The 144179-nt window shown below is 33.7% G+C and overlaps 6 protein-coding genes, 1 long non-coding RNA gene and 1 pseudogene across 23 annotated transcripts in view; 3 read left to right on the forward strand and 5 right to left on the reverse strand.

Moving 5' to 3' along the window:
* The first annotated feature begins 30629 nt into the window (after nucleotides 1-30629).
* Nucleotides 30630-46296, forward strand: LOC138937220 (uncharacterized). Of its 8 annotated transcripts, none has more exons than XM_070303248.1 (9): nucleotides 30854-30943; nucleotides 34165-34340; nucleotides 40194-40317; nucleotides 40489-40574; nucleotides 42745-42837; nucleotides 43674-43736; nucleotides 44095-44232; nucleotides 44920-45145; nucleotides 45821-46296. In XM_070303248.1, the coding sequence occupies exons 4-9, from the start codon at nucleotides 40509-40511 to the stop codon at nucleotides 45961-45963; spliced, it is 729 nt and encodes a 242-aa protein (XP_070159349.1). In that variant the 5' UTR covers nucleotides 30854-30943; nucleotides 34165-34340; nucleotides 40194-40317; nucleotides 40489-40508; the 3' UTR covers nucleotides 45964-46296. The 8 variants fall into 8 exon arrangements, with proteins under 8 accessions (XP_070159342.1, XP_070159343.1, XP_070159344.1 ...); XM_070303246.1 differs by lacking the exons at nucleotides 30854-30943; nucleotides 34165-34340 and adding exons at nucleotides 38792-38912; nucleotides 39330-39795; XM_070303244.1 differs by lacking the exons at nucleotides 30854-30943; nucleotides 34165-34340 and adding exons at nucleotides 38792-38877; nucleotides 39330-39795.
* A 4095-nt stretch (nucleotides 46297-50391) lies between these two features.
* LOC138936966 (facilitated trehalose transporter Tret1-like) lies at nucleotides 50392-55387 on the reverse strand. Of its 3 annotated transcripts, XM_070302780.1 has the most exons (5): nucleotides 55333-55387; nucleotides 54488-54759; nucleotides 52707-53131; nucleotides 50811-51031; nucleotides 50392-50687 (listed from the first exon to the last, which is right to left on the reverse strand). In XM_070302780.1, the coding sequence occupies exons 1-5, from the start codon at nucleotides 55358-55360 to the stop codon at nucleotides 50395-50397; spliced, it is 1239 nt and encodes a 412-aa protein (XP_070158881.1). In that variant the 5' UTR covers nucleotides 55361-55387; the 3' UTR covers nucleotides 50392-50394. The 3 variants fall into 3 exon arrangements, with proteins under 3 accessions (XP_070158881.1, XP_070158880.1, XP_070158883.1); XM_070302779.1 differs by having other exon boundaries at nucleotides 50392-51031; XM_070302782.1 differs by lacking the exon at nucleotides 54488-54759 and having other exon boundaries at nucleotides 50392-51031; nucleotides 55333-55384.
* A 704-nt stretch (nucleotides 55388-56091) lies between these two features.
* Nucleotides 56092-61060, reverse strand: LOC138937120 (facilitated trehalose transporter Tret1-like; annotated as a pseudogene).
* A 3040-nt stretch (nucleotides 61061-64100) lies between these two features.
* Nucleotides 64101-69035, reverse strand: LOC138937194 (ubiquitin carboxyl-terminal hydrolase 35). The gene is made up of 3 exons (XM_070303201.1): nucleotides 67399-69035; nucleotides 67016-67239; nucleotides 64101-66895 (listed from the first exon to the last, which is right to left on the reverse strand). The coding sequence occupies exons 1-3, from the start codon at nucleotides 68958-68960 to the stop codon at nucleotides 65958-65960; spliced, it is 2724 nt and encodes a 907-aa protein (XP_070159302.1). The 5' UTR covers nucleotides 68961-69035; the 3' UTR covers nucleotides 64101-65957.
* A 1319-nt stretch (nucleotides 69036-70354) lies between these two features.
* Nucleotides 70355-89302, forward strand: Mbs (Myosin binding subunit). 7 transcript variants are annotated; one of them, XM_070302393.1, is made up of 22 exons: nucleotides 70358-71388; nucleotides 74571-74701; nucleotides 74873-74991; nucleotides 75706-75865; nucleotides 76094-76238; nucleotides 76420-76550; nucleotides 76625-76770; nucleotides 77037-77168; nucleotides 77391-77473; nucleotides 77552-77678; nucleotides 77761-77860; nucleotides 78179-78313; nucleotides 79108-79278; nucleotides 79781-79912; nucleotides 80736-80919; nucleotides 81539-81694; nucleotides 81888-82071; nucleotides 82213-82322; nucleotides 82566-82637; nucleotides 85080-85403; nucleotides 86017-86109; nucleotides 88010-88098. In XM_070302393.1, exons 1-21 carry the CDS (start codon nucleotides 71140-71142, stop codon nucleotides 86107-86109), a joined length of 3084 nt encoding a protein of 1027 aa, XP_070158494.1. In that variant the 5' UTR covers nucleotides 70358-71139; the 3' UTR covers nucleotides 88010-88098. The 7 variants fall into 7 exon arrangements, with proteins under 7 accessions (XP_070158500.1, XP_070158499.1, XP_070158494.1 ...); XM_070302398.1 differs by lacking the exon at nucleotides 81539-81694 and having other exon boundaries at nucleotides 70356-71388; XM_070302394.1 differs by lacking the exon at nucleotides 86017-86109 and having other exon boundaries at nucleotides 88010-89302.
* A 179-nt stretch (nucleotides 89303-89481) lies between these two features.
* Gatb (glutamyl-tRNA(Gln) amidotransferase subunit B, mitochondrial) lies at nucleotides 89482-92161 on the reverse strand. Of its 2 annotated transcripts, none has more exons than XM_070302630.1 (10): nucleotides 91993-92161; nucleotides 91662-91809; nucleotides 91467-91580; nucleotides 91217-91389; nucleotides 90966-91114; nucleotides 90648-90883; nucleotides 90378-90566; nucleotides 90171-90307; nucleotides 89979-90102; nucleotides 89482-89869 (listed from the first exon to the last, which is right to left on the reverse strand). In XM_070302630.1, exons 1-10 carry the CDS (start codon nucleotides 92106-92108, stop codon nucleotides 89654-89656), a joined length of 1602 nt encoding a protein of 533 aa, XP_070158731.1. In that variant the 5' UTR covers nucleotides 92109-92161; the 3' UTR covers nucleotides 89482-89653. The 2 variants fall into 2 exon arrangements, with proteins under 2 accessions (XP_070158731.1, XP_070158732.1); XM_070302631.1 differs by having other exon boundaries at nucleotides 91998-92144.
* A 174-nt stretch (nucleotides 92162-92335) lies between these two features.
* Nucleotides 92336-93924, reverse strand: Ppib (peptidylprolyl isomerase B (cyclophilin B)). The gene is made up of 4 exons (XM_070302575.1): nucleotides 93662-93924; nucleotides 93201-93408; nucleotides 92943-93127; nucleotides 92336-92852 (listed from the first exon to the last, which is right to left on the reverse strand). The coding sequence occupies exons 1-4, from the start codon at nucleotides 93734-93736 to the stop codon at nucleotides 92718-92720; spliced, it is 603 nt and encodes a 200-aa protein (XP_070158676.1). The 5' UTR covers nucleotides 93737-93924; the 3' UTR covers nucleotides 92336-92717.
* A 22272-nt stretch (nucleotides 93925-116196) lies between these two features.
* LOC138936986 (uncharacterized) overlaps nucleotides 116197-144179 on the forward strand; it is a 129154-nt gene continuing 101171 nt past the window's right edge. Inside the window, exon 1 of the long non-coding RNA XR_011447450.1 lies at nucleotides 116197-116367. This is a non-coding gene — a long non-coding RNA (uncharacterized lncRNA). The remainder of the gene's footprint in view (nucleotides 116368-144179) is intronic.

A 144179-nucleotide genomic window follows, 5' to 3' on the forward strand; every position in this document is an offset into this window, starting at 1 on the left:
ATGGGCACTATTGACGTGGGATCCATAGGTCGTGACTGCTTGGCTAATATTGAGAGCATGCGGGCGAAAAGCAAAAATCTACAAGGAGTAAGCGGAAAGATGAAAAGGGACTTAGACAGGGCCAAGGAAGTGATCAACACCCTGATCTATAAATCTGAGGCAGCTGGGGACCCTTCATTTTTGAAAATAAAAAATAGGGAACTCATAGAGCAAGTAAGAAGATATGAGTTGGAAAAAATACGTAAGGATAGAAAAATCGAAGAATTAACGGCTATGGTTACGGATCTAAAAAAAGAGGTTCTAGATCTTACGGATAGGTTAAATGAGGTTGAAGAAGACCGTAGGAGAGCAAGGGATCACCTCAGGATCACGCGTACTAGGCTAAAACAAAAAGGACTAGAAATCCCTAAGGAAGGGGAACTAGATGAAGAAGGAATGAAAATGGTGGTGTAAGATATCGGTGGGGAAAATCAGTTTCCCTAGCATTAGACCCTAGGACTCTATTCTACTCGGGGAACGACAACTCTGGATTAGTTATATAAAAGGCCACAAGGGGCAGCTACGAGGTCTTCTGGGCAACAGAGTGGAGCAGAAGAGAGTACTCCAAGGAAGTCGGAGGAGTGGCGAAAAAGGACTCCAAGAAGGATCGAGCATCCAAAAGCAAGGTAGCCGGATAAAAGGAGCAACGAGGCCCAGGGTACGAGGATCGAGGGTTGGAGCGGCCACTCAAAAGCCTACGGAATAAAAGAGCAACGGAAAGACCACGCGGCGAGCCCGCCATATTGGCCGCATTTCAGAGTATGTCCACGCTGTCTTACAGCAAAAGTCACATTAAAATTACACTGCCTGAGAGCATGCATAAGAAGGAAAGCTTAATAAATTCAACGAAGTATAATTCAAATTCGTTTACTCAATAAATCCCAGTTTACACATCCTGACCAAAAGTTTCACCAAGTTATACGTGGGGAAAAATAACACCCAGCGATAACTCCATTTTACCAGTAAGAATCTTACAGTAGATAAGGAAACCATTACTGAAGATGAACGAATATACTCACCTCTGTTGGATGTTGTAGGCGTTGAATCCTCGAGGAACACCGATCGCAATAGAGATGAAACGCGGGAATCCGCAGCTGCTGTGAACCCTAAAAAAAGAAAAAAGATTGTAGATATAAATAGGCAAATGAAGGAATTAGCTAGAAGAAGGGTAGAATTAAGGAAGAATAAGGTGGAAGAAAAAACGCGTAAGAAAGAATCCCCCCTGCCGCAGAGATACCCAAGGGCTAGACCTAGGGTAATCTCTGATGTTAGATTGGCTCCTCCTAGGACTCAGGGGAGGGGAAGGGACATAAGAGCGTATAGGAACCTCACTTTAGAGAATAAGGGCCCCGTTTCGGCGGATAGGGCTAATGAGGAATGGACTAAGATAGTAAATAGGAAGAAACCACTAGAAGGAAATAAATCCCTAGATAGAAAATTCAAACCAATCCCTGGGAAACATTCGGATAGGAAAGTAGATCGAAGGCTGAGTAAAAACATAGGCGTAAATCGGAGACCTCCCAAATCTGCCGCAGTTCTAGTTACCAGTAATAGAGAAAATATCACCTATGCAGATATACTGAAGATGGCTAGGGATAAAATATCCCTAGACGAACTAAATATAAAATCGATTAAAATCAGAAGGGCTGCAAATGGAGGTATACTAATAGAAGTATGGGAACCTGATGGCCCCAAAAATGCTAACGCTCTGGTGGAAAAGCTGAGAGAAACTTTGCAGAACAAGGCTAGAGTAGTGAGACCCATAGTAAAAGGTGAAATTCGCCTAGTAGGACTTGATGATTCCGTGACTACCGACGAGATTATCAATGTGATCGCCAAAGAGGGTGACTGCAAAGAAGAGGAGATTAAAGTTGGGCCTATCAGACCAATGAAGAACGGTCTGTATACGAGCTGGATCCAGTGTCCTCTGAAGGCAGCTATTGTCTTAGCAAATACGGAGGAGGTCAGGATTGGTTGGATTCTTGCGAAAGTTGACCTCCTTGAAAACCGCTCGGTGCAATGTTTTAAGTGTTGGAGGTTTGGACATGTTAGGCTTTCCTGTTCAATTAGCGACGACTTTAGTAGCCTCTGCTTTAAATGTGGAGGAGATAGCCATCTGGCCCGGACTTGTAGGCAACCTCCTCATTGTAATATATGCGCCTTAGAAAAAAAGAATCCCGATCATAGATTAGGTTCATATTTGTGTAAAGCGGAACACATAGTTAATAGGGTTAGGACTAACTTTAGATCTATGGCTCCCTCAAAATCCGGTGCTGCTGATTAGGGCCTTAAGTAAGAATAATGATTAAGGTTATTCAAGCAAATGGGAGCAGAGCGTCCCTGGATTTACTAGTTAACCAGGCCAGGGAAATAAATGCTGGAATCCTGCTGATATCAGAACCAAACCATATCCCGGACTCGGATAACTGATACGAAAGCTTGGACAAAAGTGCGGCTATTTTCATAGATCCTACGCGTGTCAGGATGCGTAACCGTTTAGCCAAAAAAGGCTCTAAATTTGTGGCAGTGCATTGTGGGCCATATCTTCTTATATCTGCTATGTGTCCCCAGACTTAATGCTAGGGAATTTAACAACACTCTGGATGAACTTTCGGCTTTTCTAGCAGACCGAACAGATAAAATTATCTTAGTAGGAGACTTTAATGCTACAGCCAGTTTGTGGAATGCCGGACGTACGGATAGAAGAGGTCTTCTGTTATCTAGGTGGACTGCTGGAAGAGACCTGCGGATAGTGAATCGAGGCGCTACTCCAACGTGCGTGCGTCCACAAAGTAGCTCGGTGATCAATCTTACTTGGGTGTCTTCCGAGCTATTTCAGCTGACTAGAGACTGGCGTGTCAGGGAATACCTGGAATCTATGTCGGACCATTTATTTATTGAGTTCGACATTCTAGTAAAATTCCCTTCCACAAATGGAATGCCAAAAAGCTAGATGAAAATATGTTCCAAGCAGTATTGATGTGGAGAAGTGGCGGATCTGCATTAGAAGATCGCGAAGATATCGGTAAGATGATTACCTGGCTGGATCAAAGCCATGGAGGAAGCCTGCGATGTTACTTCCTCTAGAGTCGGTCCAGGAAAACCCAGGAGACAGGCATACTGGTGGCAGGAGTCCGTGAGAGTGCTCCAAAATAGTTGCATCCGTGCTAGACGTCTCTGGCAAAGAGCCAAGAAGAAAAAACATTATTGCGACTTTCGGCTTAGAGTATAAAACTAAGCGTAAGGAACTGCGTGTAGAAATAAATAGGCTTAAGGCGCTTTCGTGGCAGGAACTTTTGGACTCAATCAACCAGGATCCCTGGGGTCTTCCATATAAGATCGTTCTGAATAGACTAAAAACCGCGTCCCCTAGTATCACCGAGTTGCTGGATCCAGATATCCTAGGGAGTTTACTAGATTCCTTATTCCTTAGGAGAATCGAAGCGCGAATTGTTAGGGATTGGTCGAGTCTCGCATGGTCCGACGAATGGTCGGTGACGCCGGGTGAAGTGTATAAGGTAATCAGGAAATAGAAAAAGCCGCCAGACGAAATAACATCGTCGTCGAGGGTTTGCCGGTACAGCACGGCAATCCGCGCGAAGAAGTTTCCCGTTTCCTTGCCGCGAAATTCGGTGTCAACAACGGCATTATCGACATACGCCAACTGGGAAAATCACAGAATATATTCCTAGTGAAACTATATTGCTGGCAATCGAAGCAAAGCATCATGGCGAAAAAGGCGACCCTTGCCGGCATTAACATCTTCATCGATCACGAACTGACGTACAAGGAAAGAGGAGAGGCGAAACACATCCGCGAACACGCAAAGCGACACAAAGACAACGGGAGAGAAGTCAAAATGGGCTTTTTAAAAGTCTCAATCGGCGGCGTTTGGTACTCATTGAACGAGAGCAACAAGCACCTGGAAAGAGCGAAACGGAGTTCGGCCGAGGGGAGCTTCTCGTCTAACGGACCACCGAACACAGCGACAAGCAACACGTTTGGAAATGAGTCAAAAAACGAAAACGCCGGAGTTTCTGCACCGTCGGGTTCTGGAACATCCACGGCTTCGCTAACTTAGAACCCAGCAACATCCTCGACCAAAACAACGTCGTCTGCATCTCGGAAACGTGGCTCACCTTCACCCCTGCAGCGCTGCCGACATGTCTCAAAGAATACAAGTGCAATTGGGCCAATGCGATTCGAGACCATAGCAGAGGGCGCGCAAGCGGCGGCCTCGCTACATTCGCGAGAAAAGGTACTGTAAACAGGGTGCTTGATACAAGCTCCTGGTGGATCTTCGTGGAGCTAACCGTGAGTGGAACTACATTAATTATCGAAAATATATATTTGAAGCCGGGGCTAGAAATAGATCCGGTATTAGAAGCACTGCAAACAGTATTAGATGAATTAGTACAAGACGCTGGAGAAAGTGCAATTATTATGGGTGGTGATCTTAACGTCAGGGTCGGAGACTCAGATTTTATACAAGCGGATATATTTGTAGATACAGACTTATTCGAAAACATGCTATCCACTGACACGGAGATAAACGCAAGAGGTACAAAGATTAAAGAATTCATGAGCCTGAACGCTTTCATTCTCATAAACGGTCAAACCGTGAGTAATAGACCCGCGAAACCCACATTTTGTAACTCTAATGGCACAAGCGTCATCGACTTAGTATAGGTCAATAGCACGGCAGTTAGCTTAATTAAAGACATGCGAATGGCTGACGAAGTCTCGCTGTCAGATCATTTCCCGGTACTAATTGATATCTGGTGTCAAGAGCAGACCGAAAAAGCAGAGAAAAAAGAAATAGTGCCCAATACAGCCGCCATTGACTCCGATAAATTGATTTGGAAAGCGGAAAACGCGGCTGTGTATGAGCAGATTCTCGGTTGAGCATGCGAACTAAATCTCGAACTCTTCGCCACAGCTGCTAATCTATACGAAAAGTTATGTCACACTATCATAGAAGCGGCAATAGCCGCCGACATGGTAGTAAAGAAACGCGCCGTGAACACTCAAAGCGTAGGCAAAACAATAAGAAACACTAGCAAGCCGTGGTTCGACGAGGGCTGTAGATCTGCGAAATGTTCGGTTGGTAATCTTTTGAAAGTCTGTCGGGAAAATAACTTCAAAGCGAACGCACGCCGAGCATATTTAGGGGAAAAAAAACAGTTTCGAGACTTGCTGGTGGCTAAGAAAAACGAACATATGCGAAAAATCAGCGATCGTTTTGCTAACCTCAACTGTCCGCGGGACTTTTGGGCAGCCGTTAAATCGTGTAGGCCGAGAGTCAACTAACGCAATATCGATGGATACTTGGAATAACTTCTACGCGACTATCTTTTCGCCTAGGAATCCAGTGAACGCAATATTTCTGGGCGAGTTTTGCCCAACTACGGACGACCCGATCGGCTTCGCGGAGGTGGCAAAGGCGATCGCTGGTTGCAAGGCAGGGAAAGCTCCGGGGCTTGACTCGATCTGAAACGAATTTTATAAAGCGCTTCCGAATGACTGGTTAATTTATTTGCAAAAAGTGTTCAACGTCATTTTAGACACGGAAGAGGTGCCTGACGGTTGGGGCAAGGTCGCTATTTGCATGTTGCATAAAAAAGGAGACAAATCCGACTCGCTCAACTATCGTGGAATATCAGTCAACTCAGTTACAAAGATTTTTACGCAAATAATCAATAGCAGATTAGAAGCATGGGTAGAAGAACACGAGATACTGCCTGAATCGCAGCTGGGATTTCGCAAGGGCAAGTGCTGTACTGACGGCATATTCATGCTAATAACAGCTATCCAACTTCAACTCAGACTAGGAGGTAGAGAAGTCTACGCTATATTTGTAGACTTTAAGCGAGCCTTCGACTCGATACCGCACTCCGTGCTGTGGTCTAAATTACACAGTCTAGGCGTTAGCGCAAAAATTATTAGACTAATGCAAAAGCATTATACGATCAAGCTCAGCTGCGAGTCAGGTCCGGAGGCGCTCTGTCGTCTGTGTTTCAAGTAACTGAAGGAGTCCTCCAGGGAGAAACGCTGAGCCCACTCTTGTTTCTATTGTACATCTCCGATTTTGAAAAGTTTTTCAGAGAAAGAGGCCGCAAGGGTTTAAATATTGACTACAGACCTGGACTAACAGACCTCCTGATGCTATTGTACGCGACACAGTGATTTTAGCTAACTCGCACATTGATCTAAAGCAAAAACTAAGAGATCTCGAAGTTTACTGTGATACTAATGGACTTAAAGTCAATATAAGTAAGACTAAAATTATGGTCTTCCGAAACGGGGGTAGGATGAAGCACCTAAGTAATAACTGTACGCTGTGTAAAGAGGAAAATCTAGAAATTGTAAATACGTGTAACTACTTGGGTGTAACATTGTCCTGCTCCTCTCTCGGAAGCACTGCGGCGAAAGCGGCAGTAACGAAAGCCAAAATCGCCGCAGGAACGGCTCTCTCGATCCTAGCGCGGGCAAAATGCGACTCTTGGGCAGCGTACGTGAAACTTTATGAAAGCATGGTATCGTCAACACTTTTATATGCATTCCCGGCGTGGGGACTTAGATACAAGGATTACATCGAGATAGCTCAGACAGATTTTTATAAACGCTTACTTCACTTGAACAAGGGCACGCCTAACTAGGCGCTACGCCTGGACCTGGGGTTGATTAAGGTAGCTCACAAAGCAATGAAACTAACGTGGGGTTGGTACATAAAAACACTTAAAGCGAACAACGCATGTTTGTCGAAAATATGCTTAAATAGAGTACTCCAACTCGCGGTCAGTGGCATCGGCAACAAAAAGTTTAATTGGGGCAGTCACTTCTGGGAATTTCTTGAGGAGGTGGAGGCTTTGGATCTGTGAGGCAACCCGGACCCAAAAGCGTGGGCAGACAGAACCGACTCAATCTTTAGAAAATACGACTCGATACTCAGAGGGAGAGACATTGACCGTTGGAACGATTCAGATTTGTGGCAGGAGGGAATGCGGAGGCGCCTCGAGCACAACCCGGCTGTGTTCATGACACTCCGGCTTCCTCTTCCGATGAAAAGAATTATCGCGCAAGTCAGACTAACATCTAAGCACTACTGCAAAATAAAGCACAAAAAATGCTCGGGTAATCTGAATCCGCAACAAGTATGTCAAGTGTGCAACTTAAGTGAGAACGAGACGATCCTGCATTTTGTCCTGCGCTGCCCAATTTACCGCCCAATCAGAGAACATCATCTACCGCACATAGGAGAAAACGCAATAGAAAAGTTTATGGATATAACGAACCCAAAGAATGCCGCTGATTGTAAAAAACTGTACTACTACATCGTTAAGAGTTTAATGCTGAGAGCCTTTGCGATTAATGAATAAGGTAATAGATATATAAGAGAGCAAATGTTTTATACTTCGTCACAATCACCAAAATGTAACCCCCTTGCTGTAAGAGCCACAATGTATGCTCTTTCGATAAGCAATAAAAAAATTATTATTATTAATTATTATTATATAATCTTAAAAAATTTTCTTTAACTAAAACAATTTTCTTTAAAATGTTAATTTAAATATTTTTAATTATAAGTTTATATATTTATAAATAAAATAGATCTTCTGTTTCGTAGAAAGTTTGAGTTATGCATACATTTATGTTATAATAAATTTATTTGTGTTACATATTTTCTAATTAAAAGCTAATAAATTACAAATAATGTCTCTTTTTATCTCATCCTCCATTCTATCGTTCGGATTCTGCTCATTATTGATATGCCTTTCATTACATTCTTCATTTTCAACATCTAAATAATCACTATTCATAATACATATATTATGTAACACACAACAGGAAATAATAAAATTAGCAGAGCGTTTAACTGTAAAAAAATCTAATTGCATTAATTGCCTGAATCTTTGTTTTAATAACCCAAACGCATTTTCTATTTTAACTCTTGTTGTAGACAATTTGTAATTATAATTTCGTTGAGCGGCTGTAAGATTACCATAATCTCTATATGGTGTTAATAAAAATTTTCTTAAAGGATATGCCGCATCGCCTAATAAATGATAATCTTCTGATATAGTTTTTATTTCATCACTTAAAAATGATAATTTAAATATTCTTGCATCATGTATTTTACTGGGAGGACCCGTAAAAACATCTAAAAATAATTTATTGGCATCACAAACAGCTTGTAATGTCAGAGATGTGTAATCATGTCTATTAACATAAGTGCTTTTGATTTTATTAACAGGAGTTCTAATTTTAATATACGTTCCATCAATACATCCAATAACTCCAGGAAATCCACTTATCTAAAATAAAATTATTTTGTGTTGAAGATATTTTAAATAAAATTAATTTCATATATGAATAATAATATATTTTTAATTTTTAATTTAATAATAATATAAAAATTAATAAATAAATTAATAATAATAATTAATTGTAGTATAATAAAAATAATAATTAATAATTACTAGTCTAATAATTATTATACATATTGCTTCCTCATAGAGAAAGCTTTGTTTTCGTGACAAATTTTTTTTCGAGTTTTCTATGCCAATGTGTTTAGAATGTTCCAAAACGTCGAAAAATCATATTCCTAAAAAATGTATATGTATGTATGTATGTATGTATGTATCTATATGTGTATGTATGCATCTATGTGTGTATGTATGCATCTATGTGTGTATGTATGCATCTATGTGTGTATGTATGCATCTATGTGTGTATGTATGCATCTATGTGTGTATGTATGCATCTATATGTGTATGTATGCATCTATGTGTGTATATATACATCTATGTGTGTATGTATGCATCTATGTGTGTATGTATGCATCTATGTGTGTATGTATCAGGGTTGGGAAGTAACGCGTTACTTGTAACGCCGTTACCGTTACAGTTACTTTTTTTCGGTAACTGTAACGGTAATGCCGTTACAAATTTTATTTGTAACGGAAAAAGTAACTTCGTTACATTTTTCGGTAACGAGTAACGAATTTAACAGTTACTTTTATCGTTACTTTTTTCAAATTTTTTTATTTATTTAAGATATTATTCTTGCTATTGTGCGTGATAAAATTTTTATCTTAACCGTAAAGCCGTAAACAAATCGACCAATTAGCATTCTTATTATGTTGTAAAAATGCTTGAATGTGATTGATCAACTTATGGCTCTTGCAGACCAGTGCGATGACGCGACACGCGATATCCAATGAGAGCTTTATCTTTTCGGAAAAGCAGAGCTCTCATTTACTACCAGTTCTAAGTACCTTGCAACGAAAATTAGAAAATCTCAATAAATCTGACCTTATAGATTGCCATTCATTAGTTGAAGCTATTCAGCAAGGTTTAAATAAAAGGTAACTTATTAATTTGATTAATACATATGTTATTTAATTTTAAATAAGGATTTAATTGAAAAATATTATTTTATTTTAAACTATTGATTCAAAAGTATTAATTTCAATAAAACAAACAATGTCGCTTAATTTACTATATTTGATTTTAAATTTCTTATAATATTTGAAACAAAAGAATTAATAATAGCAGCATGTTTACATCCAAAATTTAAGTTAAACTGGTTAACCGGAGAAAAAAGAAAACGTGCTGAAAATTACTTGGAGGATTTATTGGGAATCCGATCAACTGAAAATTCTTCAAAAGCTGGAAAATCTGACGATCACGATGATTTTTTCATTTTTGAGCAAAAAACGGTGCAAAATGAATCTGAACAAGAAGAATTGCAACGGTTTTTAAAATCAAATAATTGTAATATAGAAATGTTAAACGACTATCCAAAACTTAAAAAACTTATTATTAAATATAATACAGCTCCACTAAGCGGTGCATCTGTAGAAAGAATGTTTAGCATCGGTGGCTCTGTATTAACACCACAAAGAGGGCATTTAAATGGTGATACTATGGAGCAACAAATTTTATTAAAAATTAATAAAGAATTTCGATAAAATTTAATCATTTATTTTGTAATAAACCTTGAATGAAATCTTGCTTACAATTTTTTAAAAGTTTTTCTTATGCAAAATAATTTATTAGTTTGTATTGTAAAAAAGTAACGGAAATTGTAACGACTCGTTACTTTTTAGTAACTGTAACGGTAACGAGTTACTTTTTAAAATTAGTAACGAGTAACGGTAACGAGTTACTTTTTAGAAAAAATAACGGTAACGGTAACGAGTTACTTTTATAAAGTAACTTTCCCAACCCTGCAAAATATATATATGTATATACCATAAAAATGAAAATAACTATGTATCACTATGTATAACATTGCGTCCACCATGTCCTTGTGCTGCATGAAAAATTTCGGAGTTTACGTACATATGTAATTTATCAAATGTATTTCGTTTTAAATGAAAATGTCGCTGAAACTAAATAAAAGAGAGATACTTTAAATATGAAATAATATAATAAATATTTAAACTATACATTGAAATTATGTGTCATAATACCTCTTTATCAGTATATTCATTTATAATATTTATCATATTCTGAACTTTCGGAATTTGTGTTTCATTTCGCATTAATACTGCCATCATTTCTTCATCGCTAGAACTGCTCGAACTATTTAACAGTTCATCTAATAATAATATTTTAACTGCCATATTTTTCTAGTGGAATACTCGCACTGAACTGCTCTGTCGAAAATCTCAGTGCAATTCAGTGCCTTCTGCACTAGTGCAATGTATTTCAACCGAACGTACAAATAACACTGCACTGGGATAATGCAGTTCAGTCGAACACATTTTCACTAGCACATGTTTTTAGTGCATTATCAACCGAATACACATAAAATTCTGAATCAGTACAGGGCAAGCCAATCGAATACTAAATACTGAAAGAGTGCGCACTCAGTGCGCACTAGTGCATCCAATCGAATTCGCCATTACTTTCTTTTCTTTTAGATTCATCGGATCTTTACAAGTATCATCTTTTATGTCACTTACATTGCTAAAATGGGGATTTTGGAAATTTTCTTTATTTACCAGGTATATAAATATGAAACCGGAATTTTTGTATAGAAAATACACGTTTATTGTATAAAAATGATAAAAAATATTTTATTCGAAGTATTGCCCATTGCTAGCTATACATTTTTCCCATCTCTCTGACAATTTGTGGATGCCACGCCAAAAAAACTGTTGCTCCTTTGAGGCAAACCAGTCATCGAGCCATTTTCGTACATTTTCGTAAGAAGTGAAGCGCTGCTCAGCAAGTGCATGTCCCATCGATGCAAATAAGTAGTAATCGGATGGAGCCAAGTCTGGTGAGTAAGCCGCATGCGAAAGTATTTCCCAACTAAACGCCTCAATCGTTTCCTTGATCGGTTTTGTTGTGTGCGATGGTGCATTATCATGAAGCAAAATCACTTTGTGTTGCCTTTTTTGATATTCTGGTCGTTTTTCACGCAAAGCTTGATTCAAATCGATCATTTGTTGTCGGTAGCGTTCAGTATTAACGGCTTCGCCAGGTTTAGCAGAAAAGAAACTTTTTCGGTGGTCTTCCACGTTCTTCGTTTCTCACGTCAAAATCGCCACTTTTGAATTTTTTAAACCACTCAAAGCACTGTGATTTACCAAGAGCATGCTCACCGTAAGCTTCGACAAGCATTCGATGCGATTCTGTAGCAGTTTTCTTCAAATGGTAACAGAAAATCAATGCTGTCCGCAAATCATAGTTTCCAGGCACAAAATTCGACATGTTCAACGCTATTAAAAGCTATGCTGTTGTATGAAACTTGTATTGTTGTGAGTTGAAAATCTTTATCAGATGTCAAAACAAGAAAATGGCGCCAATGACGCGGTTTGACGGTAACTACATTGTCAGCTAGGGCCATCTATGGGCAAATTCCGGTTTCATATTTATATACCTGGTACATCTGTTTTATCTCTAGTAAGACTTAATTTTTTACATAAGCCTATTTTTTCGCTCTCTCCTTCATTTTCGTTTAAAATTAGAGTGTCTGGGGATGAATCTACGTGCTTTTTGCTACTTTCAATTAACTCTAGTCCTTCTAGAAAATTTTCTCTACTACTTTTATCCTTTTCTGTTTTACTTAGAGTTTGTTCTAATTGAATCTTTTCTGTCGTACATCGTGGTTCCATGCGCTTTTTTACTTCTACATCCTTATTTCTATCGCTTTTTTCATTCGCTTCTGCGCATGTTTCTATCGGAGTGCTACATTTATGTGGCTTAAAGCTACTTTCGTTATGCTCGTCGCGTTTCGCCCTTTCCGCACTTTTATCGCTATTTCTAACCGATATTTCTTTAGTGTCCGCTAGTTGCACTGCATTCGGATCTAGAGTTATTATTTCTATCGCGTTTTTACAATTACCGCGTGTTGCACTTTGTGCTCGCGTGTGTCTTTTCGCTCGCTACACACTCTTCGTTCGCGCTTTCAGCACTTTTTGCGCTTTTCGCATTTCTCCGATCGCACGTCACTCTCGCACTTTCGTTTACGATTCGGATTTCTGACTCTATAATTTTGTTTTCTCACGCACTACCCGCTCTGTGCTGCCCTTTCCTTTCGGTTGTGGGTTGAGTAGTCCTGGCTTCATCCTCCAGTCTCTTTTTGGTTTCAAGAGACAGGTGTTGGCTCCATCTTGTCAACTGATAACCATCTTCTTCTTCTTCTTTCAGCTTGCCGCCCATCTCACGGCACGACAGTCGTCCCAAGAGAATGCCTGGTTTCTCGCTGTCGAGAATCATCGCCTCGACTTCAATCTTTCTCCGGAATATATCCATTTCTACTTTTACCGCTCTGAATTTGACTTTTCTCTCTCTCTTTAGATATGCCGGTATATTTTTTGACTCTTTAATTCTTTCCAATACCCGTACATCGGTTTCAATTTGTTTCACCGCTGCACTGGTTATGACATTGAATTCGCCTCTGTGGTCGAAACGAACCCAGTAAGCAATTTGATAACAAATTGTTGCCAAATTGGCATCAAATTCGCTCAAAACTTGGTAACAAATCCAGTGCCATCTGTGTCCGCATTAAGCTTGTGTTTTGGTGACAAAGCTTGTTGACATAACCTGACAGCAAATTGACGGCAAAAACCGAGCAAAGCTTGACATGATTTGACGTCAAATTGATGGCAAAAATCGAGCAAGATCTGCGCAAGACAATCTGATAGCAGATTGTCAGCAAAAACCGAACAAATTCTGCAGCTTTTGGCCATTCATATAAAAGTATATATTTAAATAGATTTAAAGCCTTAACCCTAAGTAACAAAATGATGATAAGTTATGGTCATGAAATGACCATTAGATAATTAGACATTATATAAAATCATATATTAATATGTTAAAACATATAGGTAAATTCAAATAACTTAATTTATAAAATTAAAGATCTTTTTGGACAGAAATTGTTTGAATAAGTGAAAATCGAACAATTATCTGTCCGATTTGCAAAAAATCAATTCAATATCTGAATTTCCTGTATAAGAATTGTGTCAAAAATTGAACTGATAGAAATATATATATTATAATATTATTAGCATTTTGTAGGCTTTATATACACTCATGACAAGAATTTGAATACGGGTATAGATAATGAATAACGCGCCGTATAGCGATAAGCGACTGAACTATTTTATAATACTTTGTAATAAGCTGCAGATTTTGTTCGGTTTTTGCTGCCAATTTGCCATCAGATTACGCACTCTAGATCCTGCTCAGTTTTTGCCGACAATCTGATGTCAGTCATGTCAGCAAGCTTTGCTCGGTTTCTGCCGCCAATTTGCTGTGTAGTTATGTTAGCAAGCATTGCTTGATTCTTGCCGGCAATCTGCCAGCTTAATCGGTAATAACAACTCTTGTACCAAATTTGTAGCCTTTTTGCTGACAATAATTTGTAGCAAGCACTTGGCAATATCTGTTAGAACAGACCTGGCTGACTGGGAACTTTCATGTTTATGCCTTCCACACGGCTCATGAAAAATGGAATTTGTTTCTCCCCGGAAACCAACTTGATCAATCGTGATACGTGCCTCATGCCCTTCTCACTGATCAGTGATTTTCGTTTTTTCGGGATTTTTCCTGTTCCTCCATCGCTTGTTGTCGGGTTTTCGTGCGTGTTACCGACAGTGATGCCAGAAACAGGTCCCGCGGCTCACGGCTCAGCAATGGAGGGGATAACGCACACAAGCGCGAACCGCGTACATGTGCGCTCTGCGCTTCGGCTAGCTTCGGAGAGTAGAGAAGAACAGACATATGTTTTCCGTCTTCTTCTCACTTTCTACCGAGCTGGCAACGAAGGCAATGTTGATCGCTTGGCTTGTTACATACGACAGCGTTAAATGCTTTTCTGACTCGTGAACTTTTTATTATATATATATGTGTATATATATACATAGTTATATAAAATATTTTTTTGTTATGCTATATTAAGTTTCATTATTTATTATGATATGGTAAAAGTGATATATTTACGTGTAAGAGCATATGCGATTTCTTATTTCTTTACTTTAATAATTACTTTATTAATTATTTACACAAATATATATTTGTGTAAAATTATAAATATTACAATAATATAAGAACAAAGAGTGAATGGACTTCCACACCACCCATGAGGTTCCACTAATAGCGCGTTAGATTTTTTTATTATGTGGATCTTTGCCTGGAGCCTTATTGTACCACATTTTATTGATGTCTCTTATAGACATAATATTTTTTACATATTTACTTTATTATGTCTTTTGCAAACATAATGTCTATTACAGACATGAAAATTTTTAGACGCGCCTTTTACAAATATGGTGTCTTTTGGAGACATAATATCTATTACAGACATGATATTTTTACAAGAAAATAAGTAAAGCAACTATTTTTATTATATTATATGAATAATAATGCCCATAAAATACAGGTCATTATCTTCTGAATATTATTATTGTATATTGGTAGATGTTGAGAGACCAGCAATATCACAAACATCTGCAGCATATAATGTAAGACTGCTTTTTTGTTTTTTAGAAGGAGTGTTATTTAATTTGTCCGACGACATAAGAGATAAATGCTTCTTATCAATCTCCATGTTTAGAATGGTTTCTTTTTTTGTTTTCAATGCTGATTTCAAAACACAAATAGCATTTATAGAGGAAGACGAAAGTTTATTTCGTTTTTTTGTTTTTAAATCTGTTAAAACAGAAAACATTCTTTCTGGATCGGCATTCGAATTTGGGAGTGATCTAACAGCATTCAAAAGACGTTTGAGATTGGGATATTTATCAATATTAGTGGAATACTGACTTTGTAAAATTTGTTTCCACATATCATCAAAGCTTAATTTTAATAGCTTTTCCTTTTCTGTTATTGTAAAATCTAGATGTAAAGTAAGCCATTCTTTCTTCAAACCGTTTTCGTCAAACCCGCCAAGAGCTTCAGCGATAAAAGAAACATCATTGAATGATGTTTCTCTATCAATATCTAATAATACTAGGTTATGTTCGAAAACTTTTAATTTTGATAAAAATTTATCATTAATTGGTAATCTTTTATAAATTTCCTCGGCGGCAGTTATATAAAATTGCAAAGAATTCTTTCAAACATTTGCAACTATATCTGCATGTCCTTCCTTCATTAATTCATCGAGGTAGTCTTCACATTCAGATCCTAAAGAAACTTCTTCTAACAATTTTTGATTCTCCTTTTCATCAAATTTAATATTACATAATTTATTCAAATGCTCTGACTTTAAAAAATGTTTGCAAACTGTGGTTAAAAGTTCTACTGACTTTAGCTGCAATAAATTCTAGTTTCCACAGCTTGGAAAAATGCATTAAATGAATTTAAAAAATTTAAAATATGCTGTAAAAATAAAAAATAGGCTTTTATATCTAGATTTTGCATCATAGATAATAAATATGTTCCAGACTTTGTTTTTTCACTTATGGTAATTTCATTCAGAAATAACTTGATAGTATCCCAAGACTCAAGAAGTCTTTCAACACATGAATGATGAGAAAGCGTGTATCAGACAACTTTAAAATTTTTAGGTTTGTTTCCTAAAAACATTCACAGAACTCTTGATAAATTGCCGAACGTTTTGGACTACCGTTAATAAAATTCACGATTTTTTTTTTAAATTCCTCGCAATAATCCGGTATTTTAGCGCATGCGGCATGCACAACTAGTCCACTGCAGTGGAATGACAAAGACATGGAAGTGTAATTAAATTTTTACACATCTCTTTCAGCTTTTTTTTAAATGAAAGATGTTTTCCTGTCATTATGCATTGTCACATGATAAAGCAACAATATTTAAAAATGGAATATTTAATTTCCACATTTCAGCTTTAAAGGTATTAAACAATTTTTCTGCGCTGCAGTCTCTCGCATCAATATTAATTAATTTTACTAATTGCGAGCGAATGTTTAATGTTTTCGAATCAACATACCGAACAAGAAATGTCATCCATTTTTCATTTGAAATATCAAATGTTTCATCAATAAAAATTGAAAATTTAGTGTTTTGAATGCTGTTAACTATACGATCCGTCTCAATCGGACATAACACATTTGAAATTATATTTGTACATTTTGTTCGGCCCATACTCATATTTTTCAAAACATTAAAATCTTTTCCTATTTCTTGGAAAAGAGTAAGAATATCTTTTGCCGTTTGATGCGAAATATTTTTATCAGCAATTAACGCGGCATAGCGAATTTCTGCTGATTTCTTTCGCTCTTCAAATGACAAAAGTGATTCGTTCACATTCATATCTTCACTGGATTTGTTTGATTCATTTTCTTTACATTTTATAATATGTTGCTTGGGTTCTGCGTGACGATAGATTTGAGACAAACCACCAATAACAGATATATTACAAAACGCGCAGAAAAATGAATTAACGTCATTTGACACTTCACATAGCCATGGCTTAAACAAATCGATCTCTATTAACCATTGTTGTTTAAAACGTTTCCGTATTATTGTATTTGAACTTATATTGTTATTATTTAATAATGATGCATTTTCTTTATGACACGCAGAATCCGCATGTCTTAAAACGTGCGATAAATCGCACGAAAAATTTTTATTACATATAATACAATGGACAAGGCTATTGTCAAATGATACTTTGCGTATCCAAAATTTAAATCGATCATCACTAAGCCAAGCTTCTGAAAAGCTTCGCTTAGGTTTCTTTTTTAATGTATCACACATTTCTATATAGAATTGTCAACAACAAAGACTCTAAGAATGAAATATAAATATATAAATATAATGAATAAATACAATGAATAAGTACAATGAATAAATATAATGAATAAATATAATGAATAAATACAATGAAGAATGAAATATAAATACAATATATAAATAAAACAGATAAAAATATAAATAAATTTGAGACTTACAATTGGAATAGTTCCATAAATTTTATCATCCGCGTATCTTGTCCGTAAAAGATATCACATAAGGTATAAAATAAAGTAGACATGTAAAATATATTATGTCTATAAAAGACATGAATAAACTTTCTGAACATTAAGATTTCATATAAGAGTACTGTTTAGAGAAAGTTATTAAAACGAAAGGTAGCAGCGTAAAGAATTCGAGATAAGTTTGAATTGATATAATCTATTGAATTGAAATTTGAATTGATATAATTTATTGATTCTGTGCCCGCGTACTACTTATCTAGTCAATGTTTCAGCGAGAAAAGAGACGAGAGCTTATTCTACATGTTTAAAAACAATGAAACTGTTCCGAGACAATAACAAGAAAAAAAAACTTTGTCAGCTGATTTGGGCATATCGAGACGAGCGAACACGACAGGCTGTGCGTCTATTTGTAAACACAAGTAGAAATCTGCTCGAGAAAAATAATGAACATATTGGACAATATTTCAGGTAAATATCATTAAAAATAATACTGGTAGTCTAAAGGAAAAATTTATTTTAATTGATGAAAGATTTATTTGTTAAATTTTATCATCCATGTATCTTGTCCGTAAAAGATATCACATAAGATATAAGATAAAGTAGATATGTAAAATATATTATTTCTATATAAGACATGAATAAAATGTGGTACAATAGGGCTCCAGGCGAAGATCCACGTAATAAAAAAATCTAACACGCCATTAGTGGAACCTTATGGGTGGTATGGAAGTCCATTCACTCTTTGTTCTTATATTATTGTAATATTTATAATCTTACACAAACACATATTTGTGTAAATTAATAAAGTAATTATTAAAGTAATATAAAGTAATTAAAAAATTGCATATGTCCTTATACCAGGTATATAAATATGAAACCGGAATTTGCCCATAGATGGCCCTAGCTGTCAATGTAGTTACCGTCAAACCGCGTCATTGGCGCCATTTTCTTGTTTTGACATCTGATAAAGATTTTCAACTCACAACAATACAAGTTTCATACAACAGCATAGCTTTTAATAGCGTTGAACATGTCGAATTTTGTGCCTGGAAACTACGATTTGCGGACAGCATTGATTTTCTGATACCATTTGAAGAAAACTGCTACAGAATCGCATCGAATGCTTGTCGAAGCTTACGGCGAGCATGCTCTTGGTAAATCACAGTGCTTTGAGTGGTTTAAAAAATTCAAAAGTGGCGATTTTGACGTGAGAAACGAAGAACGTGGAAGACCACCGAAAAAGTTTCTTTTCTGCTAAACCTGGCGAAGCCGTTAATACTGAACGCTACCGACAACAAATGATCGATTTGAATCAAGCTTTGCGTGAAAAACGACCAGAATATCAAAAAAGGCAACACAAAGTGATTTTGCTTCATGATAATGCACCATCGCACACAACAAAACCGGTCAAGGAAACGATTGAGGCGTTTAGTTGGGAAATACTTTCGCATGCGGCTTACTCACCAGACTTGGCTCCATCCGATTACTACTTATTTGCATCGATGGGACATGCACTTGCTGAGCAGCGCTTCACTTCTTACGAAAATGTACGAAAATGGCTCGATGACTGGTTTGCCTCAAAGGAGCAACAGTTTTTTTGGCGTGGCATCCACAAATTGTCAGAGAGATGGGAAAAATGTATAGCTAGCAATGGGCAATACTTCGAATAAAATATTTTTTATCATTTTCATACAATAAACGTGTATTTTCTATTTTCAAAAATTCCGGTTTCATATTTATATACCTGGTATGTAAATATAATACTTTTACTATATCACAATAAAACTTATAAACTATAGCCAATGCTATACTAATATAGCATAACAAAAAAATGTTATATATATATATATATATATATATATATATATATATATATATATGGTATATACAGGGTGATTCAAAACAACCTTCTGTCCTTACAATGTCATATACTTGACACTATTCTAAGACGATTTTTCCTTTGCCAAAATTTTTTTCGAGGCTTAGTTTTTAAATTATAAGCCAAAATAGTTAACGAATTACGGGCCGCGTACGCGAGACAGGCAGAGGTGGCGCAACTCACCGTCCGATGCTGGTGATTACGTGAGGCGCTCGCTGCGATCAACTCTTTGCTACATACGATGGAGTGTATGTGTGAGAGAGAACGTATACGCGTATACACACACATACACATTCTCTCTCTCTCTCTCTCTCTCTCCCTCTCTCTCTCTCTCTCTCTCTCTCTCTCTCTCTCTCTCTCTTTCTCCCTCTCTGTCTCTTTTACACCCATCGTATGTAGCAAACAGCTGATCGCACATACGCACTCTCTTTCTCTCTTCTTTGTCTTTCTCTTTTATATCCATCGCGTATAGCAAACAGCTGATCGCACACACGCACTCTCGCTCTCTCTCTCTCTCTCCCTGTCTTTCTCTTTTACATCTATCGCGTGTAGCAAACAGTTGATCGCACACATGCACTCTGTCTCTCTCTCTCTCTCTCTCTCTCTCTCTCTCTCTCTCTCTCTCTCTCTCTCTCTCTCTCTCTCTCTGACACTGATTCTTACCTTTTATGTAGTAATTCGTAGCCCTCATACGACTCAATAAGTAATACTTCTGTAAGATTTAAAAGATTCACTTTATTTATTGTAGGGAGAATACAGTCTGAACCGCTAAGAGCTTGCTATTCACGTTTTAATAACTCGACAGCTACTTTCAGGTTCCTCTCAGATCTCGTGCCTGTTCACTTAGCTACGCAGTTTTATACTCTCCTTCTCGTCTCCCTCATAGTTCGATATCTATCGATATGCCCCGTGGCGTGTCCCTATTCGCTCTCGTCGGCCCGACATATCTCGAACTCGAACGGATTTTAGACCTAACGGGTGTTCTAACCGCATGCTCGGTAACGGGTGCTCTTGAGGTAACTTCCATCTTACAGCTCGACCATCCTGACGAGTTATTCGTCTCGAATGACTTAATCTATTACAATCTTTTGAACATGTTAATCGCCTTATTTAATTTCTCTTTCCAATCATTCGGGGAATCAACCAACTTTTTAAGTGTAGATTTAAGAAATCTATTTATTCTTTCTACTAGGCCGTTAGCCCACGGGGCCGCAACAGCAACTTGACGGTGTTTAATCTTTAAAGATTCTAAAAAATGAGTAAATTCATTAGATGCGAAGGCCGTTCCTCTATCCGAAACTATTTCACTCGGGTTACCAAAAATGTTGAGTACCGACTTCAGATGTTTAATTACTTCTTTCGTGCATGTAGATTTTGTAGGAAAAAGCCATGTAAATCTTGTGAATGAATCCACTATAACCAGAATATGTTTAAAGCCGTCTTCTGTCTGTTGCAAGGGGCCAAAATGATCTATGTGTAAGGTCTCGAATGGTTTGGATGATTGCCCGGTATCTTGGATTTCTCCCTCACGGGAATGGCGAGAAGCATTCGCCGTGAGGCAAGTGATACAATTGTCTATATGATCATATATTTTTTTTCGCATCGACGGAAACCAATAGGAGGCGAATATGCCTTGAAACGTTTTTTCAAAACCGCAGTGACCCATATCATCATGGTAAATTCTTACTATATTGTTAATCATAGAGTCCGGTACGACAAAACGTGGACGGTCAGTCGCTTTTTTATAAAGTAATCTGTAACGATGCATCCCTCCACCGTTACTCCCTCTATCAACTCGAATTTTTCATTGTCCGAATACTCTAATTGTTGGGCAATGCTTTTCAATTGTGAGTCTTGAAGTTGTTTACACTCCAGTTCTCTCTCGAGTGGCATTGATTCTATATACGCTATTTGGCGACTGAGAGCATCGACGTGTGTCATACGTTGACCTGGTCTATGTGTCGTTTTGAACTTATAGTTTTGAAGGCTTAACGTCCACCGAGCGATTCTGGGGTTTAGATTTGCTTTGTTCACAGCGAAAACTAACGCGTTACAATCTGTTACCACGGTAAACTCTATTCCATATAAATAGATGAGAAATCGTTCTATTGCGCGGACTATCGCAAGCATTTCGAGTTCGAAACTGTGATAATTTCTTTCCGCTTGGTTTGTTGCTTGACTGAAAAACGCGATAGGAGCCCATTTATTATCCTTTTGTCTCTGTAATAATATCGCTCCCAATCCTTGTACACTTGCGTCTGTGTGTAATTGAGTTTCCGACTGCGGATTGTAAATAGCTAGAGTCGGGCTTGTCGTTAATTCATCTTTTAATGTTTCTAGCGCCCGTACACAGTGTATATCGAAATCGAAATGTGTTGCCTTTTTCAACAGATTATACAAAGGTTTGGCTTTATCGGCATAGCCTTTAATGAATTTACGAAAGTAATTGGCTAATCCCAGAAATCGCTGGACTTCGAGCACATTTTTCGGTTGCGGGAAGCTTTTTATGGCTTCAACATGTCGCGAGCTTATAGTGATATTGTTCGCTGATATAATATATCCTAAATATTCTATCTCTTTCTTGAGGAATTGACATTTATCGATATTTAATTCGAAATTATAACGCTTTAATTGAAATAATACTTCACGCAGTATTTCTAAATTCGTTTCTACCGTTTCGGTCGCTATCATAATATCGTCGATATAAACAATGACCTTGTCTTCTCTTATTAACGGTTGAAGTATGTATACAAGTCGTTTTTGGAATTCGGCCGGTGCCTCGCAATAACCGAATGGCAAACGTGTATACTCATATTGACCGTTTGGGGTCGCAAAAGCGAAATATTTAGTATGATCTTTGTGTACTTTAATTTGGTGGAAGCCGTCTTTTAAGTCTAACAGCGTGAAAACAGCTTTATTCCCTAATCGCGCTACGCAATCTTCGATTAGCGGGAACGGGTATTTTTGTTTCGAAACTCTCGAATTTAACGGACGTAAATCGACACACAATCGCAAAGATCCATTTTTCCGCTTAACTGGGACTATTCTCGCGCAGTAAGGTGAAATACTTTTTTTGATAATACCGCGCGCTAACAGATCGTCAACAATCTCGCGTATTTGGTTTTTCTCTGCCCATGCGAAACGGCGCGGAGCATACGCGTAAACAGAGTCGTCTCTTAGCGTGACTTTTATTGAAAAATCGTCATTTACAGCGACTGCCGTTGAGCTATTAACGTCCAATATTAAATCTTTTAAGCTTTTCTTTGCCGATAAGTCAAAGTCAATTACGATATCTTCTATCTTATCCTCTAAGGAATTAGTAACTTGGCATGCTAATAATTGCAAAAGCGATACAGGGAAATCCTGAGCATTATCCTTTGTTTTCAACGAACTCGGATTAAAAATCGCAGTTATTTTTTGATCATTTAAGAAATCACGACCAATAATTAAATCCGCTGCTATACTTTCTTCCCTTAAAACATGTAACGTTATTGCTAGCTGCAAATAAGGTAATTGCTCTAATGTTAACGTAGCTTTTGTTGATCCCAAAACTTCAATCGGTTTATTATTTAAGGCTTTAAATGAGAAGCTTGAAGGGCTTTGAAATTCGACCGAATGATCCAAGAATTTCTTGTGTACATTTGATTTTATAAAAGAAATCGGACTGCCTGTGTCGACGAGCGCGAATAATAAACAGTCTTTCATATTTAACCTTGTTATCGTAGCGAGCGCGTTGGGTATGGTGAGATTCCTGCCGTTGTCGAACTGAACAACAGCGACTGTCTCCTCGTCCTTCGGGGTGACTCCTGTTGCTGTTACTGCTGCTACCGGTGCTGTTTGTGCTGACGTGGTCGCTTGTTCCTTCCTCTTTAATTTGAAACAGTCCGTACGAAGGTGACCCGGTGTTTTGCAGTAGGCGCAGAAGAGGCTGCTCTTTTTGCAATCCTTTTGCAGATGCCCTGTTTTTCCGCGGAATCCACAATTGTCGGCTAGCTCCTTTGATTTAGAATTCTTGTTAGTCTGTAACAATTTGCTGTCAGTCTCACTAGAAACCGAAGTGATTCTATACATCGATTCCAGAAAATGATCGACCGAATCGACTTTTAATGAGGCTGCTATTTCTCTTAAGGATCTGTTACCGATTCCACTAATTAATAGGTGGATGGTGCTATCCTGAGGCAAATTTAGATTATGGATTAATGCCAGTTTATCCATCGAGTATTCCAGGAACGATTCTTTAGTATAATTCCATCTGCGCGCCTCAACCTTTTGCATGGCTAGATGGTATAGAATTTTTCTCCTGAATCTCTTTAGAATAGTTTCCTTGAAGCCAGTCCAGGACTCAATCATTGAGCCTGAGCCCAAATCGAACCATTTACGTGCCGTTTTCACTAACCTGCTGGATGCCGCGAGGAACGTGATGTCCTCCTGAGCTCTATGGATACGTGATATCTGCTCTATGCGCTTAATCCACAGTTCCACGTTCTCATCCTCTCCTCCTCCGAATTCCGGTATTTGAGAGGCTAACATGGAGACGGCTTGAGTCGACGGTGCGGCACCGATCGACGACTGATGCGGTGAACTCAGATTTGAAGGGGCAGCAGTGTTCGGCAGAATGGAATGGTATGATGTATCTTGACTCATCGGAGATGGTGCTTCTCGGGAAGACGGGATTGCTTCCTGAGACGAAGCTTGCGGCTGGTTCCTTGCGAAGGTTTGCAACATGTGGCGAAGCAGCTCCTGCTGTTGCTGGTGCTGTTGCAACATCGCCTGTTGCATGCTCTGCAATTGGGAGGAAATCGTTGCCGCCAGCATATTCGTTGCTGACCCTGGCCGCTCCTCTTGTGACCCAGACGGTTGATCGGCTTGCTTTGCTCCCTGAGGTTGCCCCTGAGTAAATCCACTGCTAGGCTATTGCGCTCAAAATGGGACATGAGCTGATCAATTAATTTGTCGCGGTCACTTACGAGGGGCAGTCTGTAACGTAGAGTTTCTTCTCTTAGCTGCTCGTAGGTCAAATTTTCAAGACCGGCACGATCCATTCTGTTCCTCTTGAAAGTGCGGTGAATCCCACTTCTGAAGTTTTTGTTGTAAGATTTAAAAGATTCACTTTATTTATTGTAGGGAGAATACAGTCTGAACCGCTAAGAGCTTGCTATTCACGTTTTAGTAACTCGACAGCTACTTTCAGGTTCCTCTCAGATCTCGTGCCTGTTCACTTAGCTACGCAGTTTTATACTCTCCTTCTCGTCTCCCTCATAGTTCGATATCTATCGATATGCCCCGTGGCGTGTCCCTATTCGCTCTCGTCGGCCCGACATATCTCGAACTCGAACGGATCTTAGACCTAACGGGTGTTCTAACCGCATGCTCGGTAACGGGTGCTCTTGAGGTAACTTCCATCTTACACTTCCGTATGATAGGACGAGTAACTAGCAAACTTTTTTCACTCATAAATTGTACCACTTATCGAACTTTTACGAATTAATCTACGCACTTTATTGATAAATTAAATTTATTAACGATTATAACGGTTAATCACAATCTACCGATTACTACCGATTAATTATTAAAATATCTCGAAGAAAGAAACGCGTTATTCGATGCGGAAACTGCGCGACGACAACAAGCAAATTATATCGGCACTAGCGTTGCCGGCATGCCGGCTGCCGGCTGCCGAACAACTGAATATATCACATTACGCGTGATCGACGCGGACGCTATCATGTGTCCCGTGATCGGCTAAAGCCTCCGACATTGTAAATTCGATAATTTCGAAAACATAAAACTATAAAATATGAAAATATAATGACGTATAATAACATCGTTTTTTTTTAATAAATTCAGTTTATCGATAAAGTGCGTAGATTAATACGTAAAAGTTCGATAAGTGGTACAATTTGTGAGTGAAAAAAAGTTTGCTAGTTACTCGTTGTATCACACGGAAATATTACTTATTGAGTCGTATAAGGGCAACGAATCTCTACATATAAGGTAAGAGTGAGTGAGTGAGAAAGAGAGAATGTGTATTTGTGTGTATACGCGTATACGTTCTCTTTCACACATACACCCTATGTAGCAAACAGTTAATCGCAGCGAGCGCCTCACGTAATCACCAGTATGGGACGCTGAGTTGCTCCGCTCCTGCCTGCCTTGTGTACGCGGCCCGTAATTCGTTAACTATTTTGGCTTATAATTTAAAAACTAAGCCTCGGAAAAAATTTTGGCAAAGAAAAAATCGTCTTAGAATAGTGTCAAGTATATGACATTGTAAGGACAGAAAGTTGTTTTGAATCACCCTATATACAGTGTCCTAGACCACCCGTACACCCCTTTTCTTTCAAAAACTAAGTATTTTAGAGAAAAACGTTTTCAACAAAAATTGTATAGTTTTGAGAGGAACATAAGATGGTGTCATTGGTTTGATTTTAGATGGCATCGTTAAGGTTAAGTCAAGGACACCTTTAATTTTTTAAATGGAAACCCCCATTTTTATTGCATATTCTTATAGCTTATCTTGAGACCTTTTCAAAACACTATAATAAAGTATATTTTCATTGAGTACTTTTTGAGTTATTTTATATCTTAATCTGACATATTTTGATATAAAAAATAAACTATCTTGTAAAATATTTAGTTTTTGATAATCTCACTGTAATACTTTTATGTACAGAATAATGAGACAAATCAATTAGTATAAAAAAAATCGTTTTTAAGAAAAAGTATGTAATTATTTACAATGTATTTGTTGTTAAAACAACGACGGTCATCTGGAGAGAGGTTGGCCATCTTGGAGTCTCGCGACGGATGCCATTCCGGGCGGACGTATTTGAGATTACGATAACCGTTATTGTTCTGTGTTCCTTGTATAATAGTGTTCTGTGTTATATTAAAGTTCCTTTCGTTCTTTTTAATACGTGTCCTTTATTTACATCGCGGTACGCGAGTGCCGGTTGTGTCGCGCGTATTCGAGTAATATCGATTTCGATCCGCGGACGCAACATTTTAAAAATAACCTATGTGAAGTTGGCACCCCACTTTTAATAAATAAAGTTTTCAATACAGAAAATGATAGTATTTCGTTTGTAGTTGTTTGTAGTAAAAATATTTTCGTTTGTAGTTCAATCCATAAATAAATAAAAAATTTTTTAAAAATGGCTGTCACCCGACTTTAAGATATCTCAAATCCGCTTTCGCCATGTGTTTTAGAATCGTTTGTAGTTTTTAGTAGTGATTTTGCTTTTGTTTGTAGTTGAATAATTTAAAAGTTACAACGTATTTGCGATAAACAAATAACGTAACTTTGTCAATTTTAAAGATATCTCAAATCTTGGATATCTAATTTAGACGTATTAATAAATGTATGTATGTGCAGTTAATATTTTGTTTTTTTTTTATATTTTTTATATTTTTTTTGTATTTTTTAATTTTTTACTTTTTTTGTGTTATGTATTTTTTAATTTTTTGATATATTTTTTAATATATTTTCTAACTACTTTAAATACTACTTACAGTACTGTAAAATGTTCTAGAACAAAAAATAAAAATTTTAATTTTGTAAATAAGAAATCTTAAAAAGGAAATAAATCTTTTTCATATAGAAACGAAAGGAACTTGTTAAACATAAAATAGAATAAGTATGTTAATAAATTATATTGATTAATAAACTATATGAATGTTTTAATCTTGGGTCTGGTTTTGGCTTTTAACATAATATAATATATATATTCTCTTCTTTTGCAAAAGTTCACGATTGGTTAGAAGACATGGTCTTTTATCCGCTGAAAAACCGTCATATTTGTGCCATCTACCAGTTATTTTACGTACGTATGTAAGATAATGGCCTATAATTTCGCCTGGAATATATATTATGGCTGCGACAAGTTTGTACTGCACTTCGCAAAAATACAATTCGGTGGATAGTTCAGCCAACGTAAATTGTTTAGACGAGTCTGGATATCCAAGCCGTGATGCCAATAATTCATTATCAAGGCATTCAATATCTATAAATATATGCTCTCTTCCAATGTAATTCGAATTGACTTTGGAGCCTTTGCAACGATTGCAAATAGGATTTTGCATTTTGTAGCATTGATGTACTGCTTCTTGCAGTCCTTTCATGCCCTGTTTGTACAATGGAATGGTATTTACATTTAATACAGGATTTATATTTTTTCTTTAGAATCCACATTCGTCGCAATCGTATGTATATTCTAACGATGGCACATCATACATTAATTTAGATATCAAAGAGGACACATTCATGGCACAATCTATAACATTGTTCTTCGAAGAGACAATACAATTTATTATTGCAGCTCTTTCACAATATACCTTTTGTGTAATTCCTGCCATGCTTATGTTTCTAATGAATGTGAAAGTTGAATTACACAATTGCTCTACATATTTGTTGTATTTGGACCATTTGTTATAGCCGCCATTGTACAGTCGCATCAAAGGGATATGTGTTCTTTATCATCATGCGTTTATTCCCGACTCTAGCTGGAGGCAAGGCATTACCATTTATCAATAAAGGTGCAACGCTATTGCATTTGGGTCGTTTATGTAAATTTTCGACCTCTGGACATACGGTTAAATATTTTCCTCGCTTTTTTATTTTATTTAAGCCTCTCCATGATTCCATTCCATTTAGGAAATTTGCCGTATGATTTTCCGTATTCTGTGGCATATCATTAACTGGTAAACTGCTTTTTTTATTTAGTTTTGTAACCTCTGTAAGAGTTTCTTCATTTTTAAGTTGTAGATGATCATTATTGTCACTCGTATCGGCGATATCACTCTGTTCGTTGAAACTATTGGGAATACAAGAATCATTGAAAGCATCGCAATCATGAGTTATCTTTTTTTCAGCAACTGCTAGGTTGTTATAATCTGATTTAGTTTCATACTGCGATGGAAAATTATTAGGTGCATTCAAAAGTTTCATTGTCCCAGCCAAAGATTTTAAATGCAAAATGACAAATTTATCAATTCGATTTGATTTATTCCCGTTAAATATTAAATCTTTTACTTCTCTAAAGTATTCTTCACTACAAGCGGAAGTAGCTACTAAATTTTTATCTGTTGTAGATAAAACGGCGGTCCATAATAAAAAGTATTTACACAATTTAACAAGACGTTTTCCAAAATCAGGACAATAATAGTCGAAAGGTTAGGTCGAGTTCCACTATCTCCTTTCTTAGATTCTTTTTCAATATTTTGTAAAAATATGTCAATTTCACTATAACGTGACATATAATACAATATTTGCATCATCTTCAGAATCTGTAAACGTAATAAGTAAATCAGATTCCGTGGCGTTATATATTTCCGTATCTGTTTTTATGATCTTAAGGAGTCTTTGTTGCGCACTAAAACAATGATTATTATTGTTCTCTAAATATATGTCTTCCAAATTAGAAAAGGACACAGTCAGCATATCTGTGCACAGATTAGCGAAATTGTTAATAGTAGTACACTTCGACAAAACACCAATGCATCGTACAAAAAATCTTTAATGGTAGCTGGTGCATGTGTAAAACAGGGCCATCGGCATACTAGTTTTATTAAACAGGTAATATCTTTCTATTTGATGATGTTATTGCTTGGTACAAAAATATAAGAGCTTTTGAACCATCCAGTTTCGAAAGAGATTTTACCAATGATCCGGTTGCGTCAATACTGATGCTACCTATATCATCCTCTTTTATAAATTTTTTAAATAAATATATTTGTTCCGGGCTCCAGTACATAGTATAGAACTTGTCGATGCCTATTTGTTGAATACAAATGCAAATTCTAAGCCATACTTAATTTTTATCAGGGATGAGATTGGATCTTTTTCTTTTGATACTCCCAATTCTTCGTCTCGATATAATTGTTTCGCTTTACGCAGAACATCTTCTGAGTATAAATTTGCAGACTCCACATCACCGAACTCCATCAATTGGTTGGCTTTATCTCTACGCCACGTGTACGTTGATTTCGCAAAAACTTCTTTCACGACATTCTTTCTTTTGTTTCCTCGTAATTGCCGTTTTTTTACGTGAACAACGTCCTACAACAAACGATTCTAAAACATATGGCGAAAGCGGATTTGAGATATCTTTAAAATTGACAAAGTTACGTTATTTGTTTATCGCAAATACGTTGTAACTTTTAAACTATTCAACTACAAACGAAAGCAAAATCACTACAAACAACTACAAACGATTCTAAAACGAATGGCGAAAGCGGATTTGAGATATCTTTAAAATTGACAAAGTTACGTTATTTGTTTATAGCAAATACGTTGTAACTTTTAAACTATCCAACGACAAACGAAAGCAAAATCACTACAAACAACTACAAACGATTCTAAAACGAATGGAGAAAGCGGCTTTGAGATATATTTAAAATTGACAAAGTTACGTTTATCGCAAATACGTTGTAACTTTTAAACTATTTAATTACAAACAAAAGCAAAATCACTACAAACAACTACAAACGATTCTAAAACGAATGGCGAAAGCGGATTTGAGATATCTTTAAAATTGACAAAGTTACGTTATTTGTTTATCGCAAATACGTTGTAACTTTTAAACTATTCAACTACAAACGAAAGCAAAATTACTACAAACGATTCTAAAACATATGGCGAAAGCGGATTTTTCTTAAAGTCGGGTGACAGCCATTTTTAAAAAATTTTTTATTTATTTATGGATCGAACTACAAACGAAAATATTTTTACTACAAACTACAAACGAAATACTATCATTTTCTGTATTGAAAACTTTATTTTTCTTTAGGCATTTATTAAAAGTGGAGTGCCAACTTCACATAGGTTTTAAAATATACCTTTTTTTGTTTTCTATTTGTCAAATATCGAACAATCGTATAATTTATCATAATATATACATATGTACCATCCTGTTAATGCAATTCGATCAAGAGTGATATTGGTCAGATGATTATAAAAGAAAAATCTTGGGAAACCAGTATGAACTTTATTCGTACAAATAAGTTTTCTCATTATCAGTCGAAGGAGAAAGAAAAGAATGTTTCGCCGTATATCTTGCGAGTGTATATAAGAAACTTTCTCGATTCAATTCTGTTTTTCTTCTGGTAATATTGTACAATACGTGTCAACTTGAAGATCGTGTTCGCGGGTATAAAAGTACCTCGTAGCGTAGACGATGGGGTATTATAGAAGACAATTGCGCAGGCGTTGCCGCCGGTGAGCTTTTTGCACGACGAGCTAACTCCGGAGGAGGAAATTTCGCGAGGGAGAAATCGACAGTCGGCGCTGAGCCGCCCTCGTGTGAACTCGCGTTGTCAATTATGTGAAAAAAATTCTCTGTAAAACTCTCTCATAGTACGATGATGCTCCTCGCGCACGACTTTCGTTGGACCGTGCGACGTAAGAAAATTCGATTTCGTAATAAAATTTTTCCATCAAGTGTAAACTCGCGGCGTGAATCTTCATAAAAAATCGAATAGTTAAAATCGCCACGTTAAAATTTTCCCGAGAAGATCCATGTGCTCGCAGCATGGCTATCATGCAGTCCTGTTGTTGTTGGCAATCTGTACGCAGAGGCAGCTACGCTTGTGCCGTTTATACCACAGTAAGTACCGACTATAACAAGTGTTACGTATACTTAAACGAAATTGTTATGCAAGTTATAAGCAAAAGAATCACGTTTTTTATTTATATTATTTTCTATGTGTAATTTAGTTAGACAGAACATCAGTTTTAAAACTTTGATATTTGAGAAAATTTTAGCATATTTAACAGCTTTTCTGCATGTTTATTTTGGCACATAAAAAAGTTTAAAATTTTCAATTTTTCAAGATATTTTACATATGTATATATATTAAAGAGAGAGAGAGAGAGAGAGAGAGAGAGAGAAAGTTTTTATTCTTTTATATTAATGTCTTATATTAAGAAAAAATTTAAACTATATTTTATCTACTTATCTTTATCTCAATATCATTTATGGTATATCTTTATTCTATAATAAAATAAAATAGAATAATATAATTGAAATTCTATAAATACACATTTATAGAGAGAAAAATTTGATTTATACCATTGATCGTCTTTCATTTAAGGACTTGTGCGATAGCTCCTCGTACGTCTAATGATTAATTCTTCCACTTTCCACTTTCACATCCGATAGTCAGATGAAATAATGATCCGAGGCAATAATAAATTATACAATACATTTTAGGAGATATAATGATTGATGACATTAATCTTTAATTAATTAATTAAAATTAACGTCATTAAATTTTCCCTTTCTGCAACTATAGTAAACAATAATAAATGTAGTAAATCTCCCCTATCCAGATTTTATATTTTTGTTTCTCACGAACATTTTTGATAAAAATATACCGGTTATTGCATTGCATATAGTATACCGTAAAAAATATGTATGCATTTCTTAATTTAATTACAAAAATTACATAAATATTCAATTTATTATGTTTGTGCAATATTTGTCGAATTATCTACTAAATCGAATTTAACATCGTTCTATATCAGCGCAATGAAAAGTATTAATAATGAAATATTACTGAATGATAACACCAACAGCTTGTATAGTTAATCTGAAGTAACATCATGATCAGACAACACTTCAAAAGTATTCCTAAAGTACGTCTAGATATCATAAACGAAATTTTATGAAAGTTTTAAGGCGTATAAAATTTTACTATATATGCCTATATACTATATAAAATATGCTTTAAGCATATTTTAGACACATTCTCTTGACATTCTTTAAATTTTTATATTTGTTGTGATCTAAATTTTAGAGATGTATAAGGTTGGAATTATTTTTCATTTGCAAAAATTAGTTTATAGATGAAAATTTGTGACACACACTATCTTATATATTTTATAAAATATTTTATGTATTTATAAATTTTTTTTTAAATAAAAGATATTTACTACAATAAATCAATAAAATAAAATAATATATTTTTTCTCATAAAACTTGCACTTATATAATTCATGACCCATATTAAGTTAGCCGCCCCACCAACGCCAAATTAAGTCAAATATATCAAATAATTTAGTGCTAATTATGTGCTAATTAGTTGCCGTAGTCCGAATTTTGTTGCTCAAAATTCGGACCACGGCACTCTTGTTTAGCAGGAATTTACATTCAAATGGGGGGTGCTAGCTTGACATTAAACCAGCCCCCCGCATAGTGAAAAAAATATATAGAATGCTCGAATCAAAAAATCAAATACACTAGAATTTGTTGCTATTTTGTTGCTCTAAAATAACATAAAAATATTTTTAAAAAAGTATATTATTTAATTAATACCACTATATACTCAATCTCGCCGCGCCGTGCCATTCACTTGCGCGAAGTAAAAGTAACTAAAAAAATGTCCACAGATTATTTTAGTACCAAAAACATGCGAGCAACAAATTCTTTTAGTTAATTTATATAATATAAGAGCGCGTCATATAAGGTCCGCGACGACAAATTATCGATTTTTAATACTTTAAGACGAGCAACAAATTCAGTTTCTTATATATTTCGTTAGTATATTGTCCACAGATTATTTTAGTACCAAAAACATGCGAGCAACACATTTTTTTAGTTATTTTTACTTCGCGCAAGTGAATGGCACGGCGCGGCGAGACTGAGTATATAGTGGTATTAATTAAATAATATACTTTTTTAAAAATATTTTTGTGTTATTTTAGAGCAACAAAATAGCAACAAATTCTAGTGTATTTGATTTTTTGATTCGAGCTTTCTATATATTTTTTCACTATGGGGGGGGTGGCTTAATGTCAAGCTAGCACCCCCCACTTTGAATGTAAATTCCTGCTAAACGGTTTGAGCAACAAAATTTGGACTACGGCAACTAATTAGCACATAATTAGCACTAAATTATTTGATATATTTGACTTAATTTGGCGTTGGTGGGTGGGGGGGGCTAACTTAATATGGGTTCATTCATGAAGTTAAAAGAAAACTATATATAAAATATATAATAATAACACGCGATAGATAATCTAAATTATATTATTATTGTAAATTGGCAAAACGCAGCGCGTAATATCGATCTTATTATTATTATCGCAACTGGCAGTCAGTCTATTAATAAATACACAGTACATTTCATGCACTTCAATAGCATTATTGAACCGGCTAAGTATTGATCAGCATATTCTCCTAGGAACATATCAGTTCGAAATATGCATATCTATAGTGCACGTAACACGTTATTGCACGCATGCATGTACACGTACATGCATGGACGCTCGTATTCCTCTTCTCGAGCGCACTCTTATACAATTTTTCGATTGCATTCTTCCACAGAAGCTAACGGAACAATCGAGAAAAAAAAATAAAAATATCTATATTTTGTAATATCGGTGAGACTTTTTGTTTACAACACGATCGTGTTTAATTCGAACAATACCTTTTCGCTTTTCGGATACGTACCATCGCGGTGTGTGCTTCAATTTTTTTTTTTTTTTTTTGGGCAAAGGAATCATTTTAATCTCGTAAAAAAATTGAGTGAACAATACAAATGTATATGTCTATTTTATTGAAGCAATTAATTAATCCTGAAATTTAGTTTTAAAGTGCTTTTATCTAAATAGATGTGGTGACATTTACTTCGGAATGAAAATGTTGCGAAAACATTGTTACATTTTAATTTCTGGGACACAAAAGATAAACTCTCTTCATATTTCAAATATTTTAGGCTAAATATGAAACATTGATTTTATGATAATATATATATATATACGTAACTATATTATATAAGTATGGCTTATGAAACGCGTTTGTCATAAAAACTCTTTTTATTTCAGAATTATAAAGACCGTAGAATCAAACAAACCGCCAAAACGCAAAACAATCTTAAATTGTTATCGAACAAGATCTGTGTAATTATATAAGGTCTTGGAAATTAGTGGTATCTGCGAAATCTTATAGTACAGGAAAGTTACACGGAGGTCATTTGTGTGAGTTTCTATAGGACTTTAAGGTAAAGGAAATTAAACGTATCGGATAATCTTTGTCTTATAATTGCCAAAGTTCCGCTATCTAATTTAATTACCTTCGTTAACTTTTTTATCGATCTCTAATTAATCTCTGGACAAAGAAACGACTTTTGTCTTATTGGTGCTTATCTGTTTTAGTTTTTTAAATATATGATACCAGCTTAATTAACTTTGCAGATTTTATTTCGTGGCTATAGTTTTCTCTGTCTTATCATTATCGCCAAAAATATGAAAATCCCCCCCCCCAAAAAAAAACCCGTTAATTACCTGACTCTATTAATTATCTCATTAATTTCTGGAACACAATTGCAGTGCAACTTCATTACATACTCTGTAATGCCGCATCATTGATTTCCTGCCATGAGAGATTTAGAGTGATATCTGATTGTATTGTTAACTTCTATAATTGGTTGATGCGAAAAGTTCAAAAACATAAAAATTTTCTAATTTTATTATTTATTTTAAATTACTTCTTAATTATTTTTTTTTCATTTCTTAGAAATTTATCACTCGATATTTAGATTCTTTTCTATAATCAAAAATTAAGTAATCTGATCTGGCATTCCTTTTTTTTTGTAGCTGTATTTATAATCATATCTTTGTACAAAAAAAAATATATACGGAATAATCGTAAATTGCAATCTAATACAACAAAACGTTACATTTTTTAGATAATTGTTACGGAAGATTAAATTGTTTTTATAACGGAATTCAAAAGCTTAATAAAAGTTTGATAAAGACACGTGTGCTCACTTGACAGGTCTATAAAACAAAATTTAAGTAATTATCATAAATACGGGTCTCAAACGAGTCAGCGTTTCATGAATATCAGAGACGCGATGAGGCGAAAGAAACAGCTTCGAGACGCGTTTCCACTTTTTTCCTTTTTTCTTTTTTATCGTGTATGGTTTCAACAAACTTTAACTGTGCATAGAACGTTACTAAAAACAAAAAAAAATCAAAAAAGAACGTTTAAGATTTATGTACCTGTGGTACTGGGTCAAGAAAATTCAATTTAGAACTTTATCATATCCAGAGAATCAATAATGTTTACATATGGTAATTACATTATATATTAGCTACAAATAACGTTCCAGAAAAACATTTGAATAAATCACATTTAATTTGATATAATCGTTTATAAAGTAATTATCTATAAAATATTATAATGAAATTACAATTATTGATATGAGATATATGTAAATTATAAAAATCCATTTATATTTCTTAGAATATAATTTCAACAATCTTTTAACAGACACATATGCTATACATATATTTTAATAAAGGTACACTTTCAATTTATAGAAAAAGAAGAGCAATCGAGTAAGGGAAGAAAGATTAAAGGAATAGAATCTCTCAGTCTCTCATCTCTCGCTATGCGTTTTCAATTTTCATTAAACGTTCTTTTATTATAAAAGAGTATAAATCAGCCTAAAAGCAATTATATTATTCAATTTTATTAAAATTAATGTAAGATAAAAGAATATGCGGCAATTGCGAGCGCGCTTTTATTATTTCTATAAATTAGGATAAAATAATGATACCTCAGGCGAGTGAAACGAACTGTATTGATCAATTGTTTATAACAGAATTTTCCTTGCCACTTACCGCAGTCCTCTTGATTTTATACTTTTTTTTTTATTTGATAAGTAAACGTCAATATTTTTTTCTCCTCGCGAAAATAAAAATCAACACACAGATGTTTTATCTATATAAATTTGGCTCTCAATTTTTAATAAATTAAGTTTTCAATACAGAAAATGATAATAGTCGTTTGTAATTTATTTATAGTAACAATAATCTCGTGTGTAATCGAAGCTATAAGAAAATACGGCATTTTGAAAAATATGAAAACACTGTTTTCAATATATTATTAAAAGTAAGAGACCGAATTTATATCCACTAAAATTGTTCATCCACTTTATTCCTCATCCAATTTATTCCTCGCAATCGAAATAAAAAATAAAGCGATTGAATTTCTGCGACGAATAGAAAGTTCAATTTTAAAATTCATTATCGTTAAAGATTTTCGCGATTAACCTGAAAGAGTGTGTTTACCGAATTGATACATATCTGATGCGATATTAGATGCGTAATAGCGCAAATATTAATATAACATTTAATGCAATGTGACATAAAAGTACGACGAATATATTATCCGAGATTTTTCATTTAATCCAAAGTAATAAAAGCGCCATGATATGCTTACGCAACTTGTTGTAGCGTTAATTAATACTACGTTGTATAAGCAGTTTCGTGTTTTTAACGTGTGCGTGCTTCTATATATATATAAACAAACACTTTGAGCAAACTCTAACCATAAACCCTTGGGAAATTTGTTTACTCAATAGAACGTACCGCACCCTCCCCTCCCCTCCCCACCCCTCTCCACCCCCACCCCCCTCTTCCCGCCCTTCGTTTGGTCCTTTTTTTTCTCCAGCAAATTTATTTTTAACTTTGATGAAACAAATGTGCGTAGCTGTGTTTCTCTCTCTCTCTCTCTCTCTCTCTCTCTCTCTCTCTCTCTCTCTCTCTCTCCGTCCCTCTTCATAGATTTTTTTTATATTAAAAATTATATATAAATCTTTCCATGCGACGATGGATTTAATAGATTTAATATAGATTAGATTAGGTACATTATACTATAAATTCAATACATATACGATAAACATTCGTGAATTAATCGACACGCATAAATTCGTGCGTATCTCGCGAATAAAAGAAATACATTAACATTAAGAAATCGAAACGGCTTTCTTGGAGAAAAATCGAACAAATAAATATATTTGCTTACATTGTGGGTGGATACATGATTTCGTCATAACTTTATGTTTCTTGTCGCTCCGGGGTAATCCATCTCTCCAATCATTCTCACAGATGCACGTTCGGTTAGCATCGTATATATACATAAGCACACACACGCGTTTAAAATCACAACGATTGCATCATCATTTCACACTCCCGGCTATTTTTTCGGGGCTATCTTTTACGTTTTACGATGCACTGTATTTACAAAATCACCTATATTCACTGAATATACGATTTGAATCTGTCTACTGGACTAACGGAAAACAACGGTCGCCCCACACACACTGTTATATTGGATGACAAAGAAATGAGAAATCGCGCGACTGACGCAAATACGGACGCGACTATCGTGATCTTTATCATTACCCGAACGTCACACGCGGCTGACGCCGGCGAAAATCACTCATCTTCGGGAATCCATCTCGATGATCCCTCCTCGACGATCCTCTTGATTCTTCCGATGTCCGGTCGCACTTGCGATTATGACGTAGAATGTATGTCTCGGGCTGCGATCGGGAAGACGCTAGAAATGCTTCGAAGCATTGCATTAACCAATCAGAATAAATAGATCTTTACTCTTTTTATTCTTGATTAATCAATCAAACGCTTCCAAGTATTTTTAGTGTCTTCCCGACCGCAGCCTCAGTACACAACCTGCAATAGATCGCGCGTGGAATCGCCAATTCGATCCGACAGGATAGACATCTATAATGAATATCGAAAAACATGTTAAGCGTGGAAACTCGCCTACTCCAATTAACACATCAAGATCGTTCGTAAATTATCTTGATATTCTTGATCCGCGTTCGTACATGATATTTATTTCGGAGGACTTCCGGCCAAACTAATAATATTATAGTCAAACTATTTTGGATACCTAGTCATAAGGGCATATATGGCAACGAACAGGCCGATCTTCTGGCTAAGGAGTCTCTGCACCTTCCTAATCATCTTCTCATGAGTAAATGCCATTACTCAAACATTTATTCTAAATTCAAAAAACTTGCTAAAGACAAAGCTACACAAACCCTCAGGCTACAGAGCCAGTATAAAGGCTCCAGATACTTCAATCTCAAACTTGAATACGATGACTCCTACCTTTCCACACCTTGGTATAAAAATATCAATGGCTCACTTCCTAGATCTGTTATTACTCTCATCTCCAGAATTAGATCACATCACACAGCCACAGGTAAACACCTATTGGACAAAAACATACTAACATCGTCAAAATGCTCCTGTGGTCACGCTTGTCAAAATCTCAATCACGTCTTCTTTCAATGCCTCTCCCATACTGACAAGTCATCCGCACTCATTTCCTCTATCTCAAAAGAATAGACCCACTTATGTCAATCGACATCCCTAGTATTGCCTTTTCCAACAATTTCAAGATATACAAACTGCTTCACTTATTTGTAAAGGGTCTCAATTTAAATATATAATCTTTAAAAAAAAAAATTTTTTTTTAAATTCATAAGAAACAATGGTGTATGGGCGACTTCCCTAATGCCCAAGCAGCCATAGAAGAAGAAGAAGTATTTATTTCGGAAAACGATCGAGGGAAGCGGGAAATGATAGCGATTTATTTTGATTTGATGGGATGGACCTCTGTTACGAATATCGAAAGGCACATCATTGATTGACACATATCGTATTCGCTAATGAACGCGTTGGGATGCGAGTTTTACTAACGAGAAAACGATGCCAGAAGTACGATTTGAAAATCTTTATGATGAAATAATGCGGTTTGTGGAAAATTCTCTTGAAGAATATTACGTACGATTGTGATTTATGAGAATAATTTTAAAACACGAACGGAGTTAAGAAGACGTAAAATCACAGATTTCAATAAAAAACTCCGAACAGTTCGGAATACTAAGACTCCCCGCGCGCAAAATTTTAATTCAAATGCATAATGATAGTTTAATATTTCCCGACATTTCGAATTTTAGATTTGCTCTCCAAGTACGTATTTTGATGTATTTAATTCGCTGTTTCCGGCTCAATAATATAAAGAATAAATGAAATGTAATTAATGAAAGGAACATTTAAATTTTAATGTTGTAGAATTAAGCGATTAAGTGTCACAATTTTTCAAAATTATAATTTCTATTATTATTTTTCAAACATTTACTCAAATTACTCAATGTTTCTTCTTATAGATGAAATATTGAAAGTTATAAATTGACGTATTGCGGCATATAGTCATTTCCCCACGGACAAGAGGAAAAGAAAATTGAACGGGAAAAGAAGGAAGATATTTGTTTAATATCGGTGAATTACCACGATACCGCCAACGACCATCTGTACAATTCTATACGGACGATATCCCCTGCTGACGCTCCCAGAATTAAACTAATCCGAGTTATTGCAACGGATGTACATGTCTTTCTTCCCGCAAATTGGTAACAGGATTGCCCCCGAGCTTGCTAACGCGAAATCGAATTATTCTCCGGATATTGAACTCGCGCCGCATGTCTGTTGTTTTTCTACTCTTTTTTTATAAAATCGATATCTAGATATATCGACAAGTAAGCTGAAAAATGAGACTTAAATAGATCCTAAAATGTAACGTAATAGAGACGAATTAAATTGTGCATGTTAAAACGCTGTTAAAACACGCAGCACGTAAGTCTATTAAATTATTCAAAGGCATTAATCAAAATGACCTGCTTAAACAATAATCATATATGAATATTCCGAGAATTAAATTTATAAAATTAATTACGATGTTAATGAATAAATTATCTATAATTAATAATTTTATTTTAATTCAATTTTAATTTTAATTTTATTTTAATTAAAAAAAAATAAATTGCAATCTTTAACGTATTTAATAGTATAATTTTTATATAATACATTTAATAAAACGCGTATCTTTCTTGTTCCAATAAGGAGTAATAAAATTATAAAAATTTGAATCTTTGAATCTCAAATATTTTTATTCTCAATCAATCTCTATTATATTGAATGGCATATTTTGTAAATATAAATTAATGATATCCTCCATCTACTCGCGATTTTAGATATACTTTGCACTGGTAGCATCAACCACCGGCACGGTTTTTCGAGAGGAGAGTGATTATCTCAAGGGAGAGGTTTCACTACCAGAGTCATCCAGCTTTCTGGAAGGAGGAACCGTATCGCCAAGTAAGTGGACAATAAATAGCAAGTAGTAGTCAATATTCTAGCGAATTAACGGCATTTGATTTTTTCATCATAATAAAATTTTTGATCTCACGCATGGAATCGTCCTCGAAATTGTCTCTATTAAGTAGTCGGCTTCGCTTAAACGATATCGTATTGCTTGTATTGCTTCAGCCACGGTTCATTTCAACGCAATGCTGCTTATCTGCTCCTGCTGCGGCGTGTTGTGCAGTCTCCTTCTTTTGTACGGCTTGTACAAGGTAGGGAAAAATTTCGGAGTAATCATTAAGAAACGCCATATAATTCTATTCCTTTATTTATTTGTAATACTTAGATATTGCAAGAAATTAATTTAGAAAATATAGGACTGTAATAATATAATAAAATATAGAATGTACAAGATAGTGCAAAATTCCAGATTAAAAGCGTAGTATAATATAATTCCATTCTTTTACATAATTGCGAAAATTAGAAATCGTAAGAGGTTAATTTGAAAATGTAGCTGTAGATTTTTTTTATATAGAAGATTATTATACCATCTCTATTGTTATATTACCCAGACAGCACAAGGATGTCCTTAGGACGTTCAAAGGGCATCCAGGACATATATGTAGGATATCCTCAGGATATCCCATTGCAATCCTCAGATCTCTTCTGGATGTCCCGAGGAAGAGTAAATGATAGCCGTATATCAACCTCTGGAGAATCCAGGGAGATCCTATGGAACATCCTAAGGATTTTTATAGAATATGTTAGGGATATTTTTCGTATGTTTCAAGGAGCAAATTTTAAAATTTAAATATAAATTAAAATTATGTTTTGTTATTTACTGCCAATATTAAAAATCTAATATTAAAAATAGTTCATCGTTCTTCAATATTTGAGGCTTTCTTGCTGTACATGAATATTTTAGGTTTGGCTCCCGGGTTTGAGTTGTGTAATATTTTCTAAACAATCCAATATCTGAAGACATTAATACTTATTAAAATACTTAAGATTTCTAAATTATATTAAATAGCCGACACAACTAAAAATAATTATGTATGCATATTAAATTTTTATAAATATATTTATAATAATATCTTAAAATATCCTACAAATGTCCTGAACCGTCCTTGACATATTCAGGATGATCCTGAGGATGTCTTGTGCTGTCTTGGTAGATTGTTGCACATTAGATGCTATTATATTAGATAAGAAAAAAATTATCACTCATTTTATTTTCTTTCTTTGAGAAAACAACATAATTTTTATAAATATTTTCATGCGTAGCTATTATATTTGAGTAAACAGCTAAATTTGTATTTTACTATATTTTTCGCGAAGCTTTTTGTCTTCCTCAGGATGTAGATTTTCGCATTTATTATATCACGTCATTTACCACTCGATCTCATGTGAATAGTAGAAAATACTTTTATTACATGGAACGCGATAAAACAGTATTATCGCTGCTCTTGAATGGATAATATGAAAAGCTACCGGTGTAACATGCATAAGTTATTCCCGAGAGATATGTGTTATTAAACGCAACACAGACTAGACAATTGAATGAATTCATATACACTGTTATTATTAAGTTTATTCATATTAACTCTTAATGGAAAGTCTAATTTTGCTGATTATTTTTTGAATTTTTAAATTATCAATATTAATTCATATAATTTTAATATATCCTTGAATAACATAATCAAATAAAGATTTAAATTTAAAAATCTGTTCATGTAACTATTATTTATTATCAAGACTACAATATACAGCAAAATGTGCGTATTGATTTTTTATTTTTGTTTCTGTGAATCTATATCTATAATATAGATATATTGATTTTTTTTTTATATTAACTGAGTGAGGTTTTTATGCAGTAATATATAGATATAAGCCGTCAATAAGCGTGCTATATAATCCACATAATCTATTTTGTGTGCGCGATATTATTATAAATGATAAAAATTATAAATTTGCACGCGCGCCTAGCAAAAAAAAATAGAGTGAAAACACATTAAAGATCTTAATTATTCTGAGTACCTTTGCTTGACTGTGACGAATATTATTAATAAGATAAACTGTAGCATTCACGCGATATGACGTAACGTGACGTGAATAATATATTCATGAATATTAATAGAACGACACTGATAACATGGCAAGAGGAAACCTTTTCCAAGTGTCACGAAACGTGTTTGACGAAAAACATATTTCATGCATTTCATATTCTACCGCTTTACATTACAGAATTTCCATTACTACGCTTTGTTTTATTATTTTAATATCAGAGAATTATTAAACGGAACCGTATAATTAAAATCCTTAGAATTTAGGAACGTGAAACGACCAGAAGTTCGCAGAAATTTTTTTCTGTGAAAAATTCGACATATATCTTTCATATAAGCTCGTGTATGAGTATCACTCACTCTCCTCGTAAATTTTCAGGACCGCAAGATGTTGCTGCTTCCATGGATTATTGTAATCATCATATGTGGCATCATTGATATAGCACATTCACTGTACTTGTTCATCGTTACAGTAAGTATTTTATATTGTATTCCTTTTCATATATATATATATATATATTTGTATAATAAAAAAAGATAATCTTCGATTTCTTGGGATTGTGCATATACAGAACTTAAAATTATCGTTTTTATCATTTTAAATATTTCAATATACTTACCAGTAATAATTAATTCAATTAATTATCAGATCAAGTATAAAAAGTAGTGTATTTTTCTGTATCTCTCTTAATGCATGAATTAATAAGATAATCTTTCTTGTAAAACTGGTTTGACGAAAATTTTATCAAAGCAAAAATTAATTTAAGATTTGATAGAAAAGGGGCGTAAGTGTTTGAAAACAAGAGTATTGTAATTCTTTAAATACGCCCTTCTTCGAGCATATGAGATTTTCTAGAAATCAATATCTGTTTTATACTTTTTTTCCATACAGCATTTCTTATGGAATTTATAATTAATTCAATTGATCGTCCTGTGAATTCGAATACGAATAAATTTTTTGTTTTATTTGGCATGTAAAATATATTTCCCTATTTTTTATTCATTTTTTTCCTTTATTTTGATTTTGCAATATTTGAAATTTATGAATATCGGCTGCTTGAAAGACTCGTAACTATTTTAGGAGGCAGCACTTACGAGAGAAATATCAAAACTCTTGGCAGTCTTTTAAAATAAACCGTGGAAAATCCAAATATGCATTTAAGACACGAGGACAGACGTAAGTATGTTTACGCCCCTTTTCAAACGCTCATGAAATTTTCAAATTTACATGTATTTATTTACACATTTACATATATGAGAGATAAGATTTGTGCGTATAAAATATTGGAAAATTTTGATCTATTCCAGCCCGAGTTTAATCCGGCAAGAGTTATGCTCTACACATTAAATTTCTTTCTACTTTGTTTAAACGTGAGTACATTCGACTAATAATAATTTTAATTGCTAAGTACTTTGTCACGGTTGTAATTGCTTTGTAATCATCATTATAGCCATTGAAATCTATTAAACTTGTTTAAGAAGATTGATATATGTAAGACATACATTATAAAAATTACATAGTTGTATAAATTACATAAAATTATATATGATTCTATGATTCTCTCACAAAGAATATAATAATAATAGAGAGTAGAAAAACACATACTATTTTTGTAAAATACAACAAGTATGAGAAATTAAAGAGTTATTAAATTGTGTTGAAAATTTATATATATATTTGTACATTACAAATATTAAATCACTCAGCACAAAATAACTATTGTTACAGATATATTCGCTTTTATGTATCATCTCGCAGTATCAAGAGTACTTAGCTGGTCGCGGCACCGCTGCCCATGACTACGAATATAGGGTCAGTATTCCGAAAATTTCGCAGAGGAAAGAACAGTGGGATAAGGGACGAAAAGTTAAGTGAATTATTCAGTCATACTGCTTTATTCACGAACAGCTTATTTAAAAAGATGTAAATATTTAATGCGCGTGTATATAATTTACGAACAATAAATATAAGACGGATTAATTAAACTATAAATATAAGACGGAAAATACATACATATAAACATATATATATATATATATATATATATATATATATATATATATATATATATATATCTGTGTGTATTTTTTGTAATACCAGTAAGTGGTCTTTGATATTATTAGACAATTAAACGAAAAAGGAGATTAACGGGAAGTCTGTGAGAAAAATGCGACCAAATGTTTCCCGAAAGTAACCAAGTAAAGGGATGTTCGTAGCAGTTTTATTACGTCAATTATCTCATAATCAATATCGTAAAGAGAATTGATCGTGTCTCGAGAATTCTGTTATATTTGTGACCTTCTTTACAGGTCGAAAATACTTCGTGTCGAATTCTTTTCTTGTACAAATTATTTCTCTCTGTATATACGCAATATCCTCATATAATCTTTTAGCAGTTCTCATAAAAGCTGACATATATCGAATGTATAATTTCCAAGTTTTCTATTTTTTAATGTGTGATTTCTACCGTCGTTTAAATCTCGCGACCCACGTTCTGAAAATTTTTAATCGCACGATATATTTTATTTATATCTCATATAATATCCCTTAAAGGTTCCAGTGGTGAGATACGTAACTCAACCACCAACTACGACCGTCACCACGTCGTGTCTAAGTTCGCGAAAAGGTGTCACCAATAATGAAACAAAAGCTACACCGACACAGAGTCCTACAGCATGTCATAATCCTCTCTTATCTGAGAGAAGTCCCACTGGGAGTCGGATATCAAGGAAGCACGTTCAATTTCCAGATACATCGACATCGTCAAATCAGATACAAGGTAAGCGTATATACGTTTTGGAAAGGATTAAAAATAAATATGCAAATCTGGGGCAAAAGAAGAGAAATGTCGCGTCCTCGATATCAGTTTACGTCGCGCTCATACATTTCACCACACGTTGCCATTTTCATTAATTTGTGTTAAATATCTCAATATTAATTTTCAGTTGTCATAGTCTGTCGACAGCTCCGTTTGTCACCGTAAATTGCACGTAAAATATATATACACTATTTTATTTTGACATTTTATAAATCATTAGAAATATGCCGCGAATAAAACGTTTTATGTAAAATATCACATTTTTTAAATGATATTGTTGCACACCAAAATATCTAATTATCGGAATCAAATTTCATAAGCGTTTTTTCCCGAGAACTTGTGTTTTAAATAATTCGTAAAATAAAACTCTGATAAGAATAATAAATAATTCGTAAAATAAAACTCTGATGTGTATAATAAATTATATCTTGTATAAATATGTCAAATATTACACAAATATGTAAAATTATTTACCTTTCCAAATAAAATTTATCGAAGAAAATGCAAGATATATTGAAAGTGATAATAACAGTTATCTCTTACATATCTTATGTACTCGTGCTTATCGTTGTTATTTGGATAATCAAACAGACAAACGAAAAATAATTTGAAGTATCTATTATGCAAATGTTTCAGAGATACCAGTAACAAAGGTCCAAATGAAGTGTTCGCCAAAAATTGATCATAATAATGCAAAGATTTGGTTGCAACCAAACGATGCTATAACGATTATCATTAGTCAGTCCTCACCGTCGAGCGAAGAAGAGCATTATTCATAAACAGAATGAACTCGTCACACACAATGCAATTGTTAACAGTCCAAATATATACATATATATGATTCCTACATACGTTTCCATAGAAGACGTGTGTATCAGTGTGTAAATACATCGCTAGTTTTTATTTATTAAAAGGAAAAGCTTATAAGCGTCGTTACTTTATTTATTTTTTTCTTATTTTATAATGACGTTTGTTAGACAAAAATCTCTCACACATACAATACATACTAACATTTTCAGTTTTTGATCAAATCTGGATCAAAGTCACATATATATTGCTAAACAAATAGATTTAAAAAAATACAAGATTGAAGATGTGATATATGTAGATACAAAGTTCATTTTTATAATAATAAAGTATGCAATATAATTATTATCTGAATTCAATAGGAAAATCATCCATTCGGATGATTTTTTAAAATATTCTGTATCTTCCGGTATAAAATATTTAAAACAGCATGCTCCCTTGTGACTAAAGCAAGTCCTTTTATATTCTTTCAGATGTAATTTCAGCAATTTCCCAATGTCATTAAATATTTGATTTATGTTTTTTGTTTTTGAGCGCGATTACTACAACGTAAGTCCAATATGCAAACTTGTTATAATATATAAACTAGTTATAATTTGTTTATGTACCGTTGACATTCCATTTATGTACTCCAATTAATTTTCAATTTACTACAAATTATATTACAGAAAAGAAGGCATGTATTTGACATCAAAAGGTGCTTCTTTTGATCGAATGTCAACAGCTCTCGAATACTTTTTATTGAGATATAAAATCAAAGCATAAATAATTTAATCTTCTTTATTGTTTTGATGAACCATACAATTCCTCTTTTATCTAAATTTTTGCCTTTTATTTTAGGTACGTAGAAAATGTGAATAAAGCATCGATAAGACTGCACGCAATGAATATTAAGAACGGCATGTATATGTCGATATTATCGACTATGATCACATATAATTTTGTCATAAATGTTCAAGCATAGTTTACATGATGACAGTAATTTAACTGCAAAACGGTTTCGTATTTATAGGAAATAGTTCGCCAAGATGAATAGTAATGTAATAATAATTTCATCGTGAATATCTTTCTATTCTATGCAATTTCTATGCATATATTCGAATTATAATGATTTAATACCATTAATAAATTGCATGGCATAGTTTCCTTATGTTTGTGTACTATTTCCGTCATCATAAGAGATTTAATTAATAATCAAGAGTGTATGCATATAATCCGATCAATCATTCTCCATCTTATCAGATCGTTAGTCATTCGAGATGGAGTACAAGTGCTCAACTCTGATTACAAATCGAGCATTTATTTTCGTGGACTTATCACCTAATGGAATAATAGCGTCTGAATCGAAATAACCAATTTGTTAATGCTTATGCAAATACAACTATGATCATTTAAGATAAAAGAACTATTAATAATGAATCAATGATCAATGATCTTTTGGGGTCTTTGGCTTTTCTTAATTAATTTGCTATATAAAAATTTTTCAGTGTCGAAGGATTATAACAGATATATAACAGAAAAAAATATTCCGATTTTTTATCAAGTTGGAATAGAGAAGAGAAACATAGAAAATCAAGAAAAGGATTGAAAAGGATTGATAATCATAATATACTCGTATGCTTTTAATATATTTTTAGAATATTTCCTCTCTGTAAGAGAAGAAAGTATTGGTCATTTCTTATCTCGATTCAGTCACTATTTTGTTCCATTAGATGATAAGTACTCATCAAAATAAGCAAGAAATTGCTAAATAAGAAAAGTTGCTTGAGGGTAAGTAACAATTTGTTAATCGGAAATCACAATAATTCGGATATATCGGGACAAAATATGATATCGATGGTTGCGTTTTTAAACGGCGTATCATAACGCACATGATTGTTCCTTGATCCTGAATGTTGAATAGCTCTATAATTAGACATTAGTCAGCTAAAAAAAAAAAAAAAAAAAAAAAACACTGCATACCCAGACAGCACAAAACATCCTCAGGATCATCCTGAATATGTCCAGGACGGTTCAGGACATTTGTAGGATGTTTTAAGATATATTATTATAAATATATTTATAAAAATTTAATATGCATACATAATTATTTTTAGTTGTGTCGGCTATTTAATATAATTTAGAAATCTTAAGTATTATAATAAGTATTAATGTCCTATAAATGTCCACTGGATAACCCCTGGATGTCTGTAGGATATATCTGCCCTGTCTATTATATTGGATGTCTTTTGGATTTCCAGAGGACATATACATGTGCAATTAATTGTTAACATTAATTTCGTTTAATATTAATAATTGAATTTGATGCGCACATTTTCATATATCCAAAATTATTATTTATTTAATATTTCATGAGAAATGTTACTGTCCGCAACATTCCAAAAACTTTACAAAAAATAGTATTCAACCGCTAGCTCGTTTGTTCACCGCTATGCGACGCGCGAACTCGTATTTGAGATTTGGTCATGAGAATTATATAAAGCTTGCAAAGAGCAACTGACAGGAAATTACAGATGTAATTATTTTCTATTAGTTTAATTTCTGATGTAATCCCAACATAGGGAATTCAGATATTGGATTGTTTAAAAAATATTACACGACTCATCAAATCCGGAAGCCAAACCTAAAATATTCATGTACACTTGTACAGCATGAAAGCCTCAAATATTAAAAAACGTAAACTATTTTTAATATTAGATTTTTAGTATTGGCAGTAAATAACAAAACATAATTTTAATTTATATTTAAATTTTAAAATTTGCTCCTTGAAACATACGAAAAATAGCCCTAACTATATATCCTATAAAAATCCTTAGGATGTTCCACAGGATCTCCCTGGATTTTCCAGAGGTTAGTATACGGCTATCATTTACTCTTCCTCAGGACATCCAGAGGAGATCCGAGGATTAAAATGGGATATCCTGAGGATATCCTGCATGTATGTCCTGGATGCCATTTGGACGTCCTAAGAACATTCTTGTGCTGTCTGGGAACGATGTTAGAACTCGTGCTAAATATGACTTTTATACATGATATCACACCGATAATACAAGAGCACCCATACTTGTCAAGAAAGAATGTATTAGATCGATAAATGCCAAAGTATACAAGCCAAGCTCTTTTAGCCGGGATTATGACTAATAAAAATTAAATCCCTCAAATTTTAATTTAAAATTTTAAAATAATTGTATACATATGGTTTTCAAAAACATAGTTTTTTATACATCTTACAAATATAGAAATCATTAAATTATCCCACGGTGATGTTGCAAAAGCTATCATTAACCAACTGATTATCGAAGGCACGGCCGTAAATAACATGGTATTTTTTCTACCAATGACATTCACCATAAATCCACAAAGAATAAAATCTTTAGTTATACCGATCATAAGTAAGGATGCCACCCAAGAGGCCTTCTCCGTAGTCAAATGAATGGACTTGGCATCATTATCTTCCATCAGTTTAGGCAAGGATGGCGCGATGTCCAACCCAAAAATTGACCACCTTTCAGGTAAAATAATACGGTTCGAAAGGAATTGATTCATCAACAATGTTGATTTTATAAATAATTTTATAAATAATATTTTGTATATATCTAAATTATATATATATATATATATATATATATATATATATATATATATATAACACATTTTATGATGTAATACCTGCTACATAAAATTATAAAAATTTTTATTTAAAATGTTAAATTAAAATAAGAATATTAAATAAATTTAGTTGTAAAAAAAGTAATTTAATCTACTATAAATTTTAGAGATTAATAATGAACAACAATTTAATCAAAAAAATGTTTATCCATATTTAATTTTATTTCGATATATGTATGTACATACCTGCTATGGCAGCAAGACATACCTTCTTCATTTTTACAGATATTAGTACAAGGTAAGGATCATTTCTGCGAAAGAACGCTAAATGATTATAGTAGTAGTTGAAGGAATTTTATAAAAATAAAAGAGATTTAGATAATAACATTATATCAGTTTTATCTCGAAGAAAATTTTGATATGTATTTATTATTATCTGACCTTACAAAATTGAATGACTTTTATATGATCTTAATATGAGAGAGATTAAATATCTTGTGCGATTAAATATCTCTTGTGTGAATAACTGTGTAAAATATGCCAAATATTCTGTAATATATATCACATATATATTATATACAATATATATATTGTATATACACACATATATATATATATATATATATATATATATATATATTTAAAAAAAAAACACGCGATTCAGAAAAATTTCTATCGTAGTACGTTTCATTTGTCTGTTATTAAGAATTTATAAATTTGACTTATGATTAGTTTAATTAGAAGTAAATAATTTAGGAACTTGTCATAAAAAAAATTAACGCAGAAATTAATTTCTATTTTTTTATTTGTACACTCGACGAGCCATGCAGTTTCTCCTGTATCTGCTGCAAAGTCTTGCCTTTGGTTTCAGGTACGTAGACAAGCGTGAATAAAGCACCAGCAAGACTGCACGCTGTGAATATCCAGAACGGTATATGCAAGCCGAAATTATCGGCTATGACTAGATATAATTTTGTCACACCAAAAGCCTCGACACCGCTCGAGATAATAGTTACCATGGTGCCGAGAGGTTTAACGTTTGTGGGAAATAGTTCACTGACCATGGCATTTGGCAGTGCGGACAGACCTACAGAGAACATAATTATGTACATGATCACACCGATAGCAGGCAACCATGTTAATTTGCTGGTATCCACATAGACATGTAAATGAAAATATATTGCAATCATGGTAGTCGAACAGGCCGAACCGATTGCGGAGATGATCAGCAGCGATTTTCTGCCGCTGCGATCGGTGATAAACATACAGACGATTGTGCTGATCACTTGTACCGTGCCCAGTATCATAGTTAAATACTTGCCCTCTAAATTACTATTCGCTTGATTAAAAATTAATTCAGCATATTGCTCTATAGCCTGAACGCCGCTCATTTGGTGAATAGTGATTAGACATATCACCGTGATTAAGGCTCTATAAAATCAAAAATTTCAGTATTATCATATATATATATATATATATATATATATATATCAGGGTTGGGAAGTAACGCGTTACTTGTAACGCCGTTACCGTTACAGTTACTTTTTTTCAGTAACTGTAACGGTAATGGCGTTACAAATTTTATTTGTAACGGAAAAAGTAACTTCGTTACATTTTTCGGTAACGAGTAACGAATTTAACAGTTACTTTTATCGTTACTTTTTTCAAATTTTTTGATTTATTTAAGATATTATTCTTGCTATTGTGCGTGATAAAATTTTTATCTTAACCGTAAAGCCGTAAGCAAATCGACCAATTAGCATTCTTATTATGTTGTAAAAATGTTTGAATGTGATTGATCAACTTATGGCTCTTGCAGACGCGACGCGCGATATCCAATGAGAGCTTTATCTTTTCGGAAAAGCAGAGCTCTCATTTACTACCAGTTCTAAGTACCTTGCAACGAAAATTAGAAAATCTCAATAAATCTGACCTTATAGATTGCCATTCATTAGTTGAAGCTATTCAGCAAGGTTTAAATAAAAGGTAACTTATTAATTTGATTAATACATATGTTATTTAATTTTAAATAAGGATTTAATTGAAAAATATTATTTTATTTTAAACTATTGATTCAAAAGTATTAATTTCAATAAAACAAACAATGTCGCTTAATTTACTATATTTGATTTTAGATTTCTTACAATATTTGAAACAGAAGAATTAATAATAGCAGCATGTTTACATCCAAAATTTAAGTTAAACTGGTTAACCGGAGAAAAAAGAAAACGTGCTGAAAATTACTTGGAGGATTTATTGGGAATCCGATCAACTGAAAATTCTTCAAAAGCTGGAAAATCTGACGATCACGATGATTTTTTCATTTTTGAGCAAAAAACGGTGCAAAATGAATCTGAACAAGAAGAATTGCAACGGTTTTTAAAATCAAATAATTGTAATCTAAAAATGTTAAACGACTATCCAAAACTTAAAAAACTTTTTATTAAATATAATACAGCTCTACCAAGCAGTGCATCTGTAGAAAGAATGTTTAGCATCGGTGGCTCTGTATTAACACCACAAAGAGAGCATTTAAATGATGATACTATGGAGCAACAAATTTTATTAAAAATTAATAAAGAATTTCGATAAAATTTAATCATTTATTTTGTAATAAACCTTGAATGAAATCTTGCTTACAATTTTTTAAAAGTTTTTCTTATGCAAAATAATTTATTAGTTTGTATCGTAAAAAAGTAACGGAAATTGTAATGACTCGTTACTTTTTAGTAACTGTAACGGTAACGAGTTACTTTTTAAAATTGGTAACGAGTAACGGTAACGAGTTACTTTTTAGAAAAAATAACGGTAACGGTAACGAGTTACTTTTATAAAGTAACTTTCCCAACCCTGATATATATATATATATATATATATATATATATATATATATATATATATATATATATATATTATAATATAATTATTCCATTGCAAGAAATAGATTTCTACAAAACTTTTATTAGCATAATTTTTAAAACAAACATATAGATCTCAAACGCATATATGTATATGTATAGCTGAATAGTAAAATAATTATTTTTGAAGATTATATTGATCCGCGAATATCATTCATGTTGTGATGAAACAAAATTTGACATCTTACCTACGATTTCCAGGTACACATAAGAGTTCTCGAAAACCAGAATTATTTGCCATATCAACTTTTATGGTCTGCTCGATATCATCTGCCTCCTTATGAACATCGTCTTTGCCTCTCAATTGAACGAGAGATTTTATGGCCTTCTGTCTGGCATTGCGGCGCATCAAATAATACGGAGATTCCGGGAGCCAGATGAAAATGACCAAAAACAAGCAAGGCCCCACTAAGGACACGAAGGCAAGATTTCTCACTGAGAGAAACGGACCTATCACATATTCAAATGTGGTACCAATTTTTGAAATGACTGTGAGCATGGATCCCAAAGTACCACGAATGTCTGCTGGTGAAATTTCACCAATATACATTAGCGTGGCCGAATAAGCGAGACCTGTAGATAATCCGGCCAAAAATCTCGATATATACAACTCCTGGGAACCAGAGAAAAAATGGGAATATTAATGGACAAAATGCGTCAAATTGATTCTTATTCTAGTGTTTTACAAACTCAAGAAGATAATATTAACTGTTTTAAAATAATTTCATAGATATATTAGATTCCATAAAGTTAAAAAGCTCATATATATTGGATAAGTTTAGTCTGAAAATCAATTTTAATGTTTAAAATTTCACTTTGATAGCTTTATATTGTTCGAATAACAAATATAATATTATGCAGAGAAATACATAATTTTACTGATATATTCAGCTCTTATACTATAATTATTTATATTTTAAACATTTTAAAATGTGATTTCAGTGATTTTTCTATAAAACATTTTTCAACAGTATCGCAAATTTTTACAGGAGAAAGATAAATCTTCTTATAATACAAGATTAATTTATTGTTTTCGATTATTATTATTATGATGTCATAAACTATTTTCAACAATTTTGTACAGAGAAATATTTTGCTTTTTATTTCGATTGTGTGTGAGATAATACTTGATAAAATATTTGAAATTAACTATTCTCTTGTCGTTATTTATAGTAAATAATAACTTTTTATAAATTATACATATTAAATAAAGTCGATGAGTTTATAAAATGAAACATATATACTAACAATTTTTGTAAAAGTTTTTCGTAAATAATACACATTATTAGCATAAATCGAGAAAAAGAAATTTTACATTTATTTTAAATTGTTTGAAATCTTCTAGATTATGTTATATGTATAATGGAAAGTAATATTAGGAATTGAAATTCATAGAGTTATATATAAAATATCTAAAATAAATAAATTATAGTTAATATGGATACATGTTTAATATATGTCATGGTTATAATTGTAAAACTGAGTTCAGGCTATCTGAAAAATAGATTTTATCGAAAGATACTATTTCCATAATCATTGGATAATAATTAGATAAATAATATTTTTATACAATATAAATATGAATATGTGATATAATCTTCACATGAAAATCACGAAATTTGTCTGCAGAAAGAAATATATACAATTTTCTATAGATATTAGAAATTATTAAAATTGTTAAAGCTTGTTTATAAATAATAATAAGATAAAATTTAAAATTTGTATTTGACTTGCAATATTTTCAAAGAAAATCTTAAAAAAAAAATTATACATATAAAGTATACAATACCAACATGCTAATATTAGTCAAATTCTTGAGATAGAAAAATTGGATTTATGATAGGTAAAACGAATAAACATTTGAGTTTGAATTCTTAATCTCAAGATATGCTTTAAAAACATTTGATATATCAAATACACATATTTTGTTTTAAAATAAATTTAGCAAATTTAGAAATTATTTAATTACCCACGATGATGTTGCAAAAGCTATCATCAACCAACTAATAATTGAAGGCACGGCCGACAATAACATAGTGTTTTTTCTGCCAATAACGTTCACTATAAATGTACAATAAATAGAACCCGCCATTACACCTAGCATAAGTAAAGATGCCACCCAAGATGCTTCTTCCGAAGTCAAACGCACAGGATATGTTTCATCTTTTCCTTCTATCAATATAGGCAAAGACGGTGATGCCCAACCAAAATATTGGCCGACTGTTAGCATACCCAGATTGCCTGATAAAATAGTAACTTTCAAATGGGATTTTGTGTGTGTGTGTGTGTGTGTGATATGTATCGGTATCATATGTGGATGTGTGTGTGCACACAATTTATATCCATATAACTGTTTTTATTATGATAATTTTTAATATTGTATTAGAATTAAAATTTTAAAATATATATAGAAACAATTGTTTTAATTATAATACACCATTTTCTTCACACACACACACACACACACATACTTCTAAAAAATACGTTACATTTAAAATTAATTTGAAATGGAAAGATGTTTTAAATATCATAAGCAATTATAACTATAAAAGATAGAGTATACAAACTAGATTATATAATACAAAATACATCTTATAAAGAGAATAGTAAGCTGTAAAAAAATATACAAAAAAAAATATATATATATAACAAATTAAAAATATCAAGAGAATTTAAATAACATTGTATATTTATAAAAAATAATGTTTAATTTACTTTAAGTTTAATTATATATTAATAATGAAAATCGGAGCCGGTACTACATCCAAAAATTTATTTATTTGTCTAATTATTCTAAAAAACATGTATGTATACCTGCTACAGCGGCGAGATATATTTTCATCTTTCGCGATACAACCGGTTTCACATGCAAACATTTAATGATGAGTGTGTCAGAATAAGCTGATTTAAAAAAGGTTTATAGATAACGCTATCATATCAATTTTATCGCTAACTCATTGTGTATTTAATATAAATAACGAAGATTAAATTGTATATAATCGGAGAACAGATTTTAAATTATCGAAGAACAGATTTTATATTATCAAAAAACAGATCTTATATAATCATTATTTCAGATCTTGTGTAATCATAATTTGAAAACAATTACAAATATCTTATCAAGAATTATTGCACATATTTATATAATAAATATTTTATGCTATATTTAGTTTATATATTAAACAAGGAACAAATCTTTTTTGATGCTATTATCGAGAGATTTTTATACCATATAAAGAAGCATGCTATTCATCTATCATTAAGAATTTATCAATATAAATATCAAAGAACAAGATCATTATATTATTGATATCTGATAATATTAATTTTTAAATGTCAGCTAAAGTTAAAAAGCTGATTCTTATACAAATTTAGGAAATACAATATCGTTATAATTCTCCAATTGCCAAAACTAAATTTTGTGTATATATTTATGATTAATCTTTCTAAATGCAATTAATGTGGCGAGAGTCCGGTATAAGATCGATTTTAAAAAGTGCTTTCTCTAATGAACAATTTAAAAATACTACTCGTTGAAAAAAGTTTAACGTGTAAATATTTTATTTACGATTCTCACTGCTTCGATAAGCCTTGCAATTGCTCTTGTATCTGTTCGAACGTCTTGCCTTTGGTTTCAGGTACATAGAGAAATATGAATAAAGCACCAGCGAGACTACACGCGGTGAATATCCAGAACGGTACGTGTACGCCAGCAATATCGGCAATGATTAAATACAATGTTGACATGACAAAACCCAACAAACTGATTAATACTAAAAAGATCGTGCTGCCGAGAGTCTTCACATTTATGGGATACAGTTCACTGAGCAAGGTGAACGGTAGTGAGCCTAGGCCCAAAGCATACATGATTGTATATATCATTACACCTGTGGCGGGCAACCAAACTAGATGGTTGGTATTTATTATATGATTGTATTGCAGATTGAAATATATCGCAACCATACCGGTCGAACAGCCCGAACCGATTGCGGAGATGATCAGCAGCGACTTCCTACCGCTGTGATGAACATACACCCAGTAAGCAATTTGATAACAAATTGTTGCCAAATTGGCATCAAATTCGCTCAAAACTTGGTAACAAATCCAGTGCCATCTGTGTCCGCATTAAGCTTGTGTTTTGGTGACAAAGCTTGTTGACATAACCTGACAGCAAATTGATGGCAAAAACCGAGCAAAGCTTGACATGATTTGACGTCAAATTGATGGCAAAAATCGAGCAAGATCTGCGCAAGACAATCTGATAGCAGATTGTCAGCAAAAACCGAACAAATTCTGCAGCTTTTGGCCATGCATATAAAAATATATATTTAAATAGATTTAAAGCCTCCCAGTAAGCAATTTGATAAAAAATTGTTGCCAAATTGGCATCAAATTCGCTCAAAACTTGGTAACAAATCCAGTGCCATCTGTGTCCGCATTAAGCTTGTGTTTTGGTGACAAAGCTTGTTGACATAACCTGACAGCAAATTGACGGCAAAAACCGAGCAAAGCTTGACATGATTTGACGTCAAATTGATGGCAAAAATCGAGCAAGATCTGCGCAAGACAATCTGATAGCAGATTGTCAGCAAAAACCGAACAAATTCTGCAGCTTTCGGCCATTCATATAAAAGTATATATTTAAATAGATTTAAAGCCTTAACCCTAAGTAACAAAATGATGATAAGTTATGGTCATAAAATGACCATTAGATAATTAGACATTATATAAAATCATATATTAATATGTTAAAACATATAGGTAAATTCAAATAACTTAATTTATAAAATTAAAGATCTTTTTGGACAGAAATTGTTTGAATAAGTGAAAATCGAACAACTATCTGTTCGATTTGCAAAAAATCAATTCAATATCTGAATTTCCTGTATAAGAATTGTGTCAAAAATTGAACTGATAGAAATATATATATTATAATATTATTAGCATTTTGTAGGCTTTATATACACTCATGACAAGAATTTGAATACGGGTATAGATAATGAATAACGCGCCGCATAGCGATAAGCGACTGAACTATTTTATAATACTTTGTAATAAGCTGCAGATTTTGTTCGGTTTTTGCTGCCAATTTGCCATCAGATTGCGCACTCTAGATCCTGCTCAGTTTTTGCCGACAATCTGATGTCAGTCATGTCAGCAAGCTTTGCTCGGTTTCTGCCGCCAATTTGCTGTGTAGTTATGTTAGCAAGCTTTGCTTGATTCTTGCCGGCAATCTGCCAGCTTAATCGGTAATAACAACTCTTGTACCAAATTTGTAGCCTTTTTGCTGACAATAATTTGTAGCAAGCACTTGGCAATATCTGTTAGAACAGACCTGGCTGACTGGGCAAATAATGGAAAATATCATTTGTAGGGCGCCCAGTATCATGGTCATGTACTTGCTTTCCAGATTACTATTCGCTTGATTGAAAATATGATATCAGCATACTGCAAGATTGTTTGAAAACCGCACATTTGTTGAATTACGCCCAGGCACGATATTATTATTAGAGCCCTGTAAAATCAAGATTATTAATCAAACTCGGCCGAAGTAATAGCTCTAATGTTATCATTGTAATAATTTCAAGTTACTATATCAAAAATGGATCGAAACAAAAATATTTTTAAGAACTATTATATAAAAATACAATTATTTTATATAGAAAAAAATAGATTTAATATATATAATTATATATATTATTTGCAAAATTAACTCATACATAGGTAAATATGATAGAAAAGATATTTTTGGAATTTTTTTGTTAATTAATGATTGTGTGTGACGATAAATGGAAATTTGACATCTCATCTGCGATTTCCTGGCACGCATAAAAGTTCTCGAAAACCAGCTTTATTAGCTAAATCGACTTTTACGAACCGCTCAATATCATTTGCTTCATTGTGAACATCCTCTCTGCCTCTCAAAATTGAGACCGTTTATGGCTTTTTGCTTCTCGTTATGATGTATCAAATAGTACGGAGATTCTGGTAGCTAGATGAAAGTAAATATAAATAGACACGGTCCAATCAAAGACACGAAGGCGAGATTTTGTACCGATAAAAATGGGCCTATCACGTACATCATTAAATTGCCGATTCTCGTGGCGACTGTTAACATAGATGTCAAATGTGCTGATGAAATTTCACCTAAATATATCGGCGTAACTGAATAAGCGATACCCATAGCCAAACCGGATATAAATCTTGATATATATAGCTCCTGTAAAGAAAAGAAAAAGGTAGGAAGATAAAGAGATTGACTGTGCCATTGATTGCCGGCTATAAGTGGCATAAGATACTTGAATGCTGCGTCAATTTACAATGTATTTATAAACTATATCTAGATAATGATAATGAAGCAATGTACATATATATATGTATGTGAGATAACATTGTGTCAAAAATTACTATAGATATGTATATATCTCTTTATTTGAGTATTGTTTAAACGCGGATCAGATCAGCACGTGGTCTTGCACAGTGTTCCAGCACAGTGTTTTTTTATCATTCATAAGCAATCAATCTAAGAGTTTACACTATCATCGATAATTAAGTTAATAATTAACATATCCAGATAGCACATATTCTTAAAAGACATCTAAAATACGACTTAAAGACGTCTTATTGTTCCTTAGACATTCTTAAGATGTCTTTTGGTCTTCTTGTGCTGTCTGAACCGCATGTAATTGTGCGTATACGTTATCGGTTTAATTTAAATCTCAATATGAGCATTGAGACATTTAAGATTAATTTATTATATATATATTAATTAAATATAGAGTTATATAGAGTTATATACGTAACAAAAATTAAAAGAAACGTATTTAAAAATTTCTGAAAAGAATATATAAATATATATATTGTTTAAAATATATGTCTAAAGCACTCTGTATTAAGAATTATTGAATTTTAATTTAAAAATTGGATATAATATGTGCATATAATAATAAGTGCAAAATAAGCTTTTCTATTATTTAAGAGATCAGCGAATGATAATTGTATAACAATTTGTTGATAAAATATCTTTTCGACGCCAAATGTGAGCATTCTCATTTCAATCTGTACATGAAACGGAAATCGCGTTCATCTAATAAAATTTTATATATTGACGAGAAAGAAACTATCCTGTTTTTAAATAGATCTTATGAGCTTGATAAAACCTTATGTAGAAGTCTCTTTGTAGATTAGAGAATGGGATGGAATTTAAAATTTAAATTAAAATTGATGTGTGTATGCTCTCAGGATGCACATACAATATTATTTTCTAGGAAATATATGTACTCGGATATAATAAACTTATCCATGGTGATGTTGCAAAAGCTATCGTCAACCAGCTCATTATCGAGGGTATGGCCGTAAATAACATGATGTTTTTTCTGCCGTAAACATCCACCGTGATGGCACCCATCGCTGAACCGAATATGAGTAAAGATGTTATCCAAGCGGATTCTTCGGAAATCAGATGTACAGGATATTTTTCATCCTTTCCTTGCATCAATATCGGCAAGGATGGTGACGACCAACCAAAAAATTGGCCGACCGACAGCATTCCCAGATTTCCTTCCAAGTAAAATAATATTTCGAATAGATTTTGAGGTTTTTTTAAATTGATATTAATAATGTTAATTTTATAGAAGAAAATATTCCTATCTATATAAGTTTCATTTATATATATTATAAATATATTATAAAAAAAATTTGATTGAAGTTTATATATATATAGCAATATATTATATGTATTGCTATACATATATATAAACTTTAAACAAATTTTTTTTTAATTTTAATGAAACTTTATACGTGTAGCTATTTAAAAACACATCAATTAGAAAAATAACATAATGAAAGTTGCATTTAAGTATTCTAAGTAATTCAAAGAATAGACAGGATATATAATAGGCTATTACATATGTAATAACTTAACAAATAGTTAGGATAACAAAGAAAATGCATAAAAGGCTATGTGATAATTAAATATAAGTTTTATCAAAAAATTATAAAGAATATTTATTAAAAGAGCTAAATAAAAAAATATGAATGAAACTAAATGTATGTTTTATATATATAATATCATCGTCACATTAATATAGCATCAATCTTATATGACTCTTAAATGAAGCAATAGACACTGACTGTCACAGAGAATTGCGAACCATTATTAACATTAAAGCTCATATAAAAATATTTAATGTTGTAATGATGTGTGTTAATGAATAGTTACATATAGTGTATATATCCAACTTTAAGCAAAAATTTAGTTATTTAAAAAAGTTATTTAATAGAAAAGATAATTTATAAACTATTGCAAATTTGTTGTAATTATGGAATAATAATGTATGAATATGTGCATGCAACCGAAAAATTTGTTTCCATGTTTATCCCAATAGATGCGTATAATCACGAAAAAATTATAACAGTAATGGCATTGTGTTGTTGTTAATCTATTATTATTCTATTATTCTTTTATATAATACTAATAATTTTTTGCGACAGAATTATACATATACGTACCCGCTATTGCAGCAAGATATAACTTCTTCATCTTTACACAACACAATCGTTTTCACATGCGAATATTAAATGATCTGAGATGATCTTTCAACGAATAGAATCTGTTAATGAAATTTTAGATAAAACGATTTAGATAATAACGTCATCAGTTTCATCTGAAATATTAAACAATTTTTAAATAAATTTCACATTATCGAATGGAATAGAGATTTAACAAACTTTTATATAATCTTAATATAAGAGATTTTATCTTGTGAATGATTATGCAAATATTATATATTATTAGGTATATATCATATATCATATATATATATATATATATATATATAAAATAAACGAAAAAGGCTCCAATAAAATAAGAAACTGGGCAAATGGGAGCTAAAACGCGGTAAATAAAGCGCGATTACAATTATGTAGGAATTCTTCTTTAATTAATTATCAAAACGTTTCGGTCCTTGCTTTGGGCCATCTTCAGTCGATTACATAATACAAATGCAAATTAAGCTTATATGTTGGTAAAAAAAGGAAAAAATTATAATCAAAGACAGAATATATACGCTATAATACATCTAACGCGATGAAATCGCGGTGCTCTCAAAATTGAATGAAACTGACGGCAAGCTTTTTTCTTATGCCAGCCGTAAGGGAACAAGATGCACATGTATTTGACTGCACTCCATTATTGTGGAAGCTGAAAAAAACATGCACTTAGAGATAAAAGATAAAGCAAAAGATTAAAAGCTAAAATGAATAAAAAAGGAGACTCACCAGAGGCCCCAAGAAAACAAGAACCCCAAAGATCAAAATCACATTACACATTTACACGCTGGTTATAGAGGGTTTAATATAAATTTAAATTTAAACATCCGCGAGACACAGTTATCCATCGGTTTTATTTCTGACAGTTAAACGTGATTATTATACAGCACCGCAAGATTGCAACAACATTGCAGCAACATTTTTCTGCAAGATTGCAACATTGCAGAAACATTACGAAATGTTGCTGCAACGTTGTTATGATATTGCAGCAACAGTAAAATGTCCGCCTACAGAAATATTGCAATATAATATTGCAGCAACATAGCAATATAATATATATGCAATAATGCTTTATGTATATTTATCGACATAATATCTTTAACATATGAAAAAAATAATAAGAAATTAGGCATATAAGAATCAGGATTTAGTGTGTATATAGATTTTCTGTATTATAATAATAACGAAATTATAAATTGTAAATTTTTCGGTACACATTCGACTTCCTTCAGTGACAGAGAATATCTAAGAGAAATAAAAAAAAAACTCAATTTGCAATTTTGTAAATTCACAATCTCTTTGTATCCGAAATATTCAGATATGCAAAAAGATTGTGGTGGATTTACGCATACAACAAGTTTTTTCACATCTCTCTTGTCTTCATATAATCTCAAAATTTATTTATTAAAATCTGAAGTATCTTGCATGTTTGTCCATTCTTATATAAAATTAAAAATTATTATTAAATTTTATAATTTTATAATTTTTAATTTTATATAAGAAATGGAAACTATTAAAAAAATTCTTAGTCTAATGTCTGAGTCCCCTGTGTTGGAGTTATATCATACAATTTAAACTAATGAAAATAGTTATTATATCTTTAATCTTATTAGCCGCTCTTTGTAAACTTTATATAATCATCGTGACTAAAAATTAAATGCGGAATAGATAGCGCAATATGCACCGCATAGCGGTAAACGAATGAACTAGCGATTATCGAATACTTTCTTTGGAATATTTTTGGAATGTTGCTGTAACATTACTAAAGTTATATTGTAAAATAATGTCTTTGTAATATTTCTGCAACATTAAACTACAATATGCAATATTGCAGCAATGTTGTTGCAAGCTTTAGTGCTGTATGGGGGAATGTATGTATTTTGTCTTTGCTCGCAATTTTTTCCTTTTTTTTATCAATTATATAAATCTAATATGCCTTTTTATTACGTAGTCGACTGAAAATGGTCTAAAGCAAAGACCGAAATGTTTTGGTAATTAAAGAAAAATTTTTACAAGATTGTGATTGTGCTTTATTTACCGCGCTTTGACTTCCACTTGCCCAGTTTCTTATTTTATTATATATTTATATATATTTATTTATTTGTAAATTGTATATAAAACTAAATATAGAAAATTCATAACATACCATATTGCAGAAGAAAAACAGAATTTTAGTTCAAACCAAGGCTTTTCTTTATTGTATTATCATGGAAGATTCAAATCGTGATGTGCATTCTCTATTTTTTTGTCACAAAAAATTTTTAATATAAGAATCATAAAATAATAGCAGATTAACAACAACAGAATGTCAACACGATATAATTTTTTCGCTATGTTCTATAATAAAAAATTTATTATATTAATATTAGATATTTAATCGATACAAAGAATTATATTAATCTTTCAATGAGGGATATTTCATATACAAATGGTATTAAACATTGTACATTTTAATATTAGTTGACATTGACGATAAATGGACATCATTTAAAATGTATAATTTAATTAGCCCAATATTACATTTAACATGAACTGCACTATTAATATTACAATCTTAATAGTAATGTAGCTGTATTAAGATTATAGATAAAGCTTAACATTTCGCAAAATGTTCATTTCAATGTGAATACCGAGATCAAAAAAATTAATATTTTGTCAATATGACGATATAAAATTATCACAGATTTATGATGTTTTCGAATTCTATATATAATATTATGTAGTATCTTTCTCTTTATAATTAAAATAAATTATTCAGCATGATGATAATAAATTTGTTTTCTTAATTTTTGTAATTTTGGGCGCTATATTCTATAAACGCTAATATAAATACAAATATTGCCTCATTTCAAAAAAATATCCAAGAAAAAATAAATTTATATAATTATATAAGATCGTATATGGCCATATGTAATTAAATCCGACATTTCGGATATAATTAAATCCAAGTTTTGGATATTTATATTAATTATATTAATAATTATATGTAACCGTATATGATCGATCTTATATGTATTTTTTCTCGGATAGGCTCTTTGTATTGAAAAAAAATATAACTTTGGAAATAAATACCACATCAATAAATAAAAGCACAATGTGTGGCGTATTTTGACAAACATTGCATATATTGTAAAAAGACGTATATATGATTATACGCATATATACTTGGTTATATTAATTTTTCTTTATAAATTACATCTTTACGGCTAAGTGCATTCAGTATAAGCTCATAAGCACAAACAAAATATAACAATTATAACAATGTCATATTAGATAGTCTGTACTTATTAAATATTAAATACTGTTTTCTCTCTTTCTCTCTCTCATTCTATGTGTGTAATAAAACAACAAATGTACAAAAAACCACAGCCGATTAAGTCGTATTTCTCATTTTCTCTTAATATTTTTGTAACAAGTCTTGGTAACTTTACACAAGCATTCCTCAGACTCCTCAGATACCCTTTAATAAATATTAAAATTCTAAATAGTAAAATTCACGACATAGTATTATAAAATCTGCAATAATTATCGATTTTCTAGTTAATGACGATGTCACGATGATGAATCTACTCATTAACATCAACAATATGCTGCAGTAACTATTTAATTACTTATAGCTATCGACAGGAATTCACTTTTACAACTCATATGCAGAGTGTGCTACAAAATTCTATCGAATATAAACTGTCAAAGATACTATATATATCTATTAATAAAATACACATATCAAGAAAAAAATCTATTATGTTTTTGTCGACAGAATTTTGTAACATTCTGTATATATAGAGTGAGGCACTTGTTTTTTATTCACTCACCCTTAATAACGTTTCTGATTAACATTTCTAATCTAAAAAATAATTCAAACGGAGTTGTCTTTAAAAAAAAAAAAAATCAGTTTTTTTTCGTTTTTCCATCACATAAGATACTAAATAAAATAACTACTATTTGAATAACCTTCTATGATATGTAACAAATAAATATCTGCTTTAGCAAAACAAATACAAATATATCTTCAAAATTTACTGTTAATTAAAAGAGATACATACAATATTGCACTGAGCATATGTGTGACACAAGAAATAATAGTGGTATTCAATACATATAATAAAATTTTAGTTGAATCGAAAACGTCAAATATTTGTCGAGGGTAATTGTATTTAAGGGAAATATTATTTAATAATGTACACACACACATACATACACATATACGCGTGCGCATAATTAATATAAAGTTTTAGAAAAACAATACGAATAAGATGAAAGCTTAAGATGTATTGGAGAGCATATGCGATATTTTTTTTAGTAACACATAATTTAAAAATCAGTGAATAACACAAATTTAAAAATCACTGAATAATACATAAATTTAAAATTACAATTAAACACATTTTTTTATATACATTATTAACGATTGGAAAATAGAAACATTAATTTGTAATAGCCTTAATGCGTACTTATCTCTCATGTACATAAACATATCTGCTTGCGTTCGTATAAATATTATTTTCATGTATTCGTTTATATTTTATGTACATACAAATCTGTTTTGCATATATTCGAGTTCTGGATGTTTCCACTTCGCATTCTATTTCATATAGCTGCCATAACATTTTTTTCGTAACTATCGTCAAGTTACAGTAGTGTGATGAACATGTACAGTGATGTATATTCCATTTTGTAGATGTAAAATGCAAAATAATACCGATTCTTATAAAAGTTTTTCATAGCGATACGATATGGTATAAAACCATAATATGCGCCTTTCTAAAATTATTTTGTGATGATTGTAATTCTTTTATCTACACATATATAAAATACTTATTGTTAGAACAGAGTTGTTCACGCAATTGGCAAGACTTGCCATTTTCTCATGTAATAGAGAATCTCATTTAATAAAGGAAATGATTTGCTGGAACGTCGATTGCACCGCGACAGCTACTAGGTGGCGGATTATCATCGTCGGAATTATTATCCTGTCTTAAAGATCTTGTTGGAAGTTGACTACGTTGCGACGCTATCGCTCGGCGTCTCAGCTCCTCTATGTAATCCGTAGTGTCATTTGCTATCAGTTCCTGTATATGTTTACTCAGAGTCGACAATTCAGGTTTGTCGTCTTCGTAGATCCCGTCGCGGACTCCCGATTTTTCATAAAACAATATATAAGGTGTGTCGGGCGGTTTCAAGCTTTTGAAGTCTTCAAACGTGGTCTGAGTTACGAAGCTGTCATTAAATTTGTACCAATTCTGCTTAGAATCACAAGCGTACGTAAAATAGTGTCCGTAATCCATACTATACCCAGAATGCACAACAGCGGCGTACAAATGATATGTCTCGGCTGCGGTACACGGTATTGCCGATACCGGCAACCGTATGGTATCGTTATATATCACTTTGTGCCGAAGTTTCGTCCTCAATCGCGTGTCAAAATCGTATCGGAAATGTTTCAACGTCAGAACCAAATGCGCGGGTGCTTGCAGAATTGTAATGATTCTCTGCGCGTCGCACAATTTCGTACATTTGTCGCATCGATACTTGTTCTCTCCCGTTAACTTCTCCGGCGTGAGATAATAGTTGATGAGATCCTGAACGGAAACTTCTTGATTTTCTTGTATCTCTTCAGGAAAACACAATTGCAAATCGCGAAATTTGTCCGTATTACGAGAACTAGTGTCACATTGTGCGCATTGGTATGTGATTTGACACTCCCCACCTAGTACTCTATGAACAAGCGATGTATATGTGCCCGTTTCTTCACCACCCACGGATTGTATACCGCTGTCCGTTGAATCCGAATGCGAATCGCTGAGCCGCTGTCCTAGCTCTTCACCTGTTACAAAAACATTGAAAATATTTAAGTTATAAATAAAATATGATATAAATATAAATAGAAAAATCGAGAGATGCACAAAACGCAATCTGTTTGTATATAAAAATAAAATTATCACACCTCGTGTAAAGTCCGCCAATGATTGCGTTTTCCGTTGCAACGCCAAACCTTCCGTTAGGTCTTCTTCAGTTGTCCAACGCTTAATACCTTTTGTTGATTCCATTGGCAATGTAACATTATCTTCTTGCTTCTCGGCCTTACATTTAAGAGTAGCCGTATTATCATTTCCTCCACAGTTTGTATTAGCAGATTTTTCTTGCTCATGCAAAACATCCAACAGATGACTGCAAAAAGAAACAATTTTATTAATTGTAATAAAATTGTATTTAATGATAATCTCTAGATTTTTATTTGCTATTGTGCGTACAGAAATGGCAAATAAAATTTTTTTTTAACTACATGTATTAAAGGGTAAAAAAGATATTAAAAAATAATATATTAACCAGAGAAATTCTGAACTGTCTTGCTGCTGTCCAGGTAAAAAATATGTAGGTCGTGAAGCTCGTAATACTTCGGTAGGTGCCAAGCATATTCTCTTAGAGTATAATAATAATGCAAACAAATTTTGCAGTTTTTCTAGCAAGGGTGTTTTTCCTGCTTCATTTAAAGGATGATAATTCAATACTTCTTGGCAAAATTGTCTAGTCATTAATAAGGTTTGCAGGACACTATTCATATAACACGTGTTTCCAAGATTGGAGAGTCCAACTTTTCCAGACAATGGCCTTTCTGGTTCTACGATTGGTTCAAACTCTTTCGTTTCATCTATCCATACCGGCTCTCTATAAAGCTCTCTGACAACTTGTATCTGTGGTGATACAGGGTAAGGATAATTCTCTGCACTTCCACATGCCGGTATACAAGTCGAAAATCTTTTACTATATATTTTCATAATATCGACTAAATTCTGTATACATTCCTTACTGGAATCCGAATCTTCTTTCATCAAATCTTTTATCAATGCTGGTATCCTTCTAACTATACGTTGAACAACTGACAACGAGCTTTGCCTTTTTAAAATGTAAAATATAATATTGGAAGCATTCTGGCGAATTATTGGTATCAGTAATACTTTGCACATTAACATTACTATGTCTACCGAGGATTCTGTAAGCTCAAGAAGAGTGGAATATTTGTGTTGTTTCTCCAAACCACGTATGAACTCCATTATCCAAACGCTAAGTCGATCTTTACGCCATTGTGGAAGCCAATTGCATAAAACTTTTAAGGCCTGCACTAACTGATGATCAGAGTGAGATTGGGACAAAATGCAATCTACTGCCTGCGGTATAACGGAAGATTCTACCAACTGCAATATAGCAGCAAGGCCTGGACCTGGCTCTTGCTTTCTGTTTGTGTCCGAGATGATATTGTATAAGGTCGGAAGACAAGTAAACATTAGAATGTCACGTTCTCCGTTTTTTGTGTTCGAGCATAGTGTCTTGAGAAAAAGCTGAATCTTGGTAGTGTTGTCGTAGAAATCTGAAATTTTTTTCGTTTCCAAGGGCATTTGGAAGGAAGACAGGCTCACGACTATCGCTTCGCAGAGTTTTGTGTGATTCGCCGATCTGGGCAGATACACTCTGTTATTCGCCAATGTGTTCAGAAGCTCGGTCAATCGCGACATGTCACCGATGTCAGTCTTTCGCAGCAGCACGGCAACATCGTTCGAAATTGGATTGACGTTGAAACGTTTCTCAATTACATACGTCGACATCCACGCCAAGATTTTCGGCACCTCCGTCATGTTGTGTACGTGACTCCTGAGAATATCCCTCAGCATATCCTCGCAATCGATCAGCTGGCTGAATTCTCGACTGTCCCTTAGATTCTTTAGCATTAGCCAGCCGTCGTCGATGGCCGCGTCGTCTCCCGAGACTATTAATTTTAAACATCGTCCGATGTTATTCTTCAAGACGTGCTCGTTATCCATCTCGTCGTCCGGACGCGCTCGAATTTCGCTACGACTTATCCTTAGCTTAGGATCAACAACGGGAATTACCATTAACCTTCAATCGATGATGATTCGTGTGAAAATCAAAATGATTTCATGTCGGTGAAAAAGTATGAAGGAAGAAAAAAAAAATAGGCAGTACTCAGCGCCATAAATCACATATGTCATTCGAGAGATGATCCTTAAATGAAAAAAAGATGCGGCATAATGGAGGCTTCACACAATATTCATACATCTCATATGTTCGATATCCAATAGAAGAATTTGTTTTCTAGGGACGAAAATGTCGTTAGACTCCGCGTTTTCTATTGGATCTAGTAAAATTCTAGTGTGATCTTTCATTAGCGCAAATAATAGGACGATATTCATATAAACAAATACATTCATATAAATATAATGATAAATAAATAGAAATATATATATATATATACTGGGTGGCCCATTTTAATCCATCCAGTCGAATATCTCAAAAACCAAGCCCGGAAGAGAAAAATGTTTCAGACAAAAGTTGTTTGGTTTCGAGGGGGCCATAAGATGGTACCATTGGTTTGACCTTGGAAAATCATTTGAAGGTCATGTGGAGGTCAACTTTAAAATCTTAAATAGAAACCCCCATTTTTTATGTAGTATTCTTGTAGCTGATATCGAGATCTTTCCAAAACACTATAATAAAGTATTAAGTACTTTTTGAGTTATTTTATATTTTAATCTGACATATTTTGATATAAAAAATTAAATATTTCGTAAAATATTCAGTTTTCGATAATCTTACCGTAATACTTCTATGTACAGAATAATTAGACAAATCAATTAGTATAAAAAAAAATTGTTTTTAAGAAAATTATTTACAATGTATTTTTTTAAACAATTATTTTTTTTTTTTTTTTTTGGCACTAATTAATTTGTCTTATTATTCTGTACATAGAAGTATTACGGTAAAATTATCGAAAACTGAATATTTTACGAAATATTTTATTTTTTATATCAAAATATGTCAGATTAAAATATAAAATAACTCAAAAAGTACTTAATGAAAAAATACTTTATTATAGTGTTTTGGAAAGCTCTCGATGTCAACTACAAGAATACTAAGTAAATAAAAAATGGGGGTTTCCATTTAGGATTTTAAAGTTGACCTTCACATGACCTTCAAATGATTTTCCAAGGTCAAACCAATGGTACCATCTTATGGCCCCCTCGAAACCAAACAACTTTTGTCTAAAACATTTTTCTCTTCCGGGCTTGGTTTTTGAGATATTCGACTGGATGGATTAAAATGTGCCACCCAGTATATATATATTTATATGAATCAATGTCCACGAATCGTGAAGAGGATTTAGTAAAGAAAGAAAAAGCCCCTGTCTTTTAGGGACAAGATCGATCGGGTTGGCAACGATGCGAGTCGAGTTTCGAGCTCGAAACTCATTCGGCGCGAGAGAGGAGCGGCCAGGAATAGCAAAGAGTACGCGAGTCTAGCCGTTTCGTTAAATGAGTGCCTGGCAGAGGAGGTGTTCGACTGAAGGCGACCCTATCGTACGTACGACCGCTCCCTCCGGTAACTCGTCAAGACTCCGAGACTCGACAATAAGATTCGGACGCGGGAATACGGCCGCGCTGATCTCTTATATATATGGAGCGAGCTGACGGGAAACGCCTGTTTCACGTACCGAATCGCACGCAGTGAACGCGAGTGTGTGCGTGTTACATAGTGGAGTCGTCGCCGCCGTCGTCGTCGCGTACACGAAAAAGGGTGGCGAGGTGCGAGATACGAAGAGGAGAGCGGTGAAGAGCAAAGAAGAGAAAAATAGATAAGATAACTAGAAGGAACGAAAGAAAGACAGAGAGAGAGAGAGAGGGAGAGAGAGAGGAAAGACGGACGAGCGAATGAGAGAGCGAACTAAATGAGTGAGTGACCGTGTGCGTATCGTGTGGTGCGTCCGTTTGCATGTGTGCGCGGCCGCGCGCGTGTGCCAAGCAAGAAGAAGAGGAAGAGGAGGAAGAAGAAGAAGAAGAAGAAGAAGAAGAAGAAGAAGAAGAAGAAGAAGAAGAAGAAGAGGAGAGAAGCCCGTGGCGCGCGCGACAAGAGAAGTGATTATAGGAGAGCTGCCTACTGTTGCTGCCGCTCTGCCTTTAAGAGGAGGAGCGCGGTCGAGCGCTCTGACGAGCGCGTCGTGCTTTTTACCCTCCGCCGTCCGCCGCCGTCGCCGTCGCCGTCCTCGACGTCGGGGCAATGTCTCTCGAGACACGTTCGAGCTCGGCCCTGTTCAAGCGAGCCGAACAGCTCAAGCGCTGGGAACAGTCCGAGACGAATCGCGAGCCCGCGCAGCCGCGCCAAGTCGCGCGCAAGATCAAGTTCTCCGCCGATTGCGTGTTCCTGGCGGCGTGCGCGGCCAGCGACAAGGAGGAGGTCGTGCGTCTATTGCAGAAAGGGGCGGACATCAACACTGGGAATGTTGACGGTCTCACCGCGCTGCACCAGGTAAGGATGGAGGACCGCGAGGGCGCCGCGAGGTGCACGGGTAATCTCCGGCATCCCGTCGCTTTTGACAGTTTCCTCGAACGCGCGTCCCGTTCCCTTCGCATGTGTTCCCTTTCTTCCTGTCTCTCACGAGAACGTAACTTTGCAAGATGGCTACAACGAGCTCCAGCTGTCTAATTGGAGTATTGTTCGCGGAGATCCGTCACGTATATACTGACATATACCCACGAGATTGTCAACGAGAAGGATTTGACAAAAAGGAATACGTAAAACGTAGTTCTCTCGGTTCGATTTGATGCACAAGTATTTCTTTTAGGCTACAAGATGTATAATCATCGTTATACGGTGTCTCAACTATTAATTACTGTTTCCGTATATTAGTGAGAAGGCAACTTGTGGCAATAATGTATCTCGTATAACGAAAACATGCTAACTTCATTGCAAGATTTTCGATACATTGAGTTACGTTGATTCAAAAGTATCCATGCAATCAGAGTATCAATGAATCTGAAAATATTTTGCTTTCCTGTTTCTCTTTCATCGATTATTTTCTAATACTTTATCTGTGTAATTAATATTTCGTTAATTGAGTTCGTATTTAATTTCGATATGCAATATTATTGAATATGAATTTTCATTCATTTTGTTTATCTCGACAAAAATTCAAATTTTCTTCTAAAATGATATGATTTATTTATTACATTATATATAATTTAAATCATTTATATATGTATATTAATTTATACTAAATTAAAATTTCGTGATACTAAATTCTGTAAGATTTTAAAATTCATGTTATTTTATTTTTAATGTAAAAATTATTAAATTATAGTGAAATCAAATTAAGATAATGAAATCTTAAACGTAACTATATATCTGAGAAAAATTCGTTAAGCTTCATCTTACATAGAAACATCTCCTCATTTCCTCTAAAAGTCTACTTAATTACATTCAAACAGATATGTCATGTAAATTCTTTAGAAATTTTTTTTTTTTTTTTTGCATTTTCAAATTATCCGACAAGATACCCCTGCAGTTCTTAAGTAATTTTTTAAGTTAAAAACTTAATTTTATATGACTTAAGAAATTTTATTGTTTATATTTTTTATGTGTGATTTTTATTATTGTTTTTATTCTATTCTATTATTTTTATGATTGTTTATGAGGTAGTTATTTCATAAACCATAATTTGTTTTTCCTTCTATGAAGCATGCCAACGATTGAAAATTTTTATCATATATGTGTGCTGTGTGCAAATAGTTTTCAACTTATATTTAAAATGTTGGAGTAAAACAATTACTAAGCCCAACATATTTTGATATTACTCTGAAAATTGAATGCATGTTGTACAGATTGTATATGTAATATTTGGTTAAAACACTATTAATAATTTATAATTCTAATATTACATTTATTTAATAATTTATTTAATAAAAATTTTCAATTATATATCAGCATTTGGCTTTAAATATTTTAAAGAAAATAAATCCTAATTATTTTATTATTACAGTATCTATACAATTATATATATAATATAGATAATTAATATTAAGAATTATGAAAAAATTTTGATAAATTGAGTTTTAAGGATTTCTGTATCGGTAATAAAGCCTCTATCTATCAATTTTACGCTTAACTCTTTCATAAAAAAAAAAATAATTTTATATAATTTGTAATTCTAATGGAACTCTCTGACAATTCACTGTATAGAGCTATTTCCTTACCACACTGGCAACGATTTTTTTCGCGAGTAGTAAGCTTTTATGAGCAGCCTATTTCTGGGTGTTTCTAAAAGCTGGCACAACTGGGCAATCCGGGACAGCTTGTACATACATGCCGTAACGGTTATTACAGTATCTAGGTAATTAATATGGATATATTAACGAGAAGGCCGAAACAGAATTTCTCATGCGGAAAGAATAATCATAAGTCGAGAAAAAATAATTATATCGATAAAAAAATTTTGGGAGAATATTATATTTTTGTATTAAAATAATAATATAATTTTTAAGACGATTGCGTAAAATTACAGAACAGAATGACACAAAAGATTACAAGATATATTTGATATACTTTGTAGAATTAAATCTTTTAAATTTAAAAATTTGTTTTATATTTCTTCTAAGTAATATATTTTTAATACCTATTTGCCAATTCAATTAATTAACAATTATAACAATTTCAACGAAATTGAAAACAATATAATGATGTTTAATATAATGATATAAATATGAAGATATATTATATTGAAAAATTTATTTTCTCAGCTTTTCAAACTTTATTCTGAAATTGTTATAATTATTAATTATATATATGAATTGATAAATGGCATTAAAAATATATAATTATATATATTATATGATAATAATAGTGATTGCAAGTCATTCGAGTCTTATTCAATGGAACAACATTTTCCATAATGTGAAACGATATTTATGGCCGTTATTTAAGTAAGGAGGAAGTTAAGGTATTTCATGGATTTGCGAAAATAGAATGTGAAAATACATCAGGCATCAAATGCTATTTATAGCTCTCTGTTAGAAGTCGCAGGCTGCAGCATCTGTGTTCAGTTTAAATCCTCTGTGTCTAGCAATGTGTTGTAATATGTATCTACTTTTTTTTCGCTTTCGTAATATATTGAAACTGCAAGAATTTGCACACATTGATGCGAAGAATGATTCACGAAAATATATTTTACTATATGCACACACATTTAATCTAATATAATAAGATCATTTAATTGTTAAGCGGTGACAAAGATAATTAAGTGTATTTTTATAATAAGTATTTTATTTCATTCTGTAAACTTAGAACTATACCGATAAATTTAATATTCTATAATATCTTTTTATGAATTTTATGATCTAAATTTGTCATATCTCTTATGGCTAAATGTTCCATTATATATTGCCATGCAATTGTGTAATGTTTGCGATTAAGAAAGTAATAATCGAAAATCTAACATTGTATTTGTAACATAACGTCGATTCAAATCTTGGATCACGACCAGATCGAGCAAAATCGGCAGTCCCGATGCCGGAATCTCGAAATACATCTTGCCAATCGTGCACGCTTTTCATCTTTTTCGTTTGACTCGTATAAACTCATGCATATCAATATATAATCAGCATATATCATATTCCTATTCGTATTATATTATTGTAACCATTATGTATAATTAGGCCTGCATCGATGATGATCTGGATATGGTGGAATTTTTGGTGGAGCAAGGAGCGGATATTAATCGTGGAGATAATGAAGGATGGACACCCTTACACGCTACGGCATCTTGTGGATTCATATCTATTGCCAAGTAAGTTAAAAGACTTTTACACAAAAATTTTTATAAAAAAAGATATTTTTCTATATATTTTTTATTTATAGAAGAGTATTTAAGATTATAATCACGTTTATCATATTTATTGTAATAAAGTTAAATTGTAATAAAATGAGAATGACTTTTTTTTTTTTTTTTTTTTTACAGATACTTAATAGAACAAGGATGTAATCTGGCAGCAGTTAACAACGATGGTGAACTGGCGCTGGACATTGCAGAAAGCGACGAGATGGAAGACATGCTCCAACAGCATATAAATAAAGCAGGTTTGTATTTATATATGTATATTTGCAGGATGTCTATGAGGCCTAGTGCGTAAAACTTTTAATTATAGATTTCCGAGGAAAATCACAGTTGGAAATCGTAGTACCGAAATATCCGTACTACAGTAATTTAAGCGAGCGATCTAGTTATATAAATGGCAAAAGATTAATTAATAGCTCTTTTTGTTTTTCTCTATTACTTTTTCTCTCTATATATTTATAATATATTGTATTTATTTTTAGACAAAAACTCTATATCACGCATATGTGTATAGGATTAAATAAAATACTAAAATACTAAATACTTATCTGAAACTTATTGTCAGTACTCGGCTAAAGATTCGCGCGGTCAGACACAGCAAATCGCATATTGGCAAAGATTCTCTCTTTCATTGACCTCTTTTCGTAATGTTGATATAATTTCACATACAATGCAGAATACCGAAATAGTTTCTTAGGAAATATCTGCTTATACATATATGGTTTATTCATATTTTGCATATTCAAAAATTTAATTATTCAAATAGAAATATTTGATATCAGATATCTTGCAAGGTATTGATATTAAAAGCGTTTTTTTCTTATAACATTGTATAGTTGAATTTATACAGTATGTATACGACAAAAATTGAGCTTAAATATATTTTTAAAATATATTTACTAGATTAAAAAAAATGGAATATGAATATGAATTATATAATAAACATAATTTTGCAGGTATTGATTGTGATCAAGCTAGGAGTGAAGAAGAACAATCAATGCTGAACGACGCGAAAGCTTGGCGGGCAGGTACGCCAGGCAAGGATTCTGTACATCCTAGATCAGGAGCTACTGCACTTCATGTTGCTGCTGCCAAAGGCTACATCAAAGTCATGCAGTAAGATGCTATATCTAATTGAAATATTATTTAATGTGATATATATTACTTAAAGAATGGCAAAAAACTATGTACTTCTTATATTGAAAGCATAATGTGCAATGCAACAAAACATTAAAATTATTTAAAAAATTCTACAATTCTTTTTTATATGTATAAGAATAGATTCGTATATATGGAATTGAGTTTTTTTTTTTTTTATTGAGCTTTTTTAATACTTCTGTGCAGCATATTACTACAAGCTCGATGCAATGTTGATGCACAGGACTTTGATGGGTGGACGCCTTTGCATGGTGCGGCACATTGGGGTCAATTGGACGCTTGCAAACTTCTTGTTGAGAATGACTGTGATATGGATATGAAAAATTACGTCGTAAGAAAACAAATATTTATAATAATCGTATGGTACAGATTAAATCCAGATTAGTTTAAATTGACTCTAGACTGGTTCTGATCTAGGCCAATCCAATTTAAATCCAAACTGGTTTAAACTGTTTATAACACATACACAATGTTATTATAAGATATTTTTCTTATTAGTATCTTGCTTTTAGGGCCAAACTGCTTTTGATGTTGCTGATGCAGACATCCTTAAAGCTCTTGAAAATTTAAGAGAGCAACAAGCACTCATAATAAAGGAAAATTCACAAACAAATAATAAGCAATTGTCTATACCAAAGAAACGGTGTGCAACAAAATAATCGTAAATAATAGAATGTGAGACATTAGTCTTTTATTTTAATTTACCTATTATTACAGCGTTTCAACAAGTGCTGATAGTTCAATAATGGCACAAGAATCTGCGGAGATCTTTGAAGAAGAGACACCAAATAAAGTTAAGAAGGTTGAATTGGAGATTCAATCTGATAAAGAAGATTCCAGCACTAGTACAAACAGCGATGTTGGTAAGTTCCTGTTTGTATTATTATATCTTGCGACATACGATCTAATCCGCACGTTTTTTAAAAAAAGGTGGTTACTTTAATAACTATCTACTCTGCAACTTCCATATTTATCTTTTATGTGAGAAAAAGGAAAAAGAATAATCATGTTTTGCGAGCTATTTTCACACAAATTTCTATATATCTCCTATTATCTAATTTTGCGAATCTAATCTTTATATACTGTTAACTGTAATCTGTATTTCTTATAACATTTGCTGCATGTACAGAAGCAACACGTGAAACACACATGGAAGAGAGTGATGGTGAAGGTGACTCTGAGACTAGCTCAGAATCACACTCTTCCACTTTCTCCAATCAGTCTGATAAGTCTAACCATGTGACATGTCTTACAGATGACGGTAAGTTTGATCTGTAAGACCGTTTTCTTTTTTCTTTATATAAAACACTTTATATGAATTATATTGCTTACTATTATATATTGCATGTATTCAGATTTTTATATTGGTATATATTAAACAAAATACTGGATTTTGGTTATTGTTTCACAGAGAGTCAGAGACTTCAAATATTTCTTTTCTCTAAAATTAATAGTGTAATAATTTTAATCAATTGTTTTACAGAGAAGAAAAATAGAGTAAACAAAGATGAAACTACACTCCATAGTCCAATATCTTCGGTTGAAACTAATAAAGTTCCTAATCAGGTATAGTATTAATTGCTTTAATGAATCGTTAATTCTATGTTTTATTGAATAATTTTTTACTTTGTTCTCTCTTCTAAGGCTCCAATATTGCCACCAAAACAACAGACTGATAATAATGAGGAAGGTGTAGTACCATCTTGGAGACGTTCAGGTTCCTTTCGAAATAAAATGCAAAGTACTGAAACTACTAATTCTGTATCTACAAGTAAGCTCATATATTTCAATTACATTTCTCAATTTTTAAATTAAGCTTCTCTACTAATCATGTATGTGTAATCATTTTTCAGAACTCGAAGATAAGGATAACAATCGTAAGGTACCAAATAAAGTTAGTGGAGAGCCCGATGTGGTGTTAAGAAGAACACATAGTTTTGAAACAGATGAAAAGTGAGTGTAATTAAGACCTTTGCTTAGCGCGTCATTATTATTATTATTATTATTTAATATTACACAAATCTGCAGCTTTATATTTGTAGAAATATCGAGTGTTTCCCTTTTCTTATTTTTTATGTTTGTTAATAATCAGCAGATATTTAATGCTATTAACAGCTGTGCTATGTTCCAACTAAGATATTGCATTATATGCAAATTCTATGTGGCTGCATCTTAATTGCGAATCTTAGTGTCTCTTTGTAATGTATGTCCCTATACTATCATGATAATTAGTGTAGAGATATGCATGGCACGGTAATGCATGTGATGCAGGTTTTATGAGCAGTATTTGGCATTACGTGCTCGCATCAAGGCGTTCTCGTGTCCTACCCTTCATCGCTGCAATGCAACTGCTACTACTCATACCAATGCTACGACTCGTTCTGCATCTCTACGCGAAACACACAGGTATATGCCGCATGCTTCTAATCAATGTGTACAGCTTTTAATTTCACAATATAAATTGTAATCGTGTTAATTCTATATTTCAAATTGTTCATACAATTATCCTGTATAATATATAAAACGTTGCAATGCATATTATTGTTATATTATATCATTTTATTATTTAAAAGTGTGTAAGTCTTTAAAAGATATGGTTTTAATATTTGTTTTATACATTGTAAATGTGGAATGGGCTTTGTGTAGCTTGCTATTTATTATCTTAGAGCTTAAAACTTTAAAATGCTTTAATTTAAAACAATAGTATTGATCGAATGAAAGTCTTAACTCTATTTTGAACAATTTATTTATAAGAACTTACATGTATATATAAATTTTATAGAAGTAATTTTTTTTAATATTACACTTATAAACCTATCAGGATTAAAGTAAATATGACAAAATAACTCACATAAAAAAAACAGAAATTGGAAATTTTATATACTTGCATCTTTTTGAGAAATAAATCTTAAAATATATATTTATCAAAGGATCCAAAACTTTTGTGTGGGATATAAAAACTATTTCATTTTTAATCATGCAAAAATGAATAAATAAGAAGATATTCTTATTTTTAGTGTGTGCTTTTGTGAATTTTATTTTAATATATTTGCTGATATTATATAATATGTTTATCATTAAAATATATGCTATCATTAATATATTATTACATATTATTATGTATTATTATATTATGTGTTTAATAGTTTATCATTACATATTATTTCTTTTTAATTATTTATTTTATTCTTACACTTTAGAAAAAAAGACGTGAAATTAAATTTGGAATTGTCAAGACTGCCACAAGGAAGCAATACACTTTCACCAATATCCGCATCCAAAACATTGGCCTCGAGTCTATTGTCATCCATCACAACAACTACCACTGCCACCACAACAACAAGTCCAATTCCAGTTAATCAAATTCGCAGGTAAATAAATTTTTATACTAGATATATATAAATATATTCTTTAAATTTCTAAGTGTATATTTTAAATTTATTTTATATTTCTTAATTTACTTTACAAGAGATTGCAAATGGATTGCAGTATTTTATGAACTGTGTAAAATACTTGGTTGTAAAATTTTTAATTTTCTTTCTACTCATCGCGAAGTATTTGATTAATATAATGGATTATTTATTCCATAATATTTTCATATTTTCAATTTTTTACATACAAAGTAAAAGATTCCATAATACTATATGCTTCATAGTGCTTGATATGTCTTAAAGTTATAAAAATTTCAAGTATATATGTATATTTTTTGCTACATAATTTTAATATGTTAATAAATTTCGGGTATTTCCAAAGCGGATACGAGTCCTAAACACTAATTTACAATATCAGAATACATTATTACATGCACATAATTGACATCTATATTTTTACATTTTGTATTGTGCATTATATAATATGAATGTGGCTGAATAGTGTTCAACCAATGGAAGCTGCATCTACAGTTGTATCAAATACAAATAATGCAGTAACAACTGCTCCTGGAACTCCCACTACACCAGGCGGGAGCAAGCTAAGTCCAGGAAATATCTTCAAGAATTTCTTCAAGTGGGTACTCACTCTCCTCGGAAGATTCACCTGAAATATGACTTTGCATATATATATATATATATATATTGTATATATCTTCAGATGTTTACGTGTAATTTATATTAATTTGCTGGCAGTAGCATGAAATTTTGCTTTTGCAGTGTGATTATTTCTTTTATTTGCATATTAATCGTTCTATATTTGAATTTTACAATAGTTGTCTCATTCACAAGCAACCATACATCTGAATTCACCAATTACCGAAATGTTACACGATTATAATTGACAAATTGACATACTATTACATATAAATACACTTTATTCGATTTTTGTATTGCTAAATATATAAATTTGTAGATGCACTATGATACTCGCATAAATCCACTATGACACAAAGATCCATTGATATTCTGTGAAAATTATTTATTGGAGCAATTTTTCTTATTTTGAGCGTGCGCGTGCGCGCGCGTGTGTATGTGTGTGTGTGACATTAAGCATAATATATCTTTACTCTTTTAATTTTTTAATTGAAAAATTAATATACTCTACTACAGGGGAAAAAAATGAATTCTTATGTAGTCATGACACCAAAGATACATCTGGGACATACAAAGAAGATATATTAATTATATTTTACAGGGATATATGTATATATATTTTTGCTGGTTTCTGTGAAATTTTTAATATGGCTTTTACAATTGCATTGGACATAATGCTTACTAAAAGTTTGTTTTTACATTGCACAGAACACAACCTGACAATATATTGTACATCTTTTGTTGCAACTTGTAAGCTCGCAGATATTTTTTCATCTTATATATTATTGCATATATATGTACAGATCCTTCGTTCCGCCAGTACGTGATGAGGAAAGCGAAACGCAAAGGAAAGCCCACGCAAAGAGAGTGAGAGAGACTAGAAGATCAACTCAAGGTGTGACGTTGGACGAGATCAAGAGCGCGGAACAATTAGTCAAGAAGAAGCAACAGAACAACGAATCACCAGCAATAACGCCATCCACGCAGGTAAAGATCGTATCGATGTTTTTATCATATATGAGAATTGTCTTATCTATTGATTAGAGAATGACTAATTGCACGTGAACTGAATCGTCTGGAAGAATTCTTCTCAAGCAGTGTATAATAGTGTTAAGAGAGACGCCCTCCTTTATCTCTATATAAGAACAATGATAGAGAGTGAATATTAAAACATAGTGCAGCATATTAATTACAAAAAAAAAAAAAAAAAAAAAAAAAATGTTGATAGTGATTATGATTCCGGCTTTTAAATTGCTATATCATATCGCAATTTGGAGATTGGAATTGTATTTAGTATAAAAGAAACTACTAGCAAAACGATTATTCTTTTTCTTATGTTTGAAATAAAAGTTATTTATCGTTGAACTGTGTTACTAATTGTGTATAATAAACGAAGACGTACGACGATCTAATGTACTGTTAGATGGCTTCCATGAAGTACCTGTGTTGTTTAAAATTGAAAGTACATCTAATATTTTATTTTTTATTATATTCTTATATACAATTATAATACGATACGACGATTATATAAAGTCGAGACGATGCATTACGAAGTCAATACATTTATTCATTTTTTTTTTTTTTTTTTTTTTTTTAAATAATACAGCCTACAACTACCGTCAGCAATACAGCTTCGATCACAGCTACAATAACAACCGCAACCTCAACTACTGCTACCGTGACTACCGCAAATAAAGTAGAAGAATCTAATTTGCCTGAAAGACGACCATCTTGGAGATTAAGGGTAGACAATGGAAGCAAGGTCTGTGCGGTATTTTTACGAAATTATTATTTATCTATGTTTATTCGCGCGATTATCCGTGCTACAATCGATGCTACGCCGCAATGCGTTACAAGATACAAAGTATGATGAAATTCAATCGCGATAGTGGAAGCAAAGCATCAAATGTCATCGTAAATCAAGATCTGTAATAACATTGTAATTTGTGATATAGTTTCAGTTAGAAGACGCTAATAATAAATCTAATGACAACACAACGGCCTACATGAGAAGACCGTCTGGTGGAACTGGTATACCTAGACCATCATCAGCGCCAGTGGAAACTATTGCTACTAGTAGTACAGAAACCACAATTACTTTACCCCTTAGAAGATCGTTAAAGCAACCTGATGATAAAGGTAAAAATCTGTAGAATAATTAATTAAACAATATAAAACTCGTCACATGTTTTTTATGAAAAAATTAATAAAAATACAAAGTTGATTTGTGCAGCATTTGCGATTATTTATATAAAAAGTTGGAATTATGTTATGTTATAGAACAAGATAAGGAAAATGATAGTAGAAACGCACAAGCTACACAAGCGGTTATACAAAGGAGACGTAGGCCTAAGAGAAGATCGACGGGCGTGGTCCACGTGGATATGGATGTTAGTAACAATTTTATAATAAAGTTATCTAAAAAGTTATATTGATCTCTCTTTAAAAATGTTCTAATTAATATCACACGAGAAAATAAAAAAGAATTGTATATTTTGAGAGAGAAAAAATAGCATAGATTTTAAAAAGACAAAAAATTAAAGCTAGTCATATGTATATAATAAAAATTATTCTATAGAAATTAAATAAATGTATTTAAAAATACATCTAAGATGGCATTTTATTTTTTATAGGAAATCGATCCAGAGAAACAAGATGTAACTGCTGGTGGTGACTGTGATGATTCCAAGATCAATCACAATGAAGTAAGTAAATCCATCTTCTTCTAATTCAGAATCTCGCAATTTTTGTTATATAATGTGTCAACTTTAACTTTAATAGATCATTATCATTAGAAATATATGAAACACTGCTTGAAATTGAAATAATTCAATTAAAAATAATAAAGATAAATTACATACGCGTAAATAATAAACGCTGGCTGCTGCATGATGGACGGATAGTGCTGATCATCTAAAATATATCATTCCCCTATTTTATCGGCCCTCTTCGACTTTTTATTTAGCAAATTTTCCGACGTCAAAGTATCTGTCCGAATTTCGATTTATGAATCTGTTGTTACGGATTTACTAGACATGTGCCAAGAAGCCAAAATTGGATAACGCGCAGAGAGAAACACAAGGCTCGTAGGAAAGAGAGGGAGGAAAGTGTACGAATGATGAGGCATCATCTTATTTTGGCCTCGATAAGTTTCTGAAACTTCGATTGTTGAACAGGTTGGACAATTGTAACACAGATAACGAGGAAAGAACAGACGCTCTTTATTTTTGTAATTCTGGAAAAGAGAGCTCGCTCTTACACAAAGATCCAGCGTAACTTTTTCGTTCACCGGGTATAAACGGATTTAGTAGGCTATCGGAGCTTGATATTATTTTTAGCTTCTTGGAACAATAACTTCTATTTCATACATTCTCGAAAAAATTAATTCAATAATCTTTAATTCTATTATCGCGTTTAATATTCTATATGAAAATATATAAAAAGATATATATATATATATATATATATATATCTTTTTATATATATGTGTATATATATATATATGATATACACAATAATCGTGAGATTAAGACGCATGTCAACACATAATTTTGTTTAATCTTGAAATAAATATTTCTGCCCTTTTTTTAATATAAAATTATTGAGTTGACTTTAACAAGTAACAATGGCAAAATCTTGTCCGAGGAGATGATCGGTAATTGAAATAAAAAGAGATGATCGTGAACATGACCTGACCGTGTCTAAAAGTATTCTATCAATGTGTTCGGAATACAATTCGACACTTTGACATTTAGAATCGTATACGTATCGTTTGCTGCTCATGATCGCTAAATGTTTTTTTCAATCTTCTATCCATGACAGACAGATCATCAACCCATCTATATAAATCTTACATATGAGAGGCTAATGTTACGAAATTTATAATCACTTATATTCTCTTGTTTTTCGATTCTCTTGAACTTATTCTTAATATAAAATCAGATATAATCGTACAATATAATTTAATGCGCTTAAAAATTTGCTTATATTATATTTTTTATTATGAGTCATACATGTGTTAAAATGCGTTTAATCTGTGATACAAACTGTATTTATTCTTGAAACCTTAATATCTGTGTGCGTCTTCGTGTGCATTCCAAAAATAGCGCATAGTAGTAATGCTTTGAAACAGACTGTGTGCCTGAGAAAGATGTCTTGGGTTTTCTTGCCCAGTCTCCGTCAGTCTATCATCTGCTCTCTGCAGTACTGGATGTACGCGCTTTGCTCTAGAAATTATATAGCTTTTGCTATTAAGATACCGTATAGACTGTGATAAAAGTTTTCGCAACCATTAATGTATGAATAACGCGTAGAAATTGAGTGACGAATTTCGTAAAAAAAGCTGCCGATGCTGTAACGGCTCGTAATAGCTTTGCACGTGACGCAAACCATGTCTTCGTACAGAAAGGGAGCACAGACTAAGCCAACAACAGCTGCGGGTTTGAGAGCTCAAGCGTCAACAAATGGGAAATCAATTTTTGGAAACAGGTCACGAATCGGTGGATTGCTTTCGTTGAATCAGAATAATTTAACATACAATTCGAGTTTATTGGGTACGAAAAATCCTAATCTATATTCCGGGTCGAGTTTCTTGAACAAAAGCGCAAAGAATAGCGATCTATTCCGTACAAGTCCGTATGTGAAATCGACGAATAGTTCAAATTATCAAAATCTTTTCACTACATACGGTGGAACGAAAACGGGATACGGTGGTGTGACTGTACCCTCTCACACAGTCGTCAATTCCTTGAATTTAAGTCCATCTCCCAGTTACAATTATTTAAACTTAAACGTTCGCCCACACATGCAAAAAACAGAGAGTTTTACCAGATCTAAAATAAAACCGAGTTTAAATATCAGATCCAGGAGTTCCAGTCTAACTAGTCTAGCTAGTTCCGAGGGATACGCTGTAAGCGATTTTTCTTAATTCATACAAACATACATATATATAACTTAAAAAAAAAAAAAATGATGCAATCAAACTTCTGGAGAATCTATTAAAAATATCCGGTGGTTTTGAAACACCCTTATAAATATTTGTAATCTCCATAGTGCTAATACAGAATCTATAATCAAAATTTTTCTTAAAGGAATTTAAACAGTAATGCATTTAACAAAAATGAACTTTATTATTATATCTGTTTTAGAGCGGAAACGATCGCTCTGTGAGAGCTAATAGATTAGGCTCAATATCTTCATTGTCATCAGAAGCGTCATCAACACCAATCAGATTAAAATCCAATAATTCCGAAAATGGCGAATTAGACTATAAAAAATTGTACGAAGAATCTCTCGCCGAGAACGAAAGGTTAAAGGACAAGTTGAAACGTTCCGATGAACAATTGAAGGAAGTTAGAAGTTTATTGGAGAAAGCGCAAAGCAACCAAAACAAAGTAATTCTCTCTGAGGCAGAAAAGAGAGAAAGGCGAGCAATGGAAAGAAAACTTTCGGAAATGGAAGAAGAATTAAAGGTAAGCTTAGATTTCACGTATTACTTTCTTCAATTTCAACAAATGTTATTTATGTGATAGCAAATGGAACAAAGACGCTTTCATACATTGAATTAAGTAATGACGAGACTGGACCACAATTTTCTGTGATTTTGTCTCTGTGTACGAATATACATATCAGTGTATATCTGTATACTCACAATTTTAAATTTTGGTTTTTTTTTTTAGTTAGTTATACACCCGTCATCTCTTTTTGTTGTGTTGCTACGATTAGTAGTGACAAAAGAACAGTGATGATCCTTTTTGTAAAAAAGCGATCCGATTGCTTCGGTGCATCTATTTTGTACGCTTTTCCTTACCTATCATTTTTTACGGCGCTTTTCTCTCTTTCTTATTCTCTACTCAGATTAGTCTACTGATTGATTTTTCAATCGGAAAATATTAATTTCTATTCGCCCGTTTATATCTCTTCCCCTGTGTTCCGCTTCGCAGAATTTCTAGTATACTCTAGCGGGAAATTGCACGCGGTTTTACTTATCTGTTTTAACGAAACGCGAATCAGTTGTATGTTTTGGGACTAGCAAAAAAAAAAAACAGTGGTAGGGTTTTAGGCTAATCGTTTAACTGTTTACAGCAATTACAAAAACTCAAAGCTGAAAATGAGAGATTGAAAGCCGAAAATCGGGCACTTACCCGTGTCGTATCCAAACTCACCAATACTAAATAGGTAAAGAACACAATGACAGCATCTGCGTTAACGATAGATATCGTGTCTCATGTATAGCATTAATTAATTAATTAATTAATTAATTAATCGAATGATTAATTACTCGACCGCCAGTATTAAAACAGAAAAGATACTACTCATTTACTTATTGTACAATTCAGCTTTATAAAGTGCATTCCGAAAGCGATCGTTAATCAATTTTTTATTAAACGACACTAGCAGCTTGTACTTTTGTAAGAGAGAGAGACTTCAAGCCTATTTAATACATACATTTCGTCCCGAATATCATGAATATTATATGATCGCGCATCTCTCCTCTTACTAGTGCGATACTAATAGCACTTTTATCTTTGCAATATCAACGCGATTTTTAACGTGAAAAAAATTATATGTATAACATTATATATGTGTATACGATTATTTAAGATCGCTGTAAAATTTCAACCGTGACAATTATGATAAATTATTCGCGACTGTTTGTGTGATGCATGTTATATAAACGCGAATTACTTAATGATATATTTACTAAAAAAATCATTGCATAAGTTTTTTTTAACAAGAAATAGGAGAACGCAGTCTGTCATATATTAAGATGCATAGGAATGAATATAGATTCCGTAATTTTATAACTTTAGGAGAAACTTTTCCTTCATCAATAAAACCATCATTCAACATGCAATATAACATTTGTAAACTGAATGCGCCATCACCAAGCATCGATAATCATCTTTGGCACGTGTTACACATGAAAAACAAAATCATGACTTTGCAGCTAATTATTCTTTTCATTTCGTTCATTCATCTTAATTGTAATTGTGTGACAGTTCCCGAAATATGTTCGATATGTTAAATTCAACACACTACTACACTCTTATTAACTTAAATCTCCACCCTTCTCTCTATCTCTCTTTCTGTCTTTCTCAGAAAGCATGTTAAATGTAAAATTGTTGCATTTTCATTGCACCTTACTTATTGACATAGATCTACTTTGCAAAATGGTCAACCCATATATGAGATTGGTATTAATCTTACTTTAATGTACATAATGTTACATACTTATCATTTTTCTAATTCTATGGTATGCATTAGAAAGCTTTCATAATCAATGATATTATTTTGTAATGTTCTAAAAATGCTCGACAAGGAAGTATGTGGCAAATGATTATAGTTGGTAACACATGATTTAATATCGCTCTTTTAATATTTTTATAAAATGCTCCTGAAATCAAATTATTGATTAAGCCTACACATCTTTTAAACACTGTTAAATTTAATCTGGTAATTAAGCCTCATGTAGATTGCATACGAGTCCAAGGAGATTAATATTGTGTTCCAAACACACAGATATAAACTTTATTGCGTAAGATATACGTATGAAGATTTATATATTATTTTTAAGTTTAAGTGTGTCAGATCTCCACAACTCTAGTCTATAAATAATTATGAAGAGAATTTAGTAATTTAATTAGTAATTAACAATAGTGAAATAATCTATAAATATATAATTATAAAGAGAATACTTGTGTACAAATGCAATGATAATCAAAAGAAATAAAGTCTATAATGCTGCTGTTATATGTAATACGAACATCATGAATTGATGAAACGCTACTTGTTCGATTCACTCGATCATCTTTTTCATTCCTTTATCTGAACACATTTTTATTAATTTCTGCTAGTATACAATATATCCGAATATAAACCCGAATATGACTTTTGGTTGCAGTAATACTTGTGAGTGCCTCTCTCTTTTTCCGTTTATCTTCCTCTTGTTTTTTTTGTGAGCATATTACTCCGTCTATAACGGCATCGTTTCTCTTTGTATTCCTCTGTATAATGTAACTCCTTTGTTGCATTTTCGATTAGCACATAAGAATTAGTGTGACATTTTTCTTTCTAGGTGATGGACCAACTAAAATGCGAAAATCAGAGGCTAAAAGATGAAAATGGTGCCTTGATCAGAGTAATCAGCAAATTATCCAAATAAATCTTGTAGTCTCAACTACACACCGCAATGAAATTTTAAATTGTTGTATGTTACGATTTGTATATCGAAATGAATTGCTTTAATTATAGCAGCATTATTATCGCTAGTATTCTTACCAACGCACATCACGCTATCGATGAATTTATCCTCGTGCTAGTAATTTAACTTATTCCGATGATGAGATCAAATTATTAATCGCATGGCTGTGCCAAGGGCGAAGAAGATGTTACTTCTATTCTTAGACTATGACTATTTGATTTTGTAAAAAACTTAATTTTACTTTGCGGAATTATTTTTTAATGTCTTATATATAGAAAGATAAATTTTACAATCCACTAAAATTAATTCGATGCTTTAAAAAAAATTCAGATTTATTTTATATTTGACTTACTAGGAAGAAGAAAAACTGTTGATCTTTTACAGCTTTCTTTTTTTTAACAAATCACGTTATTAATGTTGATTCTCTTTATAAGGATATTTTTGTGTAAATATATAATAGACAACGGTGATGTGGTATTTTAATACCTGAAAGAGAGAATTTTTACTCACGGAGCAAGTCTCTGAAATACTCTGACTGCAGACAAATAAATACAGTAAAATGAATCCATTTGTATTACTGAAAAGCAATAAATGATATATCTGTTTCGCTTGATTAAATTATACAGCCGGTAAAAAAGGATGAAGTCACAAGAACATGATCTTTTGCTACTCAAGTGGCCTTTCTCTGAAGACTGCAATTTACAAATCCTTCCATCATTGCCATTTTTGCAGTATAAGCAGAAATTTGATGCATGTACGGGAGAATAAATGTTTTTAATTATACTCTGTAATATTAATACATTTTCTTATATAATATCACAGATATATGTAAAATATACGTAAGACACATCGAGATTTTTTAATCTCCTTAAAGTGCTAAAATTACTATATGTTAAAGCTGTGGCTGTAAAAAAAAACTTGAGTTCGAACTGTTGATGTGGTAGAATCTGTGTTATTATTTTTAACTATTTGTCTAATGTATGAAATGCTGTTACCTATTATTTTCTTATAGCATATTAATAAAATGATTGTTCAATATAAGCTCTGGATAAAAACGAATTTATAAATATTGGATTATATATGGAATGTGTAAACTGACAGTTGGCATGTTTTTTTAATGATATTATTGTAAACAATTGTAAAAAAAGAATGACTCAATGTAGTTATTTCGTAATGAAGTTTATTAGAAAATAATACTTGTGTAAATATTTAATACATAACTTACACAACACACGGATCTTAGTCTTATTTTATTAGTTTAAGTCGCATCACAATAAAATAAAATTCCTATATGTACAATATATATGTATATTGTAATGTTTTTAAATATTTATATATACGATTAAGCAGCTGTATCATACATATTTATTAAAAGGTAAGTAACTAACAAAATTTTTTACATATTTTATTTTTATTATAACTTTATTTACTCTCAAATATACCGTTTCACTTACAATATATTTCTTTATAGGAATTGATTCCGTAAATCCGGTTCTCTTATGTAATCTTCATTTACTACTACTTTAATAATTTTTCCATAATTTTTGTAACAATAGCCATATCTGCACATTGCTCCGTGATCTTTGCCATTTCTCCCAATAGTGCATTAAATAATTTTTTCTTACCATTTTTATATCCTAATACAATTTTCGGATTACTCTCGATAATTTCTAAACATAACTCTTCCAGTTGTTTCTCATCTGATATCAAGAACCAATTACGTTCTTCAACAATCTATATATAATAAATAAAAATAATTATATACAAATTTAACATGCAAGACTCGCGCATTAAATACACACTGCACATTTTTTATATGAAAGAAATATGGAGGAAACTTTACCTCTTTTGGAGATTTCTCTGGATCAGATATTATTTCATGCAGAATCTTTCTCGCTATTATTAAATTAATTATTTTGTTTTGTAATAAATCAATCAAGTGACCAATAAAGTCTTCATGTGGTATGCTAAAAATTTGTTAGATGAGCATTTTATGCAATTTAGAAATCTAATTTAAAAACGAGGAGCCTCTTACCAAAATTCAACTGTTAGTTTATTTTTATAAAGAAAACTCAACAGATCCATGACGAGGAACTTTGAAACCAATACTGGTTCACGATTGTTATCTTTTCTTATTATTCCATCAAATAATTGTAACAATGCAAAGTTACTCTAAAAGAATATGAAATATTAAAAACATCTCTTATACATATTTATTTGATTATAGCGCACTCAAACCTACCATTAGAGATACAATTATTTCAGGAGATATTTTAAAAATGTTCTTTAATCTTTGACGTATCTGTTCCGGCAATTCAGGCAACTGTCTTTTCAATATTACAGCATCAATTAAATTATTTTCATTTGGTAAATCTTCTCTGACATGTATACGTAAAGGTGGCAAGTTTGTTTCAGGCATAAATCGGTAATCCTGAAAATGTTCTTTACAATAAATTCGCAGATAGAACAATCTTTTGAGAATAACGGCATTAAAAACAAAATGATATATTACTTCTTTATCTTCTTTTTCACGCATAGGGATAGTCATCTTGTTTACCGTATCCCACGCGCGTGTCTCGTTAAATATTTCATTGCCGTCTTCAAGAATAGAAATTTGTCTATTTATTTCATACTTAATAGCAGCAGCTACAGCACGTACACTTCCAATGTTTTTTATTTCCGTCCGAACGCCCATCTCGTCGTTTCGGTTATTTACAGAAACGTTAGCGTCGACGCGAAGTGCTCCCTCTACAATTTACAAAAATAATAAAATATAATATACTGAACCTACAAGCATTTATTCAAAAGCCAAATAATTTCTGTAAATGACCTTCCATTTTGCCATTACAGACATCCAGTATCTGTAACGTAAGTACAAGCTCCTTCACAAGTGCGGCAGCTTCTTCACCATCAACCAAATCTGGCTCGAACACAAATTCCATCAAAGGTATTCCAGCACGATTAAGATCAATCAAGCTTCTACAAAAATATGAAATCAAATTTTTTTTTAGAATACTTATACAATTTTTATCATTTTCTAAAGTTAAAAACATATATATAAGTAATTAGCTTAATTGATACCTTGCTACATTTTCGTCGTGCAAACTTTTACCACTGTCTTGTTCTAATTGAATTTGCTTAATTTTAGAAGACTTCAGATATGGTGATTTGTGTATTCCTGGAGTGAACACATGAAACTTGATTTCACCATCGACAGCAATGGGCTGTTCTTGTTGAGTGATTTGAAATCCTGCCTAAATAAATAATTGAAATGACTAATAAATATGCCAATATAAGATATATAAAGAGAACTAAATCTTATGCTATTCACAGGTAAATCTGCATAGAAATAGTGTTTTCTCTCAAACAGAGAAGTCTCGTTCAATCGACATGATAATGCTATGCTCGTCAGTACCGCCGATTCCACGCATTTTCTGTTCAATACCTGCAACACATTTGTATCTGCAACAATAATTAATATTTATCGCAACAATTTAAGCAATTTTATTAATTATCAATAACTTACAGGTAATGTTCCTGGTGTGGCGCAATCAAAGAATGAGACACAGCAATTGGTGGGACAGGCAAAATCAGTGGATGCACTAGAAAATAACTTTGACTCTGTTGCAATCTGAGCATGAACTTCTAAGCCCACGATGGATTTCCATTTCTTCCTAAAATGATTAGAAATTAGGTAACAAAATTAAAGACTTAATTTAATATTTGTGTATATCAAAACATTATTGTATATTTTTCAAACAGACTAAATGTGATATATATATTTTGGGGGGGGGGGGACAGCAATAAGAATTATTTACATTTTCATATGTAATTATATTCATAACCTAATTGCTTACTGTACTTTTGCTTCTTTTTGAATTTTAGATGAAAGAAATCGCTGTGAAGTATTGTCATTTTGTTTTTTAATCCATTTATACATAAAAACAGTATATATTTGTCTCTTCGACAACATGTTTTATTAATTTTTTGATATAGAGTAGACAAAAGGTACGCTTGAAAGATAAGTAGTGAATTCTCAGAATTGCCAATTGTCAAGCAAAAAATTTTGTATAGATGCCAACCAATAAAATACATTGGTCCTACGACTGTTCTCTAAATAAATTTATCTCTATTTGGTGAATTAAATTTATGTAGGAAAATAAAAAAATATAATACATGTACTTTATACAACTTATATTTATTCGTGAATGTAGAAAATCTTATATACGTATAAAATTTGTTTTACAATGTAAGCATACAAGCTGTAACAATTGGAATGGAAGCAATCATTCCTATGAAAACTTACATGTACCCATCGCTGCTTTAATGCTTTATAATCCTATAAAATGCTGCATTGTTTTTTATGATTACTGATGATATGACATCCTCTATTGATAAATCAATTGATTGCTATTGAACAGTTGAATATCAGAGCAAAGAAGAGATCAAGATTGTACAATGCCACTGTTCATTCTTTAAAAAAAATTGATAATTGAAGATATCATAGCCATAATTCAAAGAGATCGTTTTGAAATAAGATTAACCATAAATAATAGTGAGACCTATTGGTAAACATTGGAATTTAATCAGTAGCATCATCTCTAGATACGCTAAACGGCTCTGCTATAGTCTCCGCGCCGCTATCAGTGATGATAACATCCTTCTGTGGTCTATCTTTCATATCTGTGCTTGTTTGCTCAATTTTACGCACTATATCCTGTGATACAAGGATCATTGCATGAATAAGTGAATATTCCCACAAGTTATCATAATGCATAAACGTATCTTATTAGATGTTTTTACGTACCATTCCTTTGATAATTTTGCCAAAAACAACATGTCTACCATCAAGCCATGGTGTTTGCTTAACCGTGATGAAGAATTGAGATCCATTGGTATCTTTGCCAGCATTAGCCATGGATAACCATCCAGCGCCGTAGTGTTTCAGTTTGAAGTTCTCATCTGCGAAGCGGTCTCCATAGATACTGCGACCTGATAAATAAAACAGAATCAATAAAAGTGTTAAACTAAATAATAAGTAAAAATAGGGAAGCTTTTGCTAAACCTCCAGTTCCATCTCCCCTTGTGAAGTCTCCTCCTTGGATCATGAAATCTTTTATTACTCTGTGGAATAAGCTGCCTTTGTATCCCTCACCCTGTGGTTTCTTGGCGAGTTCCACGAAATTCTTGACGGTCTTTGGAACGGTTTTACCAAAGAGACCGATTTCAATTCTGCCCACATCGGCATCGCCGATCTTTATGTCAAACCATACCTATAAATTTAATTTAAATATTTATCAATGTTAATCGATATATCTGTCGAAGCTTTTTGATGAATACGCGACTCAAGAGAAAAGGCATTGTTCCGAGTGACGCATGGACTTTTTCGTCTGTGCAACAGAAATATCTCGCGTCTGATAAAGGGACAAAATATGAAATGCCACGTATTCACGAGCATCATTCTTGTTCTTTTCATGATATATAATTCGCTCCTGTTTCGAAGATTGCACTTGCAAGATACTATACCTTATCGGTGACTTTCGGTCCGTTGTTGGCGCAGGAAGCTGCGACCACTAGGCCCAGAAACAGCAGCAGTTTCATGATACGTCAAACTATGCGAGTAAAGATCTCTCGACCACTGATCCTTTGTAACAGTCTGTCAGAATCGGGAGTCGGCGGGACGCGGTACCGCTGCCGGATGCGAGTCGAGTTGCGTGTACGTGCTACGTGGTCTTGTAAAAAATGTGGGAGCACCCGATTGGCCGGTTCCATTGGCACAGTGAAAGGAACGTGACAAAGGGTCCATAAAGATAAAAATTTTTATATATTGATCCTTTTCTATTTAAAAAAAAATTATAATCTAATTTTTTCACGTATCTTATTAATCTGGATCCTTTTAAATGGTAATTTTAACATATCAAGGAGTATTGGTTCAGTATTCGGAAATTTGAGTAATACAAATTTTTCCTGTAATCTTACAAAAAATCTGGGATATTTAAATCTCTTGCTAACTATCGATAGGTAATAATAACTGACGATTATGATATATATATATATACATTTTGTCTTTCAGGCATAAAATGGAAAGAAATATCTGCAACGTTTTAATGACGTCATTTAAATCAGTAGAACGTTTCGAAATGGTAAATCGATCTTAATTTAACCCTAATTGACTCTCAGTTTACATCAAAAAAGATTTCGTTATATTATTGCTATAAATACTTCGATCGATTAAGCCAAGTAGAATATTTTTTATTCACGAAACAAAATTATTTAAATCTACAGATATATAAGAATAATATATCGATACACATAATAAAAACGTCTTTATATATAAAGCAAAAATGCGCTGCATCATCAATGTTCAATGTTGACAACTGATATTAATATGACATGGAGAGATGATATATGTATCATGATAGTTGGCAACTCGATATTATATGTCATTTTGATAATATATATATATATATATGTAGTAAAAAAAAAAAACAATATAAGAAAACCGCAAAATGTAGCCTATTTCTTTTGACCATCGAAATGTGGCGAACAATTATTGTGATATTTTTTATTTGCATTTTACATACAATATACAGGGTGTCCAACAAGTAAGTGACCAAACGAAAGATGGAGGTAGATTGGGTCAAACTGAGTCGAAAAGTCCTGAACCATTTTTTTCTATAATGCTTAATAAAGGAGTTATTATTGAGTAAAATCTGACCAATCAGCGCCGATCTTCAGCCGGGCATACGTCAGTGAGCCGCGCGCCGTGAAGTGTCGCTACCGCAACTACCAGGCGCGCGGTTCACCGACGTGCGCCCGGCTAAAGGTTGACGCTGATTGGTCAGAATTTACTCAATAATAACTCCTTTATTAAGTATTATAAAAAAAAAATGGTTCAGGACTTTTCGACTCACTTTGACCCAATCTACCTCCACCTTTCGTTTGATCACTTACTTGTCGGACACCCTGTATATTAATTGCTAAAAATAGTACACGCTACCCACACAAAGCGCAAGCGTGTGTACATGTGAACTGAAGTATCTCACATTTCGACTCGCGTCGCGCTTACATCTAAGCTTTAGATCTTCCCTCCTCCTCTCCCACTCGACATGTCGATATTGACAGTTGATGCGCCGTCTATACATTTTATACATCTATGCTTGAGTTATTCGTTAATCGGTATGGCGCGAGAATCAGAAGCAACGGTACGGCGGGATCCTCCCGTGTACGAGCCGTGTCAAAGGAATCAGCGGGTACGAAATTAACGCGATTAGGTCGACGGTGGACTCGTTCGGGGGTGAGTAAAAAGAATGGCATCGAATGAGTCGACTAAATTTAGAAAGCCGAGGGTGAAGGCACTTAACGAGCCGGAGAGAGAGGGTCGATACTTAAGCTAGCGCGATCCTCATCTTGAAGAACTCGTTCCACTTTTATACTCGCAATGCTCGCGTCGTGGGATTATTTTGTCCTTGTTAATTAAAAATTAAGCAAAGATGGGATGATGCTCGCGAGTGTTGCGAGCGGAACGTGATGCTCTCGAAGGATGCAATAGAATTGTATTTACGTATCACGTACATCGTGATACGCGAGTGCCGATTAAAAAATGCAACGGTCGATATAATATTTTTTCTCCACATCTCTTGTAAACTCTATTAAGATTCATAATTAGCGAACTATTCATCATAATTATTGCTTGTACGCATATATATATATTAATGATTGACTTAACAATATATACGATCTATATATTTGATAATAAACTTGCATTCATCCATTTTTTAAATTATCTGTAAAGTAATATCTGAAGTTTGTCCCTGAAATTTATTTCGTTCGAATTTTAAGAGCCCTCCCCCTATTATCCATATCGTCAACTAATGCACCGTCTATGTATTTTCTAGGTCTATGGTTGAGTTATTGCTGCTGATATTGGGGGCGATGCGTGGCGCCGAGCGTAGAGTCGCAGGCTGGTAATCGAAAGATTCCAGGTTCGATTCCGCTCGGGTCCCATCCTCCCATATGACTCAAAAAGAGGTTTTCACACATTACCCTATATAATGCCTATAATTGGTTTATCATATATTATCCTATCCAATACCTATATTAGTTTATCATATATTAACCTATCTAATACCTATACCTAGTTAATGGTGTATAGACAACTTTCGGAAAGTCTCCCAGCCATATCAGAAGAAGAAGAAGAAGCTGCTGATATGGCGCGGGAAACAGAAGTACGGCGACCTATATCCATGTATTTACGGTGCTGAAGGAATCAGCGGGTACGAAATCAACGCGATTACGCCGACGATGGACTCGCTTGAGGGTAAGTAACAATTTGTTAATCGGAAATCACAATAATTCGGATATATCGGGACAAAATATGATATCGATCGTTGCGTTTTTAAACGGCGTATCATAACGCACATGATTGTTCCTTGATCCTGAATGTTGAATAGCTCTATAATCAGACATTAGTCAGCTAAAAAAAAAACAAAAAAAAACTGCATACCCAGACAGCACGAAACGTCCTCAGGATCATCCTGAATATGTCCAGGACGGTTCAGGACATTTGTAGGATGTTTTAAGATATATTATTATAAATATATTTATAAAAATTTAATATGCATACATAATTATTTTTAGTTGTGTCGGCTATTTAATATAATTTAGAAATCTTAAGTATTATAATAAGTATTAATGTCCTATAAATGTCCACTGGATAACCCCTGGATGTCTGTAGGATATATCTGCCCTGTCCATTATATTGGATGTCTTTTGGATTTCCAGAGGACATATACATGTGCAATTAATTGTTAACGTTAATTTCGTTTAATATTAATAATTGAATTTGATGCGCACATTTTCATATATCCAAAATTATTATTTATTTAATATTTCATGAGAAATGTTACTGTTCGCAACATTCCAAAAACTTTACAAACAATAGTATTCAACCGCTAATTCGTTTGTTTACCGCTATGCGACACGCGAACTCGTATTTGAGATTTGGTCATGAGAATTATATAAAGCTTACAAAGAGCAACTGACAGGAAATTACAAATGTAATTATTTTCTATCAGTTCAATTTCTGATGCAATCCCAACATAGGGAATTCAGATATTGGATTGTTTAGAAAATATTAAACAACTCAAACCCGGGAGCCAAAACCTAAAATATTCATGTACAACACGAAAGCCTCAAATATTAAAGAACGGTGAACTATTTTTAATATTAGATTTTTAATATTGGCAGTAAATAACAAAACATAATTTTAATTTATATTGAAATTTTAAAATTTGCTCCTTGAAACATACGAAAAATATCCCTAACATATCCTATAAAAATCCTTAGGATGTTCCACAGGATCTCCCTGGATTCTCCAGAGGTTAATATACGGCTATCATTTACTCTTCCTCAGGACATCCAGAGGAGATCTGAGGATTACAATGGGATATCCTGAGGATATCCTACATGTATGTCCTGGATGCCCTTTGGACGTCCTAAGGACATCCTTGTGCTGTCTGGGTAATAATTTCATCGTGAATATCTTTCTATTCTATGCAATTTCTATGCATATATTCGAATTATAATGATTTAATACCATTAATAAATTGCATGGCATAGTTTCCTTATGTTTGTGTACTATTTCCGTCATCATAAGAGATTTAATTAATAATCAAGAGTGTATGCATATAATCCGATCAATCATTCTCCATCTTATCAGATCGTTAGTCATTCGAGATGGAGTACAAGTGCTCAACTCTGATTACAAATCGAGCATTTATTTTCGAGGACTTATCACCTAATGGAATAATAGCGTCTGAATCGAAATAACCAATTTGTTAATGCTTATGCAAATACAACTATGATCATTTAAGATAAAAGAACTATTAATAATGAATCAATGATCAATGATCTTTTGGGGTCTTTGGCTTTTCTTAATTAATTTGTTATATAAAAATTTTTCAGTGTCGAAGGATTATAACAGATATATAACAGAAAAAAATATTCCGATTTTTATCAAGTTGGAATAGAGAAGAGAAACATAGAAAAACAAGAAAAGGATTGAAAAGGATTGATAATCATAATATACTCGTATGCTTTTAATATATTTTTGGAATATTTCCTCTCTGTAAGAGAAGAAAGTATTGGTCATTTCTTATCTCGATTCAGTCACTATTTTGTTCCATTAGATGATAAGTACTCATCAAAATAAGCAAGAAATTGCTAAATAAGAAAAGTTATTAAAAATTAATAACTTTTGAGTTATACAAGAAAAAAATTTTATTTTGTCAGTAAATATTTACGCCTACTTTGATATATAATTCGATATGTTTTCTTATTCAGATTCACACATATTAAAAAATAAGCTAAGTTTTTTTTCTTGTTCTTCGATACTAATACTAATAATACTAAGTTCATGTATACTAATACTTTCTTGCTTATTTTTATGAGTACTACGCGTACTTAAAGTTTGGACCATCACTTCGTTAACATTTAATACATAGAAAAATATTTTTTATCACAAAATATTGTGATAATATAAACTATCTATATTTTTAATGTAATGTAATTGATATTTGATATTGCGTATCTATATATATATATATATATATATATATATATATATATATATATATATATATATATATATACGCAGATATTTTAAACCTAGATTTATCTACAATTAATAATTTTTTCAATATTTTTCTATTGAAAAAATGATATGGAACTTAATCAATTATATACAATTTACAGAAAGTAAGAAAATAGATGTTTTTTGTCGACAACCGATATAATTGTTCCGGGAAAAGCGTATGCTTTAACTCGCGCGAATCGACACATCGTTTTTCATTAGAATAAAAACTTTTGGGCTTAATGACCGTCGCGCGAGTCTCTTCGTCTTCTCGCTCTGATTTTTGTCGGGTCCTTCCGTCCGTTCTCTTCCCCTATGTGTGTACATTGACGTCGGTGCGTATAGGTGTACACGTCGCGTTCAATTTTATGAAGGAGAACGTGTGGGGGTGCCGACGGGGGTGGCGACGTTTAATAAAGGGCGTGGGCTTGTGTATGTGTATATATGCTAGGGGCGCTAGTTAGCACGGCGCTTGGCGCCGTCGACGACGTCGCCGTCTGGACGCGTATAGTCTCTCCTCGACGTTCTGCACCGACGACCTCGTCTTTTAAAGCACACACTGACGCGCAAACGACGCTTCTTTAAACAGCGAGCCAATGTGATACGAAATAGAGTAATTTGGCGTTTTAGTTGACGCGTATATCGATACACTGTCACCATTATCGAAAGTTAAAAAAGTAAGAAATTTAATTAATACTTATTATCAAAACACGTGCAGACGAATCCGGTTTGTGGTATAGTATAATGCGGTTACTGTAAAGCAGAATAAATAATAAAGTTTCAGTGACATGTAATAAAAAAAAAAAAAAAAAAAAAAAATGTAAAAATAAGAATTATATGAGAAAAAAATATTTTAAAATCATATACTTAAATTTCTACGCGATAGGATATGGTTTCACTAAACATATTTTTTACATTTTTTTTTTTTTTATTATAATATCATAATTTGTGATTACACTTTGAAGTCTTATTTTTACACAATTGATTCCTTTTCGTTCGTTTATCTCAAATTTCGAGTAATAGACTGATCTCTCTATAATTTTTAAGAATATTTATCGACGTATTTTATAAATTATTCAATTTCTAGGTCACAATCAAAATTCAATATTAATTGAATTTTTGTTCCATCACGATTACGGACGCTTGCTCGATCACCCGATATATCTATGTTTTCGCTTGAATAGATATACTATTGCATACTTCTCTCTGCTCTTTATTAGCCGCCAGTGGTAAAGAGAGAAGGTCGGTTGGTTTGCACGTAATCCAAGTTAACATTCGGAGGGGATTAGAACTTCCTCCTACCCGTTCTCATTCGTATATTCTACCCCGCTTTGCCCGACCCTTCGCCGCAGCTCACCATATTTAGTCAGCAGTAAAAGCTTTAATGAAAAGGATCTTGGTTTCACGAGGCACTAAAATCGGTTATATTGGCAGTGAGGAGAGAGGTTCGAAGGCCCTTTATTGAATAAATGCGTTTTCTTCTCTTCCCTTTCCCCTCTTATAGTTTTTCCGTCTCTTTTCCCTTTTTCTTTCGCGTTTTGAGACCAACAAAACTTTGGATTAAAAATATCTCGAGGAAATGGGGCACTATAACTGCGAGGAAAGTCCGATTGATAAAATCCGTAATTATCATGTGTTATATTATATATAGAAAAGAAACGTAATATATGGTATACAACAATACGTATCATCTTATTTTTGCAAAATTTATATACATATTTTAATGGCAAAATGTTAATTTTTTTTTTAAAGATTCGTGACGTGGTAAATGCGCAAAAATTGCGCGATTTGTCAGCTAGTTCCTAATATAATTTGCACGCGCCGATATTATCACATATCGTATCGTTTGCGAGGATGTACAATTATGATTATACAAGAACGATAACGTTAAGAATCGGTGAATACGGTCAGTAACGGCGTAGGCTGGCATCGAACGCTCATTATCGTGAACGACAGCGACAATGTCGTCTGCCGATTGTAGTTCTTCTCCGACATTTAATCCCTATATGCTTGCGGATTTAACGACATGTTTCCATCGTTTATTAAATTAACGATCAGTCGTGAAGCTCACCTTTATTGGATGCTTTTGATAGAGGGATATGAACGGGGAACAATGGTGGATTTAAAGCTACACAGAAGCCTGAAGCGAGGCAATATTTAGAGCCCGATAGAAATCGCTATTATTTACTATTTACAATTATTTTTTAATATTTTTTTTTGGGGGGGGGGGGTAGACGTAACAATAAAAAATAGACGATAGAAATGTGCGTGCGTTTATATATAAATTCTCTTATTTAATATTCGTAAATAGATGTAAATTTTAGATTCCTTGTTCAGGCTCTAAAATATATTCGATCTCTATAATATTAGCACGCGATCATCAGAATTTTTAATATATAAATTTGTATATATATAAATATTACATATATAACTATTTTTATATGTAACTGATATAATTCTGGCTTTCTCTCAAACAATTTGTAAGTTTGATATATTCAAAATAATAATTTTAGATTAAATATAAAATTAGAGGTAAAAAATTAATATTAAAATTAATGGTAAAATTAATGTTAAAATTATAGAGATTATCTTTCGATAGAAAAGTCTTACGATGCGTTATATAGAACTCTAAAAAAAATGATAGATTCCCGAAAAAGAATGTAACTTATGAATATTTGGAGAAAAATATAAAAACTTTTTCATTTTTTTAAATTGGACTTTTAGAATTTTTTGTAGAAAAATTATATCAAGTAATATAAAATATAAAATAGAAATATAAAAATAAAATACGATAAGAAAAGAGAGAGAGAGAGAGAGAGAGAGAGAGAGAGAGAGAGAGAGAGAGAGTGCAAATATTAGAATATGATTTGTCAGAGATATTATAAATAATATGCATAGTATCTGTAAAAAACTGTGTTAAAAACTAATTAATCAATATTTTGACTATTCGCTTTATACTTTATGATAGCGACCGTTTAAATATCTGGGATAATCTTTCATTCTTTCTATTATCAAGCCATTTATTATAAAATATTCAGGATAATAGAATAGATTATTAAATTTTCTTGCAAATTGTTTAAACCATACATGAATTTTCTTTCTTAATAGGCGTTTTGTGTATCTTACCGAGGCAAGTGTGTGAAATGTGTGTCAGTCATATCATAAAGTAAAAAGATTAGATTCAGAACTGAGATTCCGTTATACGTCTGATACTTCTATTCACTTGCCAGAACATTAATGTCGCTGGAATGGTCAGGACATATGTCCTCTTTTTGTCCTCGCTTGCAATTTTGGAGATTCGTCGAAAAAGCGGCGTAAATTCGTTCTACGTATGAAACACGAAGATGCGATCCGGTGAACTAGTGAGTATTTCAAACGCGACGTACAAGAAACGGGCGACTAGCTAGTTCAAAGATAGACAGCTCGCGCGGTAAAAAAGAGGAAGACCTTCTCTAAGAGAGGAGAGTATTTCATCGTTCTTTCGTAGATTTTTTTTTTTGCGGCAGATTCTTGCCAAGTCTTGGCCGGGTATTACCTCCTTTGAATCTACCTCGAACAAGGCTTGATCTTTAAGACGCTCGGAGGTTAGTAATTTGTGGATTATACAAGCGAGAAACGCGATCGCGAAGGGGGACGGAACGAGATAGAGCACGAGGGCAATATAGAAAGGAAAAGAAATAGCGTCGCGTTGGTGAATTCGGACGAACGGTAGCATGCACCCTCGTCTCTGTAATTTTCTGACCTCTTCTCTTCATCGCGCAACCCCTCTCCGGTTCCCATCTCTGTCCCCTTTTCATCCTCGCTTCTCAGTCATCGCGATTCAACCGCGAAACTTTTCATTCGGATAACTGTAGCAATGTATTATTTATAACGGAAGATATATATCTTGATTTCGATGGCAATTTACGCTACATTCTGTATATCATCTTTGATGATCTTAGGTTCTGAATAGATCCAATAATGAAAGATTATAAAGTACGTACGAAAAGGTTCGTTTTCTGAATGTGTTATAATAAATTAGTTCTTCCTTTCTGCCAGAATTTCGAAACGATATGAATTTTAGTGAGCTTATATTCGCAAAAATTTCGCTGATATTATATTTTCTTTTGACATATATAATAACAATTGGCGAGAATTGGAGTTTTAGAATTTTTTTTTTTTTTTCGGGAGAAACAGCATTTTTTAAATTTAATTAGAATTAGAATATGATATTGTTTTGGAAATTGTTTTTCTTCAAAGTAACGTTCATAAAGAAGTCGTTTAAATTGACGAGCGAGTTTAGATGTGTCAGAGAGATTTCGTTTATCACTTTTACAATCAGTGAATTTATGGATTATTCGGTACAGCAACGGAGGAACAATGGTACTCGCGGGAATAGCGATAGGCGTAGGAAATGTACAGATAACTCCCAGCCTTATAAATATTGCGATAATTAATGTATCGGAAACGATATATACACTTGTTCGTATATTCATTAATTTCGATAGACATTATTAACGATAATGTACGCGCGTTATTTCTCAATTAATTTCCTAGCGGCTTAAGAATATTTAAAACAGTAATTCTCTTTATAAATAATATTATCTTTACTTACTTATATTTAGTATTTAATTTCTACATTATTTATTTTAAAATGCCGACAGTCATCTGCAATTATTACCCAGTAATTCGACGATAACTAAGTACATCAATGACAATACACCGTAAAAAAAGGTGATCTCAGACATACACACATACATTGACCATCTTGGCGCGAGTGCGGCCACAACAGCAGGAAAGAATAATCTTCTGGAAACATATACATTACGCCTCGTTAGAGGGTAGTGGTCATTTCTCCCTGAGATATCCTGGTAGGCGGTGCGATTGGTAAATAGGTTGCATTTAAAGGCACTCAACGCGCAGCGTGTGGCCCGTCCGAAACACGCGAGAGAAGTCACGTGGCGCGGATTGACATTATCGGTGCTCTCTCTCTCTCTCTCTTCGGCGTTCCTTTCGACTCACAGAAACCCTCTCGAAGAGGGTGCCTCCTCCGGTGTTCCTTAAGTAGCTCAGGGACAATGGATTCTTTTATCGATGAATAAAAAAAGCATAACGCGAAACCGTCAAATTCATGTGTCGATTGAAACGTAATCGGAATCGTGTATGTGCGTTTACGATATATACTAAATAATGCAAAATTATTATCTCAAAAATGTATCTCATATTTTTATTTTACATTTATATTTTCTAGTTTCTTTTTTTTTTTTTGATAATTTTTTTAAATTGGTTTTTTCGTTTAATTTTAATTAATCAAAATCTTATTTCTTGTAGACACATTAATTCCAATATTTTATTAGCTGTATATATATAGCTAGCGCCAGACTATACGCGATTCGTGAATAAAGAAATCTGATTGGTTGAATTTGACGAATCATCCATCCACACAATTCATAAATTATAAACGAATCGCGAATACGCGCATAATCTTGCGCTAACTTAATAGGTGTACTGTTCTTACACGACGAATAATAATTCATAAAGTATGATTTTATTTATAAAAGGATCTTATTTTGGAATATCATTAATCTTATGTAATATTAGCAAAGTATTTGATGATTTAATCATTTTTAACGGCGATAATTTTAATTATTTATGAAAAAATCGATTAATCCAACTATTGTAAATTTTTGTATTTTCGATGTCTATTCCAAAATCCAATATCGATTTTAAATTAGATTTGTCGAGGGCAAGTTAAATCAATTTCTGATTGCGCGCGTTCCTGGTTTGCGTCGAAAAAAAAAAAAAAAAAAAGACTTTCCAAAAAGATCAGTATAGCTCACGATAGTTCTTTATAAAATAAAAAATATCGCGGAATACGGTAGCGGGTCGCAGATTCGCACTGTGCGCGAATGGCCGGGTACGAAAGCTACAGGCACAAATGCATCAGTTGGTATTGATTGCAGCAACGCCGGGGGCAGACGCTCTCTCACACCGACATCATCTTGTACACGTATGTCGTGCGTCGCACGCGCGCGCGCGCAGAATGCATCGATGTAGAGAGCAGCAGAAATGGGAGAGAGAGAGAGAGAGAGAGAGAGAGAGAGAGAGAGAGAGAGAGAGAGAGAGAGAGAGAGAGGAAGAGAGAGAAAGGGAGGAGATGGTATATAGAAGACGGCAGGGACAGGGATATATAGGGTGTGCGGTAGGGCCGATGTTCCGTGCGGAGGTCACGGAACGTCAGTGATTGACGATGCACGCATGTCATTCGCATATACACACACACACACGCACATCGTACGGACGGATGGACGAACGGGCGGACGGACGGGTTATTCTCGCCCTCGTTCTCGCAGAGTGCGCGGGATCAAGGACGAGCACGTTCGCAGGAGTAGACACCGAGGGAAAAGCCCAACAGGCACAGGCAGTCGCATACGTCGAGCGTTACTGACCTACTTCAAGCTTTCGATCCTCTTTAACATCCTTCTCGCTCCCCGCCCTTCATCTCGCGTGGCCTCTTTGCATATAGTTGCGCACGTTGTGTGTTTGGTTTAAAAATAATTATTTGTGATGCCACAATATATTGTATATATAGTATAATGAAATATTTTAGCATGATAAAAGACTATATTGTACTGTAAAAGGATTATCCTATTTTTCTTCAAGTAGTTGCAACTACCAGAGAAAGATAGCTAGAATCAAATTCAATTTAATAGAAAAACTCAAAATTTAAGATCAGAATTTATTTTGATAAATCTTCTCTCTTTTTTTTTCTCCCGCAAATATATTTTATCGATCAATTTTGTGAACACGGGTTAATTTAATTTCGAAAAATCTAATAAATAGAACGTACACATTTATGAAATTTTCGAAATACTAATAATTATTGCTATTTAGAGATAGTTGTTCGAATAAATTGTGTTCGGATAAGTGTGACTGGCTAATTGAATCTGACAGAATTTCGTATGGGTTTGCAATTTTGGTCCATCTATAATTAATACTCGCTTGTACGGATACTATCATCTCTCCATGAGATTCTATTAAGTCTAACGGATATACAGACTAACGGATGTTCGTCGTGTATGTGTATCTCCCACATAGGGCGATTCACGGAGCTGAACATCGTACGGTTGTAATAGCTTCGGTCTTATTGACTGCATTGTAATACGCCCGACATTACAGACTAAATTGGCATATGCATAAATCCCAAAATGTTATTTGAACTTACAATGTGTATGTGGTTAAATACTCTTATAATGTTATATATATATATATATTTCCTTCCCCTTTTTTGGCCCATATACCAGGTATATAAATATGAAACCGGAATTTGCCCATAGATGGCCCTAGCTGTCAATGTAGTTACCGTCAAACCGCGTCATTGGCGCCATTTTCTTGTTTTGACATCTGATAAAGATTTTCAACTCACAACAATACAAGTTTCATACAACAGCATAGTTTTTAATAGCGTTGAACATGTCGAATTTTGTGCCTGGAAACTACGATTTGCGGACAGCATTGATTTTCTGTTACCATTTGAAGAAAACTGCTGCAGAATCGCATCGAATGCTTGTCGAAGCTTACGGTGAGCATGCTCTTGGTAAATCACAGTGCTTTGAGTGGTTTAAAAAATTCAAAAGTGGCGATTTTGACGTGAGAAACGAAGAACGTGGAAGAAGGGTGTGATCTATTATGAGCTGCTAAAATCTGGCGAAACCGTTAATACTGAACGCTACCGACAACAAATGATCGATTTGAATCAAGCTTTGCGTGAAAAACGACCAGAATATCAAAAAAGGCAACACAAAGTGATTTTGCTTCATGATAATGTACCATCACACACAGCAAAACCGGTCAAGGAAACGATTGAGGCGTTTAGTTGGGAAATACTTTCGCATGCGGCTTACTCACCAGACTTGGCTCCATCCGATTACTACTTATTTGCATCGATGGGACACGCATTTGCTGAGCAGCACTTCACTTCTTACGAAAATGTACGAAAATGGCTCGATGACTGGTTTGCCTCAAAGGAGCAACAGTTTTTTTGGTGTGGCATCCACAAATTGTCAGAGAGATGGGAAAAATGTATAGCTAGCAATGGCAATACTTCGAATAAAATATTTTTTATCATTTTTATACAATAAACGTGTATTTTCTATACAAAAATTCCGGTTTCATATTTATATACCTGGTAAACTATATATATTGTGTTTCTTTTAAATTATTTTTTTTCAAATTACCTAATTCTTGTGCAACTAATTTTCTTCCGATATAAATGTCGATGAGATATCTACATTGTTTTTCATCTTTGATTTTTTTCTATTGAGTCCTTTCTTTTTTAACGAAATTAACAAATTTGCTTGATTATTGCAGAGTAATAAAAACATAAAATGGCTTTATTTCTTAAATTTTCTTCGGTTTTTAACATATTCAACAATAACAAATGTAACAAAGTAGGAACCTGCTGTTATCAGTTATATTTCAAAATGCGATCGTTTTGTAATACACCGTACGTAGAAAAGGATACGTAATGTCTTGTAGATTACGCAAGATTGGTACTGTTTGCTGCTTATCTCGCATTGAGTCACGGTAATCTCTGTACCAGGGTCGTTGCTCGATTATTCAGCGCTAACGAGATACGTGAATAATCCATAATACACATCAATAAATTGTTTCTCTGCCATAATAATGATATTCAATATAGCGGTCTGCTCAATCTTTGTAGCGATAATTTTGTTTTATAATTCGTGCTAAAATTATTTTTAAAAAAATTATAATTTTTTTTTTTTACGGTTTTTATCATATAATGAAAAATTAAATTCAACTTTTTATTTATTCAATTTGGATCTCGTGTGTTACTTACATAAATCTTAATAATTTAATAAGTACATAATATCTATAACATTTTATCTCTTATCTTAAAATAACATTGTGTTATACTGAAACTGTATTCTTTAATAAAATTATTTCAAAGTATGCTCTGCTTCAATAATCAATATATATAACGATATTCACACACGCACGAACATTTAGATTTTATCGGACAATAAAGAAATTTTTATTTCACTGGACTAGTTAAAAGTTTAACCATTTATTATGTAATTGTTAGAAAAAGGGAATATTGCAGATCAATTTTCTATCAATTTTTTGTCGTAGAACTTCTCGATAATTTAAGGAGCAATTTTTTTAAACTATTTTATTTTGTACTATTAAATTAAGAAACTTCCATATTATTTACATTTTTCGCAATCGGGTAAACGATGCAATCGGGATTACGAAACATCGCGGTAATTTGTAGATATTAATTCGAGATACTTGTATCTCGACAAGTAGCGATAAAGTCGTTATAATTACCGTTGCTGGGAACTTTGTCTCTCTGAATATTCAGAAGGTATGAACAGTCACTAAGTAAAGCGCGCTGCTCTATGACTCGCCCTTTGAGAGAGTTCTTTAATTAGCCCTCTGAAATAAATCTCGCACCGTTTAAGCGATCGCTATCTTTAGCGTCTAAAACAAATAGAAGCGAATTTGTATTTTATTCACTTTTGATTTGTACTGATTTTCTCTTTTATATTCGATTCGTTTGAATTTTGCCCAATGTACATGTATCCCCGTACGAGTTTGGTGAAAAAAAAAAAAGAGATAAGCGGAGAACGCGCATTCGGTTTTCCGGCGAATGAAAACGTAGTGTCATCTGTTGCTCTTCGCGTTGGATCGCCAACAAGTGGTATCAGCCGAAATTTAAGGGGTCGAGAAAACTCGAGTCGACTACCCCTGGCGTTGTACCATTACCGCCCCATACCCGAGCGCCGCACCATCGGCTCCTCGCCCTTCCTCTCGTTTCGCGTTGCAACCACGTCGTGTATGGAAGGATCTTTGAACGCGCTTCCGGGCTTTAATTGTGTTCCGGAAAGAGCTTTGCCGAGATCCTTTACCGGATCGGAGTGGACATCCGGTCTGGTAATAGCCCGCTAAAATGAAAAAGACGTAGTTAGTTGAGCGGCTGCAGTTTCGAAGATAACCGCGTCTGGGATTATTATGTGATTGTCAAATGTCAACGGTATCATTCGGGAAATAAAATTTTTTTTATTAGTATACGTATAATATTTACGTGAATTTTGGATGTATGCAAATCTCTCGGTTTCGTGTTGATTAATAATCGGGGAGAATTTCTTCATATAATATAATAATAAATAGAGATGTAAATTAATTATGCAATATACGGTTGATGATGAAGTACTGTACTAATATCATGGAAATAAATTATAACGGGTAGGGTGGATGATGAATGGGATCAAATAAATTATGTGTGCTTCATGTTTTTACAAATTAACGTTGCTTAATAAGCATAATAATTATAACAATATAATAAACAGAAATTTCTATATCAAAATATATAATACTAGAAAAAATGCGTCTGAACGCAAAAAAAGTTTCTTTTTACATATTTAAAAATTATATAATTATATTATAACAAACTTTTTAATTAAATCATACACAATATTGTTTATTTTCGAAAAATTTCAGAATAATATAAAAAAAATCTATTAAGATATTATTACTAACGTATTTATTGACTATTCATAATAAAATATCTTTTCGTTCCAAAAATTCGACATTCATCATTAATGAATTAATCTTCCAAGCTTTATTTTAAAGATACATTTGTCAAATCTTATTCTTATTAAATCTCTTTCATTATTATTTTTAACAAAGAAGCTGTTTGCAAAGGATGAAATTGCGGAAAGGAAAACGAAACTATACTGTCTCGATCTTATTTGGTCTGGTGGCGAAGCTTTCGAATCCTATGACTAGTAGCAAGATATATTGCGCGAACGCTGACACTTGCGCGATGCATATAAAACTTGTGCGAAATTCAACGACGTTAATCATAACGTCACGACCATCCGCCACGACAAACTATCGAGGCGCATACGCACGCAGGTTTGCACCCTTGACAAATCCTCTTGTCCACAGAGTATTCCTGCGGTTTATCTGCATGCAAACGTGCACATATACAAACATACATTTGCATATATAGGCATACGTGTATACAAATGCATTCGCGAACCGAGGTATAGCCGTTAATGCAAACAGTGCCGATCGATAAACTTCTTTCACTTTGATCTTCGCTTCAATTTCGACGTCGAGGGAAATTTTTTAAAATCGTATTTCGATTACGTTGTAATAATAATAACTCTCTTGATTTACATCAGATATATTATATTTTAATATTTTCTCGAAAAATAATTTCAATTTATTTTTATATGTCGTATTTAAGTTCTCAATCAACAGGCTTGTAAAAAAATTATTTTCTCGAGCTCAAAATTAAAAAGTTTTATTTTTCTACTAATTTGTTTTCTATATTACAATGCCATTCAGCAAAATATCGAATCTTTTTGGTATAATCGCACATCTAATTTTTGTTATATAATACACATTCTACGCTCAAGAATTTTATAATTACTACAGCACATTTTATAAACATTTGCATCGCTCGGCTATTAATGACAATGGGTTCATATCCATACCATGGCAGAATAGAAAGGTGATGTTAGCCTTCGCGAAATATTCTGCTACGAAGATGTAGGTCAGTTTATCTGCGTGGAATATTCCGCTTATTGATGTGAAAATTTTCTATCCTACTACGAAATAAGAGCAATAATAATACAATAACGCGTACTCGAAATTAATTCACAACATTTGGACCAAATTTTATTTTTCTGCGATCGCGTTAATTTCTCTGGAAGAATATGTTTACATATTTTTATAAAGCATATTGCACACTATACGTATAACGTTATATCATTACATTAATGTAATACCAAATATTCTTATATGAATTTTATATATCGGCGAGGCTCTATGCGACTCTGAGTGTATATCGCTCTATTTCTTGTATAAGAATATTTGATCTTACATCGACGTGATGTGACGATGACATTATGTATAATGTATATAGTTTTTAATAGGTAGTCGGATGTAATAAAATTTGAACATTTGATTTATAAACTTATAAAAATTGTCATTATTACGGTGAAATCGTACAATTAACAAAATTTGATTATCTTTTAAATATCAGTTTGCAATATTAATATCTTTGTATGCTATCATGTCTGCGGCAAATCTAATTTCTTGTGAAAACGTTTCAAGCAATAATGAAAAAAATTTGTTCCATCGAAAGAATAAGAGTAAATAAAAATTGCACCTTGGCCATCTTATTTATTATTGCCGCGAAGCAAAACTATTTGTCTATCCATTATTACAAAGGTAGAATTCAGATCTAATAGACGAACGTCTATGAATGGTAGATCGAAGCGACAATCAATAGCCATCCTCTTGCGGTTGATAGCAAGCCGCAAAATAATCATGGACGTAACGCTTGAGGAAAAGGGGAAAACGAGGAAGGTGTGGATAGCACTTGTTCCGAGAGAGGTCTGAGTGGTCGAGCGAAAGGAATGGGAGATCGGAATGATTTAACGCGAAGGGGCGGAAGGTAGTGATGGACGACGAAGATGGTCGTGCGGGTCGGCGGAGAGAGAAAAATCTTCGAACGGGGTGTGTAGGAAAGGATGAAAAGACGAGGGCGATTCCCCGTTCCCGGGAGGGAGAGATGTTGGGGTTTGAGAGGGATGAACGCTAAGGGTGGGAAGGCAACGCGGCGCGCAAGGGAGGCAGAATGAACGCGAATTACTCGCGCGGCGCAGGCGCCATTTTGCAAACACGGACGGCCATCTTGTAATGGGGTAGGTGGTACGCGGGGGTGGTGGGAAGATAATATAACCATTCCTGATATCGAACAGCGCTTCAGTACTTACGGAGACAGAGACAGAGACCTACGACGTCATCAGGAGCTGCTGCTCATGTGCGGCGAGCGTGATCGCGATTTTCTCATATCTTTTTTTCATCACGCATCGTTCCTTTGATTTCTCTCAATCACCGCATACAGACTTGACGTGGACAATCTTATATCTCGCATATCGTCGACGCGACGTGCTCGCTCGTTGACGATCTATTTCTCTTTCTTCCTTCTTCGGTGCTTTCGATGTCTCCTCCCGTCAGCGATCGCTTTCTCGAAGCTGGACATCACGAACGAATCGTACAATTTCAATGTCAATTTAGAAAGTTGTAAAACATTTTGAAGCCCCGCGCATGACGAATACGCTTCACGGATTACGGCTTTCGGAAATGTGCTATAACGTGTATTATTTATTGCATCAAGGATGCTGCGCGTATCTGTCACAAATTGGGTCGTGTCACTCGCGAACAGTCGATATTACGATATCGCGCAATTATGTAATTAATTGAGGTGAAAAACGGCATGACGTTGCTTTGATATCCATCTAATTCGCCTTTGTCGACCGAAATGATAATTAATTTCAGTAACAGACACATTGTACGAAATTAAATCTCTCCCGAGTAATTAATTTGTTTACAAGCGCGTGTAGAAATTATTACACGTACCTGTTGCACACTGCATTTTTAATAAACCGGGATTTGCAACGGGTTGAAAATAATGTACAATGTTGAATGTAACGCGGGTACGTTTCCGCCTAACGTCTGTGTTTGTACATGTAAGTATACGCTGAATTCCGTCCGGAATAAAGTAGCATAGTGCAAAATGCATCGCCGATGACAGTGCGCGACTGTAATATCGATTTTTCAAACGCGACGAAGGCGACATCGCGACCAGCATTTTCGATGCACGCGCACACACACACACACACACACACACGCACGCACGAACACCTACCTCTTCACAAGTTAAAATTCACGAGTCGCTATTTGTCATCTAGTTATCGTTCGATTCGCGTTAATCCGAAAGTAATACAGGAGAATGGATTGCCGGCGAACCTCTGCTAATTAGGAATCCATCTCGTAAGTTACATCTCTCGTGTCGCTACCTGTTGCGCGTTACTTTCCTACAGGAATACCGTATCGATTCAATAGACACTTTTTTTCCTCACCTATACGCGAACATGCCATTTATAAAGGGCTTTTCAATCCAATTTGTAATTTTCATAGAAATATTCGTATTTTTCGTTCATTTAGTAAAAGAATATAAAATAAATTATTGTTATTCAATTTATTTTTGTATTTATTGAAATTAAAATTGATTAGACGAGAGACCGTTATCCGTTGTGTAATATTTATTTTATTTATATATTTTGAACAATAGAAATGACTTGTCGAGAACAATATTTCTCATCTGATAGATGCGCATCAGGAAAATTTACCTACACCTAAAAGTATGTAAGTTTTTAAACATAAATATACAATATTAATAATTACCCGATTTAAATTGTTTGTAGAAATTAATAGATATGTAAAGCCGACAAAAATATACAAATGGAAACATATCAATAAATATGTATCGTTGTTAAATGGTATCGCGTTTTCACGAAACATGATCGAAAAAGAGTTTTATTTATAAAACAAACAAAATACATTAACAAACATATTATTACGCGTGATTTTATTAATAATTTATGAATTTACAGAGAAATATACGAAAGAGAGAAAGAAGAAAAAATAAATATTGAATATAATTGTTTAATATACTTTTTACAATTTAATTTCTCTCTCGCATATTTATTCAATCTATCAGCGTACGTTCTATAGTAGAACTCTATTATATCGTAACATAATGTAGAATGTTGGTGCGTATCTCGTCCTCGTGCGTCATTAATATGTACATGCTGCTGCGGCGGCGACGACGACGACGCAAGTGCGGCATGTCGGCAAAATTAATTCTACATTGTAGACGGATACTAAGTGCCTACCTGTTGCACCGTGCGTGATAGGACGATCGCGTTTCGAACACATCAGAAGCGCGGACGACGAAGGACATTCGGTGAATGAAAAATTTTACGTGCCTATCCTAGTAGGATTGACGCGAGCTTAATCATATTTGTCAGCTTCGCAATGCTGACAATTCTGCTGCTCGCGATCGCCAATCTTCGAGATTCTCATCACATCCGCGGATATATCACGACAAATGTAATTTAAGCAGGGTTGGGAAGTAACACGTTACTTGTAACGCCGTTACCGTTACAGTTACTTTTTTTCGGTAACTGTAACGGTAATGGCGTTACAAATTTTATTTGTAACGGAAAAAGTAACTTCGTTACATTTTTCGGTAACGAGTAACGAATTTAACAGTTACTTTTTTCAAATTTTTTGATTTATTTAAGATATTATTCTTGCTATTGTGCGTGATAAGATTTTTATCTTAACCGTAAAGCCGTAAGCAAATCGACCAATTAGCATTCTTATTATGTTGTAATCTCATTTACTACCAGTTCTAAGTACCTTGCAACAAAAATTAGAAAATCTCAATAAATCTGACCTTATAGATTGCCATTCATTAGTTGAAGCTATTCAGCAAGGTTTAAATAAAAGGTAACTTATTAATTTGATTAATACATATGTTATTTAATTTTAAATAAGGATTTAATTGAAAAATATTATTTTATTTTAAACTATTGATTCAAAAGTATTAATTTCAATAAAACAAACAATGTCGCTTAATTTACTATATTTGATTTTAGATTTCTTACAATATTTGAAACAAAAGAATTAATAATAGCAGCATGTTTACATCCAAAATTTAAGTTAAACTGGTTAACCGGAGAAAAAAGAAAACGTGCTGAAAATTACTTGGAGGATTTATTGGGAATCCGATCAACTGAAAATTCTTCAAAAGCTGGAAAATCTGACGATCACGATGATTTTTTCATTTTTGAGCAAAAAACGGTGCAAAATGAATCTGAACAAGAAGAATTGCAACGGTTTTTAAAATCAAATAATTGTAATATAGAAATGTTAAACGACTATCCAAAACTTAAAAAACTTCTTATTAAATATAATACAGCTCTACCAAGCAGTGCATCTGTAGAAAGAATGTTTAGCATCGGTGGCTCTGTATTAACACCACAAAGAGGGCATTTAAATGATGATACTATGGAGCAACAAATTTTTTTAAAAATTAATAAAGAATTTCGATAAAATTTAATCATTTATTTTGTAATAAACCTTGAATGAAATCTTGCTTACAATTTTTTAAAAGTTTTTCTTATGCAAAATAATTTATTAGTTTGTATTGTAAAAAAGTAACGGAAATTGTAACGACTCGTTACTTTTTAGTAACTGTAACGGTAACGAGTTACTTTTTAGAAAAAATAACGGTAACGGTAATGAGTTACTTTTATAAAGTAACTTTCCCAACCCTGAATTTAAGCATGTGAGAAAGGATTCGCTGCTTTATTTTTTTAAACAGACGTTTTTGGAGATGGCGCGTTCGACAATGTCTTACTGTTTATTTCTTTCTTACCGTTTTATCCGTGATAAAACGTTTTTCTTCATATTTACTCAAGCCAATATTCGACAAAAATTATCTCGCAGTTTCGTTTAGTGTACGATAGATTTTATATTTGTACAGGTTTTTGGAAAACACATTTCTCTCCAGCACATTTCCGAACATATGTTTACATGTTTACACATGTAAAATATTTATGGTGAGAATTGAATTTTCTCTTCGATTCCAAGCCACGTTCGTTCTTTCGTTTCATTATACTGTATAGTTTCATAGGAAAGAATGTGTCTATTTATTCGCAGACGGTAAATATACGTCAGTAAGTAGTAGTGCTTTCAAATATGTCAAGAAACGTCGGTGAGAGAAACTTCGAGATGGCTTACTCCGGACTGACTTACGTGATGGAGACGCATACCGGCGCACCTGTTGCACGTTAATTCAAGATAAGGAAGGGGGAAGGGGAGAAAAAAACAAAAGATCGCATTGTGCATCTCGGTCAAACATTTAAACAATTTCTTTCAACTAGCGCCTTCGCGCTACCTGTTGAATCACACAGAATCGACAAATTTGAGCAAACGTCACCACGAACTGCGCTTTCCGTCAATCTTTGCAGTTTAGTTTGTTTATCAAACTTGACAGTAATCTTGTAAACTGTTGCTCGGGGCTATTGACGTTGGCAAGTTTAAATAATAGTGTGATTCTATTGCTTGACTATTATTTACATGGCAAAGATAAATTGTTGCAATATAACATTCGATCTCTCTCTTTCTCTCTCTTTGTGTGTGTGTATTTATTATATATGTGATGAATATATTATTGCAACATTATTATTACATACGAGCACGTTCGTATGTAATTAAACGCAAATTAATATTTATAATATATTATTTTTTATTGTATTTAATATAAACATGCATCACGAGATGCATGTTTCTATAAATTATGAATCCAATTTCTATCCAATTTTTATATTCGAATAGTTTAAAAGCGCTTCAAAAGTATTGTGAAAAACAATGGATATTTCAAATGCGTATTTTTTGTTGTTGATTTGTTAAATGGTTAAATTTAAAAAAATTTTATTTTTAACGATACAGTTGACGATAGATCTATTTACACAGCGAAGAAAAAAATCTGATGATAAGACGAGACATGACAAACTGGCATTTTGTCGCGATTTATCGGAATCGATGTTCCTAACAATGTGAAAAATAAATTTGATCGATCGCAAAATAATCAATAACATTGCCGGTTCATTGAAAGCAGCATCAAATTATTCAGCTTCTGCCGGGAAAGACCACGACATTTTTGGTGAGTGCTAAAAAAATGCATGCACATATTAGATTTAAGAGATTACAGATACACACAGAAATAAACTCGAAATGGAGAATTTTATGAAAAAGAATTCCATCCGTTTACAAAATTCTTTAAAAAAAAAGGCAAAAATGCTTGTTCATTTCTTTATGAAAGATATCATGTATACAAAATTTATCGAATCTTTTCGAATAAATTTAATAAGTTATTTTATCGCGCTAGTCGGGAGTAGGCGGGATTTATGAAGTTAAATGTGCTCGAAATTTAAAAGAGCTAAAATTGATCAAAGCGGAACGAACGCGAGACCGCGTAATGTGCCATGCGAAAGTAACGAAAATGGAACGTGACCCCATACATGATTTTTACGAATTACATTACAGTTGACCTCTTTTACATAAAGTATGTCATACGTTACTGTTGAAACTCTCAGTGCTACGGTGATCTAAAGCTGAAAGCTTTAAGCATGGAGAGAATAAAAATCGCGAAATACGAAAAAATAAGGATGTACAAGTGCAAGATATTTTTCCCGGGTATACCGTAGAATCTTTACGTATCTTGCCCGCAATAAAAGAAAGAAAAACATCTCTTTCAACCGTATTTGATATAACGAAATGCCGCAACGTGATATGATACAAAGTATAAACTCTTAATCGTTTTAAAATTATATTATTTTACAAACGTGTTTTTTTCTCTCTTTCAAGATTTCGACTAAACTTTATAAGTTTTACATGATAAATTTTAAATATATATTTGCGATAATAATCAGTATACAGTTAGACATTAACGATGTTAGATTATAATTACTTTGGCCTGTCTGGATTTGATTCTATAAAATAATAAACAGGTAATGGTATGCGCTAAATTACAATAGAAATAGCTTAGATCAATGAGAGGCAAATTTCACATCCCCGTGTACTTTTGCAGTCAATTTTCGAAAGGGGCTAAGGCAAGGATGCCGGTAACTAAACGGTGATAAAGCTTTAATTGCAAGAGAATCATGATTACCAGGGCCATTTCGTATACGCCGTATATACCAAAGGAACGATTACTAACCATGCCTTACGCCGGCTTGGTCGTTTGACGGAGTCTCGCCGGCATAATTCATTATACGATTAGATAATTAAGTTAATTGACGAAGAGTAATGGAAGACGGGCGGCGTCTTATTAGTCGTAAACTTTATGCTGAAACCGCATCACATCCTAGAAAATTATTACTTCACCCTCCACGTTCCTCGTTCAATTCGCGTTCTCTGGATCAATTTTATTTCTTTGACGGTTCATCGGCAAAAAAAATTTTTAAATAATGTCTCTTTCTTTTTCACAATTATATTTAGCGCATTAATATACACTAAAATTATTAGTAAATTATATTTAAATGAATATTTCCCCTCAAAAAAAAAAAAAAATAAACATATATACAAAATAAGGGAATCTCGAAATTGGCATATAAAAATGTAAATTTGAATCTTTTTAATTTTTTAGCACAAGAAATGCCATGCATTTTAGCTTTATATAGGAATACGTTTGTTATTCTGTGCGCAGCTAATACAAAAATCAACTCGAATTGCATTTTATCGATAAAAACGACTTCGGAATCCTATTAACGAACATTGTATAAACTCAAATTAGAAAATGCACCAAAATTGCAGATTAAATCGCGATTAGGGTCAGCGGTCACGTTTCCCCGATGAATTCGAATGCAGCTTTTGCCGCACAATTTCGTACGATTTAAATTCAGATCGCGCGCGATTAGATTAGGCATTTGTCCCGAGTTAGATGACTGGGAATTGGTTCGTCTACTTGACGGCGTTTTTAATCGCCCGGGATGCGCGCGTAAACGGAATTATTCGCCGATTGTTGCGCCTCAATATCGGATGTAATACATAGCGAGTATATACCGGCATACATAACCGGATGGCGAATAACAATGGTGCCAGGTTATTTCGACACGAATCCGTTTCTTTTTTCTCTCTTTTTATTTCATCCATTCCGACCGAATTGCAATCGGCTCGATTTTGGGCGCATTCAGATGCCGATGCGATGTTTCGCCGTGAGAATCATCCCGTCTCGTCGCGTCTCTCTTTTCTCTTTTTCCTCCTCGCTTTTTCTCTTTCTCGATCGCTTCTTTTCTCTATCGCGCGTCCATTTTCATTTGCGCCCGCACACGGAAATCGTGCCGTTCGATTAAACTCGATGTCCGCGATGCATCAATCGGCACGGGAGTAAATCGCATACGGCGCTAATTTATTAGACACCCGGCTTATACGTGAGAAAATACGTGAGAAAATATATGTCTTTGAATTTCGAAATGTGAGTTTTAATAATAATAATAATAAAATTTTGATGTTCTATTAATCGTTTTAATTTCGAAGATGGTTTTAAACACACGATATTTTCCTTAATTCTATAAATATGACTCTGTGTGTCTTGTAATCTCTTTATAGAAACATAATTCTACCCGATAATGCTTTTCATTGTCAAGCTTGCGTTCTCCACGCAAATGTATGCATCACAATAACGTGGTGGCGCATATATATCGTTCGCTGGCACCCGCGTATGCCTGCCAAATACACCCCCGGATATATATCGCTATTCAGAATATATGACATCATTATTCCCTTTCCGTGACTCATCTTTATTTCTCAAATTAGGGCGAACCGCGTTGAATGCATACCGAAGCAGTTAAAAAGCGGTGCACCAATTGGCAAAAGGCGATGCCCGTTTTATCGCGAGAAAAGTAGAACAACGACCATTAAAAATCTCTGTTTCACGACCGTCCGATAAATTGATTGTCTGCGAAATATTTTAATGTTAATCGTTTAATTTTTTAGAGAACTTAATTTCAATATTATCAAATTAAATCGGTTTTTTTTGGGGGGGGGGGGGAGGGTTTGAAAAGAATTGAAATTATAAGCGATCGAAATGATTCCTGATGGCAAATCGCGAATAATAAATGCGACGTCTTTATTTTCTCTCATACTGAAAGTGAGAAATTAAAGTTAAACGTATATATCGAGTTGAATCGATGAAAATTAAATATTCTCTCTTCCCCACGAAAATTATTACAAAGGTATATTCATTTCTCAAAGTACAATATATATTATCTGCATCACAAGTATGTGCAATAGGATATAAATTACTGGCAACGCAAATAGCGATTTGCCATTTTGAGAGAAATTGACATAGATTACGGTAACGAAAACTATCGAGCCGAACTGTACACGAGACCGTGTATTAAGAATGAGTCAAATATACATTGTGAAATCAGGACGTGGCTTAAATGGCCGGTGGGAGATTACACACAACGGAAGATGAAGAATGCGCGTGTCGGTGGTGTTCTTATCCTAGCGAAACTGCATATACGGGCGTACTCGACGAAAAAAAAAAAAAGAGAGAGAGAGAGAGAGAAAGAAATACAGCGACGGGAATAGTGCGGTGGAACACAAAAGATACAATAGGCGGTGAAAACTTTTCTGGAGGAGAAAGAGGACGAGGGAGAGACGGTAGTTGAGGGATATGGTATTGAAACGCACAGGCTCGCCGAAAGAATTCAGGTCAATGGAAAAAGGCCCGGTAGGAATACGGCAATACTCTTTTTACCGCTTTGAAGTTCCATCGGAGTTCTAATCCCTTTTCTCTATTCGATCACTTCGACATTTTCGACTTTTAATGTCGCGGAAAGTCTCGGCGAAACACTATTGCGTTCTTTTATTCTTCCACCAAAGATATTACTCATGTCCCATTGATTTTCTGATCGTATCTTCTTCGTAAAAGAAGTGTTTTGAATATAGAGATAAATATGAAAAATACATTTTTATAATGCTTATATATATATATATATCTGATGTGTAGTTAAAGATATATTAAAGATACATTCTACAATGTACGTAACATTTTCATGTATTCATGCGACTAGATAAACTTTAAATGCATACCGGTGTTTTGCATTGCCGAAGTTATCATACACGTGTAAGAAATTACACCTGAGAATGTGTATACATATTTATAGGGATCGCTTCGTGGACACGTTATACGTGCCGTCGCTGTGCCTGTTGAATTTGCCTGCCTAACCAATTTCCAGATCTTTTTACCTGTTGCTCCGATATAAACCATATTCAAATATCTTCGTGCTTTATCTCTTTTCGATAATAAATATTGAACGACAATATATATATATACATATATATCAGGGTTGGGAAAGTTACTTTATAAAAGTAACTCGTTACCGTTACCGTTATTTTTTCTAAAAAGTAACTCGTTACCGTTACAGTTACTAAAAAGTAACGAGTCGTTACAATTTCCGTTACTTTTTTACAATACAAACTAATAAATTGTTTTGCATAAGAAAAACTTTTAAAAAATTGTAAGCAAGATTTCATTCAAGGTTTATTACAAAATAAATGATTAAATTTTATCGAAATTCTTTATTAATTTTTAATAAAATTTGTTGCTCCATAGTATCATCATTTAAATGCCCTCTTTGTGGTGTTAATACAGAGCCACCGATGCTAAACATTCTTTCTACAGATGCACTGCTTGGTAGAGCTGTATTATATTTAATAAAAAGTTTTTTAAGTTTTGGATAGTCGTTTAACATTTCTATATTACAATTATTCGATTTTAAAAACCGTTGCAATTCTTCTCGTTCAGATTTATTTTGCACCGTTTTTTGCTCAAAAATGAAAAAATCATCGTGATCGTCAGATTTTCCAGCTTTTGAAGAATTTTCAGTTGATCGGATTCCCAATAAATCCTCCAAGTAATTTTCAGCACGTTTTCTTTTTTCTCCGGTTAACTAGTTTAACTTAAATTTTGGATGTAAACATGCTGCTATTATTAATTCTTTTGTTTCAAATATTGTAAGAAATCTAAAATCAAATATAGTAAATTAAGCGACATTGTTTGTTTTATCGAAATTAATACTTTTGAATCAATAGTTTAAAATAAAATAATATTTTTCAATTAAATCCTTATTTAAAATTAAATAACATATGTATTAATCAAATTAATAAGTTACCTTTTATTTAAACCTTGCTGAATAGCTTCAACTAATGAATGGCAATCTATAAGGTCAGATTTATTGAGATTTTCTAATTTTCGTTGCAAGGTACTTAGAACTGGTAGTAAATGAGATTACAACATAATAAGAATGCTAATTGGTCGATTTGCTTATGGCTTTACGGTTAAGATAAAAATTTTATCACGCACAATAGCAAGAATAATATCTTAAATAAATCAAAAAATTTGAAAAAAGTAACGATAAAAGTAACTGTTAAATTCGTTACTCGTTACCGAAAAATGTAACGAAGTTACTTTTTCCGTTACAAATAAAATTTGTAACGCCATTACCGTTACAGTTACCGAAAAAAAGTAACTGTAACGGTAACGGCGTTACAAGTAACGCGTTACTTCCCAACCCTGATATATATATATATGCATGTGTGTGTATGTGTGTGACATGGATAGAAGTAAAATTATAGATAATCCCTGAAAAATTCTAACGATTATTTTTCTTAGCCCTCAAAACGATAAAAACAAAAGTTAAAAAGTTCCAAAAATTTTCAGAGATTTTTTTTTACTGGAAATGTTTTTAAGTCTTCGTAAGTTAAACTTATTTTTTCTTCTTTCAAAATCTGGCCTTTTCTTCTAAGATCTAGATAAATATTATTAAAAAAGATTCTATTGAAAAGTATTATGAACAAAATCGATTTTAATCCGGATGAAAAGATTAGTTATTTATATATCTTTATCATTTTGCATTTAGTTGCTAGAATTTTTTTTTTATACATCCTAGAGAAAACTAATATTTTTTAGATTATAACTCTATCAATTACGTCAAAAATTCTAAAAATAAAGTGCTGGTTCCATAGAAGTCACTGAAGCTCGATTCTTATTTTAGCAGATAATGCATTATCGATGTTCCATGTAAGATTTCCGAAACCGAACACCGCTATGCAAGAATCCGTGCTCGATAATGTCACTTTATCATGTTACGTTTGATTTGACACTAAAACGAGGGAGAATAAATTCAAGAAAGCAAGAATTTTCTTTGGTCAGTTTTCTGACCATTTTTTATTTCCTTTTTACGTTCTGCCAATTCTATTCGAAACATTTATAAATATATCAATAGAAGAGAAATGATCATTTTTATTTGATACAAAAATACTTTTTTTTAAATATAAAGAGATTTAAAATTGTAGATAAGACTATTTTTGAAGAGAACTTGTAAAAAAAAAAAAAATATTATTTTCAAAGATAATTGTACGTAATTACATCATTTTCAATTTTTACATCGTTTTATTAATAATGTAACTCATTTGATTTGATATTTTAAAAGCTTTACGACGCCGAAGATTACCTGAAAAACTTGATTCCAGAAAAATTATTTTCATTCCCTCAATTCCCGAAATATTTCGTGTCTAAAGAAGAGTCGACAGTTTTAATAGTCTATCATCATTTTCCCAAAGCGTACTGTAAATAACGGAGTTAATGCGTTTTTCGAGCATTAGCTTTGCCAAAATTGAGAGATCAATAAGCATTATAAGAAACGTGAGAACGAGGAGCGCGCCTTTTCGAGTTCCGGTGCTTTTGAGAATATTTTAAAGTATCGGCATAAATGTGGAAAAAATATGTATTTAATATATGAAATATAAGAGTAAAAGATATGCTTGATTTTTTTCAAATTGGTTCTTTTTTTTTTTTTTTTTTTTTTTTTTTTTTTTTTTTTTTTTTTTTTAAGAAAAAATATATTAACACGAGTTATTAATAAGTGTACATATATTATCATTTTCTCTTAAATATTTTTACTTGATTCTATTCTAGTTTTTTTTTTTTTAATTAAAAAATTTTATATATTTCGTTGAAATAAAAAAAATACGATGTAGTAAAATTTGCCCAGAGTTACATCGTATATATGGAGTTTACAATTTCAAACAAAAATGGTGTGCGGGTGGCCTTTACAGGAGTAGTTTATACACAAATGTCTACAGAATTGGTAGTTGAGGGGGAGTTGTAGGGAAAAGAAAGGGCTCGTGCGGGGGATTGCGCAGTCACCGCGAATCAAGTTAAACTTTAATCAGGCATAAATGACGGGCGCGAACGTAACTTTTAACGGACCGATAAAAACCGGGAAATGAAAATCGTCAACGCGGGTATCGGGGTCCTGGCGCTGATAATGGCGTCGCAATGCAACGGATGGCCGTTTTTACTGATCGCGTTATCGTTATGTCGCTTCGTGCCCCGCCGACAAAGGCGCTCCAACGACAGATTTATGTATTCTACCATCGACTGGAGAAACTTTTCCAAGCGACGCTGAATAATTCTTGTTGGATGCGATTCTTTCGTGGAAATTCCGGCTAGCTTGGCGACCGAAACCCGACGACCGAACGAATGACCGATCGATCGTTCCGCGTCGTCGCTTTGCTATAAGGAGTAATGAAAATAGGGGGGGAGGGTGGTAGAAGGCAAGAGAAGATAGAAGGGTGATATGACGTGTTGATGAACTATAACTTTATGGGATATCGAATATTAATATCGAGGTGTAGTTTAGAATATATATTTGGTTATATGCCTGCGTGTGTGTTGTGATATTAATTATTGCGCTAACGTAGCTAAAACTTTGATAGAAACCGAGAACGAATTACATATTGTACTCATTATTTTATATGTGGTATATAATTAATCGAAGGTACAGCAAATTTTCTTGTTACGTTGATTTTACGTTTAAAATAGGAGGAAATTTATCAATTATATATTAATATATAACATTAATTAAGATAATTTAATATTAATAATTGGACAATATTAAAATTTACATATAGCGAAGATATAAAAATCTTTTGAAAAATCTTTTATAACTTTTCGTATCTCTCAACAGATAATGTGAATTTTATTAAACTAAAATGGCTCTCTTATCTGTTGGCAAATAATTATATCTGTTGGCATATTATACTTTTAATAGCATTTCGTGACTGTACAATAATCGCGATCGTTACGCTATTTTGTAGAACAATTTTATTTCACATTGCATGCATATCATAGACGATCTAAATGGTCGATACACACAACAGCCTTGTATAAACGTATTATTAACGATCGCGGTGAATATTTTGATACTCTTAAAACGATGCTATCCACGAAGTTTTACTAGCGAAAATCTAAAATATTTGTTATACAATTTAAATTAACGAATAATTAATCAAAGATCAAAAATATATCTAATAACAATATAGTTTAAATAATGTTTCAATATAATAAAATTTAACAAAAAAATTACATTTTCTCTCCCTCTCTCCTTCTCAATATAATAGAGAAAAGAGAGAATACCGATAACACTTATATATTTTTATTTCTTTGCTCGTATAATTTCTGTTCTATCGTTTCTTTTTTGTCGTCTTATCTAAGAAAACTTTTATTTTTCTAGACACTTTCGTTTTCTGTGTCCAGGGAATTCGATTAAATGACATTTATCTAGAAAGTCTGAGAAAGATGCAGTTGGTATTAGAAAACTTCATCCGTCAATGGTAGCATGGTATTAATTTGCGGCGTCTCTTTTAGGTACCTACCTTACTACTTAGATCCTTTTGCTGCTCCTCACCTTGCTCTCCCTTTCTCTTTCCTTTCCTACCCCTTCTCTCTCTCTCTCTCTCTCTCTCTCTCTCTCTCTCTCCTCTTCTCTCTGACAGCAACTCTTTGTGCGAGCTTCGCGAGCTTAGCCAAGGTAGATGGTAGTCAAAGGTACATCACTTAAAACTTACATCCTAGCAAAGTCCGTAACTTACATTTAAAGGCAGGGATAGAGTGGACCAACAGAGGACCAAAGGCTTGTGGTATCCTCGGGGGTTGCTTCGCGAATACAGCGGATAGACGGTAGTAACGAACAAGAGAGAAAGACAGAGAGAGAGAGAGTCATGGTCGTCCCTCTTTAATTTGAAACAGCGTGCACTCGTCGCCTTTGAAGCAGTCTCGCTCAGTGTCGTGTAAGTAATCAGTTGAGCTTCCGTCCGGCGTTGCTGTTCTGCTACTTGTATCCGCATTGCCTCGGGACTAGCGTTCCTCCATAGACTCCTTCTTTTCAAAAGATGGAGATTTGTCAAAAAAAAAAAAAAAAAAAAAAAAAATATCATCTTCTCGTCCACTAGATGTATTGTATATTCTGTAAACTCTGCGCTGCATATAAAGCTGCGAGTCATGTTGAAATTGTAAAAAGGAAATAGCGATTAAGTGTATGATTAAATCTTTTCATAAAAATACTTCAAATTTGAAGAAGAGACTATCGTGTCAATTTGAATTCTTAATTATGATTGGAATTATAATTATGAAATAATTAAATAATTCTTTATCGATGATAGAACAATGATAATGGCAGGAATAATTGCTTTCAAGAGTATCGCAATTTCTTTCTAATGGACGCGATACCGATGTTAACCCGGAATTTTTCCGCGGATTGTATTTTCGCGGGAAAGAAAGCACTGGCCCTCCGCGGGCCAGGACGTTCATCGATCTTACGTGAATCACCGAAGGACCAACTTATTGTTAGTCGCGGTATTCCCTCTAGTCTAACGCAAGTCTGACCTTTATCGCTGCTCCCGGCGAGACGCCTCTCTGGAAAATCCCAACGAGACAAGTGGTCGTAAGAGGACGGGGGAGGAAAAGGGGGATGCATAAGAGGGAGGGATCCGGGGTCTACCGGTTTCTTGAAACAAATAAGGGGAAGCACGCGGCCTCTCTCTCTCGGCCGTCGTTCCGCCTTAATTTGCGACATCGTGTCGCACCCGTGTCTTTGAAGTAGTTTTGTCCTTCGCCGCATCGTCGCGTCTCCTAGGGAAAGAGGCGAACAACGGTGCCGACGCGACGGTAGGCCACTTGTCTGACATAATTCTGATCTACTCTACTAGTCTTACTCGATCTTGTCTCACTCGAACCGCGTATATCTCGATAACGTACATAAAAGTGAGTGAAAATCTTTCTCTTGTAATGTTAAAGTTATATACATATTTTTTACGTCCCAGTATTATTTACAGGAAATTTTTCAGACCGCCCTATAAATCGGGGCATCCAAGAGACGCGAGACTCGCACTTTGCGACTTCCCGGCCAATGTTCGAATGGAATGACGTTGAATACATTGCGGAATTAGAGGTAATTGAAGCGGGGCGATCACACATTGCGCTTATGGCTGGCGAGAATAATCAAACTACAAAGATTAATGATGAATTCATGTAGTAAAATAAGCTCGGCTGGCTCGCACGCTTGCAGATCGATAGATTACGCGCGAGAGTGGGAACGAATTAATCCGTCGGAATAGAACGTACATATCCGTGTGTCACAATGTCGCGGAATTGCGCTGATGAGCCTCCAGCTGACAATGCACGAATTACAAAAATTTTAGCCGTTCCGCTTGCATTCGCTTTAATATCAAATTTTCCCCTCGTGAGAACGACTATCAATCACACTGTGGAAATGTTACTGTGTCCAATACTATCACATGTACGAAGTAAAAGAAAGAGATAAATAGAGGCTGTAATATAAAATGACGGAATTTCAAAAATACTAGTATTCATACGTCGAAATTTGTGCTAATCCAATGTTTGGAGAAATTTGAATCAATCGCGATTTCAACGTGAATCGGAAAAAAATAAGTCGCGAACAGAATCGCCGAACGATTGCATCATCATCAGATACGCGAGCGTTATTGATTCATGACCTCGTAAAGATATTCGATCTCGAGTAAGATGCGTCTTGATGCGTCCGTGTTATTCGACAGAACCGGATGACTCTCGAGCTCGACCAAACTCAATTCACTCGGAATTCAAATTAAGGCTCGAGTCGCGCTCGCTCCTCTTTCGTCACGTATTTCCGCTCTTCCCGTATTTCACCTATTTCTCTCTCTCTCTCTCTCTCTCTCTCTCTCTCTCTCTCTCTCTCTCTCTCTTCCGTCTGTTTTACTCGCGCTCCTTTCTCCGGGTGAATTTCATTACAGTGCGTATCTCAACCGAAATGTATCCGCGTCCACGTCGTTGCACGTATGCACGTATAATTCTTGCTCGTTTTCCCGACGCATCCATGTGCATGTCTGCACCGCTCACAATGCGCTGCTCCCTTTACGGGCGAGAATTACAGACCGCGTTCGCTCGAGGGAAGAATATTTAGAGGAAGAGGTGAGGCAGAGACAGGATAAATCAATGTTGGAACGGGTGAGCTGTATGCGGGGTTGATTTTGAATGGACCGCTGCGGATCTCTCACAAACGGTGTAAATTGAAATTTATTTTAAATGTCGCTTAGTTGACAGTTTATAGCAATACTCTCATATTGTAACGAAATTCGATATTATATCGGACATTTTTGTTCAAACACGTGCAATCAAAGTGTTAAATCTACGATAAAACCTCTTTTTTTTTTTTATATATGAAATATATACGTTTCTTTTACTATTTTTATTATCTGTTCCGATTTTTTTATAATTCAACATTTTTCCGTAATATTATTTCGTAATATAATTTTAAAATTGACTGACTTTCTACATCTTAATATCTATTTCTGTAATACGAGAATCCATGTGTCAATCGCGATTCTTTTTACAATTATCTGATATTTGTTCACAATTTTCGTTTTTGAACGGATTGCAATAGCAAAACTTGAGTTTCTATTTTTCAAAGTCAAATTTAAATAAATTTTTTTTTTCCCAAACGTCTCCACTCTTTCCGATTATTTACGAGCAGTCATAATTCTGTTATCGGAAACCTTAGCGGATATGGTGCCCTTAGGGACCCCTCGCATCTAATTGTAACCGAATACTTATACTTATATTGGCAAAAGGATATGCGAAAGGTATTGTGCGATATTTTTGTCAAGATTATCGTTCGGTAGCTTTTTTTCCGAAGGCCGGGTTATTCTCGGGTCGGTAATTGCAACACAATACTCTGTGTGCGATGGCCAAAGGGGGCGGGTAACGAAGTACAAGCCTGAGATAGGGCAACGGGGCGCATCGAGAGTTCGTTATAATAATCGTTATGTTAATCGAGCGTTCTCGGGTATAGGCGAGGGTCGAAAGTAAATTTCATATCCATTAACCAGCAAATTTGCTTAAAGCCTTCTGTGCAAGTAGTTAATGGTCTTACGATTTACATCACACGAACGCATGTTGTTACGCATTGCGAAAATACAGCGAATTGTGTAGTATAATCCACAAATAGTATTGTACGTTTTGTATAGACTATACAGGATTCCAGAATCCCAAAATTGTACGTACAATTAAAAGACGGCATTTTACATAAAACGCATTTAACTATATAAATAAAATTTAAAAGGGATATTAACGTAAGATATTTTTTTAAATTACGTGCTTTTATTTAAAAATCACTCGCAACTCTTGTACTGGATTTATCATTATTGATCAAGACAGCCATCTTCAACTTTTCTCTTTTGAGAGAGAGAGAGAGAGAGAGTGAGAGTCTCGGGGTGGGGGGAAGCTTTCCGAAAATATATGCGAGTTTCGATCGAACAATAGGGAGTGGCGCAAAAGTTATCGGTGGCTATCACACTTGGCCCTTTCTCTCTCTTTCTCTCTCCCTCTCCTCTCTCTGGCTTTCATCAATTTATTGCCGCCCACTTGCAGTTCGGTGCTAAACTATTTATTAACGCCGGCTAACTTACTCGCCGCAGAACTTTGATCTGCGTTAAACGAATTACTGCGTGAACACCATAAACTGGAATATTCAGCACTCGGTGCGCGCACGCGCGATATAGGTCGACGCGCTCTTCCATGGAACCCGCGATTAAATTGTCCAAATGGAGTGAAACGCGAACGAATTGAAAATGTCTTTGTCCTTGAGAAATTTCACGGCAGAAATATATTCCGAAGACGTTTATGTGAGAAACGTGCGTTCATTCTAGTAATTAGAATCGTGGTGTAAAATTTTAATGAGGCCATTGAAATTAATGAAAAAAATACGGAGAAACACGTTTACGTATATATTAAATATTGTATTCAAATATATCATCCTTAGCATGTTGAGATGGAGTTTTCATGAAATTTACAAAACTGTGCGAAAATAAGAATGAAAGATCGAACGATGAAATATCCACGAGTCAAGAATTGCATGTTGTTTTGTACTGAAAAAAGTTTTGGCAATACGCCGAACACGCTCGAGATATTCGAAAATTTCATCTTAACGGTACTTCCGCGTGAAATATAGCTCGAATGAATTTTGAATTTCGTCGAATTTTAAAGAATTCGTCGCGTAATTCAACTCCGGCGCGGCGATTAAAATAAAAATTCACCGCAGGATTTCGCTCGGAGACGGCCGACGAATGCGGGGACATTTATTGGACGGCCTTTAAAGGTGATTTTCCAGCGGTAGCGGTTATTCGGCGAACGATACTGGCTTTCGCATTCGCGCGCGAACGTAAAGGATCGTAAAGGGAGCTAAACGAGAAGTCGCGATGTGATCGGGACCGGGGATGGCGGCGGCACGAGATCTACGTATGGGAGTGCTTTACGACTTCGCTTACTTTACATGAAAAGCATTCTCGCGATTAATGGACGACTTCTCGTTAACGAACTCCGACTGTGAATTATCGGCACATGAAATTTCCAAGACGGGTCGGGACCATCTTTTGCCTTCTTTCCGGTACGCGGAGCATTTCGGCGCGCGACGCCCATAAATTATAATCGTCGATTAAAACTTTATTGCCGGCGTTGGTTCCCGCGACGTACTCCGCGATATTGCGAATGCCGAACGTACGGGGAGAGAAAATTTCAAAGTTCAGCGCTTCGTTCGAAAATTCTCCCGCCGCGTATCCTATTAAATCTGAAAATTGTCTCTTTCTCTCCTTCCTCTCCCTCCGCCGGTTTGGCGCAAAGAATCGTTATCGGGCCGACAAAGAAAACGCACGAAAGTTTCGCGTGTACAGCGCGGGAGCCTCTCCAAATCGCAAGTTTGCCTAAAAGTTCGGCTGATAACGTTCCCATCGGTGCTGAATTAACGCACGATCCTTTCGAAATAGGCGACACTTGAGCACGCGAATATTTGCCGCCGCGAAAAAAAAAAAACAACGATTCGCCGCGATGCGATTGTATAGTTACGTTAAAAGCACTCACCGCGCTCGCATTTCGAGTTTCGTTATTATCGAAATTATCCGTTAGAACTACACGCCGTAGCGCGTGTTTTCGTTGGCCTTTATAATGCATGGATACGATACCGAGCTGCTGCTATCTAACAATTAGCGGCCGTCGCTTATAATGGCTGCATTATACCGCGTATGTGCACACGAAGGATGTATAATACTAACCGTTACAATCGCGTACATATTACAATTGACGTCTACATCCGTTCTATTATCTTTATAATGCCCAACGCATTAGCGTGTTCGCGATAAACATACGGATCTGCTTGATCCGCCCAAGTAACGCTGCATTTGCCGCTATAAGCGGCAAGCGTAAAGGTGTATCCAACTATGCAATATTTTATAAAGGAGAGTTAAAAAGTACTCTTATAGTGTCTTGAATTTTAAATAAATGGATTTGACAAAGAACCCCGCAATAATCATATGGAAAATCTGTCCCGGTCAAATCAATTGGTTTTTACATATGTTGTAGCTTATGACCTACTGAACAAAAGATGTAATGGGCACAAAGCTCAATAATGGACAGTTATCGAGTTATAACCAGTCAAACGTGAAAAATTCGGGCTGCCGAATAGTCAAATCTCGGAAGGTATTGATTTTTTTGAAAAATGTTTGAAACAAACATAGTAGGGTTTTACAAAATCTGTTAGTTGGTGACATTATTTGTGAATTTTGAATGACCTTGAAAAGCTCCGTGAATAAAAATCTTTATGTGTCACAGCAGAGATAAGGATCCCACGGTTCGTCACTCCCGTAGTATTTTTTGACTCCAAACCCTCTCTGCTGTGTATGTGTGTGTATGTGTGGGGTAATAAAATAAATGATCTTATTGTATATTACTCATTATTTGGATCCTGATGTGGTGGTCTCTGAGCGGCATCTAATATTGTGTTCAATAATGATGAAGAGGGATAACGAACATTGGGCTGGTGTCGTGCATATCCTAAATACCACAATACGCTGGTTACATGTGCACATGTACCCACAGTCCGTGCGCCTGACTTACAGGTGCAGTAATAATCAAAAATCGCCTCCCTCTCATCATCTATATTATCTGCATCTCTTATGTTGTAAGCTATAAATATTTGATGTTTTGTAGCATTACGGAATCGTGAAAACACTCGCACCCTTATGAAACCTTGTTCATCAAACAACGAATCCAATTGAAATTCTTCTTATGCATCACGCTGCATCTTATCTTGAATATAAGATCTTGCTAGACGAACCTGAAATGTACCAATAGTCAAATCTCGTAAATATTCTAATGTTAGGCGTGGAAAGTCACGTAACTGTCCTTCATGTAAATGTATCCATTGTGCATTTCTATAGCACATCCTTTCTACTTCAACTCGCGCTTGAACAATATTAACCTCTCTAGATTTATCAAGAAGTTCTCTTGCTAATCCTGCATTAGCTTCTTCCATTAAAACTAAAGGATGATATCTATTAATTATAGCACCTGCAATGTTATAAAACTCGCCCAAGTGATGAAGATGAGGCATTATAATTGTATGATCGAAAAACTTGAACATAGACTTGATATGTCCATTTCTAGTCAATTATATTAGTTCTCAAGAAGTTTTAGTAGAAAAAAGGTTCATCAAAAATATTTTGAAAATAATAAAAAATAGGCATTTTTGTGGAAGATTTTTGTTCACGGAGCTTTTCAAGGTCATTCAAAATTCAAAAAAAATGTCGCAAACTAATAAAATTTTGTAAAACCCTACTATGTTTGTTTCAAACATTTTTCAAAAAAATCAATACCTTCCGAGATTTGACTATTCGGCAGCCCGAATTTTTCACGTTTGACTGGTTATAACTCGATAACTGTCCATTATTGAGCTTTGTGCCCATTACATCTTTTGTTCAGTAGGTCATAAGCTACAACATATGTAAAAACCAATTGATTTGACCGGGACAGATTTTCCATATGATTAGTGCGGGGTTCTTTATGCAGAGAATTGAAATAATGATATGATTTATATATAGGAGCTAAAAACATATAATTAATATTTTTTCTAATCAATAACAGAAAACTTTTAGACTACGAATACTGTGAAATTAGAAAAATTGCAAAAAACAGAAACGAACAATTTATTGGAAATTTTTCATTATTACAGGCATATAATAACTGCGTTATATTTTTCGTTACAGTTTTTCAGGTGAATAACTTTCGAACGGATCGATAAATATCGGAATAAAATATTGCACAAATGCTCGTTAAAATTTTATCAATATACTTATATCAGAGTTGAGAACGTTACTTTGTAAAAGTAACTCGTTACCGTCACCGTTACTCAAAAACTAACGAATCGTTACTATTCCCGTTACTTTGTTTATAATATATTAACTCTCGATACTATATAATATATTAATATTAAATTAGTATATTATAATTAATACTAATATATAATACATGAATTCTTAATATTAATATAGAAATACCAAGTTTATACATTTCTATATATTTCTTTTTATTAATTTATAATATATATAAACCATAAACTATATTACTATATAATAATATAAATTGTTAATTAATAATATAAATTCTTAATCTCTTAAGGTAAATCGCAATCTTTCCTTTATCAAATAAATTTTGCTAAGATATTTTATTTATTTTTAAGAGGAGTTGATGCTCCACGGTATCATCATTTAGATGACATCTTTGCGGCTTTAATATAAGGAGATGATTGATTGGCCACGGCCATTCTTATCATGCGTATCATGCGTTGACGCGTTCTATGTTTCAGAGCCATTAGTCAAAAACAAAGTAACTGTTAAAATCGTTACTTGTTAGTGAAAAAATGTAACGGCGTTACCGTTACCGTTCCAGACGACGAAAAGTAACGTCGTTACCAATTCGTTACAAAAAAAAAAGTAACGGTAACGGTAACGGTTACAAGTAACGCGTTACTTCCCAACCCTTATATATATACAGGGTGGTCCTCGTAACGGTCGCCACGATTTTTAAGGCACAATAATCTGACATAAAAAAGTTTCAAACAAAAGTTGTGTGGCTTCAAGGAGGCCATAAGATGGTGACAATGATTTGACCTTGGAAAATCATTTGAAGGTCATGTGAAGGTCAACTTTAAAATCTTAAATGGAAACCCCTATTTTTTATTTAGTATTCTTGTAGCTGACATCGAGAGCTTTCCAAAACACTATAACAAAGTATTTTTTTATTAAGCACTTTTTGAGTTATTTTATATTTTAATCTGACATATTTTGATATAAAAAATAAAATATTTCGTAAAATATTCAGTTTTCGATAATTTTACCGTAATACTTCTATGTACAGAATAATAAGGCAAATTAATTAGTGCCAAAAAAAACAAATAATTGTTTTAAAAAATACATTGTAAATAATTTTCTTAAAAACAATTTTTTTTTTATACTAATTGATTTGTCTCATTATTCTGTACATAGAAGTATTACGGTAAGATTATCAAAAACTAAATATTTTACGAGATATTTTATTTTTTATATCAAAATATGTCAGATTAAAATATAAAATAACTCAAAAAGTACTTAATAAAAAAGTACTTTGTTATAGTGTTTTGGAAAGCTCTCGACGTCAGATACAAGAATACTAAATAAAAAATAGGGGTTTCCATTTAAGATTTTAAAGTTGACCTTCGCATGACCTTCAAATGATTTTCCAACGTCAAATCATTATCACCATCTTATGGCCCCCTTGAAGCCACACAACTTTTGTTTGAAACTTTTTTATGTCAGATTATTGTAAGTGCCTTAAAAATCGTGGCGACCGAGGACCACCCTGTATATATATGAATAATTTGCATATGCTATTATCTATACACTCGGATAATGCACGATTGTCGCGATAGAGATGGTCGATCGGCAGAAATGTAGGTTGGGATCTCGTAAGACGATTGTGACTGCGGGATGCGGGATAATTAATCACTCGCGTATTACGTCCATGTGCGTACGCGCGTGACACGCGGCTGCATCATGCGCGTGCATGATGGAACATGGAATAATTATCGTTTCCGTCGTTGCGTGACGCACACGTTATTTTCCTCTGAATCCGCACGTAATTAACGACGGATTACAGCTACTGGTTAATTATCACAAAGCCCACTTCTAGATTGGCGGTTGTTACGCCGCTGAACGTGTCACTTTGCTCTAACGATTGCTCGTCACTCGATCGATTATTATTTTAATGGTTTATAAAATGAGCAGAAGTCAATGTGTATCAAAAATTGTCGGATATTGGAACGACGCATAATTTAATTCTAATTAAAAATTTCCATATCTCATTATATATATTCCCGATGATATAAGTATCAAAATTAAAAATATAATTGCGAAATTATTGTGAAAATTATTTGTAACTCATTCAAGAAAATTAACTGTGCTAGATTTCTCGATACGCACTCTTCATATTTCAATGATTCGATTTCCCTGATTAAGCAAATCTTCGTTTCGCGAGCTCGATCCTCCATCTCTCGCATTGCGTCCTGTTATCCGTCTCGTCTGTATATAAATGCCGACGTGGCCGCATAATGCATATTATCACGCATACAATCGTCCAGCTTCAATTGGTTCATCACGAATAAAGCTCGTTGATGCCTCGTGCAATTGTATACTCAGCCGGCGAAATCCCCTTGTAAGTTGTTAATTTTATGCATAAGAGGCGTACGGATCGAGATGATTCCTGCATTACATGCGTCTTGTAATCTTGCATTAAGCCCGATTAGCAGAGGCTCTCAGCCAATGGTAAATCGCATTCTCATGTTTCATGCATCACGCAATTTAGAATTACACGTACTTTTTCTCATTATCCTCTCGAAAATTTTATATCTCTTTATATTCTTTCGCTTCCCCGGAAGACGATGGGGAGGATCGATAAAATTTTTCGTTGATTTCTTAGAATGGAAACTGTACAATTTTTGGGGGGGCTTCCATGCAACTTTCCATACGAATAGTTTTTCAAAATCTTAATACAAGATTGATATATACAAGAATATAAAATTTTAATACGTTTTAAATTATATTCAAATTATTATAAAATAAAAATATCAAACAAATCGCACCGAATATACAAGGTGCTAGTGCTTTCTTGTGATTATACTATCAATTAATGCAGCTTTTGCGAGAGACTGACTTTACCGATTTGAAACATATAAGAATCATTCTTTATCGACAATTTCTTTTATTTATTATTCAACTTTCAAAATTTATTTGACACTCGTAGTACTGTATAAGTATACAAATTTTATTATATTTTAACCAGGGTTGGCAACGTTACTCTATAAAAGTAACCGTTACCGTTACCGTTACCCGTTACTTTTTGTAAAAAGTTACCGTTACTCGTTACTGATTTTAAAAAGTAACGCGTTAACGTTACCGTTTATTTTGGAAAGTAACGATTCGTTACTTTCTCGTTATGTTTTTGTTTTTTGTTATGTTTATGCTAAAATAATTAGATTATAAAATTATTTAATAATCAATATTAAATGTAATAATCTATGTTACAATTAAAAACTCTAAATTAGTCTCTATATAGCGAGCTTTTTTTATATTAAACTTATTTAACGATTCTAATTTTTTATGTTAATATCTTTACTTTTTAATACACTTATCTTTATAGGAATTTAAATTGTAATTTACAAATTTCAATTTTATCGAAAATTTTTATCAAACATTGTTTTTAAATATTGATAAGAGAAATATTGATATTATTAAGAGTGTATTTCAATATTCACTGTCAGTATTGTAAAATCTATAATTTACGTTACTATACGATTTTCAGTACTGGCAGTGACTATCGGAATGAAGCCTATGATAGAAGGCTAGAAAATATTTTTCAAAAAATACATCTATGGAATAGATATAAGATAATAAAGAAGCAAAAAATAACGATAAAAGTAACGGCTAATTCGTTACCGTTACCGTTACAAACAGAAAAAAGTAACGATCGTTACCGAAAAAATGCGTTACTTCCCAACCCTGATTTTAACGATAGATTTGGGAAGGGATTAAAATTAAAATTTTTCTCATTATTTTATTATAATAACGTGATACGATTTTAATTTGACGATCGCTTATAAAGATATCTAAAGATTCCAAGCGAAATTTAATTAGTCCAATCAATTGTCTAAAAGCCAACTCTATCTTAATCGAAAGAATTAATTAAATAGTAAAAGAAATTATGACATCTCCAGTTCCTTACATGGGGAAGTGTGATTTATCATTTTCGTTGCTGAATTTTGCTGCCGCGAATTCACGTTTTTAAATCGACAGATCGCATGAATAATTGGAAAGTCTGTATACGCAAAACTTTCTAATCACTATATATGCATGCCGAAACTTTTAGCATATATGTACCGACTGCCTCTGTTAGAGTCCGAAACTTTCATAATATGTGTCGCGATCGTGAATTATCATTTTCTACTGTAAACGCGATTTATTCAATCTATTGCAGCACGGTAATTCTATTGACTCGCGCTCTTCCATCGATTTCCATGCATTAAAAAAAATCCCCGGGCGTTTAGTCTCGTTCGACAAGCATAATCTTTACACGCGTAAAACAAAATCTTGATTCTATTAGGTTACAGTATACAAAACAGCTACAATTGCAATAATTTATTCCATTTCGCGAGCACCATTTTGTGCGCAACGTTACATCTGCAATGTTACGAAATGCACGTCTTAAATATTCAAGCGTTTCCTAGAAATATAAATTGGCGGCGCAAAACGCAAACATTGCTTTCCTTTTCTCTTTAACTCCTCTTTCCCCATATACTTCAACGTCCAACGATGCTAAAACGAGCTATTTCAACTGTCTATTCTACGTTATATGTAACATTTTATTATCCATCGATGCCAAATTCTCTCTTCGCGGAAGTTTGCGAACGTCGATCAGTCGGCCAAAATTTTTGCCTCCACACCGGAATAACAGAAAGAGAGAGAGAGAGAGAGAGAGAGAGAGAGATCACGGGGATGGCGGCCTTTTCGTGCGACGATCGCAAACGAAATTCCAACTCGCGACTTGTGCCAAGGTAAACGGCAGAATAATGGTTATTTTTAAATCAACGGAGGCAGTGGAGGAAAAAGGGGGAATGAATATAGAAAAATAAATTTCGCGAATAATTTTCTCGGTATTAGTAGTACAATGTATCCGGCTGTGCTGCGATTTTCTTTACTCGCGCAGCTCCCGCGAGCTCGTATAACCGGACTGCGTAAGTTACGAGGCAGAGCCGCCGTTCCTCGGCTCGTACACCGCAATTAGCGGTGATCTATCGTGTAAATATGTAATAACGCGATATAACAATGTAACATCGTCCCCGCCTCCGACTCTGCACGCCGCGCGTTTTAAGCGTTTCGTTTCACAGCGCCCCGTATAAAAAAAAAAAAAAAAAAAATATGACGACGGCGGTGTATCGAGTTACCCGCGGAATCCCCTCATTTGCCGCCAACCCTTTGCCTATCCCGTTTTTCCCATCCTCCCCCTCCCCCTCCCCCTCCTCCCCCCGATCCCCCGGCACCCTCTCTCTCTCTCTCGTTATTCTCCTCCCCTCTTTTTTTCTCCCTCCTTCTCTTTCTCTATCGTGGAGGAAATAGTATAGTGAGCGGATCGACGATGCGATTTAAACGTTAGCACGCGATTTGCATACGTGCCGATGTCCCTAACGGAAGTATGTATGTATGTATGTATGTATGTATATAGGGTGAATTCCGAAGGGGATGCGATAGCGCCGGTACACACGACCGCGCGTACATAATCACTTTTTTACTCTGTACCGGTCCCCCTACCTGTGTTCGCTGGTCCGGCGTGCTTTGGACAGCGCTTTTAATGCTATTTTCTTCGTAGCGTGAATATAATGGAAATGAAGTAACGTCAATCGGATATACTCGTCTCTCTCTTTCTGTCTTTCTGCTATTATTTCTTTGGTCAACAAACTTTTAAAAATAAAAGCCTCATCGAATTACTAGAAAAAGTTCATATTACATTCCATGGAATAGAACGGAATGAAATATTGTATATAAAATGTAATCGATAATAAAAATATGACTAATAATACAATATAAGAGCAAAACAAAGACTCGTGACATTTGGAAAAGGATAGGGAACTGTAATAAATTAGATTTAGAATTTTGAAAACAATCTTAGTTTGATTTTCGATTATTTCCGCGATTGTCTCATCCGCAAAATTGTATCTTAAGCGTGAAATTGTTATCACAATCTTCAATTGTAATTAAAGAAAATGCGATGTCTCTTTATGGCATAGTCGGATTGTGCGCGATTTCTCAAATTTTCGACCGATCAACGTCAATTGCGATAAGTAATGTGTATCGAATTAACCCCATTCGGGATCGGGATTGTCGTCGCATGAACGGCACGCGTGCGTCATCAGGCTTTTAACAAACTTGACGACAAAGGCTGTTATAATTGGGGAGGGTAGTAACAAAGCCCTCGCTCATAATGAACTTCTCTTTATCTCGCGCTGAATAAATTTCAATCCCAATTTCATAAATGTGACACGCTACCGTTCCTCGTGCTGGCTGATCGTAATCCGGATCTATTAATACATGTGCGTAATTATATAAAATATTATATTATCATCACTTTTATTTGCCCGTCAGTTTTTAGAATTTAGAATTCTCAATTAATGGTTTAAAGAAATTAAATTAATTAACAAGCTTCTGATTTTTTGGCAGATATTTTTTTTTTAAGTATAATTGGGAATAAATTGTAGTATGTATCTTTTGTAGTCTCTTTGTAAATTAACTTTTTATAAAAAAAACTTTGCCGTTCTGCAAAATTTTATAAAAAGATCATGTTTTCTCTTTACAAAATGATTGAATTTTACCAAGAGTCTGCGACATATAATTTCTATAAAAGACATCGTATATTTGCGAAGAGCTGGAATCTTGAGTTTGCGTTTATGTGCCGTAAATTAAAATACGCGATTGTTTTAGAGGATTTAAAACGATTATGAGAGGGATGCAACGAAGTTTATCTCGCGTACATGTACGATCTTCAACATTTCGCGCGTGTTCCTTATGTCAACACATAAGAGCGCAGGAACCAAGTGGGAAGCCCGCGCGGCCGAACACTTCTGTAGATGCACTTAACACAGCGATAATATTATGTCTCGTTGGAACAGTTGGCGGTTGAGGAGGCCGGAATGGTCGGCGGCCAACCATTTGCGGCCAAATCGGTCGCGACGAAGAAACCGCGACGAGACTCACTCGCGGCGTACTTGCGGCGTCGGGACGCCCTTGCTTGCCAACATATACCGATTGTACATCACGGTAATGGTCCGCATTATTTGATCTCGATATTTTTTCGACAAACTCGCCAAAAATATTCTGCACGTTTTTAGCGAGAGACGAGTTACAGCGACAAAAAATCTAGAATTTCGTTTTCTTCCATTGAGAAAATTGTAATCGCAAAGTCTTTTAATATTCAGTATTCTTTATTAAATTTCAGACAACAAGGAATATACAGGGTGACCCATTTTAACTTAGGCAGCCAAATAACTCGAAAAATAAGCACACTACGAAAAAATGTTTAGAATCAAAATTTTGTCATTTCGAGGGGGACGTACAATGACGTTAAAATGAGCCCCCCCACCCCTTCCCCTGGGCGGTGAGGGGGGGCTCATTTTAACGTCATTGTACGTCCCCCTCGAAATGACAAAATTTTGATTCTAAACATTTTTTCGTAGTGTGCTTATTTTTCGAGTTATTTGGCTGCCTAAGTTAAAATGGGTCACCCTGTATATACCATTGATAAGAATCCGCGCATATATGTAAGAGATTTCTTCTTCACCGCGAGTTACATAATTTGAAGAATACGCGTGTTTCCGCTTTCGCGTGATTCCTCTCACCTATTTAATTTTATTGCGTCGCTCACACACGCATGTAAACCCATTTATCTCCTCGTCCCATTGCCGGCGGTTTTAAAGTCCGCGGTTAGGTCAGCGAACGTGCCATCCTGGCGTCTCGCGTAAACCAGATCGTAAACCGGCAACTTCATTTCTTTAATGAGCATGTAAATTCCGCGCGACGACCCCGAACGCGATTTTGCCGCGCGGACGCGCGACGACAAGCGCGCACGTATCCACCGTAAATTCAGCTTTCGCGTTGATATCGCGGAACGCGTCGAGAATTTCGTTATGGCAATCATGCACAGCGACGACGCGGCCGTTCCGCTCCCAGCGGCCTTGCGACGCCGGAAGACGAGAGACGTCGGGAACTGCCGAGACGACAGAGGTGTCGACCGGCGCGAAAAGTAGATTTACGTTCCTTTTTTTTTTTTTTATATATTTCGCCCGAGACGACGCGCATTTCCGACGAAGGAGAAAGCGAGATTAATGAATATTCAGGAGCAACTGAGCACGGAGTTGAACTGTGCACTGCTTGGCGTGAGATGAGAGAAGAGACGGAGACAGAGAGAGAGAGAGAGAGAAAGAGAAATAAAATGGTCAACCGGGAAGGAGGCTGAGAGAAGAGGGACTTTCTCTCTGAGGAGGGAGGGAGAGAAAGAGAGATAGGGAACGAGAAAATGCCGTGACGTTAACGCGATTAATTTACTGGGAACTTTACATTTTAATATTTATCCCAGGGACGCTTTCCCTGACCTCCTTCCCTTTCACCCCTTCGTCTTTCCCTCATCTTTTTCTTCACTTTTTCCTCGTCTTTGTTTTTTGCCCGAGCTCGTCTCACTTTCTCGCGCGACTCTAATCTCATCCTTTTTTTTTAGTCTTCCTCGCACATTTTGCCGGTCTCTCTTTTCAAGTTTTTTCGCCCTTATTTACCCTGGTGGAATCGCGCGCGACGAAAGCTGCGCTTTGAAAGTTGGGTATAATAATAGTCTCCCACGCGAACTAAGAAGCCAATGAGACAGAGGGGATGGATGGAAAATGCGCGTTTAAAAATTCATCGCTTTAAGGAACGACGATTTACGCTATTAAGGCATTTGAAAGATAAGCTTTCATCCCGTGACACAAGATTAATAATATTTTTATGGATGTAACACATCTTAAATATTAAAATATATTGTATAATTGCAGAGTTGGGAAAGTTACTTTATAAAAGTAACTCGTTACCGTTACCGTTATTTTTTCTAAAAAGTAACTCGTTGCCGTTACTCGTTACCAATTTTAAAAAGTAACTCGTTACCGTTACAGTTACTAAAAAGTAACGAGTCGTTACAATTTCCGTTACTTTTTTACAATACAAACTAATAAATTATTTTGCATAAGAAAAACTTTTAAAAAATTGTAAGCAAGATTTCATTCAAGGTTTATTACAAAATAAATGATTAAATTTTATCGAAATTTTTTATTAATTTTTAATAAAATTTGTTACTCCATAGTATCATCATTTAAATGCCCTCTTTGTGGTGTTAATACAGAGCCACCGATGCTAAACATTCTTTCTACAGATGCACCGCTTGGTAGAGTTGTATTATATTTAATAAAAAGTTTTTTAAGTTTTGGATAGTAGTTTAACATTTCTATATTACAATTATTTGATTTTAAAAACCGTTGCAATTCTTCTCGTTCAGAATCATTTTGCACCGTTTTTTGATCAAAAATGAAAAAATCATCGTGATCGTCAGATTTTCCAGCTTTTGAAGAATTTTCAGTTGATCGGATTCCCAATAAATCCTCCAAGTAATTTTCAGCACGTTTTCTTTTTTCTCCGGTTAACCAGTTTAACTTAAATTTTGGATGTAAACATGCTGCTATTATTAATTCTTTTGTTCCAAATATTGTAAGAAATCTAAAATCAAATATAGTAAATTAAGCGACATTGTTTGTTTTATTGAAATTAATACTTTTGAATCAATAGTTTACAATAAAATAATATTTTTCAATTAAATCCTTATTTAAAATTAAATAACATATGTATTAATCAAATTAATAAGTTACCTTTTATTTAAACCTTGCTGAATAGCTTCAACTAATGAATGGCAATCTATAAGGTCAGATTTATTGAGATTTTCTAATTTTCGTTGCAAGGTACTTAGAACTGTTAGTAAATGAGAGCTCTGCTTTTCCGAAAAGATAAAACTCTCATTGGATATCGCGCGTCGCGTCATCGCACTGGTCTGCAAGAGCCATAAGTTGATCAATCACATTCAAGCATTTTTACAACATAATAAAAATGCTAATTGGTCGATTTGCTTACGGCTTTACGGTTAAGATAAAAATTTTATCACGCACAATAGCAAGAATAATATCTTAAATAAATCAAAAAATTAGAAAAAAGTAACGATAAAAGTAACTGTTAAATTCGTTACTCGTTACCGAAAAATGTAACGAAGTTACTTTTTCCGTTACAAATAAAATTTGTAACGCCATTACCGTTACAGTTACCGAAAAAAAGTAACTGTAACGGTAACGGCGTTACAAGTAACGCGTTACATCTCAACCCTGTATAATTGTATACATAGATATTCATGTATTGTTATAGGTATATACAAGATATATAGATTCTTTTAATTTTTCATATAAAAAATTGTAACTATATACTTTAAATTTATTATTTATAATTATTTTATTATTTTAAAATTATTATTTATAATGAATTTTGAAATATATTACACAACAAGTTTACGAGAACAAAATTTCGAGCGTTAACTTACAAATTTACACGAATTTAAGAATAATAAGAAGATTTTTTTTTTTTTTTTCCACGAAACCCCACTACATTAACGATCGTTAAACAGGCTTAACAGCTTTCTTCTTAAACTTCTTCTCTGATTAGAAATATTCTTAATTAAGCACATTTCTCGTTCCCTTTCTCCTTCCTCATACTCCCTATCTCATCTCTCGTCGGACTGATCTTTTATTTGCGCTCACAACGATCCATTGTGCGTGTGTGCGTGCTCACAGACACGTTGGATGAAGCCTGTCCTGAAACTCGATATCGATCGGAAAACACTACGCGCGCGTGCATTGCGTGTCCTATATTTATTTAATTAGTCGAGCGATGGGAAGAAAACGAGAGTTGACGCCGCGGGACATTACAGATAGATTGCTTGGTTACCACCCGTCGAGCCTCTAATCAAACTTGGCGCCAACTACAATGTAATAAAAACGCAGATGCGATGGTGCATGATAGACAGAGCGAGCGGTATCGATTATTGTTCGACGTTTGATGCGGAAAATCTGCTCGTTCTTTCTCTCTTTTAATCCCCGTTGATTTCGCAACGAACGGTATGTAAATATTTCAGTTTAATTTAATCAACACGATAAATAATCTCCCTCTACGTTAACGGATAAATGCATTTTTTCACGCGACTTTTCACATACATTTGAGTGAAAATTCCTACGTGGAGAACAAGTTATTTCTAATCATAACATTATCGCATGTATTTGATCGTCGGCATCATATAAAAGATTAATATCGGGAAAATCTGTGTTAGAGAAATGGAGGAAAATTATTCAAGATTGAATATTAGAGCATCTTTTCCATCCTAAATCTCGGAATATTGCCTAAAGAGCCGACGATCGAGACTTTATCGAAAATCGCAGCTAGTAATTTCTGCGTCTTCCTACGAGAACACGTGCGCGGAAGCCTGCAGGATGTCGAAGCAGGGTATAGAACGAAAGGAGACAGAGAGAGAGAGAGAGAGAGAGAGAGAGAGAGGGGACCGTAGGTAATAAGGACCGAAGGAGGATGCGCAATCGATGG

The sequence above is a fragment of the Polyergus mexicanus genome, unplaced genomic scaffold, assembly GCF_030449975.1.
Source record: "Polyergus mexicanus isolate NDT 795.1 unplaced genomic scaffold, iyPolMexi1.0 SCAF_10, whole genome shotgun sequence".
Classification (NCBI taxonomy): Eukaryota; Metazoa; Arthropoda; class Insecta; order Hymenoptera; family Formicidae; genus Polyergus; species Polyergus mexicanus.

Excerpts from the sequence above, each read along its gene's own strand:
- LOC138937194 (XM_070303201.1), bottom strand. The coding sequence starts at position 68,960 with ATGGTAATTCCCGTTGTTGATCCTAAGCTAAGGATAAGTCGTAGCGAA. Across the intron at positions 67,240-67,398 it reads GACAGTTCAGAATTTCTCTG|TCATCTGTTGGATGTTTTGC; the intron begins GTTAATATATTA and ends TTCTTTTTGCAG. Across the intron at positions 66,896-67,015 it reads ATTGGCGGACTTTACACGAG|GTGAAGAGCTAGGACAGCGG; the intron begins GTGTGATAATTT and ends TTTTTGTAACAG.
- LOC138936966 (XM_070302779.1), bottom strand. The coding sequence starts at position 55,360 with ATGAAAATATATCTCGCCGCTGTAGCAG. Across the intron at positions 54,760-55,332 it reads ATATCTCGCCGCTGTAGCAG|GCAATCTGGGTATGCTAACA; the intron begins GTATACATACAT and ends CTATTTTATCAG. Across the intron at positions 53,132-54,487 it reads CTTTTGCAACATCATCGTGG|GAGTTGTATATATCGAGATT; the intron begins GTAATTAAATAA and ends TCTGGTTCCCAG.
- Mbs (XM_070302393.1), top strand. The coding sequence starts at position 71,140 with ATGTCTCTCGAGACACGTTCGAGCTCGGCCCTGTTCAAGCGAGCCGAA. Across the intron at positions 76,551-76,624 it reads TTGTCTATACCAAAGAAACG|CGTTTCAACAAGTGCTGATA; the intron begins GTGTGCAACAAA and ends CTATTATTACAG. Across the intron at positions 79,913-80,735 it reads ATCTTCAAGAATTTCTTCAA|ATCCTTCGTTCCGCCAGTAC; the intron begins GTGGGTACTCAC and ends ATATATGTACAG.
- Ppib (XM_070302575.1), bottom strand. The coding sequence starts at position 93,736 with ATGAAACTGCTGCTGTTTCTGGGCCTAGTGGTCGCAGCTTCCTGCGCC. Across the intron at positions 93,409-93,661 it reads GACCGAAAGTCACCGATAAG|GTATGGTTTGACATAAAGAT; the intron begins GTATAGTATCTT and ends TTAAATTTATAG. Across the intron at positions 93,128-93,200 it reads AAGGGGAGATGGAACTGGAG|GTCGCAGTATCTATGGAGAC; the intron begins GTTTAGCAAAAG and ends TTTATTTATCAG.
- LOC138937220 (XM_070303241.1), top strand. The coding sequence starts at position 30,869 with ATGGCTATCATGCAGTCCTGTTGTTGTTGGCAATCTGTACGCAGAGGC. Across the intron at positions 30,944-40,193 it reads CTTGTGCCGTTTATACCACA|ATATACTTTGCACTGGTAGC; the intron begins GTAAGTACCGAC and ends TCGCGATTTTAG. Across the intron at positions 43,737-44,094 it reads TCTTTCTACTTTGTTTAAAC|ATATATTCGCTTTTATGTAT; the intron begins GTGAGTACATTC and ends CTATTGTTACAG.
- Gatb (XM_070302630.1), bottom strand. The coding sequence starts at position 92,108 with ATGTTGTCGAAGAGACAAATATATACTGTTTTTATGTATAAATGGATT. Across the intron at positions 90,567-90,647 it reads GTGAAAAAGAAGATAAAGAA|GATTACCGATTTATGCCTGA; the intron begins GTAATATATCAT and ends GAACATTTTCAG. Across the intron at positions 90,308-90,377 it reads AAATAATTGTATCTCTAATG|AGTAACTTTGCATTGTTACA; the intron begins GTAGGTTTGAGT and ends ATATTCTTTTAG.